Raw genomic sequence first — 108,497 nt, 5'->3', positions numbered from 1 at the left:
AACTTCTTTACTGTCATCTCAGACTGCTCCTTAAAATTTCCATTTAGATAAGATACTTTTCCCTAGACTTAATTTCTCTGAATGGACCATTAGCTCATAACAGAAATGTTTGTTCCCAGTAGAAGTAATTTCAGAGCCAGATGTTTTTGACAACCCATTCTTTTGATTGAAAGAATAATTTTTAAAATAGTAGTGGTATTTTACCTTAAACAGGAAGACTTAAGTTCAGGCTGCTGATTTTTAACATCACTTTTCACAGGGATGAATAAAAATCAATTAAATCTGATATGCTTCTCAACTGTTTCTCAGCTAGAAAAATCACTATAGAGGATATTTGTACCGTTAGATTTGTGGGATCCTGCTGACCCACATAAGGCATCTACATTATTTCAGTTTACTTCTGGGCCTCAGAAAAGGGCTTGAGTATTAAGAGAGTCTATCGAGGTTTTCTGTACAAGTGTGACCAATTATTAGTTCCCACATTTTTATCAAACTCTGCCACTTCTGTCTTGTTGCGTAATGGAGTTTACCTTGAGTGTATCTCAAATAGGTGTTTAAAAGACAGCACTGCATACCCTGCTTACCTCTCCAAAAACATATCTGATCAGTCAGCTTGTTTCCATCCTCCGCTGAAACTCATACTCCCTAACAACTTTTCTTTCAACATCATTTGATGAGACAGTGTGGCTTTCTGCACTTTGACTCATTTTCAAGATAAAGACTTTCAGAAAGATTTAGACTGTTAGGTCTTAGGAATGCTAAGCATGACCTGGAGAGTTAATAAGCAATTTCATGCATTTAATTAAGTTCACTGTTTGTTTACAGGGGAAACTGACATGCTGTACATGCAGACAAAAGCAATAGCAGATGCTTGCAGGCTCATTTGGCAATACATTTTTCACATTTTTTGTTTCCTAAGCTCAATTCATTTCTGAGATATATTTCTGTCATTGAAATCAATGGAATTTGGGGAGGAATATTTTGAGGCAGAAGTGGGACCTATGAGGTTAATTTTGACACTGGAAATTTAGAAGCGGATAACACATGTATGTAGGAAGTCCTGGATGAAAGCTGGGCATGATGGCTCAGAGCATATGAATGTGGTGACTAGTGTAGCAAGAGCAGGAGAATTGGTCTGCAGGAACTAGGGCTGCCAACTCCAGGGCACAAGCAACATAATCAATCTTACCTCATTTTGGAAGTAAGTGAATGCCAGCAAACCACATCCTTTCACTTTTGCAACCTTACTGGTAGTGGTGGCAGGATCCTGGAAATCTTGGGAATGCAAACAGTCACATTCTGGCTTGACGTAACATAATGTGTATGGGAAGTGGCAGCTGTGTCGTCACTTTTCATTTTATTACATTATGTGCTTTCCACTTCACTGATTTTTTGCATTTCGTTTGTTTAAATAACTACATATTTTGACAGTTAAACTTAGTAATGACTGCAGAGTCAAAGAACGCACTTTGGTTCTGTCTGTAAACATATTTAATTTGCCTGCAACAGATTGTGTAGCTGGGGTGGAAAGTAGCATATCTTTTTGGATCTGATCTCAATTTTGCTGCATTTCCCATCAGGAGAATGATAAACACCAAGGCTTCAGTGTACATTACATATTGTTCTCATCCCATTTGTTTTGGTCATTACTAAAGCTCATGAGAAAACAAATATGAACCCCCCTGCCCATCAAGCCATTAGAAGAGGGATACCACAAACCCTAGGCTACATGAGAGTTACCTGTACAATGATTTCCAATGAAAATTAGCTGTGGCCACTACACCATGATTTATGCATGCACATGTGAGAGGAAACAAAGGTGCAATGTCAGGCCATCCTGGATATAAAGAAGCCACTCAGAAATGGTCAAATATTTTTTTTACTCTCCTCCATCTCCACCAGTGAACGAAAAACTTCCATGGCAGAGAATGTGCTGGCCAAAGATGTTTACACGTGAGATAGCAGCTTGAATATACCTCCCAATGAAACAATATTTAATAACCAAGAGTGGTGTGGGGGTGAAAATTGGGTTTCTGCCAGTTCTGTGCTATAAAATGTTTTATAGTATAGTTATGCTAGTAAAAGCAGTTTGGGCTGTTTTTACTGATTCCAGAACCCTGAGTATAATCTATACCAGCAAAAGCACTTCTTCTGCCAGTTCTGTGTCCACATTAGGGCTGTTGCCAGTATCAAACGTCGCCAAAAATCACATTCCTAAGGGACATTACTTATACTAACAAAAGTTTCTAATACAAAGCAGGCTTTACAAACACTAACGAACACTCCACCCAGGCAGGCAAAACCACCTTTCCTGATATACAGTGAACCAAAGCAATCAGAAATCTTTTACCTGATTTCTGAAAGGCAGCATATAGTTCTGTGCAATGTTGAACATCGGATAAAAACGACTCTCAGAGCATGTTGTATCCTTAACAGGCTATCTCTCAGACTTTAGTCAAGGTGAAGACTTGTTTAAAAAAAAATCTGTGACACTGCATTTTAATGAACACATAGAACTTGGGGCAACAGTAACACAGTATGGGAAACTACAGCCAAAGTCTGCAGCAAAAATATGTACTGAAACTGCTGCAGGCAATAAACCAAACTGAAACAACACTGTGCAGCATGGAAGTTAGTAAGGAAGATGTTATATTGAGCAGCAGAAGCTGTATCTTTATTTACTATATCTGCTTGTGCTGTGGAAAAAAAAAAAAAAGGAATCAGTTCTCCGTGGTGAGCTGGACCAAGAACTAATTTGTTGGTTGGTTTGGGTTTGAGTTTTTTGTGTTTTGTTTTGTTTTGCTTTTTTAAGAGGGAAAAATATTACCCAGAAAGCCGTAGTGAAAACACAGTTGTTCTGATTTGCATGCATCAACAACTTGAGTAAAATAATTGCTTTCCTCTAGTATTTATCTTAATGAAGGAATAAGTATAACATGCCGTTATGCTGATTGAACATTATTTTTAAATATTTTTTTTTCTAATGAAGTCAAAACTCTAAAGTGGATTATCCAATCAAAATACTAATATGAATAGGTAGCTGGCAAATTAGACTGAAGAGTATCAGGGTAGGAACGTTTCTGCACAATGAGCATGTTTGCCAAAAGGGACTTGGAAAAAGGGCTCTGAAAGTGGTGGAGAAAGATCTCTTTCTCTCTTGAAATAGCAAGTGGGTTGGAACTTGTGCCCTAGGGAAGGACTCACAAGATGTCTTTTGCACCATGAAAACATTTGTGTTTCCTCTCTGTAACTAAAGCTGTTTAGCTTTGTTAGTTGCTAGATTACTTTATATGAAGTGTGTTCATTAAACAATTTCTTTCTGTGTTTACACAGTTTTCACTCTGTTGCTAGCAAACCTCTCTCCTCCCCAGCCAACTCTGCTGCACTCTGCAGGGAAGGTTCACTCACTCCATTCCCACAGAGAAAAGGCACCAGGTGACCTCAAAAGAAGGAAAACAGGTTTGGCTGTAGGGTGCAAGCCGAGCACCTCAGTCGATATGGCACAGGTAAAGACCTCCAGGGTCCACGCAATATTTGCAGAGACCCATCCTAGAGAGGTGCTTGCAGTGATGCCTCTGGATCCAAGGCAGGGGCAGTAGTAAACAGGACCACAATGCACTTGCTTCTATAGCAACAGGCTGAGCAAAAGAATAACATTTTTCAGGTTAGGAAAATCGTATTTTTGTCCTAGCTCCTCATTAAATACCACAGACTTGTTACGGTGGATCGCTTCGCTTACGTTGCATGTCATCAAGGAAAATGTTCCATGTGACAGTAAAATTCAGCAGGCAGAAGCGACAAGGCAAAAGAACAGGGTCCATGCCAAAAAATTCGTGTCTTAGAGAGTAATGAGCAGCGAGGCAAGAAAAATGTTGTTCTGTCTCGGAAGATTTTTTTTATATTGTGTTTCTAGAAATGATTCACACACTGTACTCAGCTGCACTTGGGTAGAAAATAACTGACTATTAGAGGTGACGTGAATAAGATTTTCTTTTTGTTGCTGTTTTTAGTCTGATTTCCTCATGAAAAAAGGTCTATACAATCATGCTGTGTCTGTCTAAGGCTCCAACTGATCCTCCTCAGCACTAGCTTGTGAACCCATTAGCAAGTTCAGCTCAATGCAGGGACAGAAATCTCAGATTAGGTAGAATGCCGCAAGTTTCATGAAAAGGCTCATCCAAGTAAAAGAGAAAGCTGAGCATTTCCGTGGGGGAAATTTACAATATTATTAGGCCCAAAAATAAGCCCTAGAAAGATTTTTGAGGGTGCTTGAAATATAAACCCTACTCCAAAAATAAGCCCTAATTACAGTTCATTAAAAAAATCAATTTAGATAGTGTCCAGGCAGCTAGAAATGTAAAAAAGTAGTAAGTTTCGGAGCAAAAATTAATATAAGGCCCTGTCGTATTTTCAGGGAAACAGGGTATATGCATTTATACAACCAGACGTAAAGAATCAGAATCTGATCTCAGTGTAGATCCCAAGCATCTCTGCTGAATTAAACAGTAGATGGCTAGCTTTGACCATATGGATTGTCAACATGGACCAGTTTTTCAGCAACAAGTATGTTAAGAACTTGAAAATCTGGCCATGGGTGCTTCACTGGGAGTCAAGAGAGGCCAGATGCTTTTGAAAATCAAGCCTTTGTTTAAGTGCCTAAATGGAAAGCAGGTGCTTCTGAAAATGAAATTTAACCTACCAGGGTAAGACCTGAAAAATGTATTCTAGAATTATTACAAACTTCAAACTGATTGTGTCCATGTTAGATAGGGGTTGACCATTGGCATAAATAATAGGAGTTTCATGTTCTTTATGCCATTTAAAGCTGAAAGTAAGTATTTACTGGTTGTGGTTTGTCCCTTTTACTTCAGGTTGATAAAAATGCAATTTTGGAAAGGCTCAAACACATTAAAATTTGTGTGTTATAACTCATTACCCACTTGAATAATTAACATAATTATTTGCTAAATATCTATCAATTACAGTATAATTATTACTTTTTATCTATAAACCAACTATTCATGCCTTTAACACAGATTGGATCTTCACTAATATAGGAGTTAATAAGCCCTGAAAACCTAGGACCACAAATTCAGATTTTTCTTCACAGTAAAGTAAGGGTGGGTTGGTTTGTTTTGCTTGTTTTCTTGTTTGTGTTTTTTCTCCAGTTGAGAACATTTCCTCAGTTTAGTAGAAAATATTTCTTGTATTTCTAGTTTAATAATGCTTTAACCTGTTTTTAAAAATAAACACAAATGTAACTGATTTGCTGAACTCTAGTCCAAAAATTAGCTAAATAGCTAGTCAGCAGTGAAGCTGTGAATGGGGCTGGAGGCTGACTTCTAGTCCCTTCCTGCAATCACCTGGCATCCTTAATCACAGCATGTTGTGGCTTACTGTGACATTTCCTTGAAATGTGGTCTACTTCAAAAAGCCAACTGACTGCGTATTTCTACAGTAACTGAAGCAATAGTCTAGGTCTACTACATTTTTGTCCTATCATACTTCATGTCTAATACCTTAAGTATTCATTAGTCATGTTTACTGTGGGGTATATCAAATAAAGAAGTGTAAAGAATTCCTTTCAAATGCTGTGTACAACTAGAAATAGAAGCCAGGGTTTGGAAAATGTCTGTAGCATGAAAAAACAATTTATCTGTAAAACTATCATAGAATTGTCTGAGAGACTGGACTGATCAGGTTTTATTCATCAGTTACACATCATTTATGTAGATTAAAAATGTACGGTTTTGTTGCATTTTTTCATATATTTTCCTTATATAACTTGATTAAATTAATTTTTATAGCAACCCTAATCAGTTAAATTCTACTATGGCTGATCTGAGATACAGCTCTGAGATACAGAACTGTGGATCTGAACTCTCACTTTCCATGTACTCAATACTTGGAAAGAGGCACTCTGTTTCTCACTACCAGGTACATCCAGCAAGGGAAATCCTTTTAAAAATACAAAGAAAACCCACATCACTGAAAAAGAAACTATTCAGCTATGTAATCACTCAGGTGTTCAATTAGGTTTCTGAGTCAGCAAGACATCAGTTGATCTTGTTGTTGTTGATGTGATGCAGATCCATATTTAGCCGTGTACTTTGGTGTTTTGCTCTATAGGAACGGAATTATCATACTTACATTACATATGTGTGTGGGTTTTTTTCTGAGCTGGAATCTAAGCTGCAGAATACACATCTCTCAGCTTCACAAGCAACTGATACTAACCAGACACTGTCACCTCCTGGTAATACCATCTCACCTTTTAATAACTGAAATGTGATTTTCCAAAAGCTCTACAAACACTCACCTGATCTGCAAAACTCTATTTCTGGAACTGAAATCTTTTTCCTATAACAAGAGATTTCTAATACACTATGAGCAAATGCCATTTGTTCCTAATGCAGACTGACCCCGCTCCTCTCAGAAAAGGCCTGGCATCATCATCCTTGCAAAGGGAAAAAGCCTTTAGTTCCCACGTGACCTCACATGGCTAATCTGAAGCACACATAATGGCCCTGAGACCTTCCTAGATGATCTTTAACATGTCCTACCAAAAAGGAAGATCATTTCTGGCTGCCTTAGGAGCAATAGGGCTGAAACCCAAGAGCATTTCAGATGAAGAACCACTCCCAGACCTGGCTAGCTCCTGGAATAGCTGCTGTCACCTTTGGGCCCATGGTACTTAAAAGACATCTTCTTCTTCAGAAATACCGCCAAATTGCTTCTGATTACCATAATGACTGTAATTAATGCCTACGCTACCAAAGCAGTGTGTGCTTGTAGAGCAGCCCTCACCCACTGCCAGCACTCCCAGCCATTCCCCACAGCATCTGAGGCAGCAGCAGCTGAATACTCCCTGCATATACTGACATTTTTGGCATTGAGGCTGCTAACATGGGAATAACAGTATTGCAAGAAGACAATATTCTGACCTCCTCTTCTGTTAATATCCTATTTCTCTTTGTTTTAAGTTGTCTTTTAAGGCTTTCAAAGGTTCCAACTAAAAATTACTTGCCAGCTTAGAGAAAACCTACAAGGTGTAATAAATAGCATGATTGAAGTGCAGCGTATGCTGAGAATGCAGTTGTAAAAAAGAAATAATACCGCATCTTCAGCTACTATTAATCAGAACAACTCTGCTGAAGCGAAGGGAGTAATTCCATTTTAGATCTGCTGAGAATCTGATTCCTATGTTTAGCAACAAAGCTGTTAAATATGGAACATCACTTCAGCACACTAGGTTTACTGAAAGCTGTGAAATAGGAGCATATTTGGTTTCAAGGCCTTTATAGGACCTGTTCTGGAAGGCAGGTTCCTGCAATGCACTGAATATGTTGAGAGCTAACTGGCTCAAGGGAGTGCTCACTCAGAAATCTTGCAAGGTTTGTTCCTGTTGCTTTCATTTTGAATGTAATGATTTCTCTTTGTTGACAACTACAGGAGCAAGATAAGATCAAACAACTAACTTCTTTAAACTTCTTTAAATGACATGGGTGTTTTCAGGAAACACTTTTCAGCAAAATAATACAACGGGTGCTTATCCTGGCATCTTTCAGTGTCATACACAATTTTATTTGGCTTTTAAAACAAATGCAGTGAGGAAGCTGTGATTATTCAGGGGTCATGAAACTGCAGTTCTGCACCAGAGCTGATTGTAGTGTTAACAGCTGTGACTTCGCTGACTTCAGACAGCAGTGACCAGCAGTGACACTGCTCTGTGGGTAGAAGTTCAAATAGGAACAACCAAAATAATAGGCTGTAAAGACATCTCAAAAAGTAACAAAAAAACAAAACAAAACACAGTTGTATTTCAGTAAACACACACACAAAAATTAATCAGTCTATGAAGTAAGATGGTTTCAAATAACAGTTTGGATTGTAGAGGACCAATGAGGATTGCCTTTGCATGTATTTCTTGCCAAAAGCCAAGTTCAAAAACATACACAAATTGGACAGTGATGCTGGCATGCTATAGTAAAACTTCTGGGCTACAGTAATGCAAAAACACATAAGAAGTGCTCATAAACACCTGCCTATATAAAAACCTGCATTTTTGCTTTCATTTTAGAAGCTACTCTTTTCACCAGCTTAGTGGATAAATTTAATCATAGTAAAATACTATTCATTAAAACATTAATCTTTTAAATATGAGAAAAAGAACAACTTGGAAATCTACAAAAAGTCCAGAGAGTTTCATGATGAGCTTCTTGAAATAAATTCTTCAGCAACATCTGCAAGCTGTAAATCATCATTTTTTCCACTCTTAAACATGTAAAATCATATACAAGTTCAGTCATGACTGTTAAATTATGGATCAAAGCCACAGTTCATTATAATGAAGAGAGTACTTAAATACGCCCACGAACAGCATTCATTATCAGTGCCACCAGGCCTGTTGTTACTGCCTTCACTGCGTTTGGAAACAGATGGTATTGGTGTTTGGTTGAGCAAATATACACCTTTTTGATCTCTACAAGTTGATAGAGCCTGATAGGATTCATCCAAATGTACTTAAAGAGCTGGCTGATGTCATAGTGAGATTTGTCTCCATGATTTTTCAATGCTCCTGGGAATCTGGAGAGGTCCCAGTTGACTGGAAGCTGGCAAATGTTGTCCCAGCCTACAAGAAGGGCAACAGAGATGACCCTGGCAACTACAGGCCTGTCAGCCTCACTTCTGTGCCTGCCAATATTATGGAAAAGATTATTCTGAGGGTTATTGTAAAACACCTGAATGACAACACAGTCATTGGTCCCAGCCAGCATGGGTTCATGAGGGTTAAGTCCTGCTTGACCAACTTAAACTCTTTCTATGACAAGGTTACCCACTTAGACCAAAGGAAACCTGTTGATGTGATCTTTTTGAACTTCAGTAAAGCCTTCAATACTGTCTCTCATAGAATCCTCCTGGACGAGATGTCCACCATACAGCTGGATAAACACACAATACAGTGGGTGAGCAATTGGCTGACATGCCAGGCTCAAAGGGTTCTAGTAAATGGGGCTATGTTGGGCTGGCGACCAGTCACTAGTGGGGTTCTGCAGGGAACCGTCTTCGGGCCAGCCCTCTTTAATGTCTTCATAAATGTCTTCGATGCAGGACTTGATGGAATACTAAGTAAGTTCACTGATGACACAAAATTGGGAGGAGCTGATGACACTCTCAATGGCAGAGAGACCCTGCAGAGGGATCTGGACAAATTGGAGAACTGGGCAATCACCAACTGCATGAAGTTCAACAAGGGCAAGTGCCAGATTTTGCACCTGGGACATGGAAACCGTGGCTGTATATACAGACTGGGGAACGACAGGCTGGAAAGCAGCTCTGCAAAGAGGGCTCTGGCCGCTCTGGTCAATGGCAAGTTGAACATGAGCTGACAGTGTGCCCTGGCAGCCAAGAGGGCCAACCATGTCCTGGGTGCATCAAGTACAGCATTGCCAGCCAGGTGAGGGAGGGGACTGTCCCGCTCTGCTCCGCACTGGTGCGGCCTCACCTGGCGCACTGTCTGAAGGTTTGGGTGCCACGGGATTAAAAGGATATAAACCTACTGGAGAGTATCGAGAAAAGGGCCGTGAAATTGAGGAAGGGTTTGGAGGGGAAGCTGTAGGAGGAGCTGCTAAAGTCACTTGGTTTGTTCAGCCTGGAGAAGAGGAGACTAAGAGGAGAACTCATTGCTATCTACAGATTCCTCACAAGGGGAGGAGGAGGAGCAGGCACTGATCTCTCTGGCAAGCAATGATAGAATCCAAGGGAATGGCAGATGTGCCAAGGCAGACTTAGGTTAGACATTAGAAATAAGTTCTTCACCCAGAAGGTGGTACAGCACTGGAACAAGCTCCCCAAGGAGGTAGTCATGGCCCCAAGCTTGACAGTGTTCAAGAAGTGACTAGTCAATGCTTTCAAACACATAATGTGAATTTTGGGGTTGTCCTATGCAGGGATAGGCATTGGACTCTATGATCCTTGTGGGTCACTTCCAACTGAGGACATTCTATGATTCTACGATGCTATGACTTCAACAATCTTGTTGTGAGCTGACACTGCCTCACACACTGAGAGGTCAAGGCTCATGCTGGTGACTCCAGTCTCCTGCTTCTCTGTAGCTAGGACCCAATATCACGCACTGGCCATGCAGCACCTTCACTCAGGTGCCTTTACTGCTGGTTGTTTGCTGACCAGCTGCACCTATAGAGTTTAGTTACAGAGTAGGGGAGTGTGCTGGGTCGCCCCATGTGGGAGGACTTCTTCCAGGACTCATTTCTTTGGCTAAAACAGTGTTACTTCTATGCCCCTTCAACTTGGCTCTCAACCTCATATTCCTGTTTTTATTATCCAGAATCTCCCTCATGCTTTGAAGCAGATGAATCTTGAAAGGAAACTTACTAATAAAGCTAGAAAATGAGCCAATCACAGTTGCAATTACAACCATTCATGCAAAGCATGTCTGCATGCATGTTTCTATTAAGGTTGACATCTTTATGAATTTCCAGATCTTATATGGTACCTCTTCTGTTCAAAGTTTGAGCGAGTACTGGAGATTGGGAAATGTATTTATGAGCCAATGCAAAAGTCATAAAATACTTTGAGGAATTTTAATGTCTAGTTTTATTTATCAGCCATTCTTTCTTTGGAACTTTTCTCTTCCCTGGAATCTCAGGCACCTCCAAGAATTTCTAACTTTGCATCTTTTTGGTGGATTTGTCCTAGAATATAACCCTTGGCAATTCATTCCTGACAAAATGTCTGAGTCAGTTCAGAAATTACACCCTTCACAGATTTTTATCCTTGCTTCTCTGCCAGGGATTCTGTCGCTAGAACTCTTCTGGCATAACATATCAGGTGAGTGCTCCTCATTGCATACATAATATGAAACTGTATCATGAGAAACCTCCTACTGCAGCCCCATTCTGTCATTTGAATTACAAGGTGCTAATCTCTGCTTGATATCTTATTTCTAGGTTTCAGCAATGTGAGTGGACAGAAATAAAATTTTCCTGCTTTTGCTGCAACTTGCATTGGAAATAAGGTCTACCCTGTTTGGAATTTTTCCATAGTATGAAAGAGGGTGCTTTTAAAACTCACAACTCTTTGCAATCAGTTCAAACAATCATTTAAAATTCTTTCTTTGCATATCTCCATTTTCCTATTGCAACATGTACTAGTCAGTTCAGAAATTAAAACCAGTGTTCCTCCAAACGTATGCTATCCTTTCGGTCAAATTCCTTATGATGTCATGATGACTCTTCTTTATTTGATCTGAAAAATACCATCTCTTTTTGTCACTTAAATTAAATTTGGTAGTTTGCTAAAAAAATGCAGGGATATCACATACAATGGTAGTATTTTACCGTGTGGAGCCATGCCAAATTCCAAGCACGGGCGTTGTAATGAGCAAACAGAGCCCCTGCCAAGTCCATTTTTCTACATGTGGTACCAAGCTTTCCACAGTATTGGCATCCTTGCAGAAGTTTCCATTATAACTGTTGAGCCTCAGGACTGAATAAAATATTGTATCTTTACCATTACAACTACTTCTCCACATTGAGTAATCTTGCGGACTCTACATGAATCTTCTGTCATCCATGTATGCTTGGGAAAGTTGCTTTTTCTTGGGAAAGTTTGCTGTTTCATCAACCATAACTGGGCACTGTCTACAATAAACCAGTGTGAAAATAGCCCTTACAGATTTAAGATTCATGATTTCTGCTATCTTATTTTGAGTAGCTAGAATTGTGCATTTGTTTTGGCCCTTTTTCAGTTGTTGTAAAGTCCCAGGATCACATTTGCTTGCAAAAAGCAGTTGAATCAAGTTGCACTCAGCTTCTGAGAGGCAGGCATGTCTTCAGCTCATTCATTATAGTGATCTTGTGGTACAACTAAGAATTTTGTTACCATTTGCCTTTTTCCTTCCTTCTTCCATGAATACTGAAAACTTACCAAGTCACTGGGATTCTTTGTGGTTGCTTGAAGAGTAAGAGTTTTGATGCCTCAAATTTCTTTTCCGATTAGAGGACCCAGGCTAAGTAAGTGTTTCTTCTGAGTAGTTAATCAGAAGTTATTCACAATTAAAAACTGCGTGATCACAGAAATGGCATGCATTGTCACCGAATTCAAAATAGAAACCCTGAAAATCTTCAAATTACAGTGAGCAAAGGAAGGGTTTCATTTCCCAGAGTTGCACAGGATAGGCTCCAATGGCCTCTGATGAAATGTTTCAAGTGTTTTCCTGGGATTAAGCACTGATAGTTCTTGTTTCAGGTGCTGATAAGTATAGGCCACTACTATAACAAGAAAAAAGGTTCACTTTTTTGTTAGAAATGGCATTTTGTTTTTTTAATTAAAGGTTGTAAATTGTATTTCTTTTACATATATTTCATCTGATTTTCAGAAAAAAATTACACTTTCTCATTATTTTTTTTCAATTACTACTTATTACTTTTTTTTAATATATATATATAAAGGACTCCTGACAAATGAAAATGTTTAGTTGAATTTAGCTTTACTTGTTAACTGCTTTTTATAAAGCAATCTGAAATACAGCAGAATAATGAAGGGAAACTTAGTTAAGTTCCTGTTTCTCCAGAGAAGTAGTACTGTTTCCTGGTTCTGAGATAACTACTTATAGCCAGTTTATTAAAATAAAATTTTAAAGAGAAGGGAAGGAAGGGCGGAAGGAAGGAAAGGAGGAAGGAAGGGAAGAAGGAAGGGAGGAAGGGAAAAAGGAAGGGAAAAGGAAGGGAGGGAGGGAGGGAGGGAGGGAGGGAGGGAGGGAGGGAGGAAGGAAGGAAGGAAGGAAGGAAGGAAGGAAGGAAGGAAGGAAGGAAGGAAGGAAGGAAGGAAGGAAGGAAGGAAGGAAGGAAGGAAGGAAGGAAGACTAAAAACATTTCCTATTAATTATTTTTTTCTTAAAAAAGTCTGTGAATAAAAATACGTTTAAAACTATTTCAAATAGCAAAAAGTAACAAAGCAGAGGTTTTGACTAAAAACTTTTGAGATTTTCTTCTATTTAAAAATCTTCCTGAAGTCACATATAGATTTTGCAAAAGACTGATGCAGATTTTTTAATCATAGTCTAACCTCACCACAAGATCCACCTCTATCTCAGTGCTTCATGTAAAGTTCTCAAATGACATAGGCCATCCTTGCTGTAATTGCTACTTGCTCTCACTTTTTATTGTTTTTTGAAAAGCAGGAAACCAGGAAAAGAGCTATTTCTTGTTAAAGGAAACAACCTTACTATTTATTTACTTTTGGAGATGTCCTGCCAAATGCTTCAGGTTCATTTTCATGAGAAAGAGCAACATTACCAGAACTGAAATACGTCTTTGTGGTTCTAAACATCAGCAAAATACTGATGAATCAGACAGACAGAAGTATGATGCCAAATCATAATTTCAACAGATTTTTTTTTTTGTTTCTTTAACTGAACACTTTGTTAGAGATAAAACACTATTTTACCTAATTAGCAGACTAAGAAATGACCTGTCCTTTCTTTGTCCTTCCATTCCCAGGAACACGGTGGCTCGAAAAACTAAAAAGCCAAGAGCTACATCTCAGGGTTTTCTGGTCTAAACAGAAAATCTGGTTACATCTATGAAGTATGAAAGGTATATTTTTCTCCCTGTCCCCTTTCTTCACCTTCTGATTTCTTTTTAAACTATCCTTTACTCAGTCGATACTCACCATAAAGACCAGCAGTAGCCCTCTTATACAAGATAAAAAAACTTTGCATTGTTCTATAAGTTCAGGAGTTAATGGCAGCTCAGGCTTTGATTTTGAGTATTTGGCTGTTACTGACATGTTTCTTAATAAAATAAGTGGTCATTTCAGCATGTATAATGACTTTCTGTATACCTTAACAACTTTCTTAATATTATGATCTTTTTTTAAGTGTGGTTACATTTTCTATAAAGACCTTATCCTAGTTAGTCAGTGACCATTAAATTCACAGTGGTACTGTTAATCATCATTAATTTAACCTCTGGGGAATAAAAGCTTTTAGCTATATGTTTAACTTCAATGTTTGTATTTAAGTGAAGTGTGTATTTACATGTTTTTCTTATGTCAGCTGTTTAAACAAAAAAAGTGGTTAAAATTAAATTTCTACAGTAACATGCACTATTTTTAAAAATGGTCTCTATTCTGTAACAGATGTCATATGGAAAGTTGAACAAAAAATGTGATGATGAAGTGATTTTTATCCACATCAGCTTACTTTCAGATGATTTGAATCAAGAGATTACTGAATGTGATCCGTATATAAACATTTGAAATCAGGGTTAACAGAGAACTTGAAAACAAAAAAATACTCTAACATCTTTTACAAACGTTTCCATGGGCAACACCCATGAGTCATACTTTCAAAGCTTTGCAATAAAAAAGCTGCTATAACAGGGCTTTATTCCACACGCACACACAAAAACGGTTGGAAACTCACATTAGTTGAATAGTGGAATAATTCTATTCCAGAACATGTTCTTTTGCCAACTTTTTTTTTTTTATTTTTATTTTCCTATGGAAACAGCAGATCTTTCCCCATGAAATACAAGGCTGGGAACATAGTGTACCCAATCACCAGAAAAGCGTATGTGTTTTGACAGTCTCCTTGTAACACGATAATACAATTAGAAATAAAAGCATATTCTGCTTTTATTTACATTTCAGTCAGTGAACTCATATTTCAAATGAAAAATGTATGTTTATCATTAGAAGTAGAATTAAATATTATTGATGAGGAAAACAGAAGTGGAAAAGAAGTTTCTAAAGCATTTTCTAAAACCTTGTATTTTCAAACCCTAAGGAAGCTTTGCTTTAGTTTACATAAAATTATTTTAAAACTTACATTCTGGATCAATAATTAATATACTTGAAAAACAGAGACAATCTATCACTGACTTACATATTTCAACTAAACATGAACTTACACAAGCAGATGTAAATCAGGCGTGTTTTGCCTAGCAGCATTTGTTCCAGGAATGGAGCTTTTTGAAAGCACGGCAGAGAGATGCTGCACACTACGATTTCTTGCAGGTGATAACCTGAAGAGTAGTCAGCAGGCCTGTCATGTGGCCACCTGTGATAAGCCATACAATTTGCTATGCAGATCTTTACTAGTGAAGTACTATCAGAAATAGTGCTGACAGACAAGAGTCCAGAAAGTGAGGAAAGTATTATATTAAAATATTTGCCTGGCATTCCTGGACAAGAAACCTACCAAGAGCTATCAAAGAGGTCGGAGACAGATCTTACAGCACAAGCAAAGTTTTATGGTTCAAGTGCAGTCTTTTTTTTTTAAAAAAAAAAAAAAGTAAAGTGTTTTATCTGGAAGGGCAAAACAGACGATCACAACAATCCCCTCTACCTTTATGATCTATGAAAAATGAAGGATCACATAAATGCCAGAAGAGTATTTGAGACAAAAACATGGCCAAGCCTGTGAAGAAGAGAATTTATAGCACCAAGATTGGCCTAATATACTACAGCAACAAAGGGCAGGCCAGGGATGGTTTGTACAGACAACACTGTGCTAACACAGCTGAAGAGTTTGCGAGAAAGGGCTGAAATAAATCAACTCTGGAATTTTTAATGGGATGAAAAATGTAGAAAGGCTTGGTAGGGCCATGTGATAACTGAGTGAGGTGCATCCAAAAAATGCTTGTTACGGAGACTTCTCTTGACAATACACTTTTCAGGCAATGATTAAGAGTAAGGCAGACTTAAAATTACTTTTTTCTTTTTTAAAAAGACCTGAGGACCCACTTTAAATCCCATCAGGCTTAAGAGCTCTTACAAATACATGAAGGCTGATTTTTTTGCATTAGTATCATGTTAAGCATCATTTATCACTCACTCCCCTATAATAGCATTGTTAACTAAACACGGTGAATGCAGAAGGCACACAACAGGATTTCCTCACAAGTCATGACACCATCATGGGCAAAGTGGGATACCTGAGGGGCTCACAGCAGCACTGGCTGGCTGTAGTAACCTCACCAGCTTCAGGAGCCAAGGATGACAAGAGGAGAGTCTCTGTTGCCATGGTACCCCTTCCCATCAAATGGAAATCTTCCCTGGGGTTTGTAAATTATGTTGCCCAGTTATCCAATTGAACCATTTTTAAACATCTCTAAGTTAGCAGAGTTCATGCATCCTTTTGCTTCTTTTTCAATCATTGTCTTTAATGTTCAGACTGCACATCGTCTTAAGGGAGAAAGAAAAACTTTCTTCTTGCTCCAGAGCAGATTTTCCGTGTTTTCATAATACTGACTAAAGATAAAACTCAAGGTGCATACTTGATTGTTGCCAGATAGACTGCAAAAAGATGCTAGAGTTGTTCCAGAAAGTCTACAAATATACGGGGGATACCTGTTTCAGATCTGCATCTGCTCCGTTGTCTAATAATAATTATATTCCAGGAGAAACCCACAAAAAAAGGGGGGAGAGGGGAGAATGAGGACACTTGGGGTTACCTGAAATGCCTCTCACTGAAAGACCTGTAACAGGATTTGAGACCTGTTAATCCCATGGGTCATCAGGATCTGGAAAGAAATTGCCTTCTGAAACAGAGGTAAAAATACTTTGAAATCATGTAACCGTGCACAAAAAGAATCTTAGCTGCAATCTTTCCCAACTTCTGAGCCCTTGATATTGTGACATACATTTTCAATGGAGTCAGGAATGGTAGAGAGGAGTGGGCATGCAGACCAACTCTCTACAGTCTTAATCTGGTGGAGAGAACACAATTTTCTCAAATTTAATGGCATACTTGCCAGGCCTTATGGGATGTTAACTGTAGCACCTTTTCCTTGTGCTAATGAATGTTGGAAGGAAATTATAACTTTCAGTGTACAAGTCAATGCTCAGGAAAACAGTTAAGGTGGCTTTAATGTATGTTTGGTTCCTGGTTATCCAGTAACTCTGGGTGACTAAAGCTCTTTAGTGCTGATCAGAACTAGAGACTGCTATCAATATTCCAAGTTTCTCACAGAAAACCTCTTAGCATCAAAATCTGACTTGTGTATATATTTCAATGTCCAGTATGACCAGCCATTGGCCACCAGTGGTCTGCAGACCACAGTTCTGGAATCTGTGCTTTAAAATACTAGCTAAATTAAACAGGATGGGAAAGCTTTGGAAGGTCTCTCATAATTATTGGCAGTAAAAATACCCATTTTTTTGTTTTTCTGTTTATTTGTTTTGGTAGTTTCGGTTTTTGTTTTTTATGTATTTGGGTTTTTTTAAATGCTTACTATGTGCTTTGTAGGGACAGTTTGTCACTTTGAAAGAGAAAGCATTGGTTTCAGGAGCTAATTGTAACAAGACAGGTGTTCCATTAAAATGTCTTTTTTTTTCAGCATGATTAGCACTTGGAAACTTCTCCATTTACAGGAAAACAATTCTAGTGCTGGCTTTCTTTTGCAGTCTTTCATCAGAGGTCTCAGTGCCGGAAAAAAGTCACAGTTGTCAGTCAGAGTTGTTACAGGTTTTGGAGGCAGATCTCCCACTAAAGTATGGTAATACTGTTTTGTATGAGGACATTGTGTTACTCTCCTTACTGTTTACAGATCAGTCCATGGATAAAGTAAAATTGCTATAAAACCAGTGCAAATAAAATTCTTTCATTCCTGTTCAAGACTCCATCAAAGGAGGTAATATACAAAAGAGGCCTTCAAAAATGAACTAAATTCCAGCTTGCTTTTGTCATTAGGATGTAAAATAACGCAGAGCTGCTTTACCTTAGAGAGAAGCTTTTTGCTGCTCAGGCTCCCTGGCAGCCAGAGAAGGAGCAGCCATCCCCAGTCGCCTGCCTAGCTGCTCAGCCTGCAATACAGCAAAAGGAGAAAAACGCATTGTAATCATGAGAATACCTACAAGTAATAGTTTACAGTCATGCCTACCTAATGTGTGACTGTCAATGCAATGTATAATTCACAGGCTGCCCCTCCAAAGTGCAGCCTAGATATAAAATGAAAGTGAAAGATGCTATAGTAGAGCACATTGTACAACCACTACTACTTCTTTAGTTCAGCAGTTTCAAAAGTGACAATAGTCTCACAGGATTTAAAGGACCATGTGTTATAACAAAATAACTGAAATGCAGTTAAACACTTAGAAAGGTAATGTATGTTGGTAATTTTATTGTTAGAGCAGAACAGAAAGTATATATGCTATTCACCTGGTGAATTAATGTTTGCCATATAGGTAATGTGCAGAATATCAAAGACTATTTTGTAATTTTTAGCCCTAGAAATAGTAACAACCAAGAGACTACAGGCTCTCTGCACATTAAATATTGTACTTTCACCCATCATCAGGATATCAGCATCTCATATAAGAAATCGACACCTTTTTATTTTTTTCTGGTTTGAGTTATGGAAAACTTTGATTTCTCTAACAGGTAGGAAAAAAAAAAAAAAAGGTAGCAAATAGTGGTGTCATTCTGGTCCTGAGAAGGAAACTTTGTCAAGTAAAAGGCTGGTAATACCTCTGCATATTTCTCATTTAGCCAGCATCCTAGTAAGAATGTACAGGATTTACATGTTTAATTTTTGTTTTGATGAACTGTAGTCCCTGGAATAATACAACCTTCTGAATAGTTCATAAGATTACTGTAAGAATTCTTCTAGTATAGCTTTATGTCTAAGCTTTTGCATTTGCAAAACCTTGAATTCAGCATTGTGTTTGTTGTTTCCTGTGTCTGATCTGAAATTAAGAAAGAAAAAATGCAAAGTCTTCATTTTTTTGTTGTTGGAAACAGACTCAAACACATACATATGAAAAACGGTGAGTCTAAGACCTGAGGAAGCATTGGGACAGGGATGCTTTGAAAAATTGATCTTTAATCAAGTGACTTGTCAAATTCTCAGAAAGAAGTTAGGATAAATCTGGGTAGATAACTCAGTTTATTCAGATAAAAAGGTGCAATTCTTGAGTAAAAACTGTTTGGAAGAGTGCTTGTACCCTGTAGCATGCGTTTATTTGGCAGAATAAAAAGTGCTCATACATTTCTGAGGACCAGCACAGGGAGCAAAACATTGAAGTAATCTTCTAGGTGAACAGTCCTGCAAAATACTGTGTACTTTCAATTCTCAAAAAAATTAGTGGGAACTGAATGCAAGTTCAAACCTTCATATGGCTAACAACTTTTTGCAAAAGATATGGTTCCTTTTTTCTTTTTTATTTCCTTTCCCTAAGGGGATTTCAGCTGTCTCTTCTAGCAGTACATTACCTAGCCTATTATACAATGTGTGAAGTACCCTATCCTGAAATCCAAGACCTTGCTTTGCTCTATATTTCCCATACGATCTTGAACAAGTCAGACATTTTAAATATTTAAAAAAAAAAAACCTAAAACCATTTGAAAGTCAGACCTTAATCTCTCTTGTCTATGTTTTCTACCATTTTTCAGTGTGTAAACTGTAGATAACAAGACTTTTCTATCTTACAGATCATAAGAAAAAATAATTTTAAAAAATTAATGCAGTCAGATATTGAAGATATTTTTTTATAAGACTGCTAATGAAGCATTGTACATGTAATCTGCATATTTGTTCTTGCTGGGAAAAAAATGATGAAATTATACAAACTATAATTATAGACTTGTAAGTCTTTATCCTTGAAAGTAAGACACTGCCCATAAATAGAGTTAAGATACTAACTTGGAATTTAGTACAAGATAAACACTACAAAACTAGGCTACTTGTAATTGTCATGACAAACCTGTTTAATCAGATAATTTTGAAAGAACTGAAATACAAGATAGGTCATTATAAATGGAAGACTGAGAATATGCATGCAGGTTTGAAAGAATTCATATAGCTCCCTGTTATCATGGTCCCAACAGAACAAAGTATTTTCTGCCAGACAGGCTATGGAAAACAGACATTTTGGGTGTGTGTAACTGGGAGTGATTTTCCTCTGGAATTAATATAGATATATATATATGTGGAAAAGTAAGAACTATTAACCGACTTTCACATACTTAGACGTAAATATATGAAGGTACCCACAGGTGTGTGTATCCAGTTTATGTAGATTGAGAAAAGTTTTAAAAAATGTAAAAGATTAAAAAATTACAGGCAAATTAAAACATCATTTCAGTTCCAGGAAAATGAGCTATGGCTTATTATTTTGAGAGCGTGAGTTAGACAGTAATGACTCTGTAATAGAAACAACACCAGTAGTTCTCTGGTTTTTGGCATATTACCTGGGACAGAATAATTCAGTTTGTGGCAGCATTTTCTCGACTTTATTTAGCATCAATTTAGAATTCATTTAGAGTTTACATACTGAAAGAACTGGGCCATATACACATGCACAAACATATGACATGTATGTAATACTTAACTCAGCAAGTAGAAAATGTGCTACAATTGATCCCTTTCTTCATAGCTGTCAGCCGTACCACAATTTGTTTATTCATTTTTCTTGGTGACTGTGATAAAGGACACACATGTTGTTGCCCTAAAAGCCCATCCATGAATGGTAAAAGAGTAATTACTGTCCATCAGAAATAAGGATTTCTGATTCCAGTATCAGAAAATGCATACTCTTACATATACACACACCACTTCAGCACTTCACCAGAGTCTTATGAAAAAATAAAATCCTGTTGTACCACTCAAACTGTCAGTCCTTTAACTCTAGACAGTGGCTTTAAGTCTCTAATATGGCAATGTCTGATGCATCTTTATCAAATACAGGTTTTCTGTAGTTCGTAAGCCTGGTTTTCCATGCATTAAACAAACTGCAAAACATAATGTCAGGCACCAATTTATTGAACACATGCAGGGAAGGAAGAACGATCTAGAACAATCAAGAGAATAAAAACATTACTAGAATGGCCTATCATTATATGAATGTTCAGCTGCATGATTAGTCATTAGACTTTAAAATTTGTATTCAGGAATGAAGAATTGTATTCTTTTATTCTGAAGTATATCTTCAATTCAGAAAACAAAGTGGTAGCTCTACTGAGGTTGTAAGGAATATTCACTCTGCTATATCAAAGATAATTTCCTCTGGTGTGTGCCAATGTAGAAGATGTATCTAAAAGCCTATCTTAACTTTAAAACTCCTGTACGATTTGGCCATGTATGATTTCTTTTGTAAAAGGCTATGGAAGGGTGCATGGTGAAAAGAAGTAGGGAATAAGATTAAGCAAGGAAAGAGCAGAGGAGGCCTCTAGCAATATCTACATGGGAGTTGAAGACAAGCTTATTGTGATGGGGTTTGCTGTGAAGAAACGAGAGCTTGTACTGAAGTATCATTTTTTGTTACTTCAAACATGCCTTGATGAAGAAATTATATACTATTAGATTAATTGTGTACTGCATGCTACTATCATGCAGTCTGTTTGCTAAAACCTAAAACTTCACTTTTTCACATGGCAGACAACTTTTGGTCACCTTGGTCTTCCATCAGGACATTCCTTTGGGAGCTGGGAATAGTAAAGTTGCTGGAGGTGCAGAAAGAACAAAACTTGCAGTGAAATGAAGAACGTAGAAGAGAGCTGAGGTGTTTCCCAATGGGAAAAAAAGAAAGGTGGAAGGATAAAAGTCACCAAAATACAGAGAAACTCTGAGGCTGAGAAGCAACCTCACAATCAACTTTTCTAAGTACTTGACATTTTGTTTTGTATTGGATGCTTTTTTCTGCCTCATATTCTCCATTAATTATAATTTTAATTTGTGTCACAGTGTGCATTTTCAATCGGTTGACTCAATGGAGAGATTTGTTTATCTTTGATTTCAACCTTTCTAACCTTTCAGCCTCTCTAACCAGAAGAAATATGTTAATTATACAAAACCTGAAATATTGAAAAGGTCACAAAAACCTACTGAAGAGTGAGATGTAAATTATACATCTTGGGACAGATGTGTATGCATGTCAATCTATCTGTATTCACTCAAATGCCAAGCTTATCTTAGCCTTCTTCAGGCATGCACTTTACAGACTTTCACGTTGCACTTCAGCTAAGTTCACCAGCTCTTTTCTGGTCAGTGCTACTTCCAGTTTCCTTTGTGCCAGTCTGACTTTTCAGCCTTTTTTTTCTAGATTATGCAGCAGACCATGCAATAGGGAAGAAACCACAGCATAAAGCTGCTAGAGAGGGACACAAATCTGGAAAGGTTCCCCTGCAATGGGGCAACAGAAAAGTCATGAAAGCTGCCCTGATGCTGTGCTGTGACGGAAAGCAGGGATGGAGTAGAAGGCACAGGTCTGCCGCCAAGGATGTGAGGCTTGACACGTCAGCCTTGTCCTGTGTCTGCCATGAGCTCTCCCCTCTTGGCTTCTGGTTCAGTTTTAAGTCAGAGGGGGAGTGCCACCTACTGGGTGACCTTCTGAAAAGAAGTAATTATCTTATGATTTAAGAGAATTGTAATGGGAATTTATACAGAGCAAAAACACAGCAAGGGCCTAAAATTAATGAAGTGGCTAATCAGACCTGATGAGAAGGACAAATTGCACTTAAAGTAGCTCCCCTACAGTTTCATGACCAGCTTGCTGCCACTTTTAGTAAACCTTTTCCAGCATGTTGGTCAAAAATCTGTAGAGCTCATTATAACTTGCCCTTTTTATGTGTAAAAACAGATGGCATGCAGAAACTACCTGCCTGCTAAATCTCTCACACATCTCAGGGTTTGATTCTAAGGTGCAACACTGTTGTATTTATAGACAAAGGAAAAGAAAGAACTGTCCATCAGCTATTGATGAGGTCTCACATCCACACATACCAAAGTCAACAACAGGATATTCTGAGTCCTCGTGAAGATCCTGATGTAATTTTCTACAGTTCATTCAGTATAGCAGTGGAGAGACAATGGATGAGACAGATCCAACTTCTCTGAGCAATGTATTTTATATGTGTGCACATATCACTCTGCTAATCCTGACTCCAGAATTCCTGAAGTGGGGAGACTTACAGTACAGACCAGGAAAGGCAGACTTTTTTCTTAGGTAGGGACATCGGAGAAGATTAATTTTATAAATTGTTTTAGGTTTTCTTAGCTATTTAATCTCTTAGATATGCCTCAGAAGGTTGGCCTAAGGAATTTTAAGGAACAATTTTATGTATAGAAAATGTTGCAAACTGTATATAGAAACTTCATTTCTAGTACTTTCCCTGTTAAGGGAAGGTGTTCTAAACTAAGGTGAAGGTATAAAAATGTGGTGCTCTATGACCAGATTCGAGCAGCTGTGACACATCAGGTACAGCACATTGTCTGCCTAAGAGAAGAAAAACTATGTTTTACAAACAAAAATACGCTTGGTTAGATTATGAAGTTCACATTACACATGATATCTCAATCTTTATCTGAAATTATTTGGGAAAAAAAACAAAACAAAATGTCAAAAATGCATAATATTGAAAAGAAAGAAGAAGAATTCAAGAGACAGCTGAACTAAAAGAGTGATAAAATCCCAGAGGTTCAGCATCCCTAGGCCTAAATGGGCTGCAGAGGAAAACACAGCAAAGTCTGTACTGAATGTCTTGGCTTCAGAACCAGAAAGGAGGCTGCCCAGAGAAAGACAGGGTCCAGCGCCTGACTATTGCCAAAAGACACATTGAAAAGCTAGAGGTGAAGGCTTAATTAAATGCAACAACAGTGCTATTATTTCCCAATCTGACTACCTCCTGATAAGAGCAAATGGTCTAAAACATGGCAAAGCAATCCTGTGAGAGCTGACTGGAGTACATTTATTGACTTCTGTGTGAAAAGGCACGCAAAGGACACAATGCAACTGCAGCAAGGGTAAAGCAACAGAAAAATCACAAATACTGGAATTAGTTTACATTTTTAAGATGATGGTCAATGACAAAATAGCACAAAAGTTTCAGTTCAGTGTCCACATGTGAACAAATAAAAGGGAAATATCCTCCTGAGAGGATTTCAAAGGGACTACCTATGAGAATAGGGAGTGGAAATTAGAGGACAGAGCCATGCTCTTTATAGAAATGGGGGAGGGAAGATGAAAGACAATGAAAAAATTGAAATTGAAACAAGAAAAGTTCAGACTAGATATCAGGAAAAACTTTCACCACGAGGACAGACAGTCAGTTGGAACAGGTCGTCTGGTTAAGAGGAGAGTTTTTTATCTCCATCCTTTGTTCTCAAGATCATGACAAAGCCCAGAGCAACCTGGTCTGTCCTCATAGCTTCTGTGAGCAGGAAGCTGGACTAGATGCCTCCTGAGGCTTCATTCCAGCAGAATTCTCTGCAAGGCTATGATTATACTATTCTCTGAAACTAAATAACTGAAAAATTATTTAGACTTATAGAAATCTACATTAGAAGAAAATGGTTTTAAAATTGGTTGGCAGAAGTATTATATGACATGATGAGAAAAACAAAAAAAAAGCCCAGTAAAATTCAGTTATATAAAGATCACACAAGCATTCAAATACGTGATTCGATGTTTAAAAGATCATACAAAAATTGGAATACTTCAACTGATGGATAATGACTGTGAACAACAATGTTATTTTAAATGTTATTGGTCAGGATGAATAGACTGAGAAATTGGGAAATCCCCACAACAAGTATATGCTAAATAAACTGCAGTGTCAAATGAATTAGATGATGACTAAGCAAGTCACAAAGTACATGTCAAATTGGTGGCCAGCAAGGAGAGCAGAAGAATGACTACTGCATAGAATGAAAATGGGATTTCTCAGGAGAGTTCTGTATAAAATGGCAGACATTATAATCACAGTCTAGGGAACCCCTCTCACAGGAAAGCTGTGTGGATGAAAAACTGCATCATGGCTAAAACAGAAAAATTATAAAAGTTTAAAGAAATCATAGGAAAGAATAGAAAGAACTGAAAGAGGAAGAATTCAAGAGACAGCTGAACTAAAAGAGTGATAAAATCCCAGAGGTTCAGCATCCCTAGGCTTAAATGGGCTGCAGAGGAAAACACAGCAAAGTCTGTACTGAATGTCTTGTCTTTGGAACCAGAAAGGAGGCTGCCCAGAGAAAGACAGGGTCCAGCACCTGACTATTGCCAAAAGACACATCGGAAAGCTAGAGGTGAGGGCTTGAAGTCCTAGCGGTCACCTTGAAGGTAATGAATGAGATCTGCTGACTCCAAAAGAGGATAATAAGACTAATTAATTTCATAGATCTGGATAACACTTGAGAAAATAGAATGCAATAATAGTCACATTAAAAATAATAGTCACTGATACAAATCAAGCCAGAATTTCACCCCTGGGTTTGTTTCCAAAAATCTGATAATCTTTAGATGCACCCTAGGAGGACTATATTTTTTTGAGTATTCCTGCCCTCAGTATTATATTAATAAATGCTATGTGAACATGTAGTTCTAGGCTGAATACAACACATGATGATGCAAATGAAAAATACAAAAAGAAAACACAGATACAAAATTGCTCCATTTTACCTGCTATTATGAATATTTTAAAAGAGCTGTATTGTCATGCTAGTACTAATACATTGTCTTGCATTTAATACTCAGCTGATCAATTTTAATAATAATAATTTCCAGCTTGTCCATCTCCACGTAGACTTCCCATCTTTTGCCTTAGATATTGTTTCATATATGGAGGGGGGGGGTGTTGTTTTTTGTTTTTGTTTTTGTTTTTTCATTTTGTCTTCCTATCATTTATCTCTGGTCATTTTTACAGCAATGTTTCTATTTGAAGCTGGTCAGGAAGCACAGTCCTGTTTCCACACACACAAAAAAATCATTTCTTCTTAAGAATCACAAATCAAGATGAAATTCTGAAAGCTGCTGACTTCTTTTTAAATGGAAGTCTAGAAGCTATAATTTTTAAAAAGGTAAAACATTTCAAGAGCTGAGTCCATGCTTCTGAAGCCTAGGCTATGATGCCTGGCTCCTAAGTGGGTGGGTGTTTGGACAGTGAGTTCCTAGGGGGTCTGAGCTTCCCAGTCCTTTCACACCGTGCATTGAAGTGGCCTCGAAGGACTGAGGTCTGGGGACTCAGGAAGCCACAAGTTTCTGAAGAACCAATTGATGAAAACTCTGGGATCCTGCTGCCAAGGTCAACTGCCAAGGAACAAAACTCATTTTGTAAAAAAGCCAAACAAGTGTCTACAGATCCCTAGAATATTTCAATTTTCAGAAGATTAGGTTTCTCTAACAGAAAAACTTCACAATGGAAAATGTCCAGCTGTCCTGCTCACCTTATTTGCGTTGTTGCACAAAAGGCATGTATACACAAAATATGGCATTTCATCATGGCTCCAGCTTCCAGCTTCACTGATCATACACTGACCTCCTCCCAATGCCAAATCTGCATTTACCTTTCTAGACAGTTTGGAAGCAAATTTTATTATAAAGAGCATGAACCCTTCCAATTTCTGCAATAGTCCTTGATTTAGATGATTTGTGTTTTGTACTAATATAAGGAAACATGAGCTTTTCCTAGTCAAAACATTGTGAAGCAGGCATTCAGTAATCATGCTGACAGCTTGCTCTTCCCAAGAAATTCTTTGGGCAGGACATCATTAGCTCATGTTATGTATCACAGGAAAGGGTATCATGCCCAGTCGTGCGTGGTGACAGCTTTGCATTGGATTAAATGCAAAAAAAAACAAAAAAAAAACCCCACAACACTTACCCCTTTACCAAACAAAATGAAATGAAACAAAACAAAAAGTGCAGTTTAAGAAGTAGAAAAGACCTGTTCAGTTTTCTTGTGTAGTTACCATATGTTTGTTCCTCGGCAGTAGAGCAATGAGTGTCCTTTGGAATAGAGAAGTTATGGCTTAGTATTAAAGAACTGTGTTTTTCCCCTTGGTTTAGCACAAACTGAAATTTTTTATTGGTGTCAAAGTTTCAAGACAGAATTGTACCTGGTAAATAAATTGTAACATATCAAACTGCTAAAACCTAAAAAAGACAAGTAGAAAAGGTTATAACTGAGGTAGACAGGGAACTGAAAAGCTGAAAACAAAAATGGGGGAGAGATGTGAAAGTTCTGGGGAGACTGACTGGTTATTTGAGTGGTCATCTGCTGTCAGAATTGCTCATAATGTGAAAAGAGTCTACTTGATTGCTCCAGATTCTCATATTTTTACACTCCAAACTGATCATTTGCATATAGGACATCTAATTATGAAATACCTGTTGATACATTTATTGTCTTCTGTTTGATATATCTGGAATAATATTCTCAGTGGCTTCAATCTCATGGCCCTGTTACAGCATCAGAATTTATACTGCTTGCTTTGAATCAAATCTGTTCTGACATTGGACCCTTGCCTTGAAATAATACTTCATTATATGACTTCAGATATTTTACAGTGGGGTTTTTTTGGACTAATGCTCCCATGCAAGAGAAGGTGCAGTTGTAAGAAACTCATGCAAGTGAAAGAGCAGTTGTAGGAAAACAAGGTCTTCTAATTATTATTTAGAAATATTTTAAATTCTGGTGTTTGTTTATTTGTTTTGTTGTTTATTTTGGTTTTGGTTTTGCTTTTTTTTTTTTTATTTGATTAAATGATCTTGTATTGTTTTCATCATCCTAGCAAAAGTTCAGTCTTAAAGAAAAGTGATACCACTTAATTTCTTCAGAGTTTTCATTATAGCCTCTAGTCCCTGGGGCTCTGGATACAGAGAATAAAAATACGTTTGTTTCATGACTCTGTCGCTAACATAATAAATGTGCCATAGTCAGTTCAGGACTTCAGTATTTACATCTAGAAAGTAGAGAGCATGTGTACTTGCCTTTATAAAATATTTAAAGATCTAAAGTAATCAAATTGCAACAAGCTTAAGAGCAGAAGGTTCCCCCTGGGATTTATTTAATGGTAAAATTGTGCTCCAGTTACATTTTTCATATTTGACTACATGTTGCTTTTCTCAGTTTTATTCACTTCTGTTATTCCAAGGTGAACCAAAATGTCCTTGCAATGCACTTTGAATTTTAAGTAAATTTTAAACTGCTAAATCCCAAAATTATGTATATCATTTGGATTTTCCCAGTAGAAATCTGAACACCTGCACAAACCCAATTTTCCTTTAAAGTATAATGTGGATTCCCCCAAACCAATATTTGACATCATATTTTGACGGAAAAATCTAGACAAGCATTAATATCACTAGATGTCACTTAACCGTCATTTCCTTTTCAAAGATTCTACTTAATTCCTTTCCATTTGGTAAGACATTTGTATTTCATTAGTTTAGATTTCATCTTCAGATATGACTTTGTCTCTTACGATTGCTTTGCTTATCACCAACACTGTGTGCAAAATAGTTTGCTGCATGCTTCAGTGTGGGGGAGCTTTTTCGGTCATTGCACATAACTGTGTGTGGGGGCAGGTAAAGCCTTCTTGTGGGTTTGTTTTTATAAAGTATTCTGTTTTCACATACTCCAAGTAACATAAGAACCTCCATTTGTGGTAGCTTTATGCACTTTTTAAAATTAAAAGACTAAAAACTCTCTCCATGTTGAGAATATGTAAAGAGACTATTCATACCTGGATTTCCAAGAAACTTGCTTCAGGTTTCATATGTACCAAACTGCATGTTTTGCTGAAACTTTTTAGAGGCAGCAGAAAATGAATATGCAAGAGCAGAAAGGCAGCCATCACTATGCTTCTCATGTCCTAGTTTTCAACAAAAGCCAGACTGGCCTCTAAAGTCTGCTTTGAAGGAAGTATGCCAGCTTGCAGTTGTCTATACACATCTGCCTAAGAGGGACAGAGGACCATCTATTCCAAAAAGCCTCTACCTTGAGACTACTCAGTTAAGGAACTATTCTGACCCTGCAGAAACAGCACAAGAAATCCAACTGTGCCACTGTGCAAACACCTGGCAGGCTCTTCATGCACCCTGACAGCACCCAGGATCAGCCTTGGAGACCTTGCTGCTGACTGGGAGACCAGTGCCACCAGTGACAGCAGAGGAATGAAAAGGGGAGCTCACTCTCTGCAATGCAAGAGAAGCTCCAGCATCACCTCTTACCTTCTCATTCCTGGCTCCCAGGCTTTCAGTTATATTATTCTATGTTGTCAATATTGCAATATCTCATTTTTGTGCCATACTCTATCGCCACCAAAAAAATTGAGATGCTCTGGAATACATGGTGTTGCCACAGTTTATTTAGAAATAAACATCTGGTTTTAATGTCTTTCTTGCTCACACTAAAAGTGCATTTGTTCTGAATATAGTAGCTCAGCTTGCCTGAGTGCCATCATTTTAATGCATTGCTTCTGCCCAGAGAACCTTGTAACCACACACTGATTTGTCATCTATGTAGCATGGAGCATGCATTATTTTCTTGATGGGATTTTAATATAGCTGTGACTCTTACTAGTTCCCAGAGGTTAGATTTGCCATGTTTATTTTTGCTCCCTATTTTTCTTGTCTGTCTGTGGCATATATATAGCTTTTTCAATAAACGCAAAACTTTCAAACTAATTATCTTTTACACAGCATTAATGTTTTCCCCTCCTGTTTAAGCTCTTAGTTATACCCTGGTTGCAGAAACTTAGTTACCCTTTAAACTTCACCAAAACTTCAGTCAATTCCTTCTCTGTTTCTATGGAGCAAACCATTTACGTCACATGCAAAAGTTAGCCTGTTTCAGACAGTACTGGGAACATTTGTAGTTCTTGGAAATTAAGCTTTCACTATTACTAGACTTCACAAACATACAAATATTTCTTTTAAACCTGACCATACTAGTGAGAGACTTCCTAAGTGCGAGTCCCTAATAGCCCAGCTAGTGTTTCGGTAAAGAAAAGGCTCAAATATTTCTGAACTTCTAAGGGAATTGTTTTAACAAAATACCTCCGGAATTGAATGAGGGGGTAACAGTCCATCTCAATCAAACATTAGTGACCACTTTTTAAAATACTGTCAATGTGTTCTGAAAACATATTTTTAGAAATTGAAATGTAAGAAATCCAGAAAACTCATATTGAACAATTAAGTCCTCAAGGAACTGGAACTCATTAAAGAAGAGGTATTTGTGCATATACAGAAGGAGAAGGGAAATTGGTGCCTACTTCTTATTAAATCCAGCAGTTATTTGGAAGGGCTTCCGAGTATTTCAGTTCTCTAACAAGATTAATTCTGAGCATAGACACACATCTATATTACATCATAGATACAATAGAGAGGAAATATAATAAAACACAGTCAAGTTCACTCAAAAACCTGGTTGGTGGTCACAGATGTAGAGAAATACTTAGAAATCTGCGCCTTATTGCCTCTAAAACATCCCTGAAGTCCACTTGCTTTAATAACTTCCAGATGTAATGTCAAGAATGGGGTATCTGTGAAGGAGGTCTATTTAATTTATAGCTTGAATATTTTCTTCTTCATGTTTTGGTACTACACAGAGATGAAATGCTATAAAAGGCCATGTATATTGAATTCCACAAGCTACTTGCAGAAAATGAGACGTGAAAACAATGCTTATGAGAAAAAAGTAATACAGGAGGGGTTTTAACCAGTCCTTTTGGATACAACGTGCTAGGATTCTTACTGTTTTTACGGAGAGCTAAAGAAAAGTGATAAGCAATGAGATATTTAATCTAACATAGATGTGACACTGACCTTGGCATGGGTTTTCACTTTGGTGAATTACTATTGTGAGGGCCTCTTATCCAGAAGTTTAATGATGATTTTTTGCTTGAGCCAAGAGGCAGATGTATGAGTTTCATCCCCTTCTCTCTCAGAAGTTCCACATGGGCTCAGCATATTTTATAGCAATGAAGAAAAAGAAACACGCTTCTACACATTTGTTACAAACATTGAACTTGTAACACGCAAGATCTCTTTATATCAGCAAAGCCCACGCCACTGCTTTTTCTTCAAAGTTTTATGCATTTTATCGCTGATTTCCCCTTTTATTTTAAAACGGGTTTGCTATCAGGCAATAACAAAAAAGTTTCTGTATTGTCCTTTATGGAAGAAAAAAAGTAAAAGAAATATTAGAAGAATGACTAATCTTTTAAAAGCTATTCCTAGAACAACAACAGATCATTTAGGATTAAGGGTATTTTTGATGGAGAAAACAAGGCATACCAGGACAGTGTTTATACCGTTTAAGCAGTGTACTTATGCCTCAAATTACATTCCTCTGGGGAATCTATCTGTATTTATATTTTGTCTTTGCTCTGGTCCATCTCCATAGCAACATGTTTGTTCCTGTGGAGAATCTGGGTGAATAATTTCAAATTGAGCCCGAAATTTTTAAAACAAGGTTTCGGTCCTCTATAAAATAATTATGGACAAAAACGATTTTAAGAAACCTCAAAAAATAAACATACTTTTGCTCTTGTTTATTTTACCCTACTCTAGACATGGTTAAGTCTGAACAATCCTTTGATCTTTCTTTCCCGTGATGTTCAGGCTGGGAGCAGGCTTTTCCACATGGCTTCAGCAGCTGTTATAAAATCTGGTGGAGAATTTTTCATCCCAATTTGAATGGCTCGCATACTGTATTCACTAATTATGTTGTTATATACACATATTCCAAGTTTTTGGTCAGAAACTGGGATCTTCACTTAAAAACTTCACTTGAAAAAAAAAAACAACAAACAAAGATCTCATGAGGATAGGGGGAAGAGAATCAGGCAAGATGACTTTAAAATTACTTTCAAAATACTATAGGTCATTTTAGAGGTGGTCTTTAATTTATAGCCAGTATCACTTCCTGCTCATATTTGTAGCTGTTCTCTCTTTCACCTTGGGGAAAGATTCTATGGCTGAGAACTATTTATTGCTACCAAATAAGAGCATTAAAAATAGTTTAAAAAAAAATACTGCTCTTTAGCATTAACACTAATGAAGCAATTGTTTCTTCATTTTTTCAAATGTATGCACCCATATAAATCTACAAAAAAAAAGGAGAAGATATTTCGATCAGAATAAAATAATAAAAACAAAGAGGAAAAACAAACTGATGAAAAATTGTCCTTAATCATATAGTATGTTTTTGTATCATGAGTTTTCATAGACCAATAGGTCTTTTAAGTCTAGGAGTAAAATGATACAGCTAGTTTTTCACTTAAGTAATTTCAGGAATTCTCGTGGACCTGCCAAATTTGTCTGACCAAAGTCAGCTTTCCTGAATTGCACAATACAGCAAGACTGAAAATCCTGTGTATAAGCTGGCATGAAAAGAAGGGGCCTTGTTTTGCTTAATTGCTCAGGTGGTGTCAGCTTATTGAATCCAGCTCAGAAAATGCCATTCATCCAACTTACCAGAATTACTGCTGTGAAGTTTGAACAGTTCTGCAATATTTAAGGCAGACTCAGCACATGTATCATCTGGAGGTAATGAGGCTTTCATTCTCTATGCCAGCTATTCAAGTCTTATATCTGATACTCAAAAAGTTTTCACAGATGGTCCATTCCAACCCGCTCTTTTTCTGCTTCCACTGGGTTTGTATTTTTGTAAGCATTTCCCATCTGCCTGCTTTAAGATCTTCAAATAGGTGGAATATTCTGGTGAAAGGAATGAATACTTTTATTCTGCCTCCAAATTCCTTCCCAATGATGCCACATGCACATTAGAGCTGGCGCACCCATACTTTGAAAAGAAGCATGAAGTTAAGAAGCAAAATATGGACCTGTTTTATATAACAGTGAGTCACTGCTACATTTCTAGACTACAGACAATAAAAGAGAAATGAAATGTCTATGATTTAATTGGCAGTAATAGGCAAAGGCTGTATAGAGACAGCATTACCTCTTTAAAACTACAAAAACATGTTTATTTACAGGATAGGTGCACTGCCATCAGCCAATGAAGACAGCTTTAAAAGTCTGTGTGGTGTAAGTAAACAAGACAGACAGTTATGGAAGTGGGTTCTGGATATCACTCAGAACAATACACTGGAATGGTAAAAAATAGCTGAGAAACAGCTACTGAGTTAAAAAAAGATAGTATCATTTATTTTTAATAAAAGTATTAAAATATACACTTTCCTGTTCTGCAAAGTAAAGACAAACAAACAAATAAATAAATAAATAAATCAGGCAGTATCTGTGATCATTTGTTGATAATCATTTAAACCCACCTTTAATAGTTCAGTTGCGAAATAAAAAGGAAAATCAGCTCCTGCCTAAGTGAGATACCCAAAATTGTGTTGCTCCGTTTCAAGGTACTTTGAATCCCAAGGCATTTTTTATAATTTGGACTCAGTGTATAGCAGACTATATTAACTTGCAGAGTTCACTCATATTTGTAATTCAGTACTTCTGCTTGAAAAATCTATGAACACCTGCAGAAAGACAGAGGAGCATGTTCATCAGAATTAAAGGTACTGAACACAACTTTAATTATTACTCAGGTTCATGAAGTTTTAGTGTTTTCGGTCCTAAAATTCAAGCTGATAAATATATCCTTCAGTGTAACATCTGTGTACCATCCCACAGTGAAAAACATGGGCATTCATCAACTCTGTGCAATATAAATTTAAAAAAACAAGACAGCAAAGTCCTGAAGGATGTTTTCTATGTCACATGAAGAAATAGGAGAATTAATATGCAAGTTAGGAATAAAACACTGAAATGTGAGAAGAAAAAAAACCATCAGATTCATTTCAATAAATTAAAGTGATCAGCAAGTGTTACATGCAGGTTTTTTTTTAAAGCTGGTGGATAGATATTTCAATGAGATGTTATTAAAAAGCTAAAAGCCTCTTCCTGACAATATTTGGAGACTTGCCATCTAAAAGCAAACAGTCATGGACAAATAAGTTCTTCTTTTCAAATCCAACACTGTCTCTAAATGTGTAGAGACATCATAGGAAGCCCCTGGGAATACTGTCTGTGTTTTGGATCACATAACAACTAAATGACTTTTAACTGTGGTTGTACTAGAATCTATGTCATACTAGGGGTTGTATGAGGATACATAGGATAAAAGTTAAACAGCTAGTGAACTGAACAAAATGAACCATATTACTATTTATCCGTCTTTGATACTGTGTGTATTTTGTATCGACTCATCTCATTCTCAATAAACACTACACTGTTCTCATGAAGGACACAGAGGCACGTTATGGTAGAATGAGTTATTTTCACAAATGTCTTTTCTATGTTAAAGAAGGTCAGGCCAGAGAAATATGTTTTGCACTTGAAAGAAAATATGGAAATATCTAAAGCATTTTAAAACATACAGAAGGCAATTCCACTGTTCTTTTAAATACATAAGTTTTGTTTTTAAAAATTAAGAAGAGTTTTACAGAGATGGAATAAGGGCACAATATGCCATACCATACATGTAAGAGACAGACTGCCATTCCCACTCACCAAAACAGTAAGCCAGAAGTTAAGGCGCCTCCCCAGAATTTGAAGCTTGTTAATCCAGGGAGTGCCTTAACTAATACATTAGCTTTTCCATCTTGAGTTGGAGCACTTTTCCCCAGGACAATGTATCCAAGCCTATGAATTGTCAGAAAATGTTCTGGCTTCAAAAGAGGAAAAAAAAAAAAAATGGTTAAAATCTTTTTTGCTGGCTCTACAGACAATTATAACATTTACATTCCACAGTAAATACAGATACACTCATTCCCATTTAAAAAAAATCCCTTACATGCACCCTTATACACACACACACATATATTTTGCATGACATAGGCAGAAAAAGACATAACAAAAAGTGTTAACAAAATAACAAAGTTACCTAAATATAAATTATGTCCCTGCCAACATTCCCTGAAGTCTACACATTGCATTGAGTAGGCTACGGGTCATGCCTTTCTCCATGACAGTTCTTCCTAAGCAGCTCTTCCTGAAAAGGTGTTCATGGAGATGTAGACATAATTTGTGCTTTTTATATTTCCTCTCCTCCTCTGTGGCTCTGGCCCTCCATTGTGTTTCTATTCAGAGAGTAAAAGCACTTCTGTTTTAGTGTTTCTCTCTGTTTAATGCTGTTGTATAGCAGTCTATGGGTGTTGCCTAATTTGAAAGCCTTGGCCACTTAAAACGTGGCTGTGAGCAGCAGTTGCTAAGAAACTACAACTTAACTGCTTTCAAATACAGTTCTACTAAAGTGCAATTACCCACACCTGCTATTATTATTTATATGAGCTAATATGTAATCCTTCTTCACCACACTGGACACGTCGTCTCTTACCTCCCATTGCACTAAGCCCCGTCTTTCCAGCAACTTGTGAGATCATCTCATCTAGATAAACATTTTTAAACCACCCCTATATCCTGAATATTTCCCGGGCAGGGAAATGTGTTACAAAACTTGGTGTAGCTCAGCACAAGACAGAGCATAAATGCCCAGCAGGTCACTGTCACTTAGAAAACCACTATTACGAGGCAGAGCCTCCAATGAAATTTTACCTCTGGAGAGACTGAACAGCTGAATAGGAGGTGCATGGGCATTTTTAAATTGAAGAAATTTTTTTTTGCAGTAATAAAATACTTAACTAAAAAGTAAGTGGACCATTTAGTAACTCTGCTTCTATTAAGTCAGCCTCTAATGTTTTGTTATATGAACAAAATGCCAGTAATAAGCAATATACATTTGAGAGGAATGGGTGTCTTTTGAGTTGAAGACTTTTGTCTTAACCTTTCTTTATCATGTAAACATCTATTGGTGCCTCTTGAATAACGAGGGTATCTTTTATAGTATCTTGGCTGTATTCCACATCAGCTCAGACCATTGTGTTTACTGAGTAATTTCAACTATGTGAATTAGATGCCTTAGTCTTTGCTTTCTGGAGATGAATGCAGACACCTTGTAGCCAATCAAGCAAGGACTTGAATAAGAGATCAGTTTTGAGCAGATAATGGGAGTGAACAATTAAAATGCAAAGAATTTGTAAAGCTTGATGCCTGGCCTTTTTATGCAACAGGAGGTGAACCAGCATGCAGCAACACAGGGTAATAGGGGGATAACAGCATTAAGAAAAGCATGGCATCTCTCCATAGGTGGGAAAACTCAGGCTTACTTACCTCTTTGCTTCCACTCTGCTGTCATTCAGAGCTAACTAGACACAAACCACTTAACGGCATCTGCAGAGAGGAAGATGTATCAGCCCTAGGCCAGTTGTGTGTTCAAACAACCCTAATCTTCTGGAGAGCCCTTTGCTTGTACCTGAAGATTCAGAAATACTGGAAATGGGGGTTACATATGTCTCCCATCATTCACATAGGTTCACACACAATAGAGAATGTGAGAGAAAATAAGAGAAGGGGAGAAAACCCAAATCTTATCTAATATATACCCACACATCCAGACAGACTTTCTATATTTCCAAGCTGTTTGAAAGAAAGTTATATTTTCTAGTGCAAATCTCAATGTAAAGCCATCTTGTTAGTCATTGAATCACTAGTCATTTAAGTTAAACTACTTTATTTTTAACATCTGGTTTGTAATCAGAGTACAATTACTTTGTCTCACTGCTGAGTTTGGATATCTGTTCTCCATGTATACAGGTTTCTGACACCATGATGTTGAAATACTTCTGTGGGATAGTGAGACAATACATGCTGCATTAGACTGCAGAGGTAAACAATGAGATGTGTAGCCGCACGTCATTGTTAATTACACAAAGAAAAGCTTTGGGAATGGTACAGTAAACAGATGGTTACCTGTAAATCTCTCATTTTCTGGTTTTAAATCCTAAAACAAGTAATACAAATGTGGTCATGTTTTCTTCCATGAAAATGACAGTAAGTTATATATATATTAAAAAAAAAAAAAGAGTAAGTTCTATATCCAAACATGTCATTGTGCAGTTATTTGTAAAGGCAAAGAGACAAAGATGCATTTTCTTCCCTAAGAGAAAGTCTCTAGAGTCTACAGTTTCTTTCAAATAGTTTTATCTTCATTAACAAATATTTTGACATCTCTAGATCACTTAATAACATATCGTAAGAATATATTTCAGCAGAACTTCAAAACATCTACTGCATAACTACAGCCAACTAACCTCATGATCTTGACAAGTCCTTTTTATTATTACAAAAAAAAAAAAAAAAATCACAAAGCTCTGTTTCAAAGTGATATGGGGATAATAAGCCTGAAGATATCATTTGAATGACCACCTCTGGAGACACATTGTCTCATGGCATGCCCCACATTGCCCAGGACACTTGTAGAGACATTGCAGTGTCAGGGCAGCATGGGGACCAGCAGCCCCTGCCACCCTGCTGTGATGAGCCATGGGGCAGAGGAGGTACATGCCAATGGACCACCAAGTGTTTCCAACCTCCAGTTCCAGACACACATTATAATTCACAATCTGAATGCAACACAAAAGCACTAGATTGATTGCCATTTTTTAAACAGATTTATCAATAAGTGTAAGATGTTAGGCATTAGGTTGTGCCTTTAAGACTACTTTGAAGGAGACAGTGGGTGGCAGAAGGGTAACAGACTACAGAGAGAGCTCCCAGGTGCATTCCTAGATATCCAGACATATCTAGCTCTTTAAAAATTGTTTCACCTGTGTGAAATTTCTTCAGCTTTACTTTTGGATGGATTAGAAATTCATTCTTCATCATATCCTCTTTGCCACTTGAAGCAGAGACCATAAACCACACAAGTATTAAATCTAGGGATTCAAACAGTAGCCCTTGGCTGCCACCTAAAGGTCTGATATACTCTTTTGGAGGAATACTATCAGACTCCTTTCCTGAGTTTGGAATGGAAAAATGCTTGCCTACTGTTGTTACAGACAGCCCATACAACCACTATTGCTGAAAGAGATTAAAGGAGAAAAAAATGCTCTGGAATAAAAGAAAAAAAAAAGCAAACAAAAAAACACTATTAGTCCAACAGTGCTCCAGAAAGAATGATTTCTTCTCTCTGCATATACTTTGGATTTGAAAGCCAAACTGAAAAATGGGAAAAAAAGTGTATATATTACTTGGTTTTGGTATATAAGAAAGTTGGAAAAAAAAAAAAGAAACAATATAGAAGAAAGCGTAAACTACCCAACAATGGATGGCTCAGGAGCACAAGGGGGTTCTGAAGCCAGCCACCATCTGGGTAACACAACAGGAACAGCCGGCAGGTTGTGCAGGTCTCATGCTCTCCACAGAGGAGAGATTTCTCTCTCTGGGCACTCTTCAGAAATTCAAGCTACTTGAAAATAGTAGGAGCTCAGATGAAAAAGAAAATCCTAGCCACTGACTACTTTTTGCACCAACAGACAGAATTCTGCCTCAACACTCTATCTATCTAGTACTGTGTCTAGCTACCGCTATCTGTAATTTTCATCAGTTAACTCAAAATCATTCTTATATCCAGTGTCTGTACTAGATGGGCAATACTGACTTCTTTCATAGATAGTTTGAATCTACTACAAATTTTTCAATTGCAATGAACTACTACTTTTACATAATGAAATAATATGTTGGGAAACCTTTTTCAAATGTATCTGTGTATCTAGAATTCATAACATTATAAAATGAATGGCATGTTTTCATCCTTACATAAGTGGAACTTATCCAAACCTTTTGGTGGGCACTAAAACATAGAGTGAGGATCTGAACAAGGAGAAAGAGGGCTCTGAAGTGATGTGGCCATGTAGTATAAATGTAAAACTACCAGTGAATCAACCTGCAGTTTGAAATGAAGTTGTACTCAACTTTTTAGTGTTAGAGTAATATTAATGCCCATTCTTTTTATCATTTCTGTGATATGTTTATCATCTGTGTCTTACATCCTGGAGCACAAACAGGAAAGAAAAGAACAAATTGGGCAGGAGACATTTCAAGAGAAAAGAACAACTATACCATCAAAGGCTCAAAGAATTTCTGGGCAACAAAGAAGCATATTTCTTCTGATTTGGATTTTGAAGTCTAACCCTGATTTATACATCCAACTCCATTTTGACTCCCAACAGAATCTGATCTGGTTTATTTTCAGTTTACCCTCTCCTCCTACAGGAATTACACCTCTCATGTTCTTATAGGGAAGGGGACTGACGAACTGACAACAATGCACTAACAAACAAACCAAGAGTCTACAGAGAACTAGCGGTTTCCACCCACACATGGGAAGAAGCTTAGCGACAGCATCATTTTGGCCCCAACTGCAAAACTGAAAACCCACAAATAATCAGTAAATCCATAACTGTGCATTTTCGAGCTATGATCGTAGTGTATTTACAGTATTCCCTGAGAGACAGTTAATGGCTAAGAGCAAAGGATCTAGTCATTCTCTTCTGTTTTTTTGAGGGATCCATGTGTCTGTCTCCAGTGGAACACACAGTTATATTGGAGTTTATTACATTGATCATGCCTCTTGAGATCATAACCTTCCATGGCAGTTACTATGATGACGGTTTGTGCATAGGTAAGGTGCATGTCACTGGTATTTGTACTGCTTATGGTGGCAGCTGTTCTCTCTTTTACTTCAGTTTTGAACCTGTATTTTCCTGTTGAGCATCATGACATTTTAGTTTAATTTGAGATAATGTAATCCTTACTGGTTTCAGAATCAGCCAGGACACATCTTCTTCAAATTAATATTTCGTGTTTTATTTTCTTCCAAGGTCAAGTCACACTTAGAAGATTGATAGAATTTAAATCAAGAAAGAATTATAATGATCATCTTTTCTGACCTTCTTTGTTGTAGAGGCTATATATACAACTTCACCTAGCAATTTCTCCATTAACCCCAACACTTTTGTTTAACCTATAGTCTGTCTCTTATACAACCGTTTGGTCTTGAATTAAAGACCATGCATGATGGTAAATGGTGCCAAAGAAGATGTTTAATTAGAAACATTTTTCTTCAAACACAGTTAGGCTTACTAAATTGTTTTGTAACCTCTATTTCCCCTCACCTTCCAGTGTTCATTAGTGTGTCATATCACACAAGGATTATTTGCTGTTAAAGTATCATTAACCAGATCCTAAAGGAACAAATTACTAGTTTGACTGTAAATTAATTATGTAAAACGTTATCCATTTGAGATTAAAAGACAAGGCCTGGCAAATCTTAAAGTAGCTGTGTACTCTAATCAAATATATGCTAACAGTGTGACCTTAATTTTAGTCCTTAGTTTATACCGACTCTTCAAATACTGTTGAACAATTCAGTTATTTCTAGACTGCCTCAATTTGGGCTAGAAGTGCTTGTCCCTAACAGAGGGGTATCTGTCCGTTAGCAACACATGGATCCCATAGTCCCTCTCTTGTGCCTTATCCTGACTTCAGCAAAAATCAGTACCAGATGCTTCAGCAAAGGTAGAAATCATCTTCAAAGGACCACATCACTATATGGCTGCAGGGGAAATTTCTCTGCAGCCCCAGACAGGGATTGGTTCTTGTTCTGAAGTATGAAAGCTTACCTCTGTTATGTACTTCTATCCTGGCTAGTGTAAAGGCACATAAAATGCATATAAATACCTTATCTATCTCTAAATCCTACAAAGTTCTCATCTGGAGCCAACGAATTCCACAGTTTAATTATATATTATTTTAAAAAGAGTCTTAGCTTTATCAGAGCATGAAGGAAAAACAGTAAAACCAAAAGCTATAGCTCTACTGGATCCTGGAATTGGACAAGGGAAGATTTATTGATATGAATTAAAAAAAAATCAGAAGTAGGGATCTCTTTCAGAAGAAGGGATGCATTTGTGTGAGGTGCTGCCCAAACATACATGCTCCTATGCCAAAGTGATAACAATCTAAGGATAAGCAGGACGTGAGAGGTGAGGAGACATATATACAGACACATATTTGAAACAATTACAAAAATCAGTAAGTAACGGGCTTTTTTATTATTTCTGAATGTCCCCATCTGCCTCCATTCTTTCTCAATTTCACTATTAAACATTTCTTGATTTATTTTAGATGTCACGTTAGCAGTGAGTCTTGAGCAACAATCTCGTGAGAGAGAGGACGGGATATGCAGATAAATACCCCACAGAGAGCATCCTGGCTGTAATGTGCATACCACATTTCAAGGCTGGGGACAAGAACAGATGAAATCCTATCAGAGAGGCTCAAAACCTTTGATAATTCTGGAAAAATACACCATCCCTGTCCCTGTTCCCCATCCCTCTCAGTTCCCCCCTCTGCCACACACATACACATGGAGTTTGCCTGTGGGATTTTTCCACTTGCTGACCACTGTGCAATGTACCAGATTGAGCAGCTTAACTATGGACAGGAACAATGATTTGTACTCGTCCATCACCCAGTTACAAACTTCTGCATTGTAACTGTAGGATACATTTGACCCTGATCTATAGAGGCCCTGCTGTGCTAAAAATAAACTTTAGTTTCTGTTAAACAACACTAGTGCTGTTTCTAAACCACAACTTAACTTTCCCTTTCAACCTCTAACACTTAATTTCCTCAATAGTTTCTCAGGAGGAACTTCAATCTTTCAGAAGTCCCAAGAAATATTTCCTGCTATTTGTCCACTAAATTCTACCTTTTTTCTGCCATTTCCTTGTAAAACATTACATAGGAAATCTCTGGGAAATACGAATGAGCTAATAGTGACAGGAGTTTACCTGGGAATTTTCTCTAAAAACTTTACACAGTGTTGTCAGGCCTGCTGTATTATTATGGAATATTTAATCTCCGGCTTTGGTAACTCAATATCTTAGATCCGGGTGATAAAGAAAGGATGAAATCACCATGGAAGGAGGATGAGGGAGAAATTGCAGCGCTACTTGAGAGAGACCTTGGGACTCCATTAGAGAAGTGAAAGAAGCAGAGAGGGCGGAGATGAGGAAAGCAAGAGGCCTGTAAAGCATCTGAGGATCCATCCGAAGTGACTGGAAAGAAAAAACCCAAAAACATGAGAACAGTAAAAAAATAATTTTAATGCAGGTGAAGAGGGAAGCAGAATGGGAGTAATAGTCTTCAAAGAAAAAGAGAGAAAAAAAATTTTGAGGAAGAAGAAAATGAAACAACACGAGGTGTAACAGTCACTTGATTGGCACCTAAGCTGGCTCTCAGCAGTAAGTGGAGATTACATACCTTTTTCAAGTACCAGAGAGAAAGGCAGGAGACAGGCAACAAGAACAGAAGAAAATGGGTGGAGGTAAAAGGAAAACACATGGAGTGCCAGCGTAATGTGGATAGTTTCAGCTTGCAATAATACAAAAATAATCTGATAGAAGTGTGTGACTGTTGCTGAACTTCACAGTGGCTGTTGCTACTCTGTTGGAAAAAAAAAGTGCTGTTTGTGTCACAAACTATCATTTGAAACGTATATTTTCAGAAGAGTTCAGCAGTCTTATCATCTGTGGATCTACACCTACATCTATCAAGAGGAAACCTGGCCTTCACCCATCCTCCATGGAGCTGGAAAACCACACAGCATCAAAATTATAATGGTTTGGGATGGGCTGCAGTCCTCCATGAATATAAAATTAAGTAAAATTACATGTTCTTCATTTTCTCTTAGTCAATGAAGGAAAACAGGAAAATGGCACAAAGGTGAGTAACATGGGGTCTGATCTTCAGGCAAAAGTCCCACTGAAATTAGATTAATGAAGTAACTTACCCATCTTACTGCCCTTCTAACCTATTCTTTCCAGAAATCAAGCCGCAGTATCTGTAAATGTATTATTTAATATGAGTAAAATAATAATGACAGCATTATAAGAACCCTCTGTAAGTTTTATATTTTAAAGACAAGCCACAGGGGAGCTTTTCTGTTTGAAATCAGAAAGGCTGTCATAGCACACCACATGTTTATCTATCAAAAGGAAGAAAACACTTCTATCTGAAATACCAGTTCCGTCACATAAAAAAGCATCGTGGAAGTACCAAAAAATCTTAGTGTAGTTGTGTTCTTTAAAACGTTGCATCTGGCAACAATTAAAATGTTCTTCTTTTGGAACAGATCTGTTCAAATGAATATACTGCTGTTTTGGTTTTTTGGGTTTTTTTTCAGTAAATACTTCCAGAAAGAGATTGAGCATTTCACTAAACAATCCTAAGCTTTGACCACTTGTCACAATACATGTTTTTATGCTTTTGAGCATCTTTGTTGGACTATAATGATAATTTCTTCTGCTTGCTCATTTCTAGAAAAATCATCCTACTCTTTCTAAACAGAGGACAAGGGCACCTTCACCGAGGCCCCTTCTCAATGCTAATTTACAGATCAGCTGTCTATACTGCAGAGGTACTAGAAAATTAGTTTCTGCACTGATTTGACCTAGTAAACCCTAAACAGACTGATATTTTATCTTTTCACCCAAGAAGCCACTGCTGTCTCTGCCTCAAACGGTGTAAGATGAGATCACAACCTCATGCTGACTCTTTCAGTTGAGAGTCCATCTGAATTGCAACTTTTTTCCTCATGGTGTGAAATGTCTCAGGTTTATTGTCCTATAACACACACTTCTTCAGTGGGCTTCTAGCAAGCACTGAAGCACACAAGATCAAGATCTGGAATTTCTAGAGGACTACATACTCTATTTTTAATATACAAGTTGTAGAATGCAATGGGTTATATAAGAAAGGAAGATAAGTGTACAGTTGGGGTTTTGCAAGTAATTCTGTACAGAAAAATAGAAGGAGGGAATACTGCTGACACTTAGACCAGAAAAAGCTTCATCTTATGTTTAAACCTCTACAAATAAATGGTGAACAAGAACAACAGTTAGACACAATATACACAAATGTCACTAGGCTGGAATGTATGGACAATAGAAGGTGTTATTCCACCTGTCTTTGCATAACATTGACCAAACTGTTAGTCAAGAAGGTAAATTCAAAAAGATAATGCTTCAGATGTTGCCAGATTGTTTCATGTAGGCTTCTGGAGACACTGAAGTTTCAAACCCAAGTAAGATTTGTAACCCCACATGAAAATGCCCTTGTGAAATCAATGGAAGTCTTCATAGAATCATAGAATCATAGAATGTTCTAAGTTGGAAGGGACCCACAAGGATCACCGAGTCCAACTCCATGAAAAACTCTAGGGTATTGTTCAGTTTGGATTATTGTTTTTCCTTAAAATGCACCATTTTCTTTTTGTGCTATGTGCATCAGGAAGTTCAGTATCCTGTGGTAACTAAGGTAGGCATTAATGAAAAAAACAAAAAAACAAACAACTATTTTAGGGAGTAAATATTCCATTTTGAAAGTTGATGTTACCAGTTCTCACATTGAGAACTGAGACTAGAAATGAGAAACAAAGTATATAGTTTGACTATCTCATATGGAAATGCATCACAACTTTTTCAAAATTACAAAATTCCATTTTGCTAAAAATTTTATATATGGTATTGGGCAGATGGAATTTCATATAGAATTTTACTGGATACAAAAAACGGTGCATTGTTCATAGTCCACACTACTGGGGGAGAGGCCTATGACCACTGGCAATCTGTTTCTTGGGAACAGCTATTGAATTTGAATTGTTCCATCATTTTAAATTGATCCGTTATGAAAGATTTGCAAAATACACTGAATTCTTTATATGAAACAGACACAGTCTAGATTCAAATATTGTGTAAAAAAAATAACCCAAGCTATAGCAAATACAATTGTATCTGACAGACAAGCATGTGACCCTTTTATTTAGTTACATAGCAAAAAAACACAATTCACATGTCAGTGGGATCAAGTGAAGCCAACAAATCCAAAGTAATTACTATACTCCAGCAAGATTTTACATTATTAAAATAGGGAAGTTGGAGGAAAATGCAATTAATTTAAGTACACAAAAATGCTTTCTATGGGGATTTTAATCCTAAGATGCCATGATAATGTAAGGAATCAAGTGACAAGCTAATAAACACATAAAATGTTTTTTTAAAGTTTTGATATTAGAAGTTGTAAAACACCATCACTCTTCCCTTTGTAGTCTTGGTTTGGACTCTCCCCCATGAAATGGCACATCGAAGATTGTTGGAAATGTTCAACGAAAAAAGGAACATGGTTTTTGTAAGAAATGTTTTGGGCTTTTTGATGAGCATTCATTGCAGATGCAACATTTTCAAAACTGTTTCCTCAAAAGAGAGCCCATTTGCTAACACTATGATAGGCACTTATACGTTCTTTGCAATAAAGCAAATGTAAATACTGGAAAGAAACCACAGGTGTAACACTTCAAGAAATTCGGTATACATGTAATGTAAGAACAGAGAAGTACATACTTTCCACCATAAAAATTCACAGAATAACTTGGGTTGGAAAAAGCCCCCCAAGACCCACCCAGCTCTCTGCTCAAAACAGGTCCAATCAGATCTGACTGCTCAGGGACTCTGCTGCTGAGTTTCAAATATCTCCAAGGATGGAGATTCCACAAGCACATTACTTCAAGCATTCATAGCCCTGCGGATAGGACAACAGACTGAGACTTAAACCCGGTTCTAGTGATCTTACACTCCTTGTTACAAGTCTCTTTGATTATTCAATATCTTCATTTGTAAAAATTTAATTATTATTCAAATCTCCTGCATAACATTGAGATGAGACCGCATATTTTACATAAACTAACGGAATACTTTGAACAATTATAGTGTCCTTAACTGATAGAGGCCTCAACTATTGGCACTTTCAGCTCTTGACTTCTTTGTTACTCCTGATACTGGTGACTTACTATTCAGGGTGCATAGTTCTCACCAAGTCTGACATCCTTTTCATTGTGTTCATGGTGTTTAAATTAATGACTAGAGTGTGTTCATTCTGGTTACCTTATTCTGAGATTTTATAGGAAAATCATCCTTTTTTTCCCCCCATATTAGTCAGTAGATATTGTCTTTCTGCCCAGAATGCCAAATCCTTGGATATCATTCTGATCAGGAGTAGCGTGTGTAAAGACACTGTTTCCTATTTGTATGGTGAACAGTTTATGCTCAGGAATTCAAAAGATAATTAATGCTGTTGAGAACAGAGCCATTTTCTTTCTGATGCTTACGATAATTCAAGTTCTGATCTGATTAGGAGATTTATACAGAATGTATCCATATGAAGTATTAGCTGTATTCTTCCTCCATCCGCACTATTTAAACTATGCAGGTGAAAATCCCAAAGTAGAGAGATCTCCATTTCGGTGACTTTTGCTTCCACTGGGATTTTGTTCAAATGTACTTAACTGAATTTCTTTATGTCTCATCCTGTACCCTTTTTTCCAGCTACATTTGAATCACCATGAATTTGCAACTGCATAACCCAGGAGTTAAGACATAGTGTCTAGTAGGAGTAAACTGAGTTTAGTTCACCTGCCACGAGTGTACCTCATTTCAAAGTATAGTGCCCAGCTGAGCTCGCAGGGGACATGCAGCTCACCACTTAACATAGTTTGAAACCATGACCTCTGAAAACATAGAGCTTTTAAGTTAAGAGTGCCACGATATTTGAAGTCATGTGAGTGCCACCCTTTTTTTACCATCACTGCATATGGCTTTCTCACATCCCATGACCCCATTTGGGTGGTGGCCACCTGAGGACTGACACTGAAATGTCTGAAATGGGGGATTTTTCCAAGATGAAGCAGGAAGATGATACAGTGCTTAAAAACTTGTGTTAGTACAGGACTGCTCCCTTGCCATCTCTTCCTCAGCGACCTTGAACAACCCCTTGTGAGTTTAGTTTCTGACCTTTCACATGCAGATGATAAACCATCCTTATTTCAGCTCCGAGAAGCTTAGCACATGGTCTGAAACCAAAGCAGTTTCGTTCGTAAAGACTGTAAAACAGCACGGTATTTACAATGCCTGCACTTGCATGATTTATGAACATCATCCCCTGCACAGGCAAACTTGGAGGCCGCGTTGAGATACTATTTTGGGATCCTGTATGCACTGACATCTGTTCGGTAGTGACAGAAATGATGACACAGCGATGGCTATCGCTGGCTCTGTGCCCCGCCCAGAGGCCCCGAGGCCGGCACACCTATCGCCGCGGTGGGGCCCATAATCCGGTGTGACAGGACAAGGTGCCCAGGTGTGTTTCACCTGCTGGGAAAACGCCACCCACCGCCTCCTGTGGGAGCGGAGCCCCGGGGAAAAGCAATAAAATGAACGACAGGAGAGCCGGGGAGCGGAGCGGGGCTGGGCGGGCAGGAGAACGCACCTAGCCCCAGCGGGGCTTTCCTGGCCCGCACGGCGAGGTACTTTCCGCTCAGCCCAGGGCACGGTTAACCTTTGCGTTACACCCACTTGACCCGGAGGTGTGGAAACTCCGAGCAGAAATTACTCGGGGAGGGTGATAGGAGCGATGAAAGGGGGGTGAGGTATTTTTAGGTAACATGAAGTAATCGACAGCGGCGGGGGGCACGGGGTGCGCTGTGGGAAGGCGGTTTGCCGGCCCGCACCAGGGGCCGCGCGCGCTGCTGGCAGCAGGCGGAGGGACGCCACGAGCGGGCACTGCGCTGTTTCTGAGGTAGGGGACAGCGACTGGGGAACGACAAGGAGGAGGAGGCGGGGGCGAGGGTCGCACGAGCGCCCGGTTGCGGCCACCGGTTTCACACGGAGAGAGAGCCAGAACGGCTGGCTGGGCGGCGAGCTGCTGACACGACCGTCCTCCGCCGCGCGGGGCCGAGGCGCGGCGGGGGCGGGCGGCGCAGCGCCGTACCCGCGGCCTTCGCCCGCCTCCCCGCGGCGAGGTCAGCTGCGGCGCGAACAATGGGCGCTGCGAGCGGCCGCTGAACAAAGAGGCGCGGGCGGGCGCAGTGACTTCATCGCGGGGGCCGGCACCGCCCCCGCCCGCCCCGTCCGCGGAACCTGCCCCGCTGCCGTCTCTTAGCAACCAGGGGGACCCGCGGGCCCGGCGCGCACCGACCGCCGCGGGGCCCGACGGCTCTGCGGGCGGCCTGGGCGGCGGCGCGGGCCGCGCTCCCGTGCTCCCCTCCACCCCAGCCCCGCGACGCGGAGAAGTGGCCCCAACGGCAGCTTGAGCCGGCGGCGGGCAGCGCCCACCTGGCGGTGCGCGACGGGGGCGGGCGGGGGGCGGCAGCCGGGGAAGGCGGGGACCGCCGCCGGGCGGTTGTTCCCCTGAGGGAGGTGCAGAACCGCCGCCGCTCCCCGCGCCGTGCCAAGTGCCTCCCCTCGGCCGGGCGGCGGGGCGCCCCTTGAGCGCCGGGCTGGAGGCGGATGGAGGGAGCAACTCTCCGCGCTTGGCCGGGGCCCCGCCGCCACCGCTGCCGCCGGGCAGCCGCCTCTCGCGGGGCACGAAGGCGCAGCGGGCGCTGCCCCTGAGATGCGGCGTCCCGCGCCCGCCCCGCCGCCGCCGGCCGCCCTACCTGTGCCGGGCCCGCTGCCGCCCCTCCCCCGGCCCCGCCGCCGCCCCCGCGGGGGCCGGGACTGAGCGCGCCGCGGCGCCGAGACGCGGGCCCGAGGAGAGGGCGAGGGAGCGGTGCCGGCCGCGGCGCATGATGTGGGTGCCGCTGCTGGCGTGCCTCACCGCGGGGATCATCTCCGTGCCCAAGTGCCAGCGCGGCCCCGGACCCCTCCTGGGGGCGGCCCGGCTGTTGGCGGCCGTGCCGGGACTCTGCCAGCGCCGTAAGTTGCCGAGCCCCGCGAGCTACTCGCCGTGCCCTTGGCTGGTTGGGGCTGTGGTGGTTGGGTTTGGTTTTCGCACGGGGGCCGTGCGTGGGCGGAGGGCATGACCAGGCTCGGCGGCTACTCCGGGGCACAGCCCTGACAGCCGGGGCGGCCCGGCGCCGCGGGCACACGCTGGCCCGGCCGGTCCGGCGGTGCTGGTGGGCGGCGGGTACCTGAGGGGAGAGCGGCTGGCCCTTGCCCAAACTTCGCACTGCTTGAGCACCATTAGTGCGAGCTCGTGTTCTAATTGTCCATCCCGGGGGCATCCAGCTTTGACAGAGCCGTGACAGCTCCCCGGGGTTATGGGGAGCCCACGGGGAGTGTCGCGTTCCAGTGTGCTGCGGGTCCTGAAGTGCCCGATCACTTCCCTGCAAGCCTCCGAGGAACAGCTCACAGACCCCTCGGGGGATCACAAGCTGCGGATGGACAGTTCTTAAGGATGAATACACTCGTTTTTACATCCTTTATATGGCATTAAGTGGCGGAGTTAAAAATGGGTAGAGTTACGAGAAGATTTTATCTTGGGGCGCGGTGTATCCTGACACAGTACTGGTGGTGGCGAAGGCTCTGGTAAATGTGGGTAAACTCAAATCGTGGAAAGGCTTCCAAAACCCCTGGGCATCAGATTTGATGCATGCAAGCTGAGAGGACTCTGTGCAAATGTTCCCTAGATCGTACAGCAGCTGATCAAACAGAGCTATCAGGTTAGTCAAGTGTTTCATAAAGGATCTTAATTTCAACTGGTAGTCAGAAAAGCAGATCAAGTTGTCAATCACTTTTCCTTTTTTTTTTTTTTTTCCCTTGTGGAATGATTGCATATCCCAAGTTTAAGCCTGGACTTAATTTAAAATGTTAACATGTAACCTCTAAAAATAAGATTCACAATGGGAACAATGTATTAGTCTTAAGTTCTTTATTGCATATGTGACAAATTCATGCCTAATTCAGTGGGATTTGCCCAGTGCTATTAAAAACAATGGAATAATTTGTTAACTTTCGTAGGATATTTATTTTGCTTTTTTGGCTTCATATTTTGAATTCAAAACCAAACTAAATGTCAATAGGAAAAATAAAATGTAATATTATTAAATTTCTTATGAAACATGACATTTTGTATTTAGTATCCCACATTGGTTTTTATGCAGTGTAATTGAGTTGAAAGGCTAATTGAAACTTTATGAAGAGGATAGTTCTGTGTCTGAGTGTAGTGTTGTTCTTGCTCATGAGTGTAGCTCCGGGGTGCACACTAGTGCAAATAATGCATTAGAACAGAATGCCACAGGGGAAGGTTGTGCATGGGGCTTTTTCTCCAAAGGATGCTTACTCTCTTCATTGTGCTTGATTGTGAAAATTTACATGGGTGATAACGTCATGGGTTACGTGTTTATTGTGACAATAGCTCCCAGATTGGGCAGACTATAACTCAGATAGACCTTGTTTTTTCCTCTTCATTTGAAACCTCTGCTAATTTATGAAAGCTGAAAGTCACACTGAATTCTTTCCTTCATACATAATCACTTTAAAGGGTAGAGCTACAGTTGAAGCAAAAAGAGTATTCTCTTTTGTTTTTCTATGAATGAACACTTTTTTTTTTCATTATTATTGTTGGTGTATGCTTTTTATTTTTGGTTGTGATAGCTCTAGTATCCTGTACAGCACCTCCTGGATTCTTTGAACTTCTGCAGGCTGCTCTGGGAGAGGCTCTGGGCAGCAGCTCCATGTACAGCTATTTGGCAGCACAGCTGTGTCGAAGCAGCCACTCCTTTTTGCTTTTGCCTTGACAGGGCTGGGCATGGAGAGGAGCATCATGCTGTTCCTGTGCCATCAGTGAGTTCATTTTATGTATGTACAGAATTGGCAGAACCTGTATGTCTGTTGCATTGAATCTCCAGTTCTAAAAGAGACTGGAATGAATATGAAATGTACATGGGTCTCCAGTGTATTCATTTTTGTTGAAGCCTTGTGGCTCTTCTAATTGAAAAGTAGACAGTTTGATGCTACTGAAGGTATTTGTTCTGCAAGCTGCAGTTTGAGATGTGAGTTACTGTTCAGGGATAAGTAAAGGTAAGGTAAAACTACAGGTTTGGAGTTACGAGAAACACAAAAAGATATCTCACAACACTATAAAGTTTCAAGTCCCAAATTAAAGGTTCTGCAAGCTTGGATAAAAAGGGTAGTGTTGCCGCCTTCTACAAAGGATCCCTTGTTCAGTAAGTTTCACCGAAGGAAATTTGCAGTTCGCTAAGCCAACTGAAACAAATACCTGACTTAAGAATGGAGCTAGTTCCATAGTGATTTATACAAATCCCAAACTTATATTTGAACAGTAAAACCTGACAAACTCCAAAAGATGTAAACCAGTGAACTGAATAAAAGATGGATTCTACAGCAAGAGAATGTGTATGCATTATGTTAATCAGTTGTGTAAGTGCTCACTTAGTAGAGAGAGTTCACTCACCTTGTGCAGAAACTAAACTGTTGCAACTCTTTAGTTTTTATCTGCTGTATAAGCACATGGAATATGTGGGGCTTAAATATGGAAGAATGACTGATTGGTCAAGGTTAACAGAGGACATTGGTTCAAAACTCTATTATAGAGTATCAAACCCAGTTTTTACATATATTAAAATTTGAAAAATAAGTTGTTTAGTGTTTTCAAAAATATCCAGGTAGCCATTCCTGTATGAAACTCAAGTAAACAGAGTTTACTTGTGATGTGCACACAGGGGTGGTGTGAAAATCTTTATCCCTAATTTAAGAGTTGGAGAGCCACCACACAACAATTCTGTTACATAGCCATGGTTGACAGGTGTCATTTGGAAAGACCGGTTAGGGGTTTGGGGAAAGTAGAGGATCTGTGATCGTAGCAGGGACAACAATTAATTGATTTATCTCAATAGCATGACTTCTGATGCCAAATATAATTCATTAAAGTTCCCTTGACAGGGTCTTTGGTGCTTTGCCAGTCTTGTCAGATCAGATTCTTATGCGTGTTCCCTATAGTTAGAAAGTTTCAGAAATCATTACTGTGTCACTTCTCAAAGGAATAGAAAAAGTCATTCAAACCACCCATGGAAGATCTATTTCTGCAGAGAGGTGGTGCAAGTCTGTCCCTGCACACACAAAAAAGTCTGAAATAAATAATACATTTTGGTAACTTTAACCAGTGTTTGCCTGCTGATTTCTCTTCTGTGCTGGCCCATTTCCTTTTGGGGCTCAGTGGAAGAAGCTGTGTTGGATGGGGTACTCAGCACTGAGACAGTACTGTTTTCCCTAAGGCTTAAAACAATCCAAGAAGAAGAAAAAAATCCGTTTTTAATTTCCTGAGCCTGTGTGGGTGATCTACTCCCTAGGGGTGTAGGACCATCTTCAGGAAAGCCAACCTGGGTTTTTGAGAGGGAACATGGTTGTAGGTTGCAGTTCTGAGGAACAGCAAGGGGGAGGTTTGCTGATCTGCACATTGCCAAAGGAACATATTTATGCCAAAGTTATGCATACATTTTTTCAGAAAGTTGGATTAATCTTCATTACTTTGAGGCGTAAATCCTCAGTTAGAAAGTAGGGATCTAATTTTTTTAGAAAAGACCTAACATAGAAAACATTGGCTTTATTGTACACATAAAATCTACAGTACATACATGAATTAGTTTATGTATCATCACTGTACATTTTAGAAATGACGTGTAACAAAACTGTTCTTTTTTTATTCTTAGATAGGTGTATTTTAGGCAGTGGGTTTTAATGAGTCAGGATAAGAAAGACAAGCAGAATGGCCTTCTGTCTTGAACTTTTAAGTTTGCTCAGTGTTCTTGAAATACATTGATGACACTAAAATCATATGTTATATTTAGAAGGATCATATGTACCAACTATCCTGTGCTTTTACTGTAACTGGTAATGCAGATGTATTGGTATAAATCTGGTTTGTCAAGTTGAATGTACTGAAAAAAAAATCTGGAGAAGAATATAGTTTCCTTTGTGTTAATAAACTTTTTTTTTTTTTACATCAAATTCTTAAGGTATCGGTGTTTCTACTTACACCCTCCTTTCCAGCAAAATCTGTCTTCAAAGCTTCTGTATGTGTCCATTAATAACTGCTGACTTCTGTCTAACCAGTGGAAAGATGTGATACATCATTCTGATCTGCTTAAACAGGCATAATTCATGATGGACAAAGTAGGATATGGTCTGTTATTCTTCTCTAAGCACTTTATTAAAAGATAATTTCTTTTTTCTTTTGGCAGTTTACATAAATGGACTTGGGCTATTTAGTTTAGCTTATAGGAAGGAAGTGGGGCTCTAATGAATTAGTTCACTGTCCACTGTAATGGAACCTTTCTTCAAGAAGAAAAGTAAGCTTCATGCCAGCCATTCAGGATTCCCCCTTGTTCTGGTGGCAGAACAAGAATAACCCCTTGAGAAAAATGTAAGTGTTTCAGGATGATCAGAATTTACAGCATTAGAAAGCTGCCAAAAAGGCAACTTCTAGATGAGACTATATTTGCCTAAATTCAAAAGTTGGCAAAACTCCTAATTGACTTTTTTCTTCATATAGTTTCTATGCTTCCCATTACTTCACTGTCATATGACTGCAGTGATTTCTGCCTGCTATTACCCATGGTGACAGTAATGAGTCTGAAGTATTTATAATTATCAGAAGATACTAAGACAGAGATTTTAAGTATAATTATTGGAGGAGAAAAAAATTTGTAGCTTCACGCAGGTGGAATAATGTTCCTGGATGCTGGATTTTTATTTTTCTTCAGGCGCCTTCTCTGCCCACTGACTTGAGAGTTAAGTTGTTAGCAACAGTATTTCATTGGGTTCAAATCTTGATTACTTCAGTATTTTTGTTATTTTACTGTTGTTGTAGTTGTGTTAGGAATACAGCTGCATGATGTATGGTGGCATCACAAAAGTAGTCCAAGTCTGATTAAACCAATAACTGCTCTTTCCAAAATAAATTCTGTTCCTTTCTCGGTATTCAAGGGAATTAGGCTAAGTGAATTCCACTTGTTCTATTGTACTTAAGAGTACAATTTGTTTCCATTTCATCTCTGCAGGATAACAGGGATTAGTAGTGTGCTGAGGACAACTTGCTTATCTCAGATGGGAGACTCTTGCTGGAAAGCTGAACCAAAATTACATCTTCTTGTACAAACAGGACTCCCAGGAAATAAGAAATTTGACACAACTTACACTCTGGCAGAAATGATGCAAAATTACCTAAATAAAATTAATGACATCAGCAAACATGCTCTTCCAATCTAAGCAAAACTGTTGAATTGCATTTTGCTGTCAAAAATGTTGTGCCATCACTTCGGAACATTAAATAAACCACTACCTGTTTAAAATCTATAATTCATGTGTTTGAAGGCTGTCCCTTACAGAGCATTTAAACTGCACCTGCAGACCATACACATATGGGAATACTCACTTGCAGAAGCACAAACAAGAGCTTGCATTCAAACAGTGTATGTGCACCAATAGTTACAGTTAGTGTGCGAGACTGTATATTTTGTAGGCTGTGGTCGTGTTTTGTGTAATCTTTGCCCCCAAATTATAAAAACCAACCAGGCTCATATAAACCTAAAATGAAGGTTGGCCAGTGTCTGTTCATAGACAGGTATGGTTGGGGGTTGGTATATATATTTTTTTTTTAAATGTTTGCGAACAGTGCATGTATCTCCTACTTGAGAAACTAATTTCTCAGTATTCTCATAGGAGATCCTTGTGTACATCCATTTTTGATCTATATATTCAGAAAAGCACTGTAGTTTAACTCACGTTTGAAGGACTTGTAATTCAGCTGTTAATCATCAAATGAGATCTTCAGAGGTTTTTGTGCTGTTATCACACAATTAAAATATGTAATCTAACTTTCTGCATTCAAAGAGCATAAAAGTAACAGAAATAATTTAGATAAAAATCCCAGAAAGTTTTTACTACATTCCATTTGTCTCAGGGCCAGTCACCATGTTTGAAGATTGAAAACCCTCTTGAAAAGAAAATTACTGAAATATCAAATACCAAATGCTTTGTATTCCAGAAGGCAGTAACATTTTTCAAATAACCCTGCTGAATAAATGCTCCTCCCAAACTTGTGCACTATGTACCACAGTCCTTGAAGAGGAGTGGTTATCCTCTCTCATACCAGTCTTAGCTTTTATTTAATATTCTTGAGGTTTTCTTATTGTGAATGTGAACTGTATAATATATATTCATTGTTTTGTTTTAACCCTGACATGTCTTCCTAAGATACACATGCACACAGTTTTTGGTTTGGAGTGGGGCTTTTGGTTTGTTTCAGGAAAAAATTTGGTAGCTGCACAATTTGTTACCATTTTGTGTTCAGAATTGAATAACTGGTTCTATTCAGTTTTCAGCTTTGAGAATTACAGTCTGAAGTACAGAGTAGGTTTGTTCAAAATCACAGTATATGCAGATAAAAGTAAGTGAATTGAGCTGTTTGCATTGCTGTGGACTAAGAACCTGTGGACTGGGTGGTCTATGGTGATGTTCCCTGGGAAGAAGTTAAGTTTGAGCTGTTGCCCAGATCTGGTGCCCATCCTCTGCATTGCTTCTGGATTTCTGAATGAAAGCACAGTGGCAGGAAGAGATAGTGCTTTTATGGGACAGAAAGCAAGAATTTGGAAAAGACTAGATGTGTAATAGAAAGGTAGATAAGGGAGGTTGTTGGAGGTGGAAGGCCTGGTTTGAGGAGGTGAAGCTATAGAAGATGGTGGGAAATACAGTTTGGACTTATCTTTGGAGGCAAAAGTACGCATTTGTGTCTATCTTTGTATTCATCACAACCTCAAATTTAGGTAAGTATATACCAGAATAGTATATAGTTTATACAGGAATATACTGTCTATTCTAAGTTGTTGATGTGCTGCTTGCTGGTAGTGCTTACTAGTACACAAGAAATAAAATTAGTGATGAAATACGGCAGTAGCTGTTCCAGGCTTTGCTGGAGCAGCATGACTGTATCCAAGCTGGCCAGCTTCAAAGGAGATTCTAGCAGATGGTAATGACTGCCATGCCCATTTTCCCTCCTAGGAAACAAGGGAATTAACACAGCATTGCGCACCCTGAAGTTCCCTTTAAATCAAGGGATTTAATAAAAATTATTTAAGCTCTCTAGTTCCATATGCTTTGCATTTTGCATTTTGATTGGTGTGAAAAGAGGACCATCAAACCTGTACCATAAAAGCTAATGACTGTGGGAAATGAGTATCTTCTAATGATATAATCAGAGTAAATTGTCCAGTATGTTTTTATTTGGAAGAGACAGAATAGGTTGGTTGCAGAAACCAAATAGTCTTTGACTCATTGTTTGCAGGCATGGATTGCATCAACAAAATTTAACCATCTCCCATAAAAGCAGGAAGTTTCATAGAAAGGAGAGGCTGCAGCAAAAGTTGGCCAGGGAACAAAAATTGTGTGTTGTGAAGAATTTCAAGGTTACATCGCTTGTTTTCATTCTGTATTGCAGCTTGGGAACAAAGTCAGTCTGGAGTAGCCAATAGCTCTGCCTCCCACAGTCAAGGTTGTGTTTGAGGCTGAGGTTTGAACGTTGTGTTTGTGAGTCCTAACTACTATACCAGTAGCTATTTTGGGTAGTACCTTTTCCAAAATGCTGCTATATGCATGTTTCTGACAAATTTTTCTAAATAGATACATTTACATGAAAATCTTGACTGGTGTGCAATATTCATTGAGTGATGGAACTTTTCAGAGAGATGAGGCTAGGCTCTGAGATGTGTCAAGAATACCTTCTTGACGCCTCAGATCTAGATCATTCCCTGATCATGGAAGTGTCCATACACTGCTTGGGAACTCCATCTCCATGTGCCATTACACAGCAGACTTCTGATATATTTGCTGTCCTCCAGCATCAGCTACAAGTGTCCTTCTCTGCCAGAGTTTTCCCAATGCCATGTGGACAGAGGTGTCCCCCTTTTCCTCGTCCCCCGATGCCTTTGCCTTGTTCAGCTGATATCCAGCATTGTTCCTCTCGAGTGGCGTCACTCGTAGCTTACACAGTGTGCAAAAAAAGGAAGATCTTGGTTATTTTGCTGCTTAGTTTGCAAAGTCACTAACTTTCACACAATGAGGCAGACTGCTGCATTACTTCACATTTTGATGGCTTTTAAAATCGTTTCTGTAGCTCTTAGTACTGCCTCTTGTCTTCATAGGGTACTGTGTTCATATGGTAATGCAGATTCATTGGGGAACCCCAAAACTCCCGGGGTCGTTGGCAGAGTTAGGAATGGGAGGCCATATCAGTCATCAGGACTTCTTCACTAGTGATTTTTTTCACTGCATTTATTCAGATGTGCATGTATACTTCTTACTTATGTCTCATTTATATCTCTTATCTTCTCTGTAACCATGTTATGATTTATCTCTTCCAGTAAATATGCCATTTTTCATTTCGGGAACACAAACGCTTTTCTTTCTTTTTTGAATTACTAGTAGAAAAAGGTGGCCTAGGGTGGTTTTTTGTTTGTTTTTGTCATTTGTTTGTTTGTTTTAATGGACAGATGCTTTTACTCACTTTTCATATTTACAGAAGTATTTTCCCTTTTCTCACTTGCCAGGTTTACAGAAGTATTTTTCCAGGTCTTGGGATTTAACAATGTCAGTCATGTTTTTCACTTTTCTTTTACACATCTTCTTTTTCTTAGCAAACATGTATGTCTCTTACAAGTTGAGTTTAGGTTTCTGTTACTTATCTTGCTGCTAAGTATTTTCAAATCAGTGTACCTCTTAGCCCCTGTCTAAATAGTGGAACTAAAGCGAACGACCATTAATAGAGAAGTTAAACCAATTAACAAATCCAGTAGGTAATTGAAAAAAGGGAGAGAGAAGAAAAGTTGACTGGTATTTCAGTTTAAGTAATCCTAGGAATTTATTACAAAGCATAATAGAGGTACAGTGTTCAAGTTGAAATCTCTTTTCCTGAGCAGGGGCGAGTACCTCTTAAATCTGATTTTGAGGTGTGCCTTGTAACCCTCTTGGAAAAACTGGTGGTGACAAAGTGTGTTTTTCAAGCATGGCACTGTGCACAAAGGGTAGAAAGAATTATTGCTTGTTTGGAAAAAAGATGCAAAAAACCCTAATGCCAGGATTAGGTTTTAGGATTGGTGATTAAAGCACAGGCACTCATTTTTAACTTGTAACTCTAGCAAGTAAGTGTCAGACACCATAATAATGGAAAAAATCCCTCCTCTGTAGCATTTTTACAATGCTTTTCATTGTATCTGTACATTCAGCTGAAGTGAATTGGGAAGCTGTGTGTTGGCTGGGACAGTTTCTGCCTGTCCCCTCTGCAGGAGTCATGTTGCTTAGCTCCTGGGGACAGAAAAGTGAAGATAACTGCAGCACACTGCATAAAAGCTGCAGCTTTCCTCCTAAGTGATGTTATGGCACACAGGTGTCATAAAGGCCACATTATATGTGGCTGATGCTGCTCTAGAACAAGAGTGGATGTAGAATTTCAGGAAAAAAGCTCCGCAGAGGCTAGATAATTTTGGATCTTCTTGCCTCAACTAGTGTTCAACAGTGTGAGGACCATGATCAGGGAGTATAAGCTGCTGGTTATATTTTTTTTTTCTCTTTTAAGAAAGCAAATGGTACACACTCCAAAACCAGCACAAACGTGTACCAACAGTGCAGTTGATATAAATCCAAATTCCTGGCTGTCTGTTTGAAAACATGTTTAACATCCCCTCTCAAACACCAGTGTGCGTTATTGTTATTCCATCTCTGAGATAAATACCCTGATCATGATAAAGTTATTTTCATAATAGGGAGGCAGGATATGATTATAGCATATATTATATTTGTCTTGCCTTGATCCTTCTTGTTGCTGAGGGTTTAGGCTTGACACACCTGCAATCACTGTAAATAGCTGCAGTCGTTGGAGCAGGGTTTTATTTTGTGGAGGAGACTGGAAAAGTGCATTTTAACCTGCTGTACTCACTTTTTATTATATGCATATGCCTATGCAGTTCCCAGCACAAAATTTGGCCCTTGTTGAAAATACCTTTTGGCATACATCAGTTATAACGAAGCCAGTAGAAACTTGCCCTTAGCTTTGGCTGAACAGTAACTCAGTCTTGTCTGGACTCTGTTTTTGGTAAAGTGGCAGGAAAAATCTTAGTTCTTTTTCAGCCAACTAATTTAAAAAATGTTTCTTGCTTTAGCATATGATTTTTAAAAGAAACTGAGAAGTTTATACAAAATCAGTTATGGTTTTAGAGTAGGCTTATAACTAAATAATAAATATTCGGTGGATGAAAGCATGTCCATAAATGTTACTGCTCTCAGGGACTATGTACTTGGGAACCACAGTAGTGATGTAGCCAGAATGTGTCTTGGGCATTAATAAACCTTTTTCAAGTTTCTCTTTAGTCCAAAAAAAATTCAGCTTTTCAAGCCAATGGTACCAAGGTTGTCAATTGCCAATCTGTGACTTCATGTTGTGAAAATGGGGCTCTTGAGACTGGAGAGTTATCAGCACAGAGATTTACATCCAGCAATACTGTGTATCTCATTTGTTAAGGCATTTCATCTGCCATGATCACACTGAAAAACAAAACTGGATTTTAAGATCTTTTCTTCTGCTGTAGCAGTTTAGAAAGACACACTCCTACATGCTCACCCACCACCTCATTTTTTACCACATAGGCTGTATTAATAAACTGGATCAAGATTCAATAGGTTCAGTACCTAAACTAGCCATACAGAAAAAAGAAAAAGGGGGGTGGGGGGGCAGTTATTTTTTCGTCAGTTTTCTGGTGCATCTGCAAATATGGTACAGTTCCAGTCATAGACACATACTATTTTTTTTAGCAAGTGCATGTTACAATAAGACATTAATGTTTTCTTACATGGTCAGTGGCATTTAATTTTGGGAAATGTGTGTTATGCAGGTAGAACTATACATTTTAAAAAAGGACTCTCAGAAATTACTGCAGTAAATCAATTAAGCCAAACTCATTATTTGGTTTACTTTGGTTTACTGATTATGATGACCAGGAATTAATTTGACTTATTCCTTATCGGTATATCTAGATATACAGGTCTCTCATTTCTTTCTGTCAACTATTTATTCTTACCAGAACAGCTCTGTCTCTTATGGTGGATGTTACTTGGTTGATAACTTCAAAGTTCCAGTAATCTCTACCATGTTTTGTCCCATGGTCTTTACCCACTGTTAGTGCTGTACATCAGCAATTCTTCTCTTTCCCTATCCTTTGACACTTTTACTGAATCCATCACTTTACTCTCTTTTTCTTGTAATGCCTTTCCTCTCTGTTGTCTTTGATATCCAGCTGAAGATGGGAGTGGTGTTTCTGTGCCAAGAACAATTACATTCCATTTATTTTTACTCCTTCAAAAACTTTTCATCCTGTGTCTTTGCATTTTACCAATGCTGTCTAGAAGATCTGTGGCAAGCTCCACAGCCCTGTGTATGTTGGTACCTACCTGGAATCCTCACCATTCTCCTCTGCTGCGTTTTGTGGTAACTTTCTATGGCCTCTGGGTCTGCTCTTTCAGACTACAGAACATAAAGTGGTGTTGTCATCTTCTTATAAATGCAAAGTTTTATTGTGTCGGTGCTGAATGATCTTGCTCTCATTGCACATCCAAGTCAAACTTGCTGTATTTATTTTTATAAGAAACAAACAAAAACCTTCTGGATTTTATCATATTTTCTCTATCGTTAGTGACTCCTGCTTTATTTATCTCTGCGCACCTCTCCCACCGCTTAATCAGTTTTCCCTCTGTTCTGAGCTGCTTTTCAGTTTATTGTTTCTATCATATCTGTAAAAGTTTAGCAATCTTTTCTATACATTTATTTTCTCACATTGCCTGCATGGCAAAAATTGTCAACAGCAGTTTATATGAAATAGAAATACAGGTCTGACCTTTGAAACTAATGAAATTCCCACTAACCTGTATGTTATCAGTATGATGCTGCAATTGTGCTGTACTAGGCTTTTCTATCTTAATACTCATAATGGTATATATGTTGTTGATACTAATAACTTGGAAGCTGTGATTAGTTCCTTGAATCATCAGTTATTCAGAGTGACCTGTTGAGGACTAGCTGTTTGTGTGATATGGGATCTCATCTTTGAATCCATAGCTGAAATCAGTTAAATAAAGATAAAAAATATATTTTAGTATGTGTTTTCCTAATGCAGCTTTCCACTGTGAGAAGTTGCTCTCATTACTCTAAAAAGAGAGATGGTTTGCATTATTGCAGGTTGGACAGAAATAATCTGAGAGACAGTGCATGTAGCCAAAAACTTTGGATGAAAAACAAACCTTTCTTCAGACATTTTTGGTGTAATGGTATGCACATTCACATGATGGACCACTTAGGAAATTTAGCCTTTCCAGTATGCAGTAATTAATTTTAATTTTGTTTCCAGTATACTTTAAAATAATAAAATTTGCCATTCTGAATATGCAACTAAACAGTGTTGTTAAACAGCACTGCTACTGTGCTATGCACTGAAGAGTTGTATCATGTACCTTCCTCATAGCTCCTGACAGGTGAATTCTGTTTTGCATAGAGGCACAACTGGTCTACAAGAGACTTGTGCTGAATGTGCTGACGGGGTACACTGATGATGGTGTTCAAGTTGAGCTGACCGAGTCTCTTGAAAAGGCTATCTATCTCTTCTCAACTCTGACTGCCAAAGTTTCACAGCAAAGACTAGTAACTTAAACAATGACCTATAAAACAAATATGTGAAAAGGATATAAAGGACTCTGCTGACAGACCTCTGAGGAGGCACAGTTTTTGCAGTTTTTGTTAGTACCGAATAATGTTTCTTCGATCTGTGATACACGTAGTATTGGAGACATTTGAATTCATTTCTGAAGAAAAACCTGCCTCTTCTGGGAAACCATTCATTCCAGAAAATGCAGAGGGAGATTATTTATAGAAGGTGAGAAAATATTTTCAGTTCCATGCAGAGTGAATAATGAATAACTCAAGTGTAAATGACTTAAAAGGAAAATGTCTATGAAGAGATAAGCTACCTGGTTATTCTTTTCTGTTACGCACTACATCAGCAAGGTACATGCCAAAGATAAACTTTCGCTTCAGAATTATTTTAAATCAGGATATTAAAAATTTGGCCTTGAGAATGGAGTTTTTTCAATCTGTACATACAGTTCTAGACTGTCAATACAAAAAAATGCTGCAAGTATTCCCTCACCAGGCTGCCTTTGTTCTGTTTTACTTCTGTTTGGATACGTTGTCATCATTCTTAATCTGGTGAAGTAATTTTGGAAATCTTGGTTTAAAATTAGGTATTTTACAATTCCCACATATCATCATAAATCATGAATGTTTGGTTTTGTATTTCATTGCAGCGGAAAACAGATGTGCCACTTCAAATGCAGTAACATGCACAAAGTGTCTTGCTTTGGGTCCAGAGTGTGGATGGTGTGCTCAAGAGGTATGGCATTTTGCATATTTATGTTTGACTTTGTATTTTAGCTGCTTCTGATCTTTGTAAAGATGAAAGACTTTTAAACTGTGAAAATTATAGTGAGAAATAGCAATAAAGTCTTATAATAACCCCTGGAGGCAGAACCTGAGAAATCGTGTGAAATATATTTTGTTTCCAAAGGAGAAAATACAATCTTTTATTTGGAAAATTGCAGTAATTTTAAATAAAGTGAGAACTTTTTAATGCATTCCATCTGCTTTGTAGACAGCTTTGGCAGACTTATAGTAGCTTTGAGAGTTCAACAGTTTTTGGCTTCAAACGCAAAGTTACTTATCAGTAATTTATATTAAGTCCTCATTATATATCAGAGCAAGTCTATACATATATACCTATTACATTTAGCAAAAGCTTTACTAACAGCGAAGTTAACTTTGATTTCACCATTTCTTATGGCCCTGGCATGAATGGAAAAAGTGATACTTTTCTTATTTTGATACTTGAAACTACTGGTTCTGACAATTATCACAGAAGATAGATCTTAGGTAGTAAGAATTGTTCTGAAATTATTATTGTTTTGTAAACTGTGAGAATATGGCGTGTTTTCTTAGAGCAGCCTTAGGGCGTGTGTAGATGGCACAATGGATTGCAACGTGGTCTGGTCCATTATTGTGGCTTGTTGTCCTGTCTTACAAAGGGCACAATTTTACCCTGCTACATCTGTATTTACCATAGAACAGCACTTACTAGCTTTCCAGCGCTGTGAAGCTGCAGAAGGTCTCCTAACTAGGTGCTCAGATTTGAACAGGTTTCACTTCTGCTCTGCTTCTCTTCCTTTGCTTCTTGTGTCAATCCTGAGAACTGTTCATGGAAGCCAGGTGTTTGTCAAAGCCACTTTGACCATGCTTGATGGCTGGTTCTCCTACAAACCATCCTTGGTTATGGAAAGGCAAAACCCATATTAATGCAGATAAATATTTCCCAGAGTGAAGTTACAGGGGCAGTTTTCAGCTTAGCATGCCTGCTTCAGCTAAACAATGTTTTTAATGAGAAAATCAGCCCCAAGCTACACTGGAGATACTTCGACTTCGTACCCCCACACAGTGAACTTCAGAAAATGCTACATATCTATCAGTCATTAGTGATAACAATGAGCAGCCAAGTTCTTTATACATTTAAAAATCTACCTTTTTGAAATGTATATACATCAAAAAGAGTATATAAATAGCAGTAATGTAAAAATGTATTCTCTGTTTTCTACGGTAAAGATGGTTATGGAAAAAATATATCAGAGATAAACTACAAAAATGAGTTGAAACTTGGAGAACAAGATACATAACTGTGAAGTCTCATTCTACAGGGACTTTCTCTGGTCTTTTCAGGGTCTGGATGTCTCTGTTCTCTAATACACAGCTGTCTGTATCCACTTTTTGATTGTTTATTTTCTTCATCTGCCTCTGAAATGTCAGAGATTGTCCGTTGTTTGGTCTCCAGCTGTAGCTGGGATGGACCAGTGCTTTGAAAGAGTACAAAGGCTCTTGTCTTTTTTTTTTTTTCCTTGCATGATCAGGATCATGTTAATCACCAGATTTGTGGTCAGGAAGGAATTTTGCATTGGATCATGTTGGCACGATTTTGACAACTTCGCTCTTTCACTGCAACAAAGGATGTGCTGCTTCTGAGATCACCCTACTCCTAATCACTTTTCTGTTGTTACAGGGGCTTTTTTATGCTGGTGGCATCTTAAACTGTCCAGTCCTGTAGTCCATAGCTTCCTCTTTCTGGGGATTGAAATGATATAGTCCAGCTGGTCTTTGGATTTGGTGTAGTGCATGTGGTAAAACCTAAACATTTATGATAGACAAATTCAGGTTAGATAAATTATGAAGCTAACTTCTGCTGCAACTTTTAAATATTAGGCTGAGTAACATTACCAGTGGATTCCTCTGAAAACTAACCCATTTTGATGTCATATGAATGACACTTTCTTACTATAACTAACTCATAGCATAACACAGAACTTTTTTTAGTGACATAATGACAGTACATAGCTCCCTTTTTCTCCAAAGTCAGCTTCTTCTGATTGTGCAATCCTCTTTCTCATACAAAAGTTTTGTCCTTTGTAGAAAAAAAGTCATCGTGCCAATTAGGTTTAACTTCTAATTTAAATATTTTGTCATTGCCATTATGAAAAACATATGGCTTCCGTGAACTCATTCTACAATTTATGCAACTGTAGTAGCATAGTTTACTGTTTCAAAGACTATTATTTTGTTTTTCTCTTTCCTTTGAAGATATTACAGTTGTTTTTTTCAGCTCAGATTGTTTTGTACTTTTTGTCTCTTATAAAACAGGATTTCATGGCCGACGCAACACAGAAGGGACGCTGTGACACTGTTTTCAATTTAATGAAAAGAGGCTGCCAATCAGATTTTGTAGAAAATCCCACAGTTCATGTCACAATACCCAGTGACCATGAAACAAATACACAAGTGACACCAGGAAAAGTTTCAGTCCAACTGCGTCCAGGTTGGGTTGTCTCTAACAGATTGATATTATAGTCAATTTAAACTAAATATGATACTATTAAGTTCAGATATGTTTTGAAGCAGTGGCTGGATTAATTATTTTGAAGAATGATGCTTTAACATTATGTTGTAAGACTATGATGGTGTTGATCCCATATTCAAGTACAGTTTTCAGCAAGAAGTGTTTCTGTCAAACACAGCTGAAGGTCAGAATAATGCAAGTAATAAGAGGAAAGGGATTTTAGGTAGTTTTTTCTGTTTTCTATTGTGGTTTCTCTGGATTGTTTTTCTTTAGCCACTTACGCAAATAGTTCTTTTATCCCTTACACACATAACTGTATTCCTTACTGAAAGTAAATTGAATTAGATTTCCTAAATTAATCATTTGATAACCTTCTTAACTATTTGGTTACTTTTGAGTGCACTGGTTAGACAACTATGAAGTCACCAAAGCCAATATGTAAGAAAGGACTGGATTCCTAAATGAGACTTAGGTGTTCATTGCCTAACATTTCATTTCTAAAATGTGAGACACCTGGCCCTAATAGAATCTACAAGTCCCTTTATGGATCCAAGATTTTCTAGTATATCTCTATTTGCTTTCAGATGAACTTGAGTTAAATCACTGTATGTTCTCTGTCTCTAAAACAGCTGTAGCCAACAACAGAAGTGGAAGGTGATATAAAGAGATGCAGGGTGTGTTTCATATGTTTCGAATCTAATTTCTTTCTTTTCCAAACAATAGCCAGAGAAAGAAATATGTTGTTTAAGACGGATCAGTCTTCAGTAGAAAATCATGAAGTGAACAGGAAAAGCATCTTGCCAATCTTCACTGTATACAAGATGATTTTCTGTCAATTACAAGGGAAAAAGGAAGGATCTCCATGAGTGTAAAGCACAAAGGAACTCTGGTTTTCCATCTTAATAGAACTGACAAAGTTAAATCAGCACATCCCCTCCTTTCTCCACTCTCCTTCCAAAGAAATGACTGATAGAATCATAGAATTCTACTGCATAGAATTCTACTCTGCTTTGTACTGAGAAATACTCTCAGAAACTGAGCTAGCTCTAGATGTGCCTGTAATCACATTCATTTCCAAAGGCATGCTGGTTTCATAGAAAAAAAAAACAAAAAAACTTAGCTTTCTCAAATTCGGTTTAATGAACCTTTTTACTAGCAAATTGTGAAATTAAGTTTGGGGTTCCAGAAGCATTGCAGAAGTTCTTGCATTGGGGAACAAAAGACTGAAATTCTGAGGGCTCCAGAAAAATAACTTTTGCTATATAGACATCCTGCCCTACTTTAAACCCCAGGGAAGCACACAGATGTACAGCTATAGTTGTGCCTCAAACCAGAAATTTGATATGGTATAATCATGCAGACAAAGATGTTTTTGTTTTGATACTGGCTTTTTTTGTCACTGTTTTCATATACCAAACCGTCAGGATTTATGTGGGAAAGAATAAAAGCTCCACTCAGCATCTCACTGTATGCAAACTGGAGACCTGCAAGGGTCATTTACAAAAAGTAATTCGATTTACGTTGGCAAAGAGGAAACATAAATTACAGCACACTGGAATTCTCTTTTCTTCATGCAAGACCTGATACAAACAAACCTTTACATTTTCAGGTGGATTATGTTCAAAGACCATTGGAGAAAGTACTTTGCATGTTTAACTTTTCTGGATCAGGTCTTTGTTACATGTACTTTAATGATGCTATCTAGTGATGCCATATGCACTAGTAGATGTCACAAATAGAGAAGTCACATTTCAGGTGATTTTTTAGTGAATTTGTTTCTGAATGTGTTTGGATAGCTTTTATTGGAAACTTGCATAATTCTTCTATAGTGTCTCCCTTCCTTCTTTGCTGTGTTTTCATTGCATAATACTGAATTAGACTCATGACTATCCTACTTCTTCATTTCTTCTGTGAGCTCACACTTTGAGTGACATAAAATAATGAATAATTTGAAGTCATGCATTACAATACCTATGCTGCCCATACCCTGGTCGCTTCACTCTTTTTGCTGGCGTTAGAGAATATTAGGCAAGCAAAAATGTGGGGCCTATTTTTAGTGACTTCCAAATCATTAATGTTTTTATTAATGTTCTTATTACATATGAGAATGTGATGTGGTTGTGCAGGAGTGACAATTTGTCATCCTGAAATAAAAGTGCTGTTTTGTATTTGCCAAAAGATATATTTTTTGATAGTAAAACCAATGCTTTTCAAAAATACTTTGAGTCTACTGAGTTTTCTCATGAAATCTTTGGAAGTAGATTGGTATAAACTTGAAGCATCATTTACGTGCATTTTTCAGGCTGTGCTGTCTGTATGGTATACATGTAGTTTCAGACTCATATGACAAAATATTTGCAGGATAGACTTACAAGGTTAGAAGTGTCAACCTTGAAGTGACTGACCACAATTTATATGCAGATCTGTGTCCTTTGTGATCCATAGCTGCTTTTTGGTATAATGTCAAGGGGACTGCATAACCAGGAACTTAAAAGAAAATAGGGAAATCATAGATTTTTACAATAAATTGCACACTACTCCTGCAAGAAAAAAAAAAAAAAGGCAAGATGTTCTGCAAAGAGCCCCTTTGTGGCTTATTTTTGAATGATGCTTCAAGGTTTTGTTTGCTCTTGGGAGGTTTTCTTGTTTGTTTGTTTTTCTCTTTGCTGACACAAAACAACTTTGTGCTGAGGTTGCTGCAAAAAATAAAGTATTTTTAAGAGTGTCCATTCATGAACAGTAAACAAACTTATTTGTTTCATTTGAACCAGGAAGTGAAGCAAACTTTATGTTAAAAGTTCGTCCCCTAGAGAAATACCCTGTGGATCTTTATTATTTAGTTGATGTCTCAGCTTCTATGCACAACAATATAGAAAAACTAAATTCCGTTGGATCTGCTTTATCTAAAAAGATGGAGAATATTTCTCTTGATTTTCGACTTGGATTTGGATCTTACGTGGATAAAACTGTGTCACCCTACATTAGCATTCATCCAGGTAGAATCCATAACCAATGCAGGTATGTAGCCTCTGTGCATTCACTGTAGCATCGATAAATTATTTAATTACACAAATATGCATTATGCATATTTATTTTTAAAGCTCTTCAGAATATTTGTTTCATTATACCTCCATCCTCCAGCAAACTTCCTAAGAAAAATGCTGAAAATTTTTATACAATGATTACTTCTGAGTATCTGATGAGTGATTTCAGAAAAACTGTTTCTATATCAGAAAAAAAAAGTGCTTTATTTTCTTTAGCATAATGAGCCAAACAACATGCTGCTTTGGTATATTTGAATATGTTTTTCATTTCATTTTGTAGTCAACTAGTGTGTTTTTGGTTACTTTGGATATATGTTTCCTAAATTCATCACAAAGTTTTGTACTTTCTGACCTAGGACTTCTCTTCTGGTGTATGGTTTTGTATTCATTAACTCTTTTCTTAAAACTCTGCTTTTGTCGATGTGATGCAGTTTCTTTCAGCTCATTTAATGAACAAAAGCAATCCTCTGATCTAATTCCACAGTTGTAATATGAATGAACTCCCATTTTAAATAAGAGAGCTGTTCTGGCTTGCTTTTCATTTTTTCATGCTATGTCTTTTATACCTTGTGTTCAACACTTATATAAAGTGAGGGATGACTTCCAAAACCCTCTGGAGAACAAGATTATTCACAACAAATTCAAATCTGTATAAGCAGTAATACTTGGAAAAGTGAATATTAAGTGTTCATACCTTCTTGTTCATTATCTTTCCTGGGAAGACAGGATCCAAAGTTCTGTGAAATCCATAAGTATCTTTTTTGATCTCAGTAGTTTTTGAGTTGGGTACTAGTAGTGGAATTCATTAGGTTGACGTAAATGTCTATGTATAAAGCAGTCATCTAGTCTGCCTATATAGTGAGTAGCAATCAATTAGCATTTCTAGGACATGACTCATTTTGCCTAACAGTAGACATCCTCAGAGGTATTAATCGTTACAGTGCCAGTTTCTCTTCATTGACTGTAAACTGAGTTGGGGGTGGGCAGGTTATAGTCTGGATGCCTACACTATCTGCAACGGAATTTGAGTTGAAGCCAGCTCAGCATCTCTGGATCAGATGGGCATTTCAGCTTGTGCTGTCAATTCCACTGCTGTAAATGAGTCACAGAGCAACCACCTGTATAAGTGCTGTGACATTAGCTTATTTATGTCAAACTCCATACTTTCTCCCTCATACACAATTTCAAAAAGCATCACTTACAACTAAGATAATACTGAAAATGGAAATTCCCATTCCTTTAATAAGGTAACTGTCACTAATCTCAATATTCATTTTATGTACATTTACTTACTACTAGTGGATGTAGGAATTTAAATTTTATTTTACTTTTATCCAGTAGCTTGTGTATTGAGCTATTAAAAGATCTTAATGTTGTGGTGTGATAGCCCTTTCTCAGGATAATGAAAAGCAAATCTGTACCGCTCTGTAGATGTTCCAAATAGATAATATTCTCTCTTGAGTTCATACCACCACTCATGTTGTGTTTCTTTTTGTTCTGTACAGGATCACTACATATGTACTGTTACTATATTAACTAAGTTATATACATTTACATAAAATAAAAAAATACATTGTTCATAGTAAATTACACCTAATTCCCTCTGAACTTAGTATCATGTAGAGTTATTATTCTTTAAGTGTTTATTTAACTGTGCATATATACAACTTAATTAGTAGCAAGATTTTATGGGTTAATAGGGATGCAATGTTTATAAATTGAAAATATAGAATGTGTTAGACTTTTGCTTTGTTTTGTTTTTGTACAGTGATTATAATTTAGATTGCATGCCTCCTCATGGTTATATTCACGTGCTATCCCTGACTGACAATATAGCGGAATTCAGAAATGCAGTGAATAAACAAAAAATTTCTGGGAATATTGATACACCTGAAGGGGGTTTTGATGCCATGCTCCAAGCAGCTGTGTGCCAGGTAAGGACCTTATTAACAAAAGTGTAAATTGTCGTTCAGACAAAGATATATATGTCTTGGTACAAGAGTGCTCAGTGTTCCTGAATTCAAAATGTCAGTTCTAGGCCTGATAATAGTAAGATATTTTCCTCCTTTTCCTTTATATACCCTTTAGCTACACATTACTGTTTCCCATTGAAACCGAAAAGGGAGAGCATAATGAAATATTTCCGTTAATGGTGGTCTTCAAATTCTGGCTTTAATGAGCCTAACCAAGACAGCATGGATGATGAAAGCAACTGCTTCTTGCTTGAACAGTCACATGTATTAATTTCAGTCAATTACAACTGGAGCAGTAGAATGAGTCAAGGACAAAATGTAATCCAAACTATGCTAGAAATTAATACTTTGACCTAATTTTATTTTCAAATTTTGATGACCCATAAAACAGGTAAATAAAAGCCACTCTTCACAGGTCCTGTGATCATAACTGTTGTAAACATTTATTCTGGAGTTTTGGAAAAATTCTTTAAAATTCAGTGTTTCTCATTTGATACATTCCACACTTAGGACATGTGAGCTCTAGAATAATACATGCTCCCAAAAACAATAGAATTGAAACATTCTTGAGAATGGGGAGGCTTTTCTGCTCACTGAATTGTGAACCAAAGTGGATGAGAACAATGTCCAATTCATAACTACCATCATGAGCTATAATTTATATTAATGTGGACTCATTTTGTCTGCAGTGGAACTTTATAACTTGCTCCATCTTGCTTTAACCAATACATTCCTGTTGCAAGAGGTAAGAGGTTAGGACATGAAGCTACTTTAAAATTTTGGTTGCTGTGACGTATGTAGGTAGGAGTCTTGAGATGACGAAGTGATGATGGAATCTTAGGAGTAAGACATTTTTGTGGTGCTGGAGGAGAATTTGGGATGATTTAAGGTATAACTAGTTTATAAATAAAACTTAAATACCCCTTCTTCAGGGAAGTGCTGTCTAGGGTTGTTTGAGGGAGGCTGATGCCCAACATGTAAGCTGGAAAAGACACCAGACCCCTCTGTACTTCTTATCCCTACTCTTGTGAGATACTTAATCCCCTTTCAGAGCTAGCAGGGAATGAGCCTGGGAAGGGAGCTAAATCCCTCTCTGCAAAGCAAAGAAAGGAAGGTAGGGAGTAGAAACCAGGCGTAGTATTATGGGATGTATTGCGGGTGCACATCTCACATAAGATGAAAGATACTTGGCATTGCTAAGGGAAACGGTAGGGATGAGACAGCATTGTAGGAAGGATGAGCAAGGAAGGAGGAAAAAGTAGGGGAATCTTAATTATTAAAGAAGAGGATAGAAAAATTGGGAGAGGGAATAATGAAAAAGTATATGAGGTGATTCATGTGTGCCTGTAAAGTTTAATTTAAAGCAGCCGTTTATTCCTTGCAGGGAAATAAATGTTATGGAAATACAGATTGGCACCTAACCCAATTTAGATATAAGCTTGCACTGCTACCTCCTTCACATGACTGAATCCTAGAAAACATTAAATTCACCCTTGTGAATGTCACTTTGCTATTAATCCCATAAAGTAGTGGATAGATGTAGTATTTTGCTGCATAATAAGGAATTTCTCAATTTTCAGGTGTATGGAGACACTAAAGCTTTAGTTTATTGATTGGCTGATCATATACCAATGTCCTTTCTGGAAAGCCGTGTAGGAAAAATAAATTATACAATGATGAGAATATTAATATAAAGTAAAACTAGAAAAGGACACCAAGTACTAATGCGAATGAATGTATATATATTAGTTGTAATGCTTTTTGGATACCAGAGAATTTTACAAATGCCATGCATTTGCATTTATATGTAACAGTGACACACATGATGTGGCAGCTGTTAGCCAAGCCCAGTGTATTATGCATAACTTGTATATGTTTTGAGAGATATTTCTTTAAAAAGCAAAGTAAGTGGATCTCGGACTTGCAGAGGTAGTTTTCAGATGTAGGACATGACATATATTTCTACACAAAATGCTTTAAATAGCCTGGTTTAAACTCAGTGCTGCTAAGCAGTGTAGTATCTGAAAGCAGATTTTCACATTATTTTTTCCTTTTGTTGTTTATTATTGTAGAAAATGGTTAGTTACTGCTTTCTTATACTTAATTTTGTTTTCTTTTTAGAGCCATATTGGATGGCGTAAAGAAGCAAAGCGACTGCTGCTTGTGATGACAGATCAAACTTCCCATCTGGCACTTGATAGTAAATTAGCAGGGATTGTAATTCCCCATGATGGAAACTGTCATTTGAAAGATAATGTATACATCAAAGCTACGAGTATGGTAAGGTATATGTCATAGATTCTGCCTTCAGAGAGGCAGGGTAAACTTGCGTAAAGGAGGTTTTTAAATTGCTGTCAAAGCATTGCTTTTATTTCAGTTATTAGAATAGTATTTTTCCAGATAGGCAAGTTGTGAAATGAAGAATCAATCACCTGGAAATACTGACATTCTTTTTGTCTGGGTTAAAGTACTTTGGAGTCTGAAACAACAGTACACAGCGGAGGAGGAAATGTTACTGGTTTTGGTGTGGCTTTTTATTACCATCTCATAAAAATCACAAACATTTTGTATAAAATATAAGTAAGAAGTGTCTGGTCTGGTATTTTGCACAAGAAGAAGCTGGTAATACGTAAGAATTGCACAAATTTGCTGATAAGGTAGTGGTCATGGTTTATGGTCAGAAGATGCATAGTTGCATTGATTGAAAAGGCTTGGTATGAGTAAAACAGAAGATGTACAAGATCAAACAGCAAATACAACCAGGATGGACTAGAAAATATCCTTGTGCCACAAAGATTTGCTGTGGTAATGTAGCATTAAATACATTTGAATCTCTCAGTATAAAGCCAATGTGTGGTAGTACATACCTATGCAAAAAGTTGCATCAGATCCACTGTAGCAAAATAATACACTTTCAGCAAGTATCTTTAGCTTTCAAAATATTTTTTTCAAGAATGTATAATGTAGTCATGAGCGACTGAAGAATAGAATTTTTTTTTCTAAGATTTGCAGGTTTTAATTGCTTTGGCTATTTCCTTAAATACATATGAATAATTTATTTAAGAAACATGAATCGCTACCTAATTGCCATGTAATCACCAGAAAACAGAAGTATAAACTGTGTTCTCATTAGAGCACATTCCAGTTTTATTCTCAGTGCTAGCTGCACTTAGTTAAAATACATAGCCGGTGTTCAGCCCAAGCCGGCGATGTGCTAGTGAAGTCACTGAGGGCTACGGGTACATTAGGCTAGACCTGAATTTAATCCCAGCAACTGGTGTTTACAAGGATGGTGAGGCAGCAGGAAGCAGCAACCATATGGTGTGTAATCATGAAATACGGGAGGTTTCTGGGAATTGGTGATTGTTCGGGACCTTGCAGAGCGTGTGCTAACAGGAAGGTTGTTTGGATTTCTGACTATCTGATGTTCCTGCATTCATATACTGCCTCTGTCACCTCTTGGATATTCCCTCACAGATGTCAGGATTATTCATTTCCTTCTAGCCAGTCTGTTCAGTTTCAGTATTTCTACAGTGTCCCTGAAATAAAAACAACCCCTCCCTTCATTCTGCTTTAAGCAGGTAATCCCAGAAGTTTCCTTTCCTGAAGTAGAGCATGCATGCAGGTTGTGGTGTCTCTATCTCCCTATCTCTGTCTTTCTGTCTTTTCTTTTTTTGTTTGGTTGGTTGGTTGTTTGGTTTTGTGGGGTTTTTTTTGTTGTTGTTGTGTGTTGTTGGTTGTTTGGTTGATTTTTGTTGGTGTTTCTTATTTTGTTTTCCTAATTTCAGTGCTATACCCAAGAGGAATTTTACTCTGCTTATTAACAATTGCTGAAGGCACAAATCTCATTCTGGTATTCAGGATACCTTTGATAGCAAAGATATAGTCTGTTTCAGAAAAAAACTATATTTATTTACTATCTAAGTTAAGAAATTAACTTCTGTTTCAGCTGGAAAACCTCATCAATATAAAAATACAGAAAAAGTTAATCAATCTCTTTCTAAGGAATGAGGATCAATTGATCGCTGACTGAAGAAAGTGTTTCCTGGATTCTGAGCTGAAAGATCATGGTTTTACTGTTCTATATAGAATAAGAAATCTTCATTATTATCACTATAGATGCCTTTTGTGAAATGAGGTAGTCTTTTTAGCCACCAAAATGAAATGCCCTTTAAAGATACTTAGATCTGTGGTGGCACATTTTGGCCCATGTGTATTCTGACTGCCAGGCCACATGTTTTTTTTCAACCAGAGGCTAATTCTTGCATGCCCACATGTAATGGGGGGCATGTTCTTGGTAACAGAAAAGGGGTAGAATGGAAATCTTTCTCGGTATTAGATATTTTCTGGAGCAGATTTGACATGACAACACAATAGTGTCTGTAAGGGTACGTGTACTGGTTTCCTGCTTTTTTTTATTTTCAGTGGTATATGTCATTATTTTAGTCATACAGATCCATGAAGAAGCTTCACATGAGCAAGTAAAGTCAGGGGGGCAGGGAAAGCTATTTTATATTTAAATGAAATGTCATGAGGGGCTGTCAGCTTTTTAAAAAATATATCATATGAAATACATTTTTGCTTTTTTTCCTTAATAATGCAATTTTCTTGTGCTATGCTAAATTAAAGAGCCATCTGTAATCACATTGTTTTCCTAGTTTGATTCTTAGCTTCTGGTGGTCTTGAGGAGATTGTGTTTTGGCATATTTTTATTTCCTCCTTGTGCCAGTTAAGAGGACTTTGCTTTATTTATTTGCATAAGCTTAACCTTTACATCAGAAATGTTTCCATTTAGTCACTTTTTTGCCTGTTTCTTTCTAACTTCTGCTAAGTAGTCACACAGAGGTCAGCAAAAAAAAAAGCATAAGACAGGAAAGGAGCCTAGTCCACTTTAATTAGATCTGTGCTTGGTTAACTCCCTTTCTGAAATACTTAACATCTGCATTATTTATCTTCTCAGTTTAACACAGTAGGTTAAAGTAATAAAATAAATGATGTAATTGGAACAAGAAGGATGATCTAAAATGAAAGTACGTTTGCCTGAGCAGTAGTGGGAAGAGATAAGATAAAAATACATAAAGTACAGCAAGGTTTTTACAGCAAGCAAAGTGAGGCTCTATGAGTGGCCAAGAGTTCCTTATGTCATCTCTTTACATGTCTAAAATGAAAAAAATATTGTGGTGCTGTTGGTGCGGTTTTTTTTACAGTCCTTTCTAGTAAAAAGAATTTTTTTCTTTCTAATCTGAAGTGAGATATTTAATATACCACTAACCAAGCTGGACACTCCAGTGGTTAGAGCTGACAGCAGATGAAAGTTCAGCTTTACTTGTAGTTTGGGGGTTCAGTCCCTGCAACCCTTGCATGTCTATGCATGTCGTCTCTTGACCTGCTCAGTAAGCTCCATCTTGCTCAGTAAGCTTCATCTGTTCATGCGGGCTAGGAAACCCATTTCTGGTACCACTGATCCCAGGGTTTTGCCATTAGTTGCCACATTAGTTACAGAGATGTTGAAGGGCCACTGTTCTGACATTCGGACATGTCAAGTGCCATGTGTTAAGCTGGAAGACTGACTTATTTGATCATCGTCTCATGAATCCTCAACATTGTCCCCATGTTTAAGACATTTACAGTGCAGGAGGTGTTTCCAGAACACCTGTATTCGCTCAACCATGGCCTGGGCCAACCTGGTACATCTGTGATCTGCCAAACAGTTGTGTATGGCCTGTAGGGTTGTGCAGCACAACGGAGGCCCCACCACTGTGCTCTGTGGTCAGGGAGAAGGAAGGAGGGCTTAGTACTGTGCTGTAGGCTACTGAAAATGGCAACGAAGCCACTGCTGCTGCAGGTCACCCACAAGTGCTGTGTGGTGGGAATGCAAGCTCCCTGGACCCTCATGTATGACATATTCCCCAGCTGCAGCTGTAAGACAGCCCATTTATTGCTTCGTTACCTACCTTTCATTGTTTATCTTACGGAATATAATCTCTTACCAAAGAGTAGGAAAGTTGAGAGAGGCATGAACCCTGGCTAAGACCAAACCGCAGCAAGGAACTCCTTTGTTCTTTCTATACATGGCTCTTTATAATGGTGCAATATGATGGAAAATGGATTTTGCCCCCTTGCGTAACTTCTCAGCTCTCTTGGCATTCAGATTTCTCTTAGAATTGCAATCGACTTACAGGGTGCCTTGAGTAACAAGTGGCACTCTGAGGAGGAATGAATTATGCAGGGAAACAGGGAGAGTGTGTTTGTGTGAGGGAGAGACCATATGGAACAGATGATGAAAAATCTCAGGAGGAGAAAGCCAGCAGAAATACGTGGGGGAAAGAGATTGAAGGACCTGACATAAGTAGGGAGTTGTCCAGATGAAATCCCTGTAAGGGGAAACACAGGCCAAAGCCCCAGTCACTTCTCTGTTTCCTCATGAATTTTGAATGTTGAATTTGCTTCTTGAGAAGTATTTGCAGCTCTATGGTAAATAAGCAGTAACTTTTAGATGTAGTTTGTTTTAGAATACTGGAACTGGAGGGATCTCACATGACCCAGGTGTGCAAAACCCACTGGGACCACACAGACATCTTTGTGCTTCCCCAGATCTTGGATAAAGAGATAGCAACACTCTTCTTGTTCTCGAATCCATGTCAGATCTGTCAACGAGAAGTGTAGAAGGACGGGTCACTGGCACAGGACATGCTGTTCTTCACCAAATGTCATTACTGAGGAGAGACGTGGAACTCATGTTACTTTCTTCAAGCACACGCGTGGTTAAGAAAATGTAGCAAGTCGTTGCAGTAAGGACTGGAGGCATCACTCCTAAGGCAGGTCTTGGACATCCAGAGAAGGAGAAAGCTGTCAGCCATAAGATATGTACAGAATATTGACATCCCTAGAACTTGGCCTATTGGCTGCATTTAGCTTATGTGTCTGATCCGTGGTGCCAAAATACATTTCTGAGAAACAAGCTTTTAATTACTCGCCTGTACTATTCCAGACAGCACACCTCATCTCAGTGTCTTCATATTGTACTTTCTCGCTAACTTTTGCACAAGAACTCAGCTGTCATTCTCAAGAATCCTGTTATTCTTCAAGACAGACCATGGACAACATCATATCCATGTTTTTTAAGCATCAGACTCAATCCAACACCATGGTACTACATGAGTTAGTCCTTCCACTGTGCAGCACCATTGCATAGCTGACAACAGATAAGCCCGTCACAGCTTGGCTGATGCCCTGATGATTCTTTTCTGTCATGATCTGTTTATTAGGTTGGTTCTACCTTCTTTTGGATGTAGGCCTAGCATTCCCTGTACATTTAGAAATAAGGATTGGGGGGGTTTTGTGAACCTGTATTGTGTCATATATAAGATTTTTTTCCCTACTAATCTGCAGTCTTTTCTGTTGTATTTTTCAGGAGCATCCATCTCTTGGGCAGCTCTCCGAAAAATTGATTGACAATAACATCAATGTTATTTTTGCAGTTCAAGGAAGCCAGTTCCATTGGTATAAAGTAGGTTAGAAACCTGGTTTCTTTTTCCAGTTTTTAAAGCACAATATTTATATTAAAATTTAAAACTTCATAAATTATTTTATTTTTCATAGGATCTATTACCACTGTTGCCTGGTACTGTTGCAAGACAAATAGAATCACAAGCAGCAAATCTCAATGATTTGGTGGTAGAAGCCTATCAGGTATGATCAGAGTGACAATGTTGTATGCTGTATTTGTACAGAGATTTTTCACCTTTCATAGCCCAAAGTTGGAAGTGGCATCTCAGATCTTTAGTTACAGACCAGCCACCACTGCATAGGCACCATGTAAATTCAGAGCAAAAAGATAGCGCAGTAACTAGGTTTTACAGCACTATTCTTAGAAAATGTACAGCAGGTAGGAGTTTACAAGGAGGTAGTGGATATTGTGGAAACCAGGATTTACACTGCACAAAGCAGTGTAATGAGTCAGGGTTTTGAGGCATGGCAGTGAAGAAGAGTTCTGATAGGGACTGGGCAGAAAACAATGAAATGGCATTGTGAACTCTTCCCTGGAGTTCTCAACTGAAAGTAACAGTATGAGAAAGTATTATAATAGTATGGGAAAGAGCATAAAGTTGTTTTTCACAAATGTTTGACAGCAAATGGCAGCTGGAAAGTGGAAATTGGCATCTTGATAGTGAATGAAAGATAGCCTGGTAAAAGTGGGCGTAAATAGCTTTGAAAGTGAAACCAAGTAGTATACATTTGATGTAATAATGCAAAGGGAGCCCATACAACAGCAGCAAATGAATGCGATGGGTTAGATGGTTGAATGCTGTTAAGGTGTGCAAGTTACACAAACATGGAATTTCTAAAAACTGAAAAATCAGTTACAAAGCCATATGCAAGGTATCAATGTGTATCACAATTTTTTTTAAGTTAATTGGGCATGGGAGCACAAAAATATCCATTGAAGTAGGTTAACCATCTAAATCAGGCTGTTTGTTTTCATCAGATTTGCTATAAAGAAGAGCCAAGTTCTATGTCTGCTCCTAGTCAATAGAATGGATTTGGACACATTTTTCCCTGTGTCATGTTGAAAACATTGTGCAGAAGGCAAAGACATTCAAAAAGCAGAGGAGGTTAGATGTAATCAAATTGCAGAGTAGTTCTCACTGATATTGTACTTCCTCTTATAAAATTGAGAAATCTAATTTTGAATATCAAGGTTTGCAGGAAGTTGCTGGCAAAAAATTCTGAAGATCATGATCCTTTTGTATGTCCAGTCTAAATTGTATCCCAGTTCTGAGAGCACAATGCAGAGCAAACATTTAAGCAGAGGAAGCAAAAATTTACAAAATAATAATTTAGTTCAATGGAAGATTGTGTTGGACTTTCCTGCTCCAGCCACACACAGTTTGCTTTTGCTATTATTTTCATTTTTTAGACAGTATCTTCCTTCCCATCCTAAACTTCATTGGATTTGATACTTTGAGATTTTTATCATAATTTGGGGCCTTGTAATATACAAACACATGCTGAACAGGGCTTGAATGTTTTGCTTTCTTGAAAACAAAAGTACTTAGATAAGAAAATATATTTAGTGTTGATGTTTGATGACAGTGGGCCTCTTGCACTCTTGTTCTAGGCAGGGAAACCTTAGGCTTAGTTGTGGAAAACCCTGGCTGAAAATCCCAGGCTAAAAAGCCAAAGATGACTCACTGATTTGCAAAAAGTTACTAAGATAAACATGTGTTCAGATTTATGTAATTGAATCACCATTTGTAGCAGTAAAATATCCCACTAAACTAATTTTTAAGTACTAATATGCCAGGAATCCTAATAATCTCCTCGTACAATTTTCAGCTCATAGGTTTGTATAGAGCTTCAAAATTTTTTTAAAAGATCAAGGGACAATATTCTTTCTTGAAAAGAAGTAGGATTTTAGAGCATGCAGTAAATACAAGTTACAAAGTAGATGACTTTTCCATTATCTTATATTGCTAAGAGGCCTAATGAGAATCAACCAGTTGTTGACTTATGTAGTCCTAGCTGACCCAAATAAATCAGTAATAATCATAAAAATAGTGTTTGGATCATCCTAAAGTTTGTTCAGAGGAAACTTTTCCAAGACAGATGCAAAACACCAGAAGTTTATAAAGTGTCAAGTCAATTAGGAACCATTTCTGCTGGATAACAATAGTTGTATGTATGTCTGCTGTTTCATTTTAAATGTGTGGCTGAAAGGCAATATAACCTCTCAAACAATAAGCAGGTTTTTTGTGCACAGTTTTTAGAATAGATTTTCAAATCGCCAAAAATACAGTCTCAAAACCATTTTAGAAAAGCTGAAAATGTTTTTGTCTAGAAAACATAATCCTCTTTATCAGAATTACCAGTTCACTGGTTGTGTATATTTGGAATGTAATTGGGTCTTTATATGGGGAACAATGCTTTAATTTATTCCTTTATTCACACAGACAAGCTTTCTTCGTTTTCAGTCAGACACAGTAGCTGTACTTGGTGTTAGTCACTAATGCACATTATATGTTGAGATGCAATGCTCCTAAAACTTGCTTTCTGGTTACAGAAACTCATCTCTGAAGTGAAAATTCAAGTGGATAACCAAATCCAAGGTCTTCATTTCAATATCACTGCAAACTGTCCTGATGGAAGTAAAAAAATTGGCATGGAAGGATGTAAAAATGTGGGATATAATGAAGAAGTATGTTGAACTGGAATACTTATTTTCTGTTTGCTTGGGTTTCAATGGTGTGAAATCTTCTAGGGATTTACTTAAACTGAAAATGGATTTATGTGATTAATGATCACAGACTCTCTATTATTCTCTGGTTTTATTTTTCCTGAATCTTATTTTAATTCTCACTAATCTCATGGAACTAAGGCTCAAAGCTTTTCCTGAAAGCTAACGTCCATTAAAACTCTCCTCTTTTGTCCTCCACTGGACACAATGGTCATGTTCATCATTGTGATGAAATCTGTACATAAGAGGTTGAAAGATCATCACCCAGTGGAAAGGAATCATTGGAATTTGTGTTCCTTGGGTCTGTACGAGATGTCACTTTTCCCTCTCCTTGCTCTGTTAGTCTTCATGCACACTCAGGGTTGGGCATAATTAGTTTATTTTATAAATCAAATTAATAAAATTATTTATCCCTATTTGGATTGATGCCACCTACTCAATGAATTGGATTATAAACCTGGAGCATTATGCCCCATGAAAATGTGAAGAAAGATGTCTGGCTAATATAAAGAACATGGTTTTCTTCCCAGAACAACTACTCTGTGCCTTGATATATTTATTTAATTGCTTGGACTAGTAGAGTGAGTAATTTAGCTTGCCAGGAAGAGGTCTGTGTTTCTGGAGAGCAGGGTCAAGGAGTTCTTTCCTTCTGGACATGCACACACAACTCAACTGGTGTGGTTTTACAAATCTGTAGATTAAATGTCTGAATTTTAAACACATTCATTTAGATGTATTTTATACTCTTCTGAACTTTGTCTGCATGACTTGCTGCTGATTAGCTTCTACAGTTTGAGGGGGATTTGCTGTGTTTTTCTTCTTCACTCATCTCTTCAGTGTTGTTCCTGTGCATGTCATAAGAAACAGGACTGGAATTTGTTCTGTTTAATGAAAAGAAAAATATTTATATCTGTTTCTTTTTAATAAAAGGCCAAGCCAGTTGATTATAAAAGATTGCATGTGGTCCTAAACCTCTACTCCTGTTGAAAGTAAGCCATCCTCAAGAGATTAATTTATTTTGACCGTAAATCCTCCTTTCAGTATTTGTTTACAAGCAAAATGTTTTTCCTTAATTCTCACATTCCTTTCATTGTCTAATCCTTCTTCCTTCCTTTTCTTACCAAAACAGAAAGTGTATTATATTCTGGAAGAATCCTATGGCCTCTTCAGGGTGCAAAACTAACTTTGACCATTAGCAAGTGTGAATGTTAATGGTGTCCTAATTATTTAGTTGCAATATGTTTAATCTTTCTGCTACTGTGTGCAAACCCATCAAACTTCAGAACCTGCATGCAAGACATGATTTGCCATTCCCTCCCATCTCCCTGCCATTCCTCTGTAACTGTGTTGTGCATGAAGATGATGTTTTCTAGTAGGTCTCTGCGTTGAATCAAAAACACGTTCTCTAATTGAAGCCTGTCCTCCCCGTGTGATACGCACCTGCCCTATGAATTCATGCATTGCCACACTTCTGTCCTGTAAGCAAAGGGAAGAAGTCTCATGCACAGAGAGTGTAGGCAGCAAGGGCTTATATGTGTAGTGGTGCATTTGAGAAACTAGAAAAAGAAAAGCAAAGGGCGAGACAAAGCCTGTGTGCCCGTGCCTCAATCTGACATTAAGAAGCGCATGCTTCTGCATGGCATTCTTCTCCTGTTGTCCGTGTAGGCACAAAGCCACCATTGTCCCCAAGGGCTCGGCTGTTCTCATGTGGGGGCGCAGCGGGAGGGGGAGGCAGTGATGAGAAATGAATGGCCTTAGTCTTTGTGGGTAGTTTCAACCTCCTGTGTAATCAGTTTCTTAAGTTTTCTCTTTTATTTTTTTCACTTGGAAATCTTTGTTCTTTGGCGGTAAAGAGTAAACGTATTTCCTTCTCTTGGGCTCCTTTCTCTCACCTTTTCCTCTTGGTTGTATTTTCTATGTGAGGAGGTGAGAAAAGTTGTTTTCTATCAGCAGACTAAATAACCTTTGTGAGAATATCCTGTCAGAAGCCTACTGCTCCAAAGAAACCCAATAAACAATCATGAAATACAAGATTACTATCCAGTGAAAGTATCACACATCAGAGCTGTCAGAGTGTTCTGGCAGCAATTGATGCAAGCTCTGTGACAGCCACCTAAAACACAAAAAGATCCAGCATCCTGCGCCAGGACTCTGGAAAGCCAGAGAGGCTGCTGCTGCAGTGGGCACTGCTGGGGTGAGGGCCTGGGGCATGGTGGTGGTCGGCATGGCATGGCCAGGAGCGGGGCACTGGGTCCACTCTGAAGCATCACTTGGTCTGCTCAGGGTCACAGCAAGAGCAGCAAGTCTCCTGCTCTGTCCCCATTGTAGGAACTGTGACAAATAAGCTGCTACTAAGGTGTGAGCCCTTTCTGTGTTTTAGTAGGAGTAGATAGGGCCATCCAAAAAGCCTTTGTGGCTTCTATTTGCACAGACCATTTCTTCAGCAAGAACATTCATTATAGGTTCTTTTTATGAAGAGTATCTCTGTTTGTGTTTATGTGTTATCTTGTTCAATCTAGTTCAAATTCTTATCTGAGTATTTCTATAACAGTGTACACGTTAAATCATAGCAGGAGGATGATGATGGTAATTCTATTACTATTAAACTTATATTAAACTTATCTTTTGCAACTATGCTTTCTTAACATGAAAAGCAGAGTGCCATCAATCCTCTATTGTTAGGATTTTAACTATATTACTAATACATCATGTTTGACAAATGGCCACTGTGTATTTTGTTATTATTAGCTAGTGCACAGTCATATAGAATGCAAGATTCTGCTTTATGTGTTAAAAATTTTAACCAATTTATGGAAAATAATAATGATGTAAAATCTGTATTTCTTCTTAGGTGCTTTTCAATGTGTCGATTACAATGAAAGGATGTGATACACCTGGAGGGAGAAAATATGCAATACTTAAGCCCATTGGTTTCAATGAAACCGCCATCATTAACGTGCAGAAAAGCTGTGGCTGTCAGTATGGAGACAGTGCAAGGCAAAAAAGAGTATGGGCTGATGAAACAACTTCTGATGGCAAACACTCCCATTGCAGTGACAGTAACTGTAGCTCTAATAGAGATGCGGTTCCTTCTGAGAGGTGCAGACAACACCAGGATCAGCCCATCTGCAGTGGTCAAGGAAATTGTGTAGATGGAAAATGTTTCTGCTACAAAAACAAGCTAGGCAAGGTGTATGGCAAGTACTGTGAAATGGATGATTTTTCCTGCCCTTATCACCAGGGAAACTTATGTTCTGGTAAGCTGTAGAGTTTATGCCTGTGCTCTGTTTTTGTTTGGGTTTTTGTTTTGTTTTCTTTTCTGAAGCTTATATACATGATGCGGCTGAAAACAGTTATATAAGGCTGTCAAGTACAAGAACTGTGTGTGCAAAATTAGTGTCAAAATGTCCTGAACAGACTCGTAGGAATTCACGCTCCTTGGCTTCACCACAGAGGTACACACTGTCTTCTAAACTTCAGCACTGCTTTCTAGGGGATTTATTGATTTTTTTTTCTAAGTACAGCTATTTTAAGATTTAAATCTCAAACTTCTTCAAAGGTAATGATACTGATATCTTGAATAAAACAGTAACATTATTCAAGAAAGTAAGTTGATACATTTCAGTCTAATGGGAATATGAAATGCTAAGTGATTAGGAGGAATCATAACTTCCAGATGAGGTTCCCATTCTCTAACACCCTGAAGTCTTGTCAGAGATACTGTGACACTTAATTTCAAATGCTCGTATATATGCTAACACTGTTCAGAACACCTGCTCCAAAAGGAAGAGAAGAAGCGAAACATGAACAGGGAGAGTTGTTTGAAATTCTTATTCTTTTTGTGGCCTACTTTATATTTTTTAAAGCAAGCATGAAAATGAAGACTACGTTTGAACAAAATACAAAACATGTAGTTTTAATTTAGAATTATTAAGGAAAACTGGGATCAAATCAGTGTCGCTACTTCATTTCTACCAGGATATTTTTCCCCTTAGAAGTAATTGAATATTTAAAAATCCGTACTGCTGTCCTGGATGCTTTCATTTCACTGTATACTGACCAATGAGTGAATTGTGGGATCAAGTTTTTTCACTTCAGTTGGATAAATTTAGAGTAATACTATGGACTTTAGTAGAGTTATTTCTGTTTTGCTCTGCTGGTGACTGTGGACTTTACATAAATGAAAAGAAATAATGTTACCTAATCCTTTAAATACTTCATTCCAACACAAAGAATTACTATTCATCTTCTCACTATTCTGCCCTCCCCCCATCCAACTTTGCATATTTACATATTTAGCCTAAGCAGACCTTTCATCTTATAAGCTTCTAAAGCCTGAGATGTGGCGCCCTGGTCATCAGAGGAGACATGGAAATCTTTGCCTAAGAAGTGTTGGAGATTGTCACACATGACAAAGTCCTGTCCTGGGGTAGCACAAGGGGAACCTGCTGCCTGGGGCCATGGCTGAGCAGTGTGCCTCTCCATGGGATATTTTCCAGTGCAAAGCCTTGCTCTGAGATGTCCCAGGATCCCATCCCCCACTCCATTTTGCCCAGCCCAGGTGAAAAAAGGGGCAGCCTATACTTGGCCTCACTCCCATTCAGGGGATCCCATCTGTGAGATGGGACTGTCTCCCTGCAGCTGCTCTGTGGGTCCCTGGAGAACAAGAAGAGCCATCACAGTTTGTGTGAAACTTAACAACTGCTGAGCCATAGTTGAGGAGGCCTTGTGAGATTCACCTGTGCTTTATGTGCTCTCTATTTCTATATTTCCTAAAGGTGCTCTCACACACGGTAAAAATGTGGCTGAAAATTATCAGCGTGACAGTTGTACACCTGCCTAAATGTGCTACAAGTTGGAAAACATATGGATTTTGCCTTATAGCTCACACTGCTTTGCCTGGAAGATTGTAAATGCCACCTGAGCCATTTAAATCCTTGAGGCTCTGCTTTTTAAATTCTTATGAAACAACCTACAGTTCATAAGATAAGCACAGCTTCCCCACCTGTCCAGCTCAGTCATCTGTCCTTCCAAAAGGCAGAAAAGTAGTGCTGTCATGTGTGCTTCTAAGGAGAGGAAAGGAGAGGAGAGAGGGAAGAGAGAGGAAAGGAAAGGAAAGGAAAGGAAAGGAAAGGAAAGGAAAGGAAAGGAAAGGAAAGGAAAGGAAAGGAAAGGAAAGGAAAGGAAAGGAAAGGAAAGGAAAGGAAAGGAAAGGAAAGGAAAGGAAAGGAAAGGAAAGGAAAGGAAAGGAAAGGAAAGGAAAGGAAAGGAAAGGAAAGGAAAGGAAAGGAAAGGAAAGGAAAGGAAAGGAAAGGAAAGGAAAGGAAAGGAAAGGAAAGGAAAGGAAAGGAAGGAAAAAGAGGAGAAACAGCCTGCCATGTGCACAGGAACTTGATACTCCTTCCTCCACCAAATCTTGCTGCTTATTTGAATTGAATGTTTTCTTGCTAAAGAGAAGTTCATTTAGTTTTCCTGAAGACTGTTTTCCTGATCGTTGTGTCATTTTTAATCCCCACTGTTTTGATGCAAGGCAACAGGGAAAAATTCTTGTAAAAGGTTTTAGGATGACATCAAGGTAGCAGCTTTTGTTCAACTTAACAACAAACAGCAGCCATAAATGTGTATCATGCTGGTAATCTCAGCCCATATCATTAACTTAAAAACTAATTAGCAAGTCAAGGTCTAAATTAGCTCTGTTTAATGTAAAGCACCAGAAATACAAACAAATGCATATAAAAATTAACCTTCTATGTTTTCATAGTAGCATATGACTCAAGTCCTATCTGATGTTGCAGGTAATGGTGAATGTGAAGCTGGTAAATGCAAATGCTTTGCTGGCTGGGAGGGTGACCGTTGCCAGTGCTCATTACAATCAGCAAAGCACTGCCTGAATTCAAAGGGCAAGATTTGCAGTGGAAGAGGAAAATGTGTATGTGGAAAGTGTGAGTGCACAGATCCAAGAAGTTTTGGCCGTTTCTGTGAATATTGCCCTACTTGTAACAAAGCCTGTGAAGAAAACTGGTATGTTTTTTGTGTGCTAGACTTGACTTTTTAACTCAGTAGTGTTGAAACAAGGAGAAATATTTCTGCTTTGCTAGCTCTGTGCTGTATTTCTTAGATATTTAGACTGTATAAAATTCAAACAATTCATATTTGAGACTTTTCTCTGTGTAGCTGAGGGGTTCACACTGGCAATTAAGACAGTTGCACATCCGTATCTATGTTCATGAGTCTGTGTCCAAGTTTCAGCTTTCTGAAGCCAAAGGAGATGCGTCCTATGAGTATCATTGTTTCATACGTATATTAAAAAGTGGTTTTTCATATGAAATCTTCTGGGTAGGAAATAAAGCCTATCGATTTGGAGTTTTAAAAATGGGCAGTAGATCCTATTCTTGAATGCCACCAAGTCAAATAATATCCTCCAAATTTGTTTTTGCACACTCCTTGTGCTTCTCAGCTGAAAGAAGGAGGTGTAGAACAAGATCAGTACCTGCACATTGGTCAGCAGAGCAGAAATGGTCTTACCCAGAGAACAACACTCTCCGTTAATCAGTTTTAAACCACTTAGTCTTTGCCATGCTAGTTTTAAAGTATGTCATTTTTCCTTATCCAAGGGACAGTTTGGGGGTCAATATGAGCAGCCCCAGGGAGGAGACAAGTTAGAGCAAGCTCTCACTGATACAGAGTGGTGCTGGCTTAAAGAGTCGGTGAAGCCCTGTCCTTGAGCATGGCTCTTTTATGCCCTCCCATCAGCACATGTGATGTTCTGCATCCCACTGTGGCTGAGAGGGTGAGAGATCAGCCTTTCCTTGGAAAGGGAATAGCAATCAAAACAGAATTTTTGTTTGTATTCACTTGAATTATAGCTCATCTGGTGAATATGCTGGAGAGCCAAGCTGGGCCATGTCTGAAAAGGTTCACTAGATAAAATGCACTTAGGTTTCACTAGATAAAATGCAGTTAGTCTTGCTCGCTTACATTTGTTCAAAGTCACTGTGAAATGTTTGTCTTTAATAAATTCAGAAGATGGCATAGCTTTGTTAAAAATTCAGGCAGGGCTTTTTCAGGATCACTTGTGATGTCCATCTTCTGCAAGGCTATACAGTAAAGATGGTAAGACTGGCAGTACTGCCTCCTGCTGCACTGCTGGCACTCTGAACTGCCCAGCATCGGGAACTTAATGTGGCTCTGTCCCAACAGAGCAGCCAAAAAATTATTAACGAAGCTGTGTTTCCTACCTCTGTCTCTACCCTTCAGTTCCAGTGTGCATCCCAAGGAGATTTATAGATAAGGAAAGACTAGGGCTGAACTGGAGGTTGATAGCTGAAGAAAGGGGGCTGGACCCTGAGCTACACTCCCTGAAAAACCCACATCACAAAGTGCAGAGTAGGGGCCGGATGAAGGTGGTTCGTAGCCAAAGACATGTTTTGCTTTACAATTTCTGACTAGTTGGTTCTGAGAAACATTACAGGGATAAAATGCTGAGGGAGGCATCACATTTCAGAAAAAAAATAAATAAATGTCGCAATGTTTTTACTAGCAACAGGAAAGCATTATGTGTAAGCAGTATGTCAGCCTGTTGATAAATTCTCTTTAAGGGAACTGCAGAGGAAGGCATAGGTTTTTAATTACATTTTTACTTTACAGGAATTGTGTTCAGTGCCATCATTCTAACAATGCATCTCAAGCAAAACTTGACCAGTGCACAACCTCATGCACTTACCTGGTGCATTATATTGACCAAACTTCAGGTATGTGACATTTTCTAGGTAATGTTAATAAGGGATTGTTTGGATTGGTAATTGAATTCACCACTGTTACAGTGTCTTTCAAAAGTGTGTCATATTACTACAATAACAAAGAAAGCAAGCAGGAAAAAGAAAAAAATCACTCATAGCTTCAGGGAAAGTAAAAGATAAATAATAACAGGAAACATGATTGGCAAGCATTGCTAAACCAGATTTCCCAGCTCCTTGAGAAGTCACATCTAATAATAATGAATCTTGCCTGAGCAATGCTTAAAGAAATATTTATAAAAATCTGTTATGGCAGTTGTATGTTTTATTACTTTGGATATGCTTACATTATTTGGCATTACCAGAAACAAGGAAGAATGAAGTAGAATGCTTACCTCATGATCAGTAATGTTTAAATATTCCTTTCAAGTATAAAAAATGGCATAGTTATGAGGGCTGTGGAAGAATACATTTTTTTTTTAATAAAATCTCGTAAAACCTAATCAGTCCACGCTGCAACAAAAATGGTTACCTGTTGTCACTTCACATTTTTGTACATCTTTTTATCTTACAGTTGTTCCTAAATGAGGAAACAAACTGTGAATACTTGTCTCATAACTTTACTATTAATTAAAGAAAGCTTTCTGTGTGAGAGAGGTCTGCCAGTGAGGAGAGCAACTGGACAAGGATTCAATAAACCACATTTTCTTTCATATTTTGCCAATGGTCTGCACTGTAATGTTGTGTAGGCTAAACTGTCATGGCCCTGTACATCTCTAACACTTCATCCTCAGTTTTTCAGCTATAAACTCACTGACTTACAGAGAATTTACAGTGGCCAACAAAATGAAGCCTGAGCCTTTGTTCCGTAGATTAAAGGAATAATACTTTCACCATTTTTCTACAGTGAATCTTAATTGGAGTTGCTTCTCTTGATATTCCCCGCTTTAGAAACATACACATGGCAACTTTTCCCCTTACCTTCCCTTACGTTGTTTTCCCTAAACTTGTCAGGCTCGTGTTACGTTTATGCGACATTACTATGCAATGGTAGGTATATGTGTGTTTAAGGGATGTGCCTGTTCCATACATGAGGCTTTACATTTGTGTTTTCCTTTCATTGCAGAATGTTTCTCTGGACAAAGCTACTTTAGAGTCTTTTCCATAATCTTTATAGTTACGTTTCTGATCGGGTTGCTTGTTGTCCTTATCATCAGGCAAATAATTCTGCAGGGGAGTAGCAATAAAGTTAAATCTTCAGCTGATTACAGAGTATCTGCAACAAAGAAGGTAATTGATTTCAGAGCAATCACATTTAGTAATCTTTTTCTTGCATATAAAAGCTAGCTAATGGTTGATAAAAATTCTATCTTCTCCTTCAAGGATAAGATGTTTTTGCCTACTGTTTGTACAAGAACAGTAACATACAGACGTGACAAACCAGAGGAAATAAATATCGACATCAGCAAGTTACGATTAAATGAAACTTTCAAGTGTGAATTCTGAAGACTGTGTGTTTCCTGCAAATGCCTATTTCCATCATGCTTGACTTCTTCAAAGTTACCTTTTGCACTCCATCAGAGTCTTGACTGTTACCGAATGGTTTTGTGTCATTTGTTTTGTTCAATACTGTAACAAAGTGACACGTAAGCGCATTCACGTAATGTGACTGTGTTTGAAATGATAGCTGCTGTATTTTTTTTTTTTTTCGAAAGAGAAATGTGCGTTACTACTGTTCAGGAACATTAGTGTTGATGTAGCACTTTAGCATATTCTAATTTATTTAGTAATGGCCTAGAATGTAGATATGAACTGGTCTGACAAAGCACTGATCTCACTCTACATGTAGCTAGTACTGATGTGCTCTGCGGGAATGGACAAAAGCTGTGACTGAAATATTAACATTGCTGTATATTATAGCAATAAACTATTTGAATGCTCTTAAATAGAGTAAATGGTACTTTTATAGTTTTCTCAGTTGACAAATTGCACTGATTTGTCTGCTTTAGCCTCTTAGACTTTCCTCATTTCTTAATAAAAATGACTGGATTAAATGAGTGCTTAGTTACTAGTGTGGGTGTATAGTTGTATGTGTAAACACACACACATGCACATACACACACAGGTAAATTATATATATATATATATATAGTTTTTCATATGTATGATATCACTTAAAGATAATTTATATCTGATCAAGAGTAATGTTTAACTTTTTTACTCATTTCAACATAAAAACTTTGATACAAATTTTAAAGGTATTTGGAAACTGAGTGGCTACAGAAAACAAGAGATTTCCTCTGTCCAACAGCATAGTCACGATCACTGCCGGCTGACTTCACCTTCTGAGTCAGCAGCATCAACTTCATTGCAAGTAGATAAATGACACCAGAGCTGTGTTTGGTTTGCTAGCTACATGTCAGTGTTTTGCCAAATAGGGGCTTTGGTTTTTTTTGTATAATATCAGACATGAGAGGCATACTCTTTTTTTCTATGTAAATTAATAGTCAGGATTAGTTTTTGTGAATTCTTAGATAACCACTTCAATTTCTGTGACTGTACATTGAGAAATGTGTCTCGTGTGATGTCAAAAAGAACCTGCAGATTGGAAGATGAGGAAAACAGGAGCCTCTTTCTCAAGAGAACACATTAATTGACTTTGTAAATTTGGGATCAAATTCTGCCTTCGAAATGGGCAAAATTCTTCTAAACACAGTGGGACCAATATAAGCTTATCTGAGGGCAGAATCTGAGCTACAAGTTCAAGCAGAAGCATTTTTTACCCCTGAAACTGGCTACCGTGGTAGAAGACGTTATTGTTATATGCTTGTCAGAAGAGTCAGCCAACAGACTGATTTACTAACTTTATGCTGCCAAAACCCTACAAAAATCTGATCAAATTCTAATGCACTAAAATCTTGCTGGCAAAAAGAAAAATCATCTCAGAAGACATTATACAATCTATCATTTTAGCATCATTAATGATACTAAATATTGGTCTGTACTTGTCATAGATAAGAGTTACAGAAACAAAGCAGGGCCTCTTTATATGCACTTTTTAGAGACTATTTCATATTCTGTGTTTCTTCTGTAAATTCCCACTGAAATCTGAGTAGTATCCATGTGAAAGAAGGGCAGGATGCAGAACAAATGATAAGTGTTATGTGAGTGTTCACTGTTTCTTGGGTCATGGATCAAGTAGGATTGAGAAAAATCGTGTAGAGACAATAAGCCTTCCATAAAATTGTCAAAAATCTTCTGATTTTAGGGTTGTTTGGGTTTTTTTAATGTAAACTGGACTATTAAGTGTTTTTAAAGGAGTCTTCAAAATAGTCCCTGGACTTTTCACTGTAAAGGTAAAAGTGCCTTATTTAGAGAAAAGGGGGTTGCCTTACACTGAACCTGATTTCAGTGATAGCTTAATTGTAATATATTAATTATAGATTAATTCTGTGTTCCCTCAAGTATACCTTAAACTTTCATTTTCTTCTAAAACACATAGAACCATTTTCCTCCTGTGTAAATTAGCAGATTCCAAACAATTGGTTTCAGTAGGATAAAGAGAAAAGATTGATAATGGCTTACATGTTATTGTCCTAGTCACAATTCATTAATATTTTTGAGTAGGAAACAAAGTCTCTGGTTATCTGTTTCACTCAACAAAACAAAACAGAAAAAAAAAATAAAAATAAAAGCTCAGCGGAGAATATCTGAGACTATAACAAAAGATGTGATTATGTTTTTAAACAGTGTGGTAATTTTTCTTAACAAACCATTTCTCAGAATGTATTTGCCATAATGACCTTTAAAGCATTTACTAAAGTGATAGCTAATGTTTTTGATTTAGAAGTTACTTTTTGCTGTTAGAGGGACTTAAAATAGAAGACAGTGGAGCTGAGTTCTTTGTGGAAGAAAGATTTGAGCTGTAACACTCATCTTCCAGACTCATCGCACCGCTACTGCATTTCTTTCTGTAGCACTTGCTGATTTTGCAGTACTGCCCATGAAGGGGCACAGCCTGTATTTCCTTATCGGACACCTGCCTGAATGTTTAATATGCTCTGGTCAAATAGAGCAGGCTCACAGGACAAATTGCACTGTAAGCTGCTTGCTCTGCTGAGGTTAAAAACAAGTATATTAAAAGAAAAAAAAAAAAAAGAAAGAAAATTTTGAGGGAAAAAAAAACCCTAAGGAAAAAAAGCTTTTCTTGCTTCTCCCTCATGGCTTTGCTGTATTGTGGAGAAGCCCAGTGAAAAAGAATAAGCTGCTGCTAATGTGACAGGTCAAGGCTTTTAGAAGGCCCGTGGGGAGCTTATACAGAGCAGGATCCTTGGGAGGAGGCTTTGTTTCTAGGGATGGAATCTATCCATGAGAAACTCTGGCTTTGCTTGGTACTTGTTTCTCTCTGCCTTTGACCATGTTTTTCAGAAGAGCTGCTGCAGGAGATGAATAGCCCAACAAAAGCCTCACTATTTAGGGAGCTGTGTTCCCTCAGCACATGACCTTAAATGAGAAAGCAGCCTGTAATTCACAAGGCATTTCCTCAGCGATTGCAGAAGGACTCTGCTTCCTATAGTGCTTAATGTGGGAGATATTAAATACAAATTAGTTCATATTCATTTTCAATGTATTGTGCGTCAAAGATGCTCGTAAAAATAGGGTGAAAATATCTAGCCTCAGAATAGAACATTCCAAATTTCTTAAATAAAACTTCTTATACTGGGCTGCTTCAAAAAATTAAAAAAAAAAAAAAAAAAGAGTGAAATAATTTGACTGCATGCCTATACCCAGAAATATACTGGAAGATATTGTTGCATCTCATCATTTGGTTTGGGAGTTGGTTTTAGATTTGCTCCCACAAACAGAGCATGTGCATGACTTTTTGCAGCAGATTTTAATGTCAATATGTATAATTTTCAAATTCTAATCCCATTTTTTAGCCTTTAACTGGTTATTTGTCTAACATTTGAGAAACCACATATTTATGCAATTAAAAAGCATGCATTTTACTTCAGATGTTTTTTATAAACTCTAAAATGAAGAAATACTATGAAATGATTATTTTCAAGCATCATAAGTACATTAACAGCATTGCTACAGAAATGTGTGGGAAAATAGCTGTTTCATCCAGAAAACGTGCACATGGTATGCGAGGAATTTTCATTGTGCCCAGCTGAAATTCCCTTTCGTTCACAAGGAACGTTGAAAGTGAACCTTCGAAAGGAAGGACGTTTGTATAGGCATAGTTTACATTTTATCCATTATTTTCAACTGGATTTATTTTTTCCTCTCTATGGTGTCATGAAAACCTGCTATGTAAAGTATTCTTCAGGCTGAAGAAGAAAAAATTATTTTCCCAGTCTGGTCATATATAATATCTATTTCCTGCTTAGCGTGCATACCTAAGTGTACATGTGGTGCAAACCATGGGATTGAACATGTGAAGCAGCTTCAAGCAATCCTTAGTCCTAAAGTAGCCCTAAGACCCAGTGATGCCCCAGGCAGAGCAAGGCAAGGGCACTGCTGCCTGTGCAAGGACTTGAAGAGGGACAGCATCCTCAGCAGGCACAACACATCCTACAATTCCAAAGAGCATCCCTCTGGAGATGGTGCTCTGAGACCTCACTTCTCCGTTTGTCAGGACAGAACACCTCTTCAGAGTAGGTCGGCTTGGCAGAGGTGGTGCAGTTTGTGTGCTAAGTGCTTGGTCACACATTAGAACTGTGTTATGTGCAGTCCACAACCATCAGCACTGCAGTTTTTTCACAGCTTTTCTCGTCAAAAAATGCAGGTAACATAGAAGGGAACACCTGTGCCAATACATACTGTAAACCTGGGTGCTGCAGACTTCCATTAAAGCTTCTGAGAAGTCTTTGGGCATCTGCCCATTGACTTCCCACGAGCCCCAGGATCTCCACCAGCCAGCCTTAAGGAATGTCAGCTGTAGCTGGGAAAGGGCACTTCTCACAGAGGCATTTGTGCTGAGTCAGCGCTGAGTGACACTCAATCTGCTCTGACTGTGGGTGTGGTGCCAGTGTTCTGGTTGTCCTTTTGCAAGAGAGGGGAAAGATTTATTTGCTAAGGAGAAACAGAGCGGTAGTTAAGGAGAACACTACTTTTTAATGATGATCTTGACACTGCACAGACATCTCATGGATCTTACAGAGAACTGAAGTTCAGGTGGAGGGAAAAAAGGTTAAAATTAGCCAGCGTGAATGCATTTTTATGGTGAGCCAAATCAGTGGGGTTTCACTGAGTGCAAGCCAGCTCAGAATGGTTGGCCTTTCTGGGGTGGAGGTGGGGGAAGAGAAAGAAAAAACCTAAAATTCTTAAAATAATTAGATTCTTAAGCTTCAAAAATGCTGCTCTGAATTGCATGTTCTCTTTGTTTCCTTTTCTACATACGCTCTTAAAAAAAAGGTACCTACTTATTTAAAAACAAATACTGGCATTTGTTAAAATAATGGCTTTTACCCAAATCCTAACATTTCATCCTATATTGTGTTTGGGCTGTTTCAGTTATATTTTGAAGGGGGATGTTGAAAGGTGGAAGATTCTTTTGGGAAGACATTAGCGTTGGAGTAATTCACTGTGCTAACCCCTTCTTCACTTTTACCTACTACTGCTTTGAAAAGTAAAGCTACTCTACTTGTCTTATTTAGCAATGGTGTGACAGCTATTAATAATACTACAGTTTTTAACTTTCTATTTAACATATACTATGTTTTGTAAAAAAGGTATATACAGATAAATAATATTTCTCTAGATTTTATGCATAGAGAATGTTAGTAAGGGAAGAGGTTTTAAATAAATTTGTAACTTCTTACTGTTCGTTTTACATGATACTTTTAAATCACTACTTTTGTCTAGAAATATACTGAATATTTTATTATTTAAAATAGTATACTTTTATAGCTGTTTATTAATTTCAGTTGACCACTAACTTCTATTTTGCTATTTATTAATGAGTTGACACTGTAGTATGTTGAGATGTTTATTTTTCTATCAGAGCTGTAACAACTATGACATAGCATTATTTTAATGCAACATCATTGTACTTGCTCTCTAAAAATAAAATCAATGTTTAATCCATATGGTCTTTTAATATTTTTAATGTTCAAATGTCTGTCATAAGTTGAGGAAGAGATGCTCACCTCCTTTTATTAAAAAAAAGGTACTTTCATAAGGTGCACAAATGTCTGTGAAGGGAAGAACATGTTTACAGTTGTTTTTAAATTGAATAATACTATGTCAGGAGAGATAAAATATTAGAAATACTGTGTTTACCAGATGTAGGCAAACAGATGAGTGCACATTCAGGATGAACTTTGAGAAGGTAGGAAGGGACATGGTAGCAATTAGCAGTTTGGAGGTGCAGCTGGTTTATTTTGCCCAACCCAAATGAAACATGAATGCACAAGGAAGTGTTAGCACTTCGTAGGGACAAGAAGGTGCTTTTTGTAGAAATATGATCTATAGATTATATAGGTTACGATAGCCTTCTGCTTTGCTCTGTTGGGTGGTAAGAGGAGCTGGTTTTCTGGGAATGGGTACATCTCTCTGCAGGTGCCCCATCTGTGGCACTCACTGCAGGCTCCAGCTGCTGGTGAAAACACATCGCTATTTTGGGAAGGTGGCACACTTTCTGTTCTTGAGCAGAATCCATAATAGCATTTGCTTTGCACAGTGCCACGAAATTTCTCATGAAAAGGACTTCAGACATGCTGCATGTAGGGACACTCAAAATTTATTTATTCCTGTGTCCTGAAATCCAGCAATTAAATCATTCCTTTATACCTTAAAGTGTCCAGGTAATGACAGACAGGGTTTTTGCACTAGTGGCATAGCATTTAGCCAATTTTTATTTGCATCCACAAAGTTGTCAGTGAGGGCACATCAGTGCCCTGATTTGGCTCTAATGTAATGCAACTGGTATTTTGTTGCAGATACCATTGGCAAGAAGAAGACTTGCTGCTCAGTGTCTCCAAAGAGGAAAGAAACCTAAGTTACAGCCTCTAAAGCAGGAGGAAGAAAGAAATCCTGATTTCAGCCACTATTTTGACACCAGTCATGTAGGTGCATACTATTAGTTTCTCTCCCTGCATGATAGTAGGTGCAGAGTTTGACCCAATATACAGCAGAACAGTTCGGCATTAGAGACAGTTGGTGCAAGTGGAGATCTGAATACACATAATGACAACCAAAAGGCAATAATTAGAATTAAGAATAAAGATTTTGTTAACAGACTGATATAAACTGGTAAGGATTTATTCTGAAAAGTCGGTGGTTTCTTCTGCTTTCAGGTCTACAACAAAACCAAGAATCTTGGAAATACATTTCTGCTGCCCTGGGTTTAAAACTGAACAGTTTAAATGCACTGTATAAATTAAATAAAAAATCTAATTTTACAAAAATCCAAATGGTCTGAAGCTGTGTTTAGAATGCAGGTACTGTTGGTGCGGTGTGGGGGCTTCTGGCTGCTCATCTTCTACTTGGGAGTCTTGCGCTGGTCCAGGTTGGGTTGGACTGTACAGAATTCATGTTGCCTAGACATAGGCAGACAGTCTGATTTATTAACACTAGAGAGGCCCCAACAATATCTCCTGGTCCCTCATCCCAGGGGAACTATGGTGGGTGGCAGAAAGCAGTGTCTTTCTTTTTGCAAACATTCTATCATCTACTTAGCCCAGAGCATAATATGGCCTCTGATTGCTTTCTTGGCCTTGAACTGCATGATTCATGAAGGACAGTTACTGTTTAATAAAGATGATGTGTATGCAAGCTGATAAAACTAAATGATTAACCACAAAAGCATAACGTTGCCAAGTTCTGTCACATACGCTTATTGAAATCAGTGCATGTGATGTATTCTTTCAGCTTTGCAGCTTGCCAAGTCCCCCTTTTGGGGCCCTAAGCCCCATCCTAAACTTCTTGTTTATGCCTTGGCAATCTGGAGAGCCCAGGACCTGTTCCTGAGTGGGGTTCCTCTGCTCTCAAAACTGCTCACAGGAGCAGCCTTTCCCACAAACCCCCTTCTGACTCTTTAGCCTTTGACCATAGCCTCAATACATCCATTCTGAAAGCATCATCCAGGCTGTAAGATCTGTGGTTGAACTGCTGAGGAGACAGGGAATATGTCAGTGGATGCATTTTCCACTGAATTTTTAGACACACATTCACTTCGGTATGGACAAAGCAGGAATTTGAAAGACTTACGCAATTTAAATGTGGTGCTCCCTAGATTATCCTTGTCTTCAGAAGTATTTAGGGTTGTCTTCTGTCCTTGAAACATTCTGCAGCTGCACCCTGGCTCTTGTGGGGTAAAAAAAAAAAAAACAACTAAAATAAATTCTTCCCATCTTCTTGTTCATCTCTCCCTATCTAAATTGGTCTATCAGAGACAATTTTGCTCATTGTGCCACCTTTGAAAATTGCAGACACTGAATCAGAGGGCTTCATCAGTGAACAGCTGATGAGGAGAGCTTTTCTATTTTTGGGCAGACAAGAAGAAGTTAAAGTGTGTAGTGCAAAGCTAAAGAGAGGATCTCTGAACATGGTCAGATGCAGCCACATTCCTCTGCTCCTTTCCAGTGTTAAAAAGTCTTGATGAGCTAGCCAGCTGTCAGATACCCACAGGGATTTTCCTGCTGTCAGCTTTAATTCTGATGCCCTCACAGCTTCTGCAAGGTGTATGCAACCTAAAAACCCAGAGATACATTTCCCTTCCAGTACCACCATTCTGATGGCAATTTGTATAACGCATAAATATTTCTTCATGTACACCTTTATGTGTGTGTGTGTGGCTGTATATGCTATCCAAATTTTCCTCAGCATCAAGAAGTACACCTCTGATTGCTAAATAGCCTGTCAGACCAAATTATATAAATACTGTATTATATATACAGATATAATATCACATATCTTTTTTGTATATATTTGACATGGGGTACCTCCCTATTTCTCACACATAGCAGGATCTTCCTTTAAAAATTTGTGTACATATCTGAGTTTCTGTTAATGGTTAGGCCACTATCATGTTGAAACCATAACTTGAATTGTTCCCCAATGTTCATCTCCTTGAGTCTTTGCACTTATATCTTTTTTGGCTGTTGCCTCACACATTAAATCTAAAGCATGGAAAACAGACACAGCACCTTACACAGGGATTCTTCATTCCCAAATAGGTTCTAATCGTGACGTTAAAAAATAAATCTTTAGCCAATTTTTTCCTCATGCCATTGAAAGGGAGGTCCTGCTTTTTAAAAAGGAAAGTATCATAAAAGAAAGAAAAGGTAATGTAGCAGACAGATCATTTTGCAAACCAAAAAGAGTGGGATATTCAGAACGAAGATTGTCATATTGTCATGTGACAGACTGAGAGTGTTTCATGCTGCCTAAAATGAAAACCAAGTAGACTAGATTCCAGAAAAACAAAACAAAACAAAACAAAACAACAACAACAACACCTTTGGTTTTAAATGTGTCCAAGTTTCAGTTCTATGAAGTTGCTGTGCCCTTGTGGTTCAGCTGAAGACTACATCAGGAGTGAACATGCTGAGCATCTTTGAATATCAAGTACATAAGGTCCCCTTTGAGATCAGATATATAGCAGATCAGGACTGTTATTGTAACATGTTATATTCTTAAAAAAAAACCCAGAATTTACAGAACCTGCTTTGCAAGCCAAAACATAAGAAGGCTTATTTATTGTATTAGCTGATGTTCCCTCTTGGCTCACAAAGAATTTATGCTAGCAACTATTGTGGAGTATTTTTACATTTTCTATTTTTCCCCTTCTCATTCACTGAAAAAAATAGTTTGAACTACCTGAAAATAATGCAGTGTATAATTCAATGTAAATTCCTGTACTACTGAGAAATTTTGCTTGTCTAGTTAGCTGGCTTTTTGTCAAGTATGTCAATGTACTCAATTATTTTGGGGGGAAAAGGAAAGAAAAAAAAGAAAATTTAACAAACGACTGTCAACATGAAATGTCTTGAAGGAAAGTGTGTTACTGAATTTAATTGCTATAATTTGATATATTTGATGTATATTTGATACATTCGGTGACCTAGTTCCTATGGAATTCAAGTGCTTTTACCTTGCCAAGTTTTACTCCCTGCTTGGTCAGTGCCCAGTTCCTGCTGCTTCCCTGGTCCAGTGCAGGTGCTTGCCAACAAAGTCAAGTCTACAGTGTCCTTTGAACTAGCAAGATAAGAGAATTGTTATTCTTGAGCACACCTTGGCAAAGAAGACAGTATTATAATTTTGCTATGATTACAATACCTGGGTTGAAGCTTTTTGTATATACAATTTATAGTCAATTTATACACAGCTACTCCTGAAGTCGCCAGTATATCATACCTGAAATCTTGCTAATTCTAAGGTTTATTTTATGATGGACTTGCTTGAAACACCATTTTTTTGAAATCTGAATCTTTTAAAGATGTCCCTTGGAATGATATTTTTCAGATACTTCATTTCCCCAGGGTGCCTGCCTAAAAGACTTTAAAACAGGATTTAATTTACAGTATTCTCAAGGAAGGTGAGCAGCACTGTGCCTTCCTTACCTTAGGGATACAAACTGATGAGTGCTCTCACAGCACCAGAACCACGCTTTGGTAAGAGACCTTACTTTTTATATCAGTGTCCCATGAGAACAGTCAGATTTTTTCAGACCTAGAGTCCATCTTGCTCAGTGTAGCTGTCTCCAGCAGTGCAGATGAGCTGCCATGGGAAGCATAAGCACACTCTAAGTGTATATTATTTCTCTGAGTTTCCCCCAGCCTACAATCATTTTTCAGCTCAGGGAATTTCCTACATCTGATTGGTTTGTTTAATTAGTAACCCTCACTTTCAGCTATGTGCCATTGAATTTACTAAAAGAAAAAATCACCAAGTTTGGAATTGCCACATGAAGAACTGCTTCCTTTTGTTTTGAACCTAGTGCTTTGCTTGATAGCCCGTATCTCCTGTCTTCAAACAGAGTGGACGTTGAGCCCCAGCCACTCCCCTCTGCAGAATTTGTCACATGTTCCCAAGTCAGTTTTCCCAGACTGCAGAGCCCAAGCATATATGTCATTCTTCATATCAAAGCCTATCGTTATCTTTGATCATCTTTGCTGCCCTTTTCTGATCCTCTCCTATCACTGGCATCCTCCTTTCCTTCCCTAAAGATGAAGGAGTAGAGCTGTTTTCAAGGTTCAAAATGTAGGTGAACCACCTATTTACATAGGGATATACTGATGTATTTTCCTATTATTTTTATAATACTTCATAACATTTGTATGACTTCATTTGATACAGAATTTTCATGTCTTTCTCCTTAACAGAGGTCTTATACTGAATTATCATCCTACCACGTTTGGCTCTGAAACCACTGAACAAAGGAAAGTTGATCACTCATGGCTATCTTGAATGCAAATGCTAGCAGTTTGATTCCACTTTGGTTCAAGTAGAATCTCTCTCTCTTCTTCGTAGCTTCTCCTTAGTCTGCAAGTAGCACCATTCCTAGTGAAGCAAATATCTCCTCCAGATACCACCCTCCTAGAATAACAGCTCTGCCTTTCTACTCCTCTCTCCAGTCCTGCACAGGGTACAGTGAATGTTTCAGATAAAGTTCCCACCAAAGTCCCAGTCTCCAGGTTTTTTCTGAGCAAAAAGTTTTTGCATCCAGAATTTCCTACCTTTCCTCTCCTTTATGTGGTTGATGCTCACCTGAACACTACCAGCTGCAACCCACTGCCTCTGAGGTTTACTACCTTTGCACTAAGTAGGCATATTGTGTGTTAGTCTGTATGTCTGAACCCCTGTACATCTGTTTTCTGGCTCAGAGCATCTTCCCTCTCTCCTCTTCCTGCTGGACATCCTAATTTGAGAAGGACACTCATATTAAAAGAGGGCACATATATATAATCCAGTAAAGAGGAACCTGTTATAGTAGTCATGATTCCTTTCCATTGCCAATATGATGTTCTCGGACATCTCCTCTGTCACCCTGGCCTCAGCAGAAGTAAATGGCTTTATAGAAGACTAGACTGTTCAGTAACCTCAGTGTGCCCTCAATGAACATCTCCATTAGCCCACTTTCCTCTCGGTCAACTGTCCTACACTGATATCCATACACACTCCCTGCAGGAAAAGCACTAATGTTCTTCCTTCCTTTCGCCTTCCTGAATAGGTGCAAGAGAAATTCCTAAAGCAATACCTTTTTCCAGATGCTACTTCTTCCATTAAGCTCCCATAGCACAAAAAACAGAGAGGCGTCAACCTCTTCTGCTCTTCTCTCTCTACAAGAGTGAAAAAGCTTGTCCAGTCACTTGCTTCTAGACTCCTACTCACTCCATGCTAGAGCTGGCCTTAATAGAGGAAGGCATCCTTGCCTTGCCTCTGACTTTACACCTGTGCCTGGCTGACATACTCCCACTCACCCACCTCCATGCCCCCCAACCTCTTCCTAGACTGGGTTGCTGTTCTTGAATGCCTTTGGTTGGCTACTTGATTGGCTGATTACCACCTTGGCTCTATACAGAGGATTCTTGAAAGGGGAAAATTTCTTAAAAGCGATATTGAATTAGTCCTACAACCTGCAGAGTTGTAAGAGGGATATGGGGAAAAAATATTTAAGGAGATTAGAAGATTTACAACTGAAAGGTTTGCAATACTTTGCAATACAAGTTCCTGTAACAGAACTAAGTTCTTCTTTTTATCTTTTCTTCCTACTACTCAGTCCACAACCTTCCACAACGGGGAAGGTATCTATAACATCACAATGTTTGCGCAGCAAATCTGCTACCTCCTGGCTAAATTTCTCTGTCCATTCTCCATGCTTCATAGCACAGCTCCTCCAGTGCCTAAGCCTGGTTTGCTGTCCATTGATTCTGCATCCTTTGGGATCTGTCCCTTCCTATCCTCAGAACTTCTGCAAAAGTATTTTTGGGGAAGGGTAGAAGCAAAAAAAAAAAAAATACAAGTTTAATCTGTGGTTGGTTAACTTAGATTCTTAGAAAAATTGTCTAGAAATTTGAGGAGGTTTCAAGGTTTGGAAGCTAGAGTTAAGGGATTATGCCTGAGTCATACAGATGAAGTTTTTATGTATGGGCCCTAAACTGTCCTTGCTCTAAATAATATCATCTAATAACCACGTCATTTAGTAAGTGAGACTCTCTGAATTATAAATTGAACTATGACAGTGGGAAGGATTGTTTCTAAGACAAAAAATAAAACTATACAGAAACAAGGGTGCATCTGAAAACAGTTAAAACAAGGATTATCATGTTCTCTACTATAGTGACTCTCACCTTAAAAATGGTCTTTTGAAGGTGGGGAATCATTTTTTCACTCCTAGGTTTTGTTCAAAGCCTAAAGTTCTGAAAGTAAAAATTTTGGCAGAAATTCCTCCAACTTCTGGCACAGCACAGCCCCAAATGCACTCCTACATTTGTTAAATCCCAAGAAGTGGAAAGTTAAAAAACAAATAAAGACTACTGGGATAACTCTGGAAGTAAAAATCAGCGAAGCAGAAATCTATTAAGATATTTTCCACGGTATGAATCTCTTAAGGTTTTTCGACATGGGATGGGCATTTGGATTGTTACAATCTTAACAGGCTGGAGGCATGGGCTAACAGGACCCTCATGAAACTCATCAAGGGCAAATGTCAAGTCCTGCACTGGGGCAGACTAACCCCTTGCACTGACCCAGGCCAGGGTCTGCCTTGTTGGGGAGCAGCTCTGCTGGAAAGAATCTGGGAGTCCTGGTGGACACAAGCTGAATATGAAACAACAGGGACCCCTGGCACCAAAGAAAGACAACAGCATCCTGGGCTGTATTATAGTAACAGGACCATAGCAAGTAAAATTATGGAAGTGATTGTCCACCTTTACTTAGCATTCATCAAACCACATCTAGATACTGTATCCGCTTTTGGGGCCTCAGTACAAGAAAGACATTGGGAACTTCAAGCAAGTTAATTGGACGGCCACCGAGATGGTTGGGTTTGCACTGAGATGGTTGGACTTACCCAGTGAGGAGAGGCCAAAGGAACTAGGATTGTTCAGTTTGGAGAAGAGATGACAGAAGCCTGCCAGGGTGTATGGGGAAGTTATCAAGAAGATGTAACCACCCTCTTCACCAAGGTCCATGGTGACATAGTGGATGTAAGTGGAAAGAGGAGGCTGAGACTGGATTTAAGGAAAAATGTACATTCCAAGGGTAATTAAGCAGTGCAATATGTTTGTCAGAGAAGCTTTGGAGTCTCTGTCTTTCAGTGTTTGCAAAACTCAGCTGGAGAAAATCCTGAGCAAACCAGTCTGATGCAGTGTTGATTCTCCTTTGAGCAGGAGGTTGGACTAGAGACCTCTCAAGGTCCCTTCCAACCAGAATAGTTCTGTGAGTCTGTGATAAATGTGGAACCTGGTCAACTCACAGAATCACAAAATCACAGAACGTCAGGGATTGGAAGGGACCTCGAAAGATCATCTAGTCCAATCCCCCTGCCGGAGCAGGAACAAACTCCCAAGAAGACGTAGGTGTTCCCTCTGTACTACTTGCATTTACTTCAAGAAGCTTGTTGTATGCAAGTGGTAAGCAGCACTGCCAGCAACAGTTTAGTAAGAATCTGCTGGGATGGAAAAGCTGTGATTTTTCAAACTCTTTTAAAAAGCAGATAGATCTTCTTCATTTAAGAAATAGTTATGTAAGGAAACTCAGTGACATTCATAGCACATGTTCCTTTTTGAATGTGTATTTCTCATCTGGCCACGGAAGAGTTTTGCCATCTAAAGCAAGGGACCATACTTTGCTTTAAGGCATACACAAATCCCCTTAGCTTCAATGGAATAGCATGTACATAGCTGAGGGCCTGGTTTGGCCCATGGTCAACAGCCTCCTAAAAACGTTTTTCCTGCATGTTTTTTCTTGCAATGTTCATCTTTTTCCTTTCCAAAGGTTCTGATGTCATTGCCATTTCCGCAGTTATAGAGTTCAATTTAGTGGGAACATCTTTGAAGCATAATTAGATTTCTTGAGAAAGACCATGAATATTCTGAAATACAAATTCACAAGATTGCCTCAGGCCAAAAGTGTCATGCAGCAATATTAGACCAAATATTATGCAATTGTCCTGTAATTTATGCTCTCTGCCCACTCATGAGTTGGGTTTGAAAATCTTGTGGAATATATAGGATGTCATAGAAGTGCCAAGCGTTCCTCATATAGTCCATTCTCATATTTTCTATGGAAAATGTCCCTTCTCACAATATTCTCTTTCCCACATTATGCTGAAGTTTGTCCATTACACCAGGGTAACATCATCTGTGTCTACAAAGCTGCAAAGCATAACTTGGTTCACTGCAATTTAGAAATACTGTGAAGGGTATTGTTAATTTATAGGCAATTTAAAGGGCATATATGATACACACATGAAAAATTCACAACATCCATGTCCAACATATGTCAGTAAAGCATAGAATACCAGCCTAGAATAATTTCTGTACAGTGTCAGCATTGGCCAGAAGTGAAGACTGCCACGAGGCAGGACAAGATGAGCCAAAGCCTGATCTTTCTCGAGCCAGCTCCATGGACAGGATAGCTCCTCTGACTTTCCCGAGGAAAACCTCATGTGTACACGAGATCTATTCTGACTATAGCATCCAAGGCCAGGTAGAGCCTGCATTGATAAAGCTAATAAGATAAAATATTATAAAAGAAACACAGCTGCTATCTATGCCCTTTTTTCTGTATATACAGAAGTGAGTATGCAGAATTATTCACATGTGACTATAAAAAAATAAAAAAATGAACCTTACGTCTGTTCTGAACTGGTCCTGGCCTTGTCCATCTGCCATGGTGTTTGTGGTGGGCATGAAGTCAGGTCTGATTTGCCTTTGGAGGCAGTAGCAGAGGGCCGGCAGAGGAAGGGGTGAGATTACACATGCACATACTTGTGCTTTACTCAGGTGACCCCCTCGCAAGGTGCACTGGGAAGTGCTGGGCAAAGGGCAGAAGTTGTATTCCGTTGTCTAGCATCTCAGCACTTCCCTCATGCCCAACAAGCAAGAGCCTCTGCTTTGCAACACAGAAGGGAACACAGCACAGACTGCTCTTATGCTACAGCAACATCTTGTTTACAACCACAACATTTTCAGCCCAGAAGATCCTGAAGTATATTTACAAACTCTAAGTTAACATTTACTCTTTAGTAATGTACTGTTAAGCCATATTCTGTCTTCAGTGGAATAAAAATGGTGAAGCATGTCTCAGGTTTGTCCCAACACATGACTGAGACAGGCGAAGTGGGCTGAGCTCAGCCATGTCTATCTTGAAACATCACCACTACGCAACACAGCCTGACACTTCTGTGCTTGAGGAGGGGCTGCTTTAAAGAAAGGCCCTCCTGGTTGAATTGCTGTAAGAATTTAACTAGAGAAATTGTAATGTCACAAGATTAAATAGCTGGTGACACACTGGCTTTAACAGGCCAGCAGCTGAGCAAAGTACCTCAGTCCTGGTGGTTCATGTCTCCTCAGCATTGTCCCCTCTACTCGCTGGGGACAGGGACTCCAGGGCCACCTCCTCCCAAACCTTCACTTTCCTTGCAGGTTTCTCACTGAGGCACCAAGCAGGATTACTGTATGAAAATATTAGGAGATTGTAGCCCCAAGGTAATAGGGCCACAAGTCATTACTAACATGCACTGAACAGACTAGGAAAAAACAGTTGAGATACAACAGAAACCATAAAATGGGCATGTGGGTTGCTCAAAGTCATATAGAAATTGTTTTTTCTTTTTTGTTTGTCTGTTTGCTTTTCCCCCTCTAGGTATCTATAATATTGCTGAATCTATTGAGATCCTAAGGGGAAAACTCTTCTCATAAATTTTTGAGCTGAAAACAACTACAGGGATGGCTATAACTGAGGGAGAGACTTAAGCCCTTAACAGCTGACTGATAGTTTGTAAAAAAATAGTTGGCAGGGAAAAGTATGATTATGAGAAAGCTTAATCCACTGTCAAATATTTTATTGCATTTCAGAATCAAATTGCAGGCTCCAAGCTATTTTAAATATTAAACAGAGGAATATAACAGAGAGATTCTATAAACAAGGCAAAATGTAATGCCATTCTTGACAACTTTAGGAAGGAATTCTAATACTACAGTACTAAAGGCAGATTGATTTCATAGGGGGGATAAAAAAAAGGAAAATATACAAGATAAATGTATATTTTTACTAATGGTTTTATTTTCATTTCAAAACATGGACTGATTGACAGTGAAACTGCAGTACTGTTGATATTTCAAAGAAAAAAAAATCAAGATTCCTCAATCTGGTATTAATTTCCCATTTTATGCAATAAAAATGTGAAGAATGAGGCTACAGAAAAGTAGTATTGAGTTTAACTTAACTTTTGCATCTGTGCCTTCTCTGATGTTTTGAGATTGCTTTTTAACTTGTTTAACAAACAAGGAGAAAGGTAAAAGTCCTAGATTAAGATGCAACCTGATTTTTTTCCAGAAATATTCGTTATTAAAGGATGTATTCCTCTTGCTCCAATAAAATGTTCTTTAAAATAAATTCTAAACCAATATTCATTTAATATTTCTTGGAATTCAAGATGGAATACAGTAGGAACTGGAACTAACAAAAAATAGAGTTGCAATTAACTTTGCAATGTTTGAAGTAAACCAGACCTGTTTTCAATTACTTTATGGACTATACATTTATAGAAACTTATCATCAACTTACTGTCTTATATTTTCCCACACTATCAGACATGAGTGCAACAGCTACATCTGACAAAATTTGGTCTCTTTGCAAGTACTCCAGGCTAATGGGTCAATGTATAATTTCTTGGGCAGAGTCTGCAAGGGCAAGAGTTAGGTGGGTGACCAATGGCCCATATCTTTATCAACAGGTCATGACGATGGCAAACCACACAGTTGCAGTCTTTTCTATAATGAATATGAGGAAATGTAAGATCCCAGAAGATACCTGGGGGTGGGATGGTGTTTCTTAAAAAAAAACCCAAATAAACAACAGTTCTAACTTTTTTTTTTTTTCCTTGCAAGTTAATCCTGAAGTATGTTATATACTAACCTAGGAACAACGGACACAAACCACTCCTGAGACCAGCGTTATCCATACTGGCAAGGTGCAGGTTCTGATGTTTGCGTTGTTCACTTTGCATCAGGATAATAAGAGGGAAGGGTGAAACCTGGCAGGATTTAAATCAATAACAGATCTCTTACGTCAATAACATTCTGCTTTCATCAGGTTTAAAAGAAACTCAGTGTTGCAACCCAGGAAAGTAACCACCTTAAAAACAGCTCATACTGGTTTTCTTTGCACTCTTTTGTCACTGATGTCAGAAGAGCCTTTTGTGTCTCCAGCCAGGACTTGTGGGTTGTCCATGTGTAAACTGTGTAGCACAGACCTGTCACTTTGACATTGGGAAAAAGGTGACAGCAGTGTGCCCTGAGTAAGTCTGTTTCCCCTCCCAGGGAGCTGTTCAGTTTCTTTCAGGTGGCCATGGGCCTTTTGGGTGATCAGGAGAACGTGGCTTCAGAGCAAAACATGAAAAACACCAGCTTGCTAGTACAGACACATTCATAAACTTCCTATGGATGCTATATTCACATCCCACAAAGTTATTACATGTTTAAATCTTCACATGACAGATTAGCACATCATGAAAAAATACTAAATATGCCAAATATATCACCCAACACTTCTCTTTTATAACGTTTTCCAGTTCTTAGTCTGTAGCCACAGTCCTTTTCTTAAGCAGCATTGGGACACCTATGGTGCATTTCTTCTAGTGGACTCTGAAAGTTACATTCAACTGTTACTTTTTCAACAGGTAATAGCTCTGATAGTTAAGGAAAAACAAACTGCTAAAACATTAAAAAGCCAGATTCATCCAAGCATCATTTTAATATTACTCTAAGTACCATTCATAAAGCTGGAATTATGCCATAATGAATCAGGCCTCAAAGCTATGCAGTGTAAACAGATGGTTGTAACCGAATGTAAGCTTTAATTCACATGAAGGGATCTGTTGCTGTTCGTGGTCTGCGGCATCACCAAAACTCTGAGAATAAATTAGGGGCCTACAGTATATTTATTCTGTGGACTCTGTTCTCTTGATAATTGCTTTAAATTCTTTATGAGAAATAAGCACTGAACATACAGAATGGAAGGCTTTTATCCACAAGGCTTTAATTTCAGAGACATCAAAAAAATGCTGATTTTGCCTGTGGATTCAGTAGGTCCAAATAACTCTATGTGTACCTTTAACTCCATTCAAAGTAGGGTTAGCAGTTATACTGCAGGAGCAGCCGAGATCCTGGTCATTCACCCATTGTGCCATGGACAACACAAATCTTAAACAAATAAGACAGTCCCTGCCCTGGGCATCCGCTGAAGTTAGGATGATCCATTTGGGATGCTGAGGACAGGAGGAGCATTAGTTTAGGGGCATTTGGTGGGTGCTCCAGTCACAGAGTAGGAACCCTCTCTCCATCATTTGGGCAGGACCACACAGATGGGGACAGATGTGCATGGTGCAGTAGAGGGGATAGGAAGGTGGAGGCCTGGGTAGGACCCACCCAGCCAAAACCCTCCTGGCTAGATCTCTCTGAACTATCATGCTTTTCTCCTCACCTTCTGTAGCAGCTGGTTTATAAACCAGGACGGGGATGAGAGCAGCATAGCTGTGCCAGGGGAGCGAGAACCAGCTCAGGAGGAACCCCATGGGGGAATCACAGTGCCAGCTCAGGATGTGGGCACTGCGATCAACATTCTATCACCACAGGCCCTCTGCTCAGCAGCAGCGACATCTGCACATGACAGCTACTGCCCTCTCTAACAGTGTATCATACCCCTCTTCACCTCTTTTTCTGCATTTTAAATGCTCAGAGGAGAAAGAATTAGGATCCCTAATTCATATTCCTTCTATAAGAGAGCCAAATAGTGCACTAGAGACTGGTCACGTGCCAGAACTTCTCATTACAGAAA

At 38.4% G+C, this 108,497-nt stretch overlaps 1 protein-coding gene and 1 long non-coding RNA gene across 8 annotated transcripts; one reads left to right on the top strand and one right to left on the bottom strand.

Annotated features, from left to right (window-relative positions):
• Window positions 1-14,540: 14,540 nt before the first annotated feature.
• On the bottom strand, window positions 14,541-36,086 carry LOC139827275 (uncharacterized). 3 transcript variants are annotated; one of them, XR_011737734.1, is made up of 7 exons: window positions 34,652-35,021; window positions 34,279-34,436; window positions 33,042-33,245; window positions 32,224-32,466; window positions 30,571-31,535; window positions 17,748-17,832; window positions 14,541-16,550 (listed from the first exon to the last, which is right to left on the bottom strand). It is a non-coding gene; the product is annotated as an uncharacterized lncRNA (long non-coding RNA). The 3 variants fall into 3 exon arrangements; XR_011737735.1 differs by lacking the exons at window positions 14,541-16,550; window positions 17,748-17,832; window positions 34,652-35,021 and adding an exon at window positions 35,938-36,086 and having other exon boundaries at window positions 29,986-31,535; XR_011737733.1 differs by lacking the exons at window positions 14,541-16,550; window positions 17,748-17,832 and having other exon boundaries at window positions 29,986-31,535.
• An 11,627-nt stretch (window positions 36,087-47,713) lies between these two features.
• Window positions 47,714-94,574, top strand: ITGB8 (integrin subunit beta 8). Of its 5 annotated transcripts, none has more exons than XM_071805053.1 (14): window positions 47,714-47,843; window positions 61,866-61,951; window positions 64,297-64,471; window positions 67,264-67,510; window positions 69,305-69,470; window positions 71,631-71,789; window positions 76,924-77,019; window positions 77,112-77,201; window positions 79,573-79,707; window positions 82,598-83,003; window positions 85,542-85,767; window positions 87,394-87,497; window positions 88,609-88,772; window positions 88,866-94,574. In XM_071805053.1, exons 3-14 carry the CDS (start codon window positions 64,303-64,305, stop codon window positions 88,986-88,988), a joined length of 2,085 nt encoding a protein of 694 aa, XP_071661154.1. In that variant the 5' UTR covers window positions 47,714-47,843; window positions 61,866-61,951; window positions 64,297-64,302; the 3' UTR covers window positions 88,989-94,574. The 5 variants fall into 5 exon arrangements, with proteins under 5 accessions (XP_071661154.1, XP_065687280.1, XP_071661152.1 ...); XM_065831208.2 differs by lacking the exon at window positions 47,714-47,843 and adding an exon at window positions 47,856-48,419; XM_071805051.1 differs by lacking the exon at window positions 47,714-47,843 and adding an exon at window positions 48,455-49,165.
• The last annotated feature ends 13,923 nt before the right edge of the window (window positions 94,575-108,497 follow it).

Source organism: Patagioenas fasciata, chromosome 2 (assembly GCF_037038585.1).
Source record: "Patagioenas fasciata isolate bPatFas1 chromosome 2, bPatFas1.hap1, whole genome shotgun sequence".
NCBI lineage: Eukaryota > Metazoa > Chordata > Aves > Columbiformes > Columbidae > Patagioenas > Patagioenas fasciata.
Note: the sequence above shows the minus strand (reverse complement) of the source record. Positions and strands in the feature narration are given on the sequence as shown.

Bases quoted from the DNA above. Each gene is read 5' to 3' on its own strand.
- ITGB8 (XM_065831208.2), top strand. From the start codon at position 48,290: ATGATGTGGGTGCCGCTGCTGGCGTGCCTCACCGCGGGGATCATCTCC. The intron at 61,952-64,296 runs GTATGGCATTTT...CTTATAAAACAG, and splicing joins GTGGATGGTGTGCTCAAGAG to GATTTCATGGCCGACGCAAC. The intron at 77,202-79,572 runs GTATGATCAGAG...TTCTGGTTACAG, and splicing joins TGGTGGTAGAAGCCTATCAG to AAACTCATCTCTGAAGTGAA.